Source organism: Cupressus sempervirens, chromosome 3, assembly GCF_028749045.1.
Source record: "Cupressus sempervirens isolate cs-2001-9-10 chromosome 3, ASM2874904v1, whole genome shotgun sequence".
Taxonomy (NCBI): Eukaryota; Viridiplantae; Streptophyta; class Pinopsida; order Cupressales; family Cupressaceae; genus Cupressus; species Cupressus sempervirens.
The window spans coordinates 226,334,855-226,479,033 of record NC_143120.1 but is presented as its reverse complement, the minus strand read 5'-3'; the positions used below and the strand labels follow the sequence as shown (position 1 = coordinate 226,479,033).

The 144,179-nt window shown below is 34.1% G+C and overlaps 1 protein-coding gene across 1 annotated transcript; it reads right to left on the bottom strand.

The window, feature by feature from the left end:
• Positions 1-55,286: 55,286 nt before the first annotated feature.
• Positions 55,287-136,083, bottom strand: LOC149565657 (floral homeotic protein AGAMOUS-like). Its single transcript, XM_089816364.1, has 7 exons — positions 135,902-136,083; positions 99,128-99,215; positions 98,948-99,009; positions 98,707-98,806; positions 55,738-55,779; positions 55,550-55,591; positions 55,287-55,439 (listed from the first exon to the last, which is right to left on the bottom strand). The coding sequence occupies exons 1-7, from the start codon at positions 136,081-136,083 to the stop codon at positions 55,287-55,289; spliced, it is 669 nt and encodes a 222-aa protein (XP_089672490.1).
• Positions 136,084-144,179: the final 8,096 nt, after the last annotated feature.

Genomic DNA, 144,179 nt, shown 5'->3' with positions numbered 1-144,179 from the left:
TGGTTCATTGCATAGATCCAGTACTAGTACCCAAGATAGGCAACCATTGCTCAATAAGACTATTCAATGCTTACAGAGCACACTCGATGCTATTGATCAGATCTTATAGGCTTCATCTACCCCAAAACATAGTGATACAGTGACCATGATTAGAAATGAGTTGATTAATATGATGCACACTATCAAGGGTTTTAACCCTTATGATAGTTTCAATTTTGAAACATGTTATAACACTCTATCCATATAGTTTCACTGATGGTTTGAGGTGGACGGAGATTGATGAGATGGTGTTAGTGGAGAGTGTTAAGAGCATGTTCCCATATTATCATCATTTCAAAAGTTCAGAGGGTATTGTGCTACAAGGTGTACTGATAAATTGGTGGCACCTTTCATATATCCTCGGTGGTTGGTTGCACATCACATGTGGCCCCAAAAGGATGAGTTCCCCTTATTTCTACAAACAATTATTTACAAAATTTCATCTACATCAAGATTTTGATTACATTGATATCCATAGACATGTTGGGTAGGGTCAAGGTAGGTTCTTAGATAAATTTAGACACCTAGATGCTCTTGCACCCATTAATAAATTGGCATTTATTGGTCCAAACGTTTTGGTGATGCAAAAATGTTTGGAGTTAGGTACAACTAGAGATAGACTAATAGATGATACATAGAGAGATGTGTATGGGAGAATTTCTAGTATTGCTATGCAAGTGTATGGGATTTCTTTTGATGAAGTGGAAAGATACATGACATGCTCACAATTTACATCTATAAGTGGTCACAATCTTGTACCATCTTTAGCTAGTGATATTTATTGAAAGATGAACATCCCATCTCTAGTAGACATCTCCATGGAGTTTTTAGTAGATCGTTTGAGGGCTATCAATACATGTTTATCTACTAATCTACTTTCATCCTATTGATTTATTCAATTGTTGACTAGACAACTGCTTAGTGTGGTGCCATCATATGTGAGTGGTATCATCAAAGGTAGATCAAAGTGATAGGGTGGTTAGGGATAGGATGACATACATGTTGTAGCTACAAATCCACAACATACCATAGTTAAAGACAATGCAAACCCCCTATCGAGGTAGGTTCTCACCCACCAAAATGTTCATTGTTCACAAATATGCTCATGGATCCTATGCTTAATATCAAAGATATGAACTTTCATTATACAAACCTAAGTGAGATATGTAGACATATACTTGCAACACCAATGTCATACGGGGACTTGTAGACACCTATGCATCCTGTGCAGCAGTAGAGATAGGTAAAACTTTGCAAACTTTTCGATTTAATTATCTATAGATCTTTTATTTATTTTTAAATATAATATTAAATTCAATTTAGTTAAGTATAACTTATCACATATTCGTTTCTTCTATTACATATAGACTACATCTGTTACTCCTAAGGGTGGAGATGGAGAGATGCCTATCGACCCTAGTCATCCTAACTTGCAGGAAAGTTTGATTGTATGTATGTTATTATTTATTTAATATGTACACAACATCATGATATATTTATTCTTATATTAGACACAAGGTTCAAGATCTTATTTCAGTCAATCGCATCATGGAGCACGCCATGATAATGTTTGATATTTAGATGTGTCATATACATGAGTTTGGCTCATATGTTTCAGATGTTTGATATTGATTTACAATTACATCATTTAGATTTATAGCTATGGGACATTTTGCATTTGCAACATGATCATATTTGACATATTTCCTATTTACATGAGTAATCTGACCATTTTCTTTTATAATAGACATATTTTCAATATTTTCATGATTTATGTGACCACTTACATTTATAGTTGACATATTTGGTATTTTGATATGTGATGTGACCATTTACATTTATAGTTGACATATTTGATATTTTCATGAGTTATCTAACCATTTTTATAGGTTGCTAATATATTTGATATTTAAATTTCTAGAATATCTTTTATGTAAATGTGGAAACTTATTTTTGAAATCACTATACATTAATTTTTAGATAATTGTTAATGTGTAAGATATTTACATGTTCTATAGTTTATGAAAATATGTCTTACATAATTTTCTAGGTGTGTTGTAAATGTGTATAGAAAATGTTTTAGATATATTTGCATGTGCTAAATTTACAATCAAGTAAAGATCTACATTTACATATAACCATTTCATCTAAAAAATAATTAAATTCTATCTACATTTAAACACTTAAAGCAATGTAAATAAAAATAAATGTATATATAAATTTGAAATATTTTTATGAATCATTAAACCTATCTATAAATGTACACATACTAAATACACACATATCTAAAGAAATTAAAACATTATATGTACATTGAGACACTTAAAGAAATGTTAAAAAAAGCATGTATAAATATTGAATAAACACTTAAAGAAATAAGTAATGAGATGACATGTAAGTAACTTGTACACGTGTATGTCAAAGTATAAATATATAACAAAAATATCTAAGTAATGAAATATAACTACCTAACAGAAAGGTGTTGATAAATATGGTTGGGATCCTCTCTATCTTTAATAATATCCAACAACTTTTCATGCTCATTGATATTTGACCTCCAATTTTGTTTGCTACCTCTTTTTTTTGCCACAATGCCAAATTGAATCTTTGTTGCTAAAACCAAGTGGCTATAATGAAAAACTCTTTGGCCAAGCATGTATTCAACAAATTTAACACCATTGTCAATTTTTATTTTATGATAATAGGTGCCTAAAAAATAAGATTTACTTCATTGAGTATTCTTAATAATATAGAAAAGAAATAAAATTTTACAATTAATCACTCACTCTCTAATTAGCTATATAGATCTCATAAGGGGATTATCTATACCTTCTATAAACACTAATCTAGTAGTATATGTCTAGTTATCATAATCTATAGTTGGTTTAGTCAACTTGATTTTTGCTTGTGTGCATCTAAGTAAATAATAATCTACACCTTATACATTTTTAGGATCTAAATACAGAGAAAAGATCTCACCTACAAATGTACCAAAATAATGAAAAAGTTCTATAAATAAATAAATATGAAGACAATTAAATATAAAAATGAAACGTGTTTGTAAAAACTCACCTGGAACAACTAAATCATAAACTTGTTCATAATTAGTTGAATACATAGAATTATCAATGTCCATGTCATTTTCATCTTCTTCATATGGAGCACTTCTGATTATGTGTTTCCATGTGAATTCAGAGACATACCCATTACAATATTATTGCATTGGCCAATTACATTGTTCTCTTGAATTATTGGAGGTTTATGTTGTCTAGTAGTCACGAGTTGATGCAATCTTCTAATTCCAACAATGGGTTGAAAATTGTAAGAATTTTATCAATCAATATCTATAACACATTAAATTGGAAAGTTTCTATGTCAATGATCAAAATATTAAAGTAATTAGATCAAAGAAAAATGGAAAGCTTACCTTTCACTTCCCAAAATAAGCTTTTATTGTATGTCATGTCATGAGGACAAAATTTATATTTGCACCATCAAAAACTTGATTTTCTTTGTGTATCTTTGAGCCTATCTAAGAAAGAAAATTGTATAAATTTTGACAAAATTTAAAATAATTATAGCAAATGGTCATTTACATCAAATCTGATTAGTATATAACAATATTATACCAGAAATTTCATGTTGGAAAAGTGCATGCTTTATGCATACTCTCATTTTCCATGACCACTTTCAAAGAAGCTGCAAAGAAACCTAACATTGTGTCTCGCATGTTGTGTTGGAAGCCAATTCAACAATTTTGCAAACATAAATTTCCCTATGAAAAAAATTGATGTTTTTTTTCTGAGTAATCAAATTTATATATACATAATTGTTCAGTTAATTAAATAATTTCATGAAATACAAAAGTTTAACTTTCCAATAGGTGTACCAGTACAACCATCAAACAAAATTCAATGCTCTGAAGCATTTACCCCATGATTCATGAGATTATCAAAAAACATTCCAAAAAGATGAGATACATAGCTCCTATTGCGAACCCTATCTTTGCTAAGATAAAAAATATACCTTTGTGATGATAATGTGTTCATCTAGATCGATACTTTCTACCCCATCCACCTCAAATTGTTCATGTCAATAGGAAACTTGTACAAAATTGTAACTTGGTCTGAGTGATAATATTGATCTTGAAATTTAGATTGAGGGGAATACGTATAGTTTTCAGAGAAGTATAGAATTGACAGAATACATTGTATTGGGAAACAATGTTTTGAATCTCAAAATAGTTTCCACAATTTCTTCAAGAGTTGCCAAAAAGATCTGAGTTTTTGAGAAAGATGGATTCTAGTCAATAAACTAAGATTGAGATGAATAGAGATCTAAGTTTACAAAGTCAGTTGTATGTTATCAGATCAAACCTAGGTGTTACTCTCTAACTATTGTGGAAGTACTTAGTAAAATCCTTTTGATTAAGGTTGACCTAACAATCATTTATAAATTCTTTAAAAAGGTGACATCCTAAGGGAATATTTTAAAGCCTTCTAGCAACACCACTCCTAATAAGATTATTAAATTATTTAATAGGGTCACACCTAACAATGTGTATTATAAGCTTTAATAGGATTGGCTCCTAATAGAGTTCACTTTAGAAGAGTGAAAAGTGGTAGCATCTTACTTGGTGATTTTCCCAAAATTGGATTTTCACATTAAATACTAGTGTAAAACATTTGTGTGTATGTTTTCTGTGTATTTATGTTGCTTACTATTTTAATATTGAAGTTTAGTGTTAAATTTGATATGATTTTGCTACTCAAAACATATTGAACATAAGGAAAAATGGACGAAAGTTAAATAGTGATCAATAATTTTATTTTATATGTAGTTCCTTAGTTTGGTTAAGTTTGTTGGAGTTGTTAAAAGTTGATTTTATACATCTGGACTAGAGGATACCTAATTCCCCCACCCCTGCCTCTTCATTATTAAAAATATTCTAAGAGATGATATCATATTTGGAGGCTATGATGTGTTGTGCAAATTATTTTCTAATGAGATGAAGAAAGAATTTTAGACGTCAATGTTTGGAGAGATTAAATTATTTTTTGGTTTACAAGTTTATCAAATGAAGAGAGGAATGTACATTATACAATCAAAGTATATCATAGAGATATTGAATACATTTGGAATGGAATATTCAAGACTAGTTGGAATACTTATGGTTATTGGTCACAAACTTTCAAAGAATGACGATTCTATTGAAGTGACTTAGACATGTTATAGGTTAGTAATTGGAAAATTGCAATATGTTGTACATAGAAAACCTAACATTACATTAGTAGTTGGAACTATTACAAGATTTTTTGGTAATACTATAAAAAATCACATGATGTTTGTGAAAAGGATATTGAGACATTTGAACAGAACATAAGGCTATAGTTTATGGTATAAGAAGATGGTGTAGGGGTACCTTGAAATATAGGGCCCTCACCTTTTCATTTTTGTCGTGTTAGGCTCCAAGAGAGCTTTTGTAAGTAGGAATAAGAGTTTTTGGACCTAAGTGTGATAGCTAGGGTGTAGCAAGTCAAAATGTCCTAGGCAGAGTAAAAAATGGCCAAGGTATACTTTACCATAGGGTAATGAGTAACCTAAGGGATGAGTCAATAGCTTAGGGAAGGGTTGGGATAGCATGAAATTTCTAAGGGATAGACTAAATAAAAAATTAGAAGTATAAAAAAGAGCAAGCAAGAAAAATTGCAAAATTTGCTCTATTACAATTTTGCAATTTTTGCAAAAAATGCTAATTTTGCAAGAAATTGTGGATTTTCCTTCTAAAAAACTAGATAAGCTGATGCAAACCCTAAGGAAGAAGTGGAAATAGCTAATAGGAGATATAAAAGACTTTCCAAACCCTAAAATACCATAAGTGATTTTCATTTGTATGGACAAGTGTTATAGCATCACATTTTGAAGGCAAAAAGACTGAGTTTCTAAGTTTTTAAGGTTTTCTAACATTGTTCTTGGTTGTTGTGCCTAATGGAATCATAGATAGGGTTAATTATATATTTTTTCCTTTAGGAAGTTTTCTTTGAAAGTATTTTGGTTGATAGTTTTTAAAAATTTCTATTTTAGACAATTTGTTGTCCTATTTTCAACAACTTGTAGGAATAATCCAGTGTAACTCACTATCCCACCATTGGAATTGTATGAGATCTTGGGGATAGTGAGTACACTTAATGTAATATATTATGGAAAAATAAGGTCCCTTCAAACTTTTGGCAAGTAATTGTAAGCTCGTACCCTAAGTGAGCTTGAGCATGCCTAGCTAGGGAAGAAATAGGCAACAAAGCTTGTTTTCTTATAGGGGTGATGGAGAAATTTTGAAAATTGAATATAGAGATTGTAGGGGAGTGATAGGAGACCCCTTCTATGGAAACATAAGGTGTTACCAATCCATCTTGGCACCTAATAAGTCCAAACAACAATTTGGAATAGTAAACCCTTAAAAACCCTCCATTTTAGCACGGGCACTGTATGACCATTCTATGTCCTTAAATTTAAAAATGTCAAAGCCCTCAAAAAATAAGAAGAGTTCAATGAAGACATCTTGGAAGGTTTAGTAGAAGAAAAGTAAGAAAATCCCTATTTTGTAGGTGAAATAGGGCTAATTGGGGCTTTTCCTTGTAGCCCTATTTTGGAGAAAAAGAGTAAAATTAGGTGGAAAATTAATTAGAGAAAGTTATTTTGGCATACTAAAGTGATGCATTGAAAGGCTTGATTAATCCTCCATGATCCTATAGTTTTTTTTGAAGAAATGGTCAAAAATACTTAGCTTAGTGGAAGATCCTAAATGCTCTTCAATTGGAATGGTAGCTTGGTAGATAGCAAGAAATGAAACCTTGTCAAGATAGTGGAGTATGGTTTAGGATTGGGGAATATTTTCTTGGATAAGGTCCTATAAATCCATGTGGTGATATAGCAAGATACCCTAAGTCTTAGAGGTAGACAAGAAGCATGAATCAGTGATTGATTCATCCCCACTTCTCCTTGTAAAGTTGTATCAGAGCATGCAAAAGGTGTGGGTAAAAGCAAGTGAAAAACAAGGTGAATGTTGTCACCTAGTGAGTCTAGTGGTTCTAGAACAATGGTGATCAATTTTGAATTGGCCAATAAGGTAGAAGAACAAGAGAAGAAAGTAGAAGAGTAAGAGGAAGACAATAGGTCTTTGATAGAATGATTAGCACTTGAACAATTATTGAATGAGGTCCAATACACAACAAATAAAGTAAAGGACAAGATAGTGAAAAAAGAAGAGAAAGAATCCAAAGAGAAATAGGTTGAATTGGAAGAAGAAACTCTAGCACCAAACCTTGTTTTACTTGAAGAGCCTTTCTTGAAGGAAATAAAGACAATAAATAATAAATCCTTGGAAGGCATTCCTATTGGACTAAATTCCAATGTCCTCCTTCAAGATTCATGACATGGCTTAATTGTCTCCTATGATCTATAAGTCTAGTGGTTGTATCAAGCATTAATAGGTCAATCTTTTGTTGCAATGGCAACTCTAGCTTGTAACAAGTGGTATCAAATCTTGGTCACAGGTTCAAATCTCCTTGGGTAATTCTGAGGGGGGATTTTTGAACTAACTGGCAACATTCCCCTTTGAGATTCATGACATGGCTTAATTTCCTTCTATGTTCTATAAGTCTAGTGGTTGTATCAGGCATTAATAATTCAATATTTTGGTGCAATTACAACTCTAGCTTGTAACAATTCCTTTATTCAGTGGGAAGATAGATTCAGACCTCATCATGGAATGGATTGAAGGAATGGAGAACTATTTTGAATGTGATGGTGTCTTTGATGCTCAAAAAGTGAAGGTGAAAAAATCAAGGTTAAGAGGTACTACTCTAACCTGGTAGAAGTTTGTTCAAGAAGAGAGGGGAAAAGAAGGGAAAAGTCTCATTGCTACTTGGAAGGGAATGGTGGCTAAAATTAAACAAGCCTACATTCCTAAATATTATGAAATATTGCTACATAGGAGGAGAAAAAATATAAGGAAAAAAGATATGGATGTGCACTCTTACACTGAAGAGTTCCAAAAGTTATGCTTAAGGTCCAAGGTAGTAGAAGATGAAAACAGTAGATTGGCAAGATATTTGACTGGATTCAAGTGATCTATGCAAGAAGACATCAGCCTTGTTACTCCTAAAATAGTCCATCAATGCTATCAAAAGGATTTAAAGGTGGAAGAGAAAGGGAAAACAAAGTAAGACCATACCTCATAGAACAAAGGAAGAGGTAGAGATGGCATAGGACAAAGGGGAAGCTATGGAGGTAGAAGCAATCAAGGAAGATCCCAAGGTGATTAAAAGTTAACTTAATAAAGTGGAGAAACTAGTTAAAGAGGTGGTTCAAGTAGAGGTAGAGGTCGAGGTATATAACCAGGAGGAAGAGGACCATCCTACTTTGCTACAATGAAATGTTATCATTTTTGGCAACTTGGGCATCCAACCTATAGATGTCCTCAAAAGGGATCAACATCACAAGGAGAAAATAAAATAGCCTACATCCATGAAGATGCTAAAAGTGTGAAGTCACCTGATGTCTAGTTGGATTTTGAAAGTGGGGAGAACTTGATGATAAGAAGGATCCTAATTAAAGATCGAGTCAAAGTAGAGCCAAAATAATGAAGATCACTCTTTAAAGTGAGATTCAAGATTATGGAAAAGTTATGCAAAGTTATCATAGACTCAGGGTCCAATGATAACATAATTTCAGAGGAAGCCATAGCTAAACTCAAGATTCCAAAAATACCTCATAGTACTCTCTACAAAGTCACCTAGCTAAATAAGGAGCAACATGTTTTGGTGACTGAGAAAGCATGGATTGAGTTTACCATAGTAGGTTACCAAGACAAGATTCTATTTGATTTTTTGACCATGGATGCCTATCACCTATTATTAGGTAGAGTATGGTAGTTTGATAGGAAGGCCATCGATAATGGTGAGCTCAACTCATACACCTTCAAGAAGGATGGGGTAAGTTATAAAATTTAGTCATTGCTTGAATTTGGAAACCTAGGAAGTGGACCTAATGTGCTACTATTAAAGTGAAAAGAGTTCATGAAGACTCTTGACAAAGAAGGAGTGGGTTATGCCATTGTGGTGAAACCCAAGGAAGAAAGAGAAGCCAAGAAGGAGACAATAGCTTATAAGGTGCAGAAAATTCTTGATGACTTTAAGGACATTATATCAAATGGTACACTAGTAGTACTACCACTTAGAAGAGCTATTAGCCATCAAATAAAATTGGTTCTAAGAGCCTCTTTTTTAACAAAGCACCCTACAAGCTAACTCTTGAACAAAATAGAGAAAGTTGCAAAGCAAGTGCAAGAATTGATGGATCAAGGGTTGATAAGAAAAAGCACTAGCCCATGTGTTGTGCCTACTATTTTGGCACCCAAGAAAGGAGGACCATGGAGATTATGCATAGATTCCAAAGCTATAAATAAAATCACAATCCGATATAGCTTTCCCAAACCTAGGATTGAAGACTTGATGGATTTCTTAGGAGGGGCTAAGTACTACACCAAGATAGACCATAAGAGTGGTTATCATTAGATTAAGATAGAAGAGGGAGATGAATGGAAGATAGTTTTTAAAACCATTGAAGGACTCTATGAATGGTTAGTTATGCCATTTGGCCTTTCCAATGCTCCAAGTATAGTCATGAGGCTCATGAATGAGGTGTTGAAAGACTTCACAAGTAAGTTTGTGGTAGTCTATTTAGATGATATACTTATTTTCAACATGAGTAAAGAAGAACACTTAAGACATATCAGAATTTTATTGTCTAAATTGAAAGAGGAAAACCTAACCATCAATTTAGACAAGTGTGATTTCATGAAGTAGGAACTAGTCTATCTAGGCTTTGTTCTTTCACAAGGACATCTAAAAATGGATGAAGACAAAGTTGTAGCAATACTGAGTTGGCCAACTCCTAAAAATGCCATTGAAGTGAGGAGTTTCCATGGCCTAGCTCAGTACTATAGAAATTTCATCAAGAACTTTAGTGGCATAAGTGCTCCCATGATGGATACTATCAAACGTGGAATAAATACCAATTTTATGTAGACACCAGAAGAAAACAAGAGATTTGAAACATTAAATAAAGAGGTAGCTAGTAAGCTTATTCTTAAGTTTCCTACTTTCAATGAACCTTTTGTTGTAGAATGTGATGCAAGCAATATAGTAGTGGGAGGAGTCTTAAGCCAAGCAATAGACCAGTGGCTTTCTTTACTAAAAAGCTAAATGTAGAAAAACAAAAGTACTCTTCCTATGATTTGGAACTCTATGCACTTGTTCAATCAATTAGGAAGTGAAGTTGTTATCTTTTTCCCAAGGAGTTCAAGGAGTTTGTAGTATTCATAAATAACCAAGCTTTGAGTTTTCTTTACTCTCAAGACAAGCTAAGCCATAGACATGTCAAGTGAGTGGAGTTTCTACAGTCTTATATCTTTAACATAAAACACGAGAAGGGGCAGCTCAATAAGCTAGTAGATGCTTTGAGTAGGAGACTACTTATAGTTCAAGAAATCTAATTAAGGAGCATAGGGTTGGATAATTTTAAAGAACTCTACAAAACTAATGAAGATTTTGTAGCAACATACAAGGTGTATCAAAAGCACCTAAATCACTTTCATGGTGAGTTTTCATACTTCATATTGCAGAATGGATTACTCTTGAAAGGTGGGCAACTATGTGTGCCAAAAGGTTTCATGAGGGAGAACCTTATTTAGGAAAAACACAATGGAAGTTTGAGTGGCCATTTTGGCTTGAACAAGACCTTGGAATTGGTTCAAAGGTACTTCTATTGGCCTATAATGCAAAGAGATGTCAAAGCTTATGTTGAGAAATGCATCATATGTCAAAGAGTGAACATGAATTCTACAAATGCAAGACTTTATTAGCCTCTCCCATTACAAAAAAGACCATGGGAATGTGTAAGCATGGATTTTAATGTGGTTGGTTTACCTAGAACAAAGAGTGGTTTTGATAGAATCTATGTAGTAGTGGAAAAATTTAGCAAAATGAGTCATTTTATTCCATGCAAAGTCACTCATGATGCAAGTCATATTATCTACTTGTTTTCAAAGAAGTTGTAAGGATTCATGGTCTTCCAACTAGCATTGTATCTGATAGGGAAAGAAAATTTATGGGACATTTTTTGAGATCCTTATGGTAAATTAGTTACTAAGAGGGGAGGGGTGAATTGGTTACTACTAAAATAAATCTCAGATCCCTTAGATGTCAGTACAAAGATACAAATAGAAAAAAAAATACTGTTGATGCTTGGTAAACACACATAAAATGTTGAAATTTGGTAATTACTGAATGTGCTTTGTGAATCCTTTGCATATAAACTTTAGATGTTATCTCTGATTACCATTACTTTAACTTAGATTTAGGCAGACAAAAGAAGGTAGCATGAACACATTTGACACTAGGATTTAATGTGGAAACTCAATTTGGGAAAAACCACCAATTGCAACTAGTTACTATTTTCACTCTTCTAAAGTGAGCCTTATTAGGAGCCAACCCTATTAGAAGTTATAAAATACACTATTAGGTGTGACTCTATTAAATGATTTAATCACCCTATCAAGAGCGACCTTGTTAGAGGTCTTGAGACAATTTAATAGAAATGTCACCTTGTTAGAGGATTTTCAAATAACTACTAAGCCAACTCTATTAAGAGATTTAGATCACTGCTACAATGGTTAGAAAGTAACAATGAGATGGCCTAATTTGAATGCAATTGAATTGTTGATTTTAGATCTATGTTCTAGCTTGTACTTGATCCTTCATGATTGAATATAGCTTTTTTGCTCCACAAGGATATTGTACTTATCCTTCAAATTCGCTTCCTCTCCTCATTATTAAATCTTCAATAAAATTTTCATACTTGCACTTCCACACTTTGAAACCACAACTTGACCTTATACTTATATCTTTCACTTTGTCAAGTTAGCTCAAATACAACTTAGAATAATTACTATTCATCACCTTAGTTAGCTGAAATCAATAGATAAAAAAATTAATCTTAATATTCCAAAATAAGAAAATTATTTGATAGTCGACCCAGCTTGGTAGAGACTAACTTTGTAACAATTTCTTGTGTTAACCAAAAAAGCTCAACTAACACTGCAAACTTGTGAAAATGCTTTGGAAATTGAGTGAGTTCAGTTAGAACTAGTTCCATCAAACTTTTTTTCATTAATTGAGTGAGCTCAGTTAACACTCATCTTTTGTATACTTTCCTTTGATGCCTGAGTGAACTTGGTAGACACTGCCTTCTAAACTAGGTAGCTAAAGGAATGCTCGATAGACATAGAAAACTATCTTCACTACCTGAGTGAGCTTAGCATATACTGACTAATAATGATATGACATTTTTTTAACATCAAAGACAATACACAATTAATCAATTCTATCCAACAATCTTCCTCTTTGGCATTGACAGCAACATAACATGTCATAGCACAATGAAATTTTGGATTCATTCTTGAGAACTGTCTCTATTAGTATGAGCTCTTCCTTTCACTAGATTCTTCCTCCATCTACAACAACTTCTACCAAGTTCATTCATAGAAATTTCTCCCTCTTAAAAAAAACTTCTCTCTTTTAGTTCCTTATTTTATTATTTTTCCTTCTTGTTCCAAAATTTCTCAGAGGTATGACAGTAAACTTCTCCCTCTTTGACAATACATGCAAAAGACAACAACTCTATTTATATCAATGTAGCTTAAGTATTGATTCATTTGCAATATGCCCTTATCAATTCTTTACCAAATGATTGATCTTCAACACAACTCTTGTTGATGCATCACTAAACTTTATTTAGTGAAGTTTAGATAGGGGAATGACCCCTAGCTTACCTCTTAGATATAGAAATGCATCCTTAGGTAATGGCTTGGTGAATATGTCTACAATTTGTTCCTTTGTATTGGCATATTCCAATCTAACTTCTTTATCCTACACCAACTCTCTTAAGAAGTGATATTTTATAGAAATTTGCTTTATTTTGGTATGTATCACTAGATTCTTTGATATATGGATTTCACTAGTGTTATCACAATATATGACTATTGGATCCTTGATCTCTATCCTCATTCCTTCCAAAAATTGTTTGAACCAAACAATGTTAGAAAAATTAATTGTTTTTGCCACATATTTTTTCTCTATTGTGGATTGAGCTATACAATTTCGTTTCTTGCTTGTCCAAGACACTAGCCTTTTACCAAGAAATAATTCTCCATTACCACTGCTTTTTTCTACCATCAATACTTCCTGTCCAATCAGCATTAGTAAATACTTTCAAGTCTAAATTTTCTTTAAGTTTATGCCATAAGCCATAGTCTTTAGTACCTTTTAGATCTCACGATTCTCTTGATTGCCATCATATGATTTTCTTTAGGATTATTGAAAATCTTGCCACTATTCCAATACTAGCGCAATATCAAGCCTTGTATGTACTACTTATTGCAATTTCTCAATCGTTTATCTGTATGTGGTCTGATCTACTTCTTTGAAATCATCATTTTTAGAGAGCATAAGTCTAGTAGAAATAGGGGTTCCAACTAGTCTTGAATCTTCCATTCCAAACTTCTTTAGTATCTCCTTGATATATTTATATTGAGTGATGTAGATACCATTTTTGTTCTGCTGTATCTGTAATCCAACAAAGAATTTTATCTCACCAAACATGGACATCTCAAATTCTTTTCTCATTTCTTCTAAAAATGCTTTGTACATGTCATCATTTCCTATAAATAGAGTATCATCAACAAATATCTCTACCAACACAATCTTCTTATTCAATCATTCCTTGATAAACATACTACTATTTTCATTTGTTCTTTAAAAACCAATTTGCATTAGGTAATTATGAAGTCTTTCATACCAAGCTCTGGGAGCTTGCTTGAGACCATATAATACTTTGTGTAACTTGCAAACCATGTCTTTTTTTCTAGGATGTACAAGACCTTCTATTTGTTCAATGTAGACTTATTCATCAAGAATTACATTCAAGAATGCAGATTTGACATCCATTTGATATACTTTAAATCCTCTATGTGTTGCATATGCTAGTAAAGTTTTAACACCTTCTAGTCTTTCTATAGGAGAAAAAGTCTCACCATAATCAATACCTTCTTCTTGAGAATAACCCTTGCACACTAATGTTGCTTTGTTTCTTGAAACTTTTCAATCTTCATTTACCTTATTTCTAATTACCCACTTTGTGCCAATTACATTCTTATCCTTAGGTCTAGAAACAAGAGTCCAAGATTTTTTTTTTTCTATATATTTTATTTCTTCATCCATTGCTTCAATCCAAATTTCATTTTCTAGAGCATCTTTAATACTTCTAGGTTCAAATTCAGCAAGTAAACATGTACCTTTTAATTGTTCCATCAAATTTGTCTCCAATGATTTGATTAGGTGCCTGATGCCTTCTAACATATCTTGCTAACATAGGTTCTTTGGGCTTTGATTGAGTTTCACTATCTTCATCATGAATTTCAATTTCAAGCTTGAGTCCTTCTGTCTATGACTTGGGTCCATCAGGCTTAGTTTGAACTAGCTCAGTAGACTCTGACTATGACTTGGGTCCTTTAGACTATTTTTTAGTAATTATTGGGGAATTTGGGTAATTGGGAGATGAAGCTTCCTTTCTTTCAAATAGATTTGGCAGGGTATCAGGTTCATAGTAAACAAATCTTCTATAATCCTCTAGCTCCTTGACACTTTCTTCTTCACTCTTTTCTACAAACTCATCAATTCTAACATGTGCAGTTTCTATTATTTTATGAGTAGACAAGTTCAAACATTTATATGCTTTACTTATACAAGAGTACCTTAGAAATATGCCTTCATCACCTTTTACATCAAATTTGCCTTTTCTAGACTCTTTCAAGATATAACATTTTTTGCCAAATATTTTCAAGTAACTTATATTAGGTTTGTAGCCACACCATAGTTGATAAGGAGTTTTGTTTGAATCTTTCTTCAACTATAGTGTTGATAGCTTCCTTCTAGTAATTGAGAGCAACATTCTTTTCAATCATCAAGGTTCTTGGACAATCCATGATAGATCTCTTTCTTCTTTCAACTATACCATTTCGTTGGGGTTTACCAGGGGTTGATACTTCTCTTTTAATTCCTCTTTCAATGTAGAAATTATTGAATTCATTGGAGATGAATTCACCACCTCTGTCTAATCTTAAGTAATTCAACCTTTTTCCAGTTTCTTTTTCTACTCTTGTGAGATACCACTTGAACTTATGGAAAGCTTCTAATTTTTCTTCTAGATACATTACAGTCATCATTCTAGAATACTCATCAACAAAAAGAATGAGAAAAATTTCTCTATTATAACTCTCTATACCAATATGTCCACACAGGTCTATATGAAGAATTTCTAAGACTTCTTCTTATTGATAGTTTTTTCTTTTGAAACTAGTCTTTCCCATCTTACCAATTTGGAAATTCTTGTATAGACCGATATCAAGCTTCTTTAGACTAGGAATACCTCTTACTCTTCTATGTTTTCTTATCTTAACTAGATTATCAAAGTTTACATGACATAGCCTTTTTTTCCACAACCAACTTTCTTCTACTTGAGCAATAAAAGATGAACAATCTCTAAGATTAATATAGAATAGATTTTCTTTTGTCTGCTTGCCCAATCCAAGAATAATTTCTTTTCTATCCAATAGTTTGGCTTGTCCATTCATGAATTCTACCTTGAATCCAATTTTATTCAATTGTGCCACACTTAGTAGAAACTTTTTTATTCCTTCAACCCAATGAGCATTGTCACATACAAGTTCTTTAGTCAATAAAATACATCCTTTCCTTTTACATTACAAGGTTCATTGTTTCCAAATCTTATACTACCTCCATCATAATATTCCATATACTCAAATTTTTTTTTGTCTCTAGTCATATGATGTAAAAAACCACTGTCAATAATCGATATATCATTTTTTCTAATATGAGAGATAAGTGGCATCTTATCTCCTTCATCATCAGATTCATCTTTTATAGTTCTTGTATTTCTTGGAATCCTTCTTTCCTTTGTGCTTATTTATTTTCTTTTCATCTCTAATTTCCTTATTTTGACACCTAGTAGCAATGTGACCAACTTCTTCATAGGAAAAATATATTAGAGGAACTTTACCTTTGTACTTTCCTCTACCTTTGCAATAATTTCTTGCAAGTAGGGCTTCAAAAACTTCAAGATCACTATCTAAAATTTCTTTTGATTCTTATTCTTGACTTCTTGATTGACTGGACTTTGATTTATTACCCTTTTCTTTGAGTAAGAGTTTAGCTTTAAAAGCAGATTCAATAACCTTTAAACTAGGAACATAATTATCAAAGTTACCTAACTCAAAAGCTATCAATCTTCCAATTAGAGCATCCAAAGATATTTTACTATTTTGATCACATCTCATCTCATGAATATAAAATACTCTAATTGCATAAATAGAAAGAAGAGTTTTAAGTACCTTGCTTACAACTATTTTCTCTTCGATATCTCCTCCAGATGCTTTGATTGTACCTACACTTCCTTTTATCATTTCCACATATTTTGCAATGTTCTCATCTTCTCTCATTTTTGTCTGATCAAAATGACCTTGGAGACTTTTAGCCTTAGCTCTTCTTACATTTTCATCTCATCCATATACGTCTTTTAGCTTGATCCACATCTCATGGGTTATCTTGCAATCTTTGACTTCATCAAATTTAGTATAACTAAGAGAAAATGCAATATCAATCATCATAATGTGATGATTCTTCTTTCAAGCAATATCTTCAACTAATAATGTTCTAGTGGGAGTCTTGTATCTAGGATCAAGATATTTGCATCCTAAGTCATTGGTGGTAGTCAAGTGTAACCTCATAAGTTCTTGCCATGCTACAAAATTGTCTCTATTTAGCTTGGGGATTTCTCTTATGTACGACATCCTGATCTTTAGCTTAGGTCATTTAAACCTTCTCTGCAAGCATCAAAATGTTTGATACCAATTGTTTGAAATATAAAATGAGTAACTGAGAGGGAAGGGGTGAATTAGTTACTACTAAAATAAATCCCACATCGCTTAGATGTCATCACAAAGATACAAATAGAAAAATGAATACTATTGATGCTCTATAAACACACATCAAATGCTAAAACTTGGTAATTATTGAATGTGCTTGGTAAATCCTGAACATATAAATTTTAGATATTATTTTTTATTACCATTACTTTAACTTAGTTGTAGGCACACAAAAGAAGATAGCATGAACACATTTGACACTAGGATTTAAGGTAGAAACCCAATTTGGGAAAAACCCACCAATTTCAACTAGTTACTATTTTCACTTTTATAAAGTTAACCCTATTAGGAGCCAACCATGTTAGAGGTTACAAAATATAGTATTAGGTGTGAACCTACTAAAGGATGTAATAACCTTGTTAGGAGTAGCCTTGTTAGAGGTGTTGAGACAATTCAATATAACTACCACCTTGTTAGAGGATTTGCAAATAGTTGTTATTCCAACTCTATTAAGAGATTTAGATCACTGCTACAATGGTTAGAAAGTAAGAATGAGATGATCTAATTTGAATGCAACTAAATTGTTGATTTCATATCTCTATTATGGCTTGTACTTGATACTTCCTGATTGAATATAGCTTTTTTGATCCACAAGGATATTCTACTTATCCTTCCAATTCACTTCCTCTTCTCATTATTAAATCTTCAATAATATCTTCATACTTGCACTTCCACACTTTGAAACCACAACTTGACCTTATACTTATATCTTTCACTTTGTCAAGTCAAATCAAATACAACTTAGAATAATTACTATTCATCACTTTAGTCAGCTGGAATCAATAGATAAAACAATTAAGCTTAATATGCCAAAATAAGAAAATCCTTCATTAGTCAACTCAGCTCGATAGAAACTAACTCAGTAAAGATTTCTTGAGTTAACCAATAGATTTTCAGCTAAAACTGCAAACTTGTAAAAATCCTTTGGGAACTAAGTGAGCTTAGTTAGCACTAGTTCCATCCAATTGTCCTTCGTTAATTGAGTGAGTTTTGTTAACACTCATCTTTTGCATACTTTCCTTCAATGCCTAAGTGAACTTAGTAGACACTACCTTTAGAACTAGGCAACCACAAGAATGCTTCGTAGGCACAAAAAACTATCTTCACTACTTGAGTGAGCTTGGCATATACTAACTAATAATGATATTACATTTGTATAACATCAAAGACAATACACAATTAATCAATTGTATTCAACATTTAACTCCTAAACCAAAGCCTCAAGTAGAGAGGATTTTGGATTCTTGGATTCATAAAAAGACTAGATATGACACATACGAAGAGCACCTTGTCAAATGGCATGGTAAACCAGACTCAGAGGCTACATGGGTTCCTGAAAATTAGTTCAAGCTTAAATGCATAGATCTCCATATTTTTTCTTTAGAGGGGGCTTAGCTTCTTTGGTGGGGAGTATGGTATAGGGGCACCTTGAAACATAGGGCCCTCACCTTTTCATTTTTTTGTTTTATGCTCCAAGAGATCTGTTGTAAGTATGAATAAGAGTCATTGGACCTAAGTGTGATAGCTAGGGTGTAGGAAGTCAAAATGTCCTAGGAAGAGTCATAAATGGCCTAAAAAATGGGTAATGAGTAACCTAAGGGATGAGTCACTAGCTTAGGTTAGGGCCCCTAGCATGATATTGCTAAGTGATAGCCTAAATAAAAAATTAGAAGTGTCAAAAAGAGAAAGCAAGAAAAATTGCAAAAATTGCTCTATTGCAATTTTGCAATTTTTGCAAAAAATGTTGATTTTTCAAGAAATTATTGATTTTCTTTTTAAAACACTAAAGAGGCCAATGAAAAACATAAGGAAGAAGGAGAATAACCTAAGAGGAGATATAAAAGACTTCCCAAACCCTAAAATTCCACAAGTGATTGTCATTTGTATGGACAACTGCTATAGCATGACATTTTGAAGGCAAAAAGACTAAGTTTCCGAGTTTTTAAGGTAATCCGACATTGTTCTTGGTTTTTGTACCTAACAGAATCATAGATAGGGTTAATTAGAACATTTTCACTTCAGGCAGTGTGCTTTGAAACTCCTATGGTTGATAGTTGTAAAAATCTTTCCATTTTAGACATTTTGTTGTCCTATTTTCAGCAGCTTGTAGGAATAATCATGCAACTCACTATCCCATTGTTGGAATTGTACAGCCTCTTCGGGATAGTGAGTACACTCAATGTACTATTTGTGGAAAAATTAGGTCCCTTCAAAATTTTGGAATGCAATTTTAAGCTCTTTCCCTTGGCTAGCTTGAGCATGTCTAGCTAGGGAAGAAATAGGTAACAGAGCTTGTTTTCTTGCATGGGTGATGGAGAACTTTTGAAAGTTGAATATGGAGATTGTAGGGAAGTGCTAGGAGACCCCTTTGATGGAATCAGAAGGTTTGACCAATATAGCTTGGCACCTAATAAGTCCAAACAACAATTTAGACTAGTAAACCCTCAAAAACCCTTCATTTCAGCATTGGCATTGTATTACCATTCTAGGGCCTAAAACCTAGAAAATCTCAAAGCCCTCAAAAAATAAGTAGAGGTACATGAAGACAACTTGGAAGTTTTAGTGGAAAAAAAGTGATAAAATCCCTATTTTGTAGGTGAAATAGGGCTAATTGTGGCTCTTCCTTGTAGTCTTGTTTTGGAGAAAAAGAGTGAAATCGGGTGCAAACTTAAACAAAGAAAGTTGTTTTGGCATAGTAAAGCAATGAATTGCAAGGCTTGATGAATTCTCCATGATTTTGTAATTGGTTGTGAAACCTTGTCAACATAGTAAAGTAGGGTTTAGGATTGGGGAATCTTTGCTTAGATAAGGTCTTATAAATTCATATGGTGATCTAGCAAGAGACCCTAAGTCTTAGAGGTAGAAAAGAAGCATGAATTAGTGATTGATTCACCCCTACTTCTCCCTATCAAAAAAGTGACATGTTTGAGCTAAAGGTTTACACATATGTAGATTTGGCTAGAAACATTGACGATAGAATGAGTACAAGTAGAGGCACTTTTTGTCTAGGTAGGAGAATAATTTCATGGATAAGTAAGAAGAAAAATTATATTTCTCAATCCATAGTAGACATTGAGTATGTCATTGTAGCAGTTAAATGTTCTAACATTGTATGGATCACAAAATTATTGAAATGTATGAAGGATGATATTACTAAACCTTTGATGATATATTGTGATAACACACATTCTATAAACATATTGAAGAATCCTATGATTCACAAAAAGACCAAATAAATTACAGTCAAGTATGATTACTTGAGAGATTAAGTATAAGAAAAAGAAGTAAGATAGGAGTATGTGAACAAAAAGGAGTAGATAATTGATATATTCACTAAGCCATTACATAAGGATGCATAGGTGTATCTAAGAGGTAAGTTAGGGCTCATTCCCCTATTCGAGGAAAACTAAGAAGAGATGCAACATTGCATTAATTTTTATGATCATAGTATCTTATAGATTGATGCAAAGGTCACACATTATGAGCCACCTAAAGAAATGAAAATATGGAAAACAACATGAGTAGATGAGGCTACAAGTCAAATATGATAGAAGTAGTGATATTGCAAGATCAATCAAAACTATGATTAGGAGGATGTTGTGTATGAAGTGGATTATGCATTTTTCATTTGTACATAGAAAGAAAATGTGTATGATGATTACCATACAAGTTACAAGAAGAGATATATTGAAGATGGAGTCTTTAAAAGTTCTAATATAATTTGTATCAGAATTTATGACTCTATAATTGGTATCATACAGAGATAAGTGTTACGAAAGAAAGAGGAAGCATATTAGAGGTTGCATGGATGAGAATTAGAAATAAACTAAGGATATTAATGAAGACCAGATACAAAATACAAAATGAGATGATAATGAAAAATCATGAGAAAGTCTTTTGCATTTGCATGGTAACTCAAGGTGTTGCCATCAATGCCAAAGAGGGAGATTGTCAAAAAATGCAATTGGAATAATTGTTATGTTTTCATTGATGTCAAACCTTACTAGTGAGATATTGACTAAAAATATAGAGTTTCATATTAGTTAATTGAAGAAGAGGATTTGGAAAGATAGATAACTAGATGAACTAGTGAAGTTGTTGAGTAAAGAGGAGTAATTATATTATAATTGCAATGGGACCTGATTAGTTACTCTTTGACAAGATAATGTTTTATTTAATCATTATATGAATCGAATTATATAGTTGAGTTGATATATAGAGGCAAGTCAAGAAGTTGAGTAAAATGTCAAGCTTGGCCTAGTACCAATTTTACTAGGTCAATGAAGGAGAAGATTAAGGAGCTTAAGATATAGCCTAGTAAAGAGTATCAATTGAGTGATAGTTATGGCCAAGCAAGCTAAAGAATAAAATGAAGTAGTGAACAAGCATAGTGAAGATAAAGTGAGCAAGTGAAAGCTGAGCGAGACAAAATAGTAGATATTGTAGTACACAATATTGAACAAACAAAAGAAAAGAGTGATGAACAAGTGTTGGAAAAATAATAGTTTGTGAAATAATCGAGTTTTTATCTAGACATGGTTAAATTTTTGGAATGGTCAAAATGCATGAATGATAAGGATTAATCAGGTGGCATATTTAATGCATGAATTGAGTTTGTTAAGAAATCAAAGGCAAGGATTCAAAGATAATTTTTTATATGTTTCAATAAAGGAGTATAAGGAAAATAATATGAACAAATTCAATGAATTTGATCAAAACCTAAGATCTACGGTGATATTTAAGCAACAAAAGATCAAAGATATCTTTGCAAGGAGGCACAATAGATTTTTTAAGCTAGTTGGTTCATTGTTGATTGGTAAATTTGTGAAGTGTAATTGCTTTAAGGGTTGTCAAGAAAATAAGAGATGGAGAATATAATGAAGTCCAATGAATGAAAAAGAAAATAAGTTGAATGAAGATTCAAACAATAAAAGTGAATTATATCTTAAAATATTAAACCTAGCTATTACTTTCTAACAATATAAAAATGAAATCATTCAATCAAGGTTGACCTAATACTCATTTGTAAATCCTTTAATCAAGCTGATATTCTTATGTAATGATCTAAAGACTCTAACTAGGCCACTTGTAAGAGGGTGATTAAATCATTTAACAAGGTCACACCTAATAGTGTGTCTTGTAAACTTTAACAGTGTTGGCTCTTGATCAAAATCACTTTAGAAGAGCAAAAATTCATAGCTTATTGGTGTTTTTTCTAAAATTGGGTTTCCATATGAAATCCTAGTGTCATATATTTGTGTATGTTATTTTAATGATGCATGTTATTTACTATTATTTTTTTCTATTAGTCGACATATACTAAACAAAGAGCTAAGTGATGAATGAATAGGCTAAGTTGTTGATGAGTTACTATATTGACGAAGTGGTTTCAAGAGTTTCAATATGTTGTTAAAAGTTGAATTGGTACATCTAGACACGAGAATAACCAATTTACTCCCCCCAACCCCTCATTTATTCTAATCATTCATTTTTTGTGCAATGTATTACTTGATTTTAGTGTAATGAAAATGGTTAATATGCATGTTAATGCATCTAAAATGAACTAAATGAATTATATCATTTAAATGAAATATAATATTAACATGATAACTATTAATATGAATCAATCATAATGAAAATTTATGCAAATTAATGACTAATTATTAATTAATTTTAATGAGTAATGAAATTAAATGCAATTTAAGTAAATCTTGATTAATTCCACTAAAGGTAACATTAAATTAATTATTATTAATAAAATTATCTAGCTATAACATAAGTAAATAATGCAATGAAATGCCTTGCCCGAAGATCCTAAGTGCAAGGATGAATAAAAACCAATCCAATTTTTTTTATAAGCATGGATGTGCATGATAATAAACATGCTAAAGATCACAAAGATCACAATGGAAGACTAACCACACAAAAAAGCACCTATGATCTCCAAGAAACACTACTAACCAAAACAACGATGCTATAGAGGTCACAAAACAAAATAGAATCTAAAATATCCAAAATTCAAAAGGTCAAAAACTAGGGTTCAAGAACTTCATAGAGGGTAGTCGAAAAACCTCTCAAAACATTTAGTTTCGTCAAAAAGTGCCTGCTAGTTGATCGAGTAGGTCTAGTCACAGACCTTAGGCAACACTTTTTACTATATCTAGGTGATACTTTTTTTTTTATCTAGGAGATACTTTTTACTATAGCTAGGTGATACTTTTAATGTAGGAGATAACTTTTAGAATAGCCCTTTTTACTCTAGCTAGGTGATACTTCTTACTATATCTAGGAGATACTTTTTACTATAACCAAGCGATACTTTTTCTAGTATTACCCAATGCTGAACAAATATCACCCAGGTTCAAAACCAAAAGAAAAAAATCTAAGTCTAAAAGACCCTAGGATAAAAACCTACACACCAAGGAGTACCAAATCCACAAAATTGAGGCTTGGACACTCAAATGAAAGAAAATAAAAGACATCATGCAACAAGAAGGAGAAAACATATATTCATTTAATGCATAACAACATATGAAAGAACATGTGTAAAGAAACATCACAATATACATACCTGGTTCATCAACCAAACATCATATGAAGGAAAACATAAAAAACTAAGAACCAAAACTACTAACACTCATGTTCGGTTACTCCCAACTGTAATGGCATCATGAGATTGCATGCATCCTAGCCATCCCCTAAGTGTAACATCCCAAATTGCCAACTAGATAGTTGGACCAGTCATATGAGGGTGTTACTACTACTATGTAAGTAAAATCATAAGAACAAGAAGATCTAACATGCTAATCCATCAGAGGATGAATACTCCAACCAGTAATGAAACACATCATCTAACCATATGTGATAACATCATAATAAAGGAATGCATCAAATAAAAATTTTCAACATCTAAACATGATATCCAAGCATTCCAATTAAAGCATAAATAACAAGGAATATACTCCAAAAACTAGATATACCAAGTGAAACATCAAGTATCGATCTCGATAGGAAATAGATCATATCTATACACTAGTCCCTAGTAGTGGTATAGGTAGCTATGCCTCCAACCCATGTGCAAACCATAGGCCCATTGCCATTGTGATGATGGAAATAATGATCCAACCAAAAAAGCACATAAAACAAACATTCACATGGCTAACACTCATGCGAGATAGTGAAGAGGACTGAAACAAAGATCATGAGACGATGGAATACAATTGATCTTGGTCAAATGCTGTATGGGTCAACTATATATAGACTATAGTGGAGTGTAAATCACTTGGTATCAAAAAACCTAAGCTAAATTGGGTGCAAAATGAATCCCTTAGGAAACCATAACACAAGTGTGGAATGAATCCCTTGGGAAATCATCACACCATGCTTTTGGATACACCCTAAAGGAATTCACTTATCTGAGTTAAGTTTTACTAACCATTTATTAATTTTGTTATCACTTGTTAGAACTTCCTCACACTACCTTGTCAAAATACACCCGAGGTTTACAAGAGAATTCAGTCCACACATCTGCGCTACATACACATTCTCATATCACAATGAGTGCCTAGAGGCAATACAAGTTCCCAACCCAACCCCAAATGAACAATCCCTTAATAGGCCTATATCCATGAGTTTGGGTATCACAAGATCTTATCAAACACACATGCATGTGCTCATGTGTGGGCATGACCAATTATGTAAAATAATGAAGTAACCAATGCAAGGGTTAGATAAAAGAAAAGCAACAATCAAACAAGTACAAAAAATTCACTCAACTAGCCCATATCCAGGAGTATAAACGTAACACACATCCCAATAAAAACATAAAGATGCAACAATGGTAAGATTTAAATACTATAGATAATCAAAATCCATGACCAACCCCATGCTAAGAAAAATCGAGAAAACTAGGCGACACAAAAATAGAGGTTAAAACCTCAAAAGCCCAATGTTGATGAAAATCCACAAAAATAAAACCCATTCTATCATTGAGTAAATGAACCACAAAAATCCAATAAAATTTGGGTTCATACCCTTTATGAAAAAATGGCCAGAATAACAATGTGAAACCCCAAACCCCCATCCCAAAGATTAGGAAAATACTCATATATGCCCAATTGGGTAGAGCTATCAATGAAAAATAGAGGGGAACACTAGTTTTCAAACTCCTAACAAATGACTACCAAAAATAGAAGTAGAAATGGAGCTAAAATAGTAAAATAGGAGAGCCCTACCATGCAATGAAAAGGGAAAATATGGAAACCCAAGTAGTAAAATAAAAACCTTGTAGAAAATGCCAAGCGTCATAGCAATAGAAGGTCTCCCTGAGCTTGATCCAGTGAGACCAACCTTGTGATGATCCCATACCCATAGCTCCTAAATCAAATAGAACATTATTTCCTCTTTAAGAGGATTTACAATTTTCTCTCAATTTTCTATTTCAAAAAGTGTGAAGTGAGGAATAAAACTCTTTTTTGGATATATATTCACTTTCCAAGTGAATAAAGGATTAGGGTAATTAGCTAGATCACCTAGTTAAACCCTTAAGCAACCCAAACAAAGACATGTTATTCCAAGTAATTAGAATTCAACTACGACATAGCTCATGGGAATTAAATTAAATTAAATAAAATCCAAAATTCCCTTAAACCAATAAATCAAATAATTTTTTATAAATTTCATGGTAAATGTGAACCTCTAAATACATAGACATGGTCACTGGTCTAATCACATAATGAAAATGAGTTTAGATTTATTAAATTAGTAGAGGGTTTAATGTAATCAATTAAATAGGATACGTTGACCATACATGGACAACATTGGATAGATATGAATAGTTGAATCACTAACTACATGTGCTACTATGCGGGACATAAATCTTGCACACTAAACAACATGATCAAGTGCAATTTAATATAATAATATAGCCAAAGTGATAAATGCATTAAATAACCTAATTTAACTATTTATTTAATTGTACTAAAATAATGTAATTACATCACTCACTTACACATAAAATATCACAAAGAAAGATCATCAATCTAGCATCCATTAGGATGACTTATAGAAATCAAATGGGAGAGGCACTACATGCAACTTCACATTTTTGATAAATTCTATCATGTTGAATTAGAAAAAATCGTGAAAAATATTTGACTTTTATTTCTATTATGCCTCAAAGCCTTTAGAAGATCTATGAATTACAAAATATTGTACAAAAATGAATTGATATGAATGCTACCTAATTGTCAAATTTCAAAAGATATTTTTTTCTTAATTTGAAAATTGTTCTATTGAAATATGGATTTAGTACAATCACTACTATTTCAACCATTGTGATATGCTTACCTTTTACATTAGATTTACAACTTTCAAAAGTTGATACAACCCCAATAGTTAGATTTGCATAGCTCTACAATTCTAAATAATGCTTTCATCATATTCAATATTGCAAATGAATTTTGACGTTAAGATATTAATATCTAAATGGACAAGTTATCCTTTTACATTAAAAAAAAAATAAATTTGATTTATTCATATACAAACAACATCTATGATTATTTGATGATCATGTCCTAAGACAATTTTTCATATCTCCATTAATCAAGCTCATCATTAATTTAGTTTAGAGAAATTTGAAGTATAAGTGTCCATCTAATCATAATGGAGGCACTTATGATGGACTTTGAAATCTACATAAAACATAAGAATTATTGGATCAATCACTCTAGTAATAAATAAATAAAAATTCACACTTTCATCTTTTCTCTTCTAGTCATAGACATCATGTAGTTTCTAGAAAGACGTGACTCAAAAATAAAAAAAGAGTTCATTTCTTTTGATTTCTCATCTATAGTGTAACAAGAATTCAGCCTTTGAAACATTGTTGTATTTCTAATCCTACAAAATAAGCCAAGTTTTTATTTTAAGATCAAAAGTGTGTCATTTGTGCTCATGTTCAAGTTTTCAATAAATTGATATAGATTAAGGTAAGTGCTAAATGTTGTTTGTTTGGTGCATTGATTCATGTGAAGTAGTTTCTATTTTATTAAAATCCCCATGGTTAATAATTTTTACACCTAATTAGATATTGCATATTGGAATATGATTCTCATTTTTAAAACTATGTCAAAAGCTTGGTATATGCTTAATCATACATTAAAATGAAGGCCAAATACAAGAATATGTACAAGGTTGGCTTTGAAAAATGAAAATATAGGAAGCAAGAAGGCTTGGCTTAGCTATGGATAACTTGTGGGAAAATGACATCAAATAACCATTTTTCAGCACCTCATTTTATTACATTTCTCTCTTAATTTTTATTTTCTTTGGCTAGTAAGGTCCCTATTTGCCCTATTTTCATTCACTGTGATAATCATTTTTTCACTATCAATATCTAGAATTATTTTCTTGATTTCTAATTTTGAAGCTTTATAAATAGTCTCTTTTTCACTATTTTTTGTACTTTCTTCATGATCAATTTTCTCAATGTTTTCAATTTTCTTTTTTTTTGAATGGTTTTTATTTTCTTTAAAATCTATATATATGATAGTTTTAATACCCTCATTGTTAGTGTAAATAATTAATTATTATTACACTTTACTTAAGTTTACATAGGTTAATGAATTATTATATTATTTTTCATGTAAACACCTAGGAGTATGTGTAGTCATATGAGTTGTCTTGTTGACAACATAGGAATTTGTATATTCAACTGAATTGTCATGTGGACAACACAGTTGTTTGCACTTTAATTAAACACATGATGCCTGCAACATCTCTTTACAAGATACACCTATGTAAGCTTATCCTCTCATCACCACACAAACTCCTAATATCAATGGAGGACAATCCACTCTTGGTGGACATGTGCTAAGTTATAAGACTTATCACTTTGCTAACTCCTAGACATTCTAGATGCCTTTATATACAGACACTTATAGTGTGTATTCATTAGTTATTCATTTTTATGTTGTTATTACGATCATACATTTTTGGTATATATTGTGCTAAGTTCTTGAGCTTCTTGATCTTGGTGTCATTTTACCCTAAGGCAAATTCTTACATGGTATCAGAGTTGAGGAAGCCTCATTTCATAGCCATTGGAGACCATTTTTTCTTCACCTCTCATAGGACCACGATTCAAATTTGGAGTATCTGCATCTATTGGGAGTGTCTAGAGCCAAAGAAGACCTCACCATTGTGTCCAAAGTGTCAATTCAATGAATTTTGACTATAAATTTGCCTACTCTATGCCATAGTGAAAATTAAGGCAATTTTTTTTTGCAAACTAGAACTGAAAGGCCCAATTTGTGAAATTGGTATGATCTTTTAGATCTGCGCAATTGATTTTTAGATCTACATTTTTTTCATTTGCGTTTGTACATTTTTTAGATTCTTTTTTTTTTTGAAAATTTTTGGCCATCAAGCCTGTAGAAGAGCAGTTTTTGTAGGAAAGCTGAGTGGTCAAATCCCAATGCCAATAGCCTAAATATTTCATATTCCACAACATATTTAACCAACTTCAATGAAAATTAGCTAGCATATTCCATCACACCTGATGAACCATATAAACCAACAACACAAACTATAGGCTTTAATAACCATGATTACTTCTAAGCTATTATAACATTTACGGGCTCCCAACTCCTATACATCTTGGTATCCTCAAGGTGGTGCATGTGGGATTAATCCCACACCACTACTAGTAGCTTCCACTCCCACCAGCGATAAAAGTTGGCCCCTCTTTGACGTCACTTGGCATTAGCTCTCCATTGACAATGATGTCAATGATCCACTTCCCACAAGCCACTATGTACTTCACCAACCTCCAGCATAGCTAACAAGTTAGCAACCTTCCATTGCCAAATAAGATTTCAGCCCCTAACACATCAACTAAAAAACCATCTTTTTCATCTAGGCCATGTAAAGTAGAGCCACTTGCATGGTCAGCTACCTTGTCAATGCCATGCAAAGACACATCAATAGCCCGATACGGATCCAACATCTACTACATCAGCACTATATGATCTGACCCATCAACTATTTGTAGTACCATGTTAGCCTACAGGGTGTTTTTACTGACATCATTATTTCACAGTCCTAAAATTGACAGTCATTTGAGCATCACAAGCAGGCCATATTACACTACTGTGATGATTGTTTAGATGTAAAATTTAACCTCACAATTTTTTTACATCATAAGGGAAAAACCCTTACCATATGTAGTTTTGGTTTGACAGTCCAAATTTGGGAGGCCGTATCTTTGTCATCTGGACGCCAAATCAGGTGATTTTTGTTTTTTTTGGGCTAGAATTTCTTGAAATTTTTAGTGGTGCTATTATTTTCTAGTTTTGGTGCATGGATTTGTCATAAAATTCATTTTTTGGTGACTATACCTATCCAATCCTACATATTGCAACTTCAGATGCTCCATACGAGCTCATCTAGACACATAATCAAGTTTAGTTTTTTTTTGAAAGTGCATAATTTGTCATCCACTTTCTAGATTTGGAATCAATTTATAGGCTCGTGTGGATAGAAATATCACTTTTAGAAATAGGTCATTTGTTGCATTGTATTGCTTTGATTAAACTTCAAAATTTTTGTATGTCTAAGCTACATTGCTAAGTAGCAGAATTGAACTCCATGGGGATTTTGTAAACAGCAAAATTATAATCCTACTTTGGCCCTAGATTAGCAAGTGGCTATTATAAATGCACTACATAGAAAGTGTCTAAAGCATTCATTTTGGTTGGGGGGGTGGTGGTTGATTGAGTAAAAGGGGAGGGGGTGTCTCTTGGTGTTGTGTTCATCTCTTCTTGTTGTTATCTTTCTTTCCCTGCATTATGGGAAACATTAAGGTTCCAAAATTAACACCACATAACTATGCCACATGGTCAACTAAAACATGGTGTGAATTAATGAATGAAGAAGTTTCCCAATATGTAGATGGATCTTTTCCAAAACCAAGAGGTGATCAAGTATCTCAAAGTGAAATTCATGCTCAAGAAACAATAGATAGGAAAGTCATAGAACTAATTAGGTTAGGGGTTGATGACAAGATCCTCTATCACATCATAAAATATAATACATCCAAGGAAACTTGGGATGCCCTTAAAAACCTATATGGAAAAGTGACTAAGGAGGATGTCTACAAGATTGAAGATGAGCTTATCTCCCTAGATCCTAAGAGCTTTGATTCTATCTAGGATTTTATCATTAAGGTGAATGAGTTCAAAACAAAACTTAATGATTGTGGTAGTCCAATCAAAGATGACAGGTTGATATGTCTAATTCATAATAATTTGTCATCCAAATGCTCCACATTTTTCTCTTCTTTAAACACCACAAAGGCTACCCTAGGTTCTTCTTATCAGAAAATCACTTTTGATGACTATGCTCAATTGTTAGAGGATGAACAAGCTAAGTTTATAACAATGGGGATTGTCAAGTCTTCAAAGTCTAAGGTATTGGTGGCTAACAATGAGAGTTCCAAAAATTCAACTAGTGAAAGTTCAAACAAAGGCAAGGGCAAAAAGAAGAAATGGAAAGATAAAAAACAAGGGGGCACTAAAAAGACAACACCTAAATCAAATCAACAACAAGGGAAGTCTTCTCCTAATACAAAAAAAAGGGGGAAGATGATCAAGAAAAGAAGAAGTGTTCCTATTGCAAAAGAATTGGTCATGAAAAACATCAGTGTTATCACAAACACATTGATGAATTGAAAAAAATTATGAAGCAGTACAATATTCCATTGCCTAGTGCTTATAAGGAAAAGGGGTCTTCATCTTCAGATTCTAAGAGAAAAGAGAAAGCTTTACTCACAAACACTATCAGTCAAGAAGAATGGATTATTGCCTCAGGTGCCACACATCACATGGGTGCTTCAAAGAGAGATTTTTCTTCACTAACAACTTCTAAGGTACCTCAAATCTTTGTAGGAGATGATACTAAAGTGGAAGTTGAAGAAAAAGGTGAAGTTAAGATGGAAAGTGAAGCATTCAAGGATGTTCTCTATGTTCCTAATCTCACCTCCAACCTTCTTTCAGTCTACCAAATCTCTCACTATGGAGGTGGAAAAGGTTGAATTTCTTCCAGATTTAGTGGTAGTGAAAAGCATCAAAGATGATTTTATGGTTGTAATAGGTGAAGCTAATCATGATTCAAGGCTTTACACTTTCTCTTCCTTTGTGCCTAAATATAATGCACAAGCCTTGTTAATGCATTTAAATATAAAAAGAAAATTATGGCATGAGAGATTTGGACACCTCAAGTCCAGTTTTTAGATAGTGTTTGTTTAGGTTACACACTTGGGAAGCATCCAGAAAAATGTTTGACAAGGGGAAGTCTTGGAGAGCACAAAGTGTTCTTGAACTAGTTCATAGTGATGTGGTGGGCCCATTTCTAGTGCCATCATTTGGAAAGTTTCACTATGCACTCACCTTCATTGATGACTACTCTCACTATACTTGGGGTATTTTTCATGGCTCATAAGAGTGAAGTGTTTGAATGATTTCTTAGCTTCAAGGCTCAAGTACAAAATAGTTAGATAAAGCCATCAAAGTTCTTTGATTAGATAATGGAAGGGAGTATGCAAACTCAAGACTTATAGACTTTTGTACTCAAGAGGGAATTGACCTTCATCATTTAGTACCATACACTCCATAAAAGAATGGTGTTGTCGAAAGAAAAAATAGAACCTTCAAGGAGATAACCACTTGCATGCTATTACATAAGTCCCTTGATCAAGTTTTTTGGGCTAAAGCAATGAATTGTGAAAATTACATCCAAAATAGGAGTCCTCATAAATCTTTGGATGGAGTAACTCCTTTTGAAGCATGGACTGGAAGCAAACCCTCTATAAAGAATTTTAGAGTCTTTGGTTGTCTAGCATAGGCACAAATACCTCCACAGAAACACAAGGCATTGGAACCTCAAAGTAAACCTTGCATCTTTGTTGGTTAGGTAGACTCTCATAAAGCCTAAGAATTGATGGATCTAGAGACACATGAAATTTTCTATGAGAGGAGTGTACACTTTGAAGAAAGTTGTCCAAGATTTACTTCTTCAACTCCTCTTTCTTCCTCCTTCATTAAAGAGAGTGACAGTGATGATAGTGACTTGGAAGATGTTCGTCCACAACCATAATAGAGGCATTAGCCAAATCAGGTTGAGGATATCCATTCTAGATCTTCTTCCACTAAACCTAAATGGGCTCAACAGACATTAGATGTGGTAGGAACATTGGCAGGGAATCATTCAGATACTAGGAGGACAAGATCACAACACAACTCACTCCCTCATGCTTATATTAAAGTTTCTTATGAGCCTAAATCATTCAAAGAAGCTTTAGGAATTCTAGAATGGGATAAAGCAATGGAGGAATAATATAATTCTATTATGAGGAAAAACACATGGGACTCAGTCTCTCTTCCTAAGGGAAGAAAATTGGTTCAGTGTAAGTGGATCTATCAGACCAAGTTTGCAGTGGATGGAAGTGTGGATAAGGAAATACTTGTTGCAAAAGGTTTTTCTTAGGTGCTTGGTATTGACTACACTGAGACCTTTGCCCCAACTGCAAAAATGAACTCCATTTGTTTGACACTAGATATAGCTGTAGGTCAAAAATGGGTTGTTCATCAAATAGATGTGAAGAGTGCATTCTTGAATGGTGATCTTCATGAGGAGATTGATATGGAGTAGCCACAAGGGTTTATTCAAGATTCTACTTTGGTTTACAAGTTGAAAAGGTCTATCTATGGACTAAAACAAGCTCCAAGATCTTGGTATGCCAAGATGGATTCTTTCCTTCTCTCAATAGGGTTCACCAGATATCATTCCAATTCAAATGTCTACATTCTTCAATGAGATGATTCTTACTTGCTACTTATGTTTTATGTTGATGACTTGATCATTACAAGGAGTACAACATCCATCATTGATAGTGTCAAGTCTACTTTGTAGGATAGATTTTCCATGACTAACTTGGGTCTACTTCATTATTTCTTTGGTATTGAGATACAACAGTCTTCATCAGAGATCACATTATCACAACCCAAGTATGCTCTTGATCTACTTGCTCAATTTTGCATGAGTGACTGCCAAACTACATCTAATCCATTTCTTTTAGGTGTTAAGTCAGAAGAAAAGTGTTCTACTCCACTTGTTGATGCTACTTGTATAGACAGATGGTTGGAAGTCTCATCTACTTGACACATACACAGCCTGACATATCATTTGTAGTTGGCATGGCTTCTCACTTCATGCAAGAGCCACATGAACTTCACTTGAAAGAAGCCAAATGCATCTTACACTATATCTAGGGTACACATACATATGGGATATATTATGTAGCTAGTACTGGACTATATAGTTAGTGGGTTATATAGACTCAGGCTGTGTAGGAGATCTTGATTCTCATAAATGCACTTTAGGATACATGTTTCATCTTGGTTTTGGCCCCATTTGTTGGTAAAGTGAAAAGAAAAACACTATTGCTCTGTCATTGACTGAAGCTGAGTATCGAGGAGTTATCACTGCAGCTACGAAAGCTATTTGGTTACAACATATTCTAGAGGAGATTGGTTTTGACATACCTAGACCCAAAGTCATACATTGTGATAATGAGAGTGCTATTGAAATCTCAAAACATTCAGTTCAACAATAGTGGATCAAACACATTAAGGTTCATATGCACTACATTATAGAGCTAACTCATGAGTAGGTCATTGCATTGCAATATTTTCCTGTATAACAGTAGATTGTAGATATCTTCACCAAGCCCTTCATTGAGGTCAAGTATCTTCATTTTCAAGATCTCTTAGGGATGTGGATTTTTCACCAATAGGGGTCACATGACTCTTCTCTTCTTTATTGTAGCTATCTCTCTTTTGGGGGGATGGTTTTTCCCATGAGGTTTTTCCTCTTTCTCCATTTTTAGAGAGACTATATTGCACTGCATCACATTATATGTAGAGCTTTGCATTTCTACATGGGTACCTAACATGGCTAGTAGCTAGGACCCATCATGCATTTTCATCATAGCTTTTGTCAGGTTAAGTGTATTCCCTTAAGTTGCACTTAAGGGGGGTGTTAGTGTTAATAAATAATTATTATTACACTTTACTTAAGTTTACTTAGGTTAATGCATTATTATATATTTTTTCATGTAGACACCTAGGAGTATGCATAGTCATATGAGTTGACTTGCTAACAATATGGGACTTTCAATATTCAACTGAGTTGTCATGTCAAAAACATAGTTGTTTTCACTCTAATTAAACACATGGTGTCTACAACATCTCTATATGAGATACACCTATGTAAGCTTATCCTCTCATCATCACACAAACTCCTGTGCTGAATGGAGGATAATCCACTCTTCATGGAGATGTGTTTAGTTGTAAGGCTTATTACTTTGCTAACTCCTATTCATTCAAGATGCATTTATATATAGGCACATCTAGTTTGTATTCATCAATTATTCATTTTCATACTGTTATTATGATCATATATTGTTGGTCCATATTGTGCTGAGTTCTTGAGCTTCTTGATCTTGGTGTCATTTTTCCCTAAGAAAAATTCTTAAACTTATAAATATTAACTTGAAATAACCAAGTTGATTTCTTAAATAGAGAATAATAATTATCAAATTAAGCTACTCAATCATCTAATTTTTTCCTGATTACAAAACCTAAATATTCTCTTCTAGATTATAAAATTGAATATTCAAACAATTCTAAATAATTTTAAATGAGGGGACAACCAATATTTAAATGAGTATAAATATTATAGCAATCTATGGAAGAAATATCCTCAAATCCCATTGGTTGATCCAACTTTATCCAATGTGGTTGGTTGATGAGGGAAATTAGAATGTACTCATAGAATGGTTTGGAGTTAATATTTAATTAATTAAACTAGATATATAGTTTAGTAAAATTGATTGTATAATTACTTAGTAAATTTTTATTTTTATTTTAATAATCAAATACATGTACAATTTTCTTATAATGATTTAATAATCTATTTTATTTTATTTTATTAGTAAAAGGCCTAAGCCTTTCATTATATAGATAAACTTAAAAATTACATAGAGTGAATATCTCCATTCAAATGGGTAGTGGTAAGAAAGAACAAAGAAGAAAACCTCTAGTCTAGCCTAGGACCATAGTCCTATACAAAATAAAATATAAAATGGGCATACCCCAATCTTTTATACATATTTCTTTTTTTCCCTAATTTAAATTTATTTCTATATCTTTTTATAGAGCTATATTGGAGCCAATGACACCCTTTACAATTGTTAAAGTATCATAATCAGTTTCAAGATCATCCTTGTCAATCTCGATTATGCATTATGCTTTGATCATATTGCATTTTTCTATCTCTCTGCAAACACAAAAACTTCAAACATGTTTTGAAATTAGTATTATTTGTATCTAAAATGATTACTATTTATGATAAAATATACTTAAGCAATACTAAATTAAGATAGAAGTGAGAAGGAAAAATTTGAAAACATAAATAAAGTCATAAAAAACTTGCCTTATAGAGTGAGCAAGGCAGGGTCAGAATTAAACAAAAGGAAGTTTATAACACTATCCTAGTAATATTTTCTTTTTAATATACTTCTTTCTAAAAGAATTTGTTAGGTTCATAATCCTCATTCTATAAGGTTTTGTACAATCATCTAGGTTGCTTATGATATAACTTAATGTAATTATCTAACATTCATTAAATCCAAATATCCATTCATCATAGGGGTAACAGGAGAAAGTGTAAGATATAATATCTTGATAGTAAATGTCCACTTCCCCAAAATAAATATTATAGATATGCCTAGATCGATTGGTAAATTTAAGTTTGTTATTAACACGAGTTACTAAAAACCAGGTAGCCACTAAAAACTAGAAAACATATCCCAAAGTCCATCTAGCTACAAAACTTCCTTCCATCATAGGAATAGCCTTAATAATAATAATTACAAAGAAACAAAAGCTAAACTAAGAACAACAATCTAAAATAAGAAAATCTAGAATCTAGACAATACCACCAAAAAATAGTAATAGAGGTAGAAGAAAGAAACAAAAAATGCCAAAACCACCATAATATTTCATTGATATATAAATTTGAAATACAAAACACAAACTCCTGCCCAAATATACATCATAAGGATGATATCCAAAAAAGAACCAAAAGGAGGGAAAACACAAGGGACAATAAGGAAAATGCTAGGGACAACCAATGGGAAGACCAGAAGACCAAGAGAGAATCAAACCTAAACCAAAAGGAACTAGACTAAAGTAGAACATGCTAGAAAACCTAAAAAGAAAATAGACAACAAGCATCATCAAGAGTCTAGCTCTAAGCTTCCTCCTCCTTCCTCTAGCAAATCATCAAGATATCTTTTATATTGTCCACATTGTCTACAAGAGAACTAAGGGAAAAAACATAGGTCATGAGTTCTCTGCTAGATTTTATCAAATTGGGCTTAATGAAATCCAACTTATTAAGGTCCTTGAATTTGATGTCCAACTCAACATAAGCTTCAAAAATTTGGAGAAAATTAACAAGCCACTCCTTACTTGGGTCCTCTCTGAGTCCTCACTATATAAGAAGGAAGTTGATACTAGCCTCAATTCTAGGTCAAGAAGAAAATAACTAGATATTTTCCCTAGTATGCCACCTTGCTACTTTGACATGCATGAGACCTCTTGGAGGGTATGCGATGCATACTTTAAGAAGTGGAATATGTAGCTTCTCGTCAATGCTAAACACTACATTTTCCAAGCCAGCAAGCCATGTTAGATCAAAGACATTATAGCATATCCTAATGATTTCCCATTTATCAATGTTTTCCCTACCCAAGCAACCTATAAGTGAGCTGATATCTGAAATAATAATATGCCAAGTATAGTCATAATTGAATGCTTTTTAACCAATTTCCCAAGAAATAGGAAACCTTGACAAATCATCAACATGATTGAGGATCTAATTCCATATTTCATGTTTTACTGATCCTTTAAAAGCCATAGTCCACAATTATAAAGAGTGAAAGAGAGAAATAGAAGACTCCATTAAAACTCAAAAGCTAAGAAATGGAATAAAACCTAACTTGTAGAAGAAAAAACTGAGACCTAAATAGGGAAAGCAAAACACAAGACCCTAACACTCCACCTAATAAATAATCATTAATTGAACATGATATGGGAATTATAAAAACATAAGAAATTATAATATAATAGTACTTTACCAATTGGGGGTACCTAAAATGATGTTTCAAATCTAAATGTGAACAAATGGTCTGACAGAAGGTTTCTCAAAGACTAAGCATATCTAAAAATAAATTATTATTTATAACATTAAATCTATCCAAAATATCATATATATAAATATGATATAAATGTGAAATATTCTCCCTCAACACCTTCATTTGCTAACTTATTTGTCTCTACATTTCCTTCACAGAAAATATGTTGAAATCTGGTATCTTCAAATTGGTCTATTAATTATAAGAGGCTCTTGAGTTTAGACTTCATCACCTAGTTTGGTGTTTGGTGCTTCCTAATAGCATTTATAATAATTTTAAAATGTCCTTCAATAATTAATTTATTAATATTATTTTAAAAGCTTAATTTTAAACCTTCTCAAAGGGCTTCCAATTCTACTATATTGCTTGTAACAATACCTAGGGGTTTGGCTCTTCTTATGATCCAGTCTCCATTTTCTGATCTAATTATGCATCATATTCCTACTTTCCCTAGGTTCCCTCTAGATGCTCCATAAAAGTTTAATTTCTTCCATCCTATTGTGGCTGCCTCCCTTTTACACTCTTTCCTAGCTATAAGATCCTTTTTCTTGTATAATAATGGGGGGTTAATTAAGTGATACAAGCTCTTTCTCATTAGCCCATCCCATTTAGAAAATGTCCCTTCAACTTTTGTCATTTTCCTTAGGTGGCTATTCATAACTTCAGTCCTAGATACCTCAACTTTACTAAAAAAATATTTCATGTTAAAGTCTATATTTTGGAAAATTCATGTATTCCTCTCTTTCCAAATTTCCCACATTAGGATTGCTAGAGTTATGTTCCATATTTTATCAATACACTAATCTTGTTCTTGATAGGCCAACCCAACAAATGGCAATGAAGATTCTTTGGAATTCAAGAGATCTAATTGAGCTTATGCTTAAGCTAGTACCAACATTCTTGTGCAAATGTGTAGTTGAAGAGAAGGTTCTCCAAAATCTCAAAGTTAGCCTTATAGAGACTACATCTTGAGGGACCTTTGCATCACATTTTGGTAAATTAGTCCATTGTTAGAATCCAGTTTTGAATTGTAGCCCATAGGAAGATGTCCATCCCAACATAATTCCAAAGGGATTTTAATGTTTTCCATCTTTGCAAATTAATAATGAGATTGTATCCTAACTTAACTGTGTATGATACATCTTTGGATTCTCCCCAGATGGGTTTATCTTCCTAATTTTTATGATTCACAAATCATTCTTTGAAAATGACTTTAGGATTGGCCTTTTCTATAGGAGATATATCTACTTCTTCAAGTGATAATTAAGTTTTGAATTTCATCCCATAAGAAGATGCGTGCCTTAAGTAGGAAAGCTACATCCCAACATAATTACAAAGAGAGTTAAATTTTTTCAATATCTATGAATTAATAACAAGATTTTATCCTAACATAACTTTGTATGATCCATCTTGTGATGCTCCCTAGTTGAGTTTATCTTCCCAGTTTTTATGATTCACCAATCATTCTTTGAAAATGAGTTCAAGGTTGGTTTTGTCTCTAAGAGATATATCTACTTCTTCTAGTGATTTCCATACCCATATATCCTCCCCATCAATCATTTAAAGATTTTTATAGTCTAAAACCTTCAGACCCCATAAATTGGGCACCTCATTTATGATGCTTCCAAGGATTCCTGAGTTGATAATTGGGAGCAAGTTGTCCCAGGAACCTTCCCAAAAGAGAGCCTCTTCTCCTCTACCCAAATCTGAGGTTAAATATTTTTTGATTAGTGGTTGGCATCTCATCATAAAATTCTAATTCTCTAAGCCTAATAGGGGATTTCTAATTCTAAAGAGAGAGGAGAGATCATTCAGATTTAGATATTTGTTATACAAAATTTTTGCCCATTTATTCTCCTTTCTTTAAACATTCTCCATACTAGTTTTTCTCCCAATGGCTCATTTTTCAACCTAATTTCTTGATAACCAAGCCTCCTTGGTTTTTTGGACAACTATTGTTATCCCATTTTATTAATGCTTGCTTCTTCTTTTTCTTCTATTCCACTCCAAAAGAAATTTATGAGCTTCTCTTCAAGATTTTTGTTAAATGTTTGGTTAGAGGGAGACAAGAGAGCTGGTAGGTAGGTATAATAGATTTAATTTTAGTTGCTCTTTCTTCTTTAGTTAACCATTTCCCTTTCCATATCTATGTTTTTTATTCAATTTTGTTTAAAATGTTGTCCTATCATTTCTTTTCCTAGCCCCTTTTTCTAAATGAATCCCTAAGTATTTACATGTAATATCCCATCTAATTACATATGTACTCTACCATGTCTCTTGATGTATTAATCAAGAAATTTTTTGACTTATCTGCATTCACTTTCTGACCTGAGGCTGTAGTGTAATCCAAAATTATTTATTTGAAAGCTTGAGCCTCTACCTTGGTACTAACACCAGGGAGAATAGTATCATCATAAATCTTTTGGTGAGTGATATTAGAAATATTATATGCTACTATGATTCCTTTAGTTATGCCTTCTTCTTTAGCCTTTTGGATTGATCTACCAAAGGATTCAACCATAATAATAAATAAGAATGGTGAGATGGGATCTCCTTGGAAGATTCTCCTTGATATATTAAAGAAACCTTCTAGGGTTACATTGATTAACAAAGAGATCCTAGGTGTGGATATGTAGTTAAAAAATCTATTAATCCATTACCAAGAAAATCCAAAGGCTTCCAGGCATTTTCATATAAAAAATCCAATCCACTACATCATAAGCTTTTTGGATATCTAGTTTCATAAGCATGCATGCTTCCTTATTACTTACAGTTGAATGAATAGTATCCTAAATTATGGATATCCCATCCAAGATTGATCTACCTAGTACAAATCCAGTTTGTTCTTCAAAGATTATCCTTGGAAGAAAAGATTTATTCTATTTGCTAATGCTTTTGAATAAATTTTATATATTGTATTACATAATGCTATGGGACAAAAGTTTGATGGTGACTCAACTACTGATTTTTTTGATATTAAGGCCAGGAACATGTATGATTGATTTCCATAAGTATTGGTCCTCTATTCCTAGTGGCCTCGATTTCCCTCCATAATTCTTCCTCTAATATATCCCAACATTTCTGAAAGAAAAAATCCTAGAAACCACGTGGCCTCAGGGATTCATCTGAAGTAAGGTTAAAGAAGGCTAATTTGATTTCTTCTTTAGTAAATGATTTGTTAATATTTGTATTATTGGATTTTGTGACCACTCTTGTAATATTTTTAAGCACTTTACCTTGTGCAATTAGATTAGAGGAGTCATAATTATTTAATAAGTTTTCATAGAATAAAATAAAAATTTCAGCCTTTTTTGTCAGATTGTCTACTATATTACCTTCTCTATATTTAATATGAGCAATAGTATTTATAGTTCTATTATGGATAGTGTTTTTATGAAAGAATTTTGTATTTTTGTCTCCTTCTGGGAGGCATTTTTCCCTAAATTTTTGCCTCTAGAAAAACTCTTTTTTTGATAAAATTTCCTCTTTCTTAGCTAACATTTATTTTTCTTTATTAAATTTCTCATTATCCATGCCATTTTTAATAACTTCATTATTTATATTTTTGAGTTCTTCGTCCATATCCAATTTTTCTTTGAAAATATTGTTCAGGTGTGTTTTATTTTCTTTTATCATATTTAGTTTTGATAAAAAAAAAATACATCTTGGAACCTATGTAATTTCCTTATTCCCACCATAATTTGATGTTTTCCATGAATGTTTTATCTAAGAACCATTTTTTTTCACATTTGAAAGGATAAATTGTTGGTTTTTTAAGTTCTATGAATTCAATTTTCATTGGAAAATGATATGAACCTGATAGTATCTATATAGTAGTTGTGATAGATAAATCCAACCATGCTAATTCTCCTTTGAAGAAAAACCTGTCCAGTTTCTCTACTATATAGTTGAAATCTTTCCTTATGTTATTCAATGTAAAAATTCCATTATTGATTAGAATTTCTAATGGCTTATTGTCTCTAACCCAATCTCTAAAATCTATGGTTGCCCTGGAAATCATTTGGGATCCTCCACATTTCTCATTGAGATCTAGAATAACATTAAAATCACCTCCTATTACCATGTTTACATCTAGATGTAATATGATAAATATACTTAATTTATCCCATGCTTTCCTATTATATGTTATTTGCATAGGTCTATATACATTAATAACTATAAGGTGTAGACTAGGTTTATTGTTGGATACCTTGCTTCCCATCCAACTACTATTGAATTCTATAATTTTGATTTTTTTTGTTCAGATTGTGTTCCATATGATTCCCATACCTCCTGATGCTCCATTTGATTCTTTCATTTCAACTTTCCATTTACCTATTCTTTTCCCCAATTTATCTTTTTCTTCTTTATTTAACTTAGTTTCTTGTATCAATATCATATCTTATTCAAATAATCTTAGATTGTGTTTTAGCCATCATTGGTTGCCAAGGGTGTTTAGGCCCCTAGCATTCCATGTTATGATCCTCATTGATCACTAGGAAGGCTCTCCCCCTTCCCTACTTTGATAATTTCAAAAAAAAAATTTGTTCCTTAGCTTAACCATTTAATTCTCTTAGTTCCTTTAATGATTTCCTTCATCTCTTCATTTTTTGTTTTGTACATTTCAGAGTACTAAAGCCTTCCTAATTCACAAAGATTCCCAAATTGTCAATTATTTTCTGATTATTGATTTCATTTGTATCTTCCTTCTTGTCTGCATCCTCGTCTATTAAGTCTTTAATGATTTGTTCAACTACTTCATTGTCCTCTTTAACAATCTCTTGTTCTTTTTCTTTACTGGCCCTTTTTCCTCCCTATGATAAAGATATTTTATTCAGTATCCCAAATTCATCCCAATTCTGGATATTACCAATCTACTCTATATCTGTATTGTCCTCTGTATTGGTTGATTTATCCTCTTGTTCTACTTCTAGGGGTATCAAGTGTTCCTCTAAGTTGCTAATTTCTTCCGTAGATTTTATTTCAAAGATTTATTTCCCATTTGTCGATATTTGCCAAAATCTTTACCTCTTTTTCTTTTTTTCTTCTTAATTGTTATGTTACTCCAGTGTTTTGAATCAGCTACTAGGATTGAACTTTCTCCTTCCTAGACCTCTCTTGTTTCTATTGGTTTATTAATTTCCTTTGCTCTATTTTCCACTATTGAGTTCTAATCCATATTTACTTTACTATCTATAGTTTCATTTGCTTCATTGTGTTTCTCTCCACTAGGTTTCTGAATCTAGATTTCTCTTGAACTTTCTTCTTCTAATGAATCTTTAATGATATTACCCTTGCTTGTCCTTCTTACTAGTTTTGTTTCATTAGTTCCACCCTTTTTTCTTTCTTTCTGTATATGTTGATAATTTGACTCATGTTTTAGATGATATTGTTGACCTAACATGATTTGGTCTTTAATATTAGTCTATAGAAACATGATATTGTGAATCTTTTTATGCAGATCCTATATACTTCTTTCTATTTCTTCAAGTATACTTTTCTTCTTTGACAAATTTTGCATTCCATTAGAGATGTGAATTTTTTATGAACCTTATGTATATCTTCTACTCTCTTTTTTGTTTCTTTTGTGCTTCCATGTTTTCCTTTTCTTGTCCTCTACCCTTTTGATGCTTTCCTTGCTGGCTAACTATATTATTAATTAACATTCTTTTCTGCTAAATTTTATTCCTATTTTCTTTTACCCTTATTTTCTTCATTTTCTTTCTAATATTTAGATTCCTTGTTTCTAATATTGCTTAGTACTTCTTTTGTATTAGATATGTTGATCTCTATTCTCAAGTTAGGTGTAATGATTCCTTTTATAATTCCTTCATGCTTAACAAATTCTAGCTTATAGATGGATCTATTTTTTATTACCTTTTTTATTTTCAATTTCCATTGATCTAACTCAATATCTATTAAAAATTTAACATTACTAGTTTTTTCATAATCTGAGTAAATGCCTAATAGTTTTCCAAGGGATTTTCCAATTTTGACAACTAGAGTTTGTAAATGTTTAATTTCTTATGGAAGATTTTTGCATTCGAACCAAGTAGGTGTTATATTTTCTTTCTCATTGTTCAAGTTAGGTACCCATGCTTCAAATTTAACTAATAAACTTTTATAATAACAATTCGATATTGAAATTAATTTATTCATAGTTTCTTAATTTTTGCAATGTATATATATTGAAAATTTTGAAAAGGTGTTACAACTTACTTGTTTCTTGTAGATCTTTTCCAATTTTTTTTTATCAATTTTGCTTGGTATTTACTTTATCGACTCTAGCAAGAATATATGCCTAGATCTAAACATTCCTTTCATTTTTCTTCTATGTATCTATCACTAATAATTAGTATATCAGAAGAAGTATTCTTGTTTAATACCTTTATCTTAGATGGTGAAAAAATTTCTTTGTCAATGTCCTTCCTATCAAAAAATATTTTATGAGGGTGAAAATATAAACTAGGTTTAAGATGATTCCTAGAGTTTTCCCTAGTTTTAGTACCATGTAAAGATTGATGTTGTCTATGACCTAGTGGGAAGCTATTTTCTACTAAGACTATAGTTGACTTTTGCTTCCTTGTAATCTTATTAGTACTAGGTACCATAGTGGATACCCTAATTTGTTCCTGAGCATACCATGTCATGTTGAAGAAAGCCTCGTATTTTCTAACATATCCTCCCACCTCTACTTGTTTTGTGCCCGTCCCCAAAAGATTTGTGGATGTCTTGCCGTTGCTATTTCTTCTACTTGTTACTAACTACCATCCTTCTTCTTCCATATTGGTTAAATATGGTTTTCTTTTCCCTTTTTGATCTCTTTGAGGATTTCTTCATGTTGCTTAACTAAAGTGATAAATTTGGACTCTTTGTGGTTTGTACCTTTCTCCTTTTCTTCTACCAGTATAATGAATTTTTTATTAAGCACGAGAAACAAATCCTTCTTATGATCATAGTTTGTAGGAAGATGGGAATGATACTTTTCCTTGCTAGGGCACAATTCATTTGGTCGAGGTAGGATTGTTGTTTTTGCAAGATCTACTTTTTTTTCTCAATGAATTTTACTTGCCATTTTTTCTTAATTTCATGATTTAATACTCAATTATTTTGATCATTTTATATTTTTAAAATTGATTATCTAACCTTGATTTAATTTAATTGATTGAATCCTTTCTAATTTGATAATGATGTGATTTAGTTATTTTACTAGTTCTAGGTCATTGTGCTAGTCAATGATACATTAGCTTCATGGTCTCCTTTTTTCACTTTCTTTTATAGATTCTAATTCACTATGCTTAAAATGATGCTTGTTTAATCCTATAAAATAAGCCAAGTTTGGAATTTAAGATCAAAAGTGTGTCATTTGTACAAATGTTCAGGTTTTCAAAAAATTAATATAGATCAAGATAAGTGTCAAATCTTGTTTGTTTGGTGCATTGATTCATATGAAGTAGTGTCTATTTGATTAAAACCACCATGATTAATAATTTTCACACCTAATTAGATATGGTCATTTATTGGAGTATGTTTCTCATTTTTAAAAGTATGTCAAAGTTTGGTATATGCAAATGTAGCTCGAAGACTTCATTATACATTAAAATGAAGGCCAAATACAAGAATATGTACAAGGTTGGCTTTGAAGAATGCAAATATATGAAGCAAGAAGGCTAGGCTTGACTTGGCTATAACTTGTGGACAAATGACATTGAATAACAAATCTTCACCACCTGATTTTATTACACTTTTCCCTTAAGTTTTATTTTCTTTAGCCAGCAAGGTCCTTATTTAACCTATTTTTACCAACGTATTTTTAATAAATTCTTTTTTTCAAATTTTCCTCTTTTTCAATTTTTCTCTTATTAATGTATCAAAGTGTATGTTTCTCATGTTTTCAACATCTGAATGCTTTTTTATTGATTTCTTCATGATCACGTTTTGGCTAATTTTGAAGCTTTCTAAAGGATCTATTTTACATTATTTTTGTACTTTCTTCGTGCTTAATTTTCTCAATGCTTTGAATTTTCTTTTTTCTTTAAAAAATCAATATATGTAATATTTTATACCCTCATAAATATTAACTTGAAATAACCAAGTTGATTGCTTAAATAGAGAACAATAAGAATAATTATCAAATTAAGCTTCTCAAAATCATCTCATTTTTTCCTATTTACAAGAACTAAGAATTCTCTTCTAGATTGTAAAATTGATTTTTCACATGATTCTAGATAATTTTAAATGAGGGGACAACCATAAATGAGAATGTAAATATTTTGGTGATCTATGCAAAAAATATCCTCAATTTCGATTCGTTGATCCAACTTTGTCCCATGTGGTTGATGAGGAAAATTAGGCTTAATTAAGCTCTTTATTTCATTTATTTTAGCCAAATGTACCAAGAGTATGCTTTAGAATTATATTCAATTAATTAAATTAGCTATATAATTTAGTAAAATCAATCGCATAATTACTTAATAGATTTAATTTAATTTAATTATTTTATTTTAATAATTAATATATGTACATTTTTCTTATAATTATTTAATACTCAATTATTTTTATTACTTTATTTAATTTAAATTTATTTTATAACCTTAATTTAATTTAATTGATTGAATCCTTTCTAATTTGATAATGTTGTGATTTAATTATTCTACTAGTTCTAGGTCGTTGTGCTAGTCAATGATACATTAGCATCATGCTCTCCTTTGTCTACTTTTTTACTATAGATTCTTATTCACAGTGCTTGAATTGATGATTGTTCCATCAACAAAATAGGGGTATTTGTTTGTTGTTGTGAAGATACATGTTTTATGTCCTCACCATTTGCAGTTTTGATTTTGTTGTCCAATTTTAAGAGGTCATATCTAGGTTATTCGGGTTCTAAACCTTTTCCTTTCTAATTAGTGTGGATTAATTTTTAAGAAATTACAGATTTTCGATTTTATAATTGATGCAATCATAAAGCTAGTGTTTCATCCTATTGTCATACCTTTCCCTAGGAACAATTATGCATCATGTGTAAAAGATATAAACATTAGCTTATTCATTCCTTAAAATATCTATGTAAAATGGAGATGAAGTGCATAATTGACATGCATTTTCTAGTTCTTACAAATTGATTAAACATTAAGAGAATATTTTTCAATATAGTTTAGAACATAAGAACATATTTTTCTTATGTTATAAATTGATTTAAAAATTAGAAATGATTAACATTGATATAATCTATGACTAATATTTTTTTATTGAGTAAATAGTTAATAAAAATACACTTAATTTATGACAATTCTACTATAAATGAATAATATGTTATAATATATAGATAAAAGTTTAAAAAAAATAAAAATTCATTAAATCTTAATTTAAAACTATCTATCATATATTTTTAAAAATGATCAATAAGAAAACATCCGAACACAAAAGTAAGAATATAATGCATAGATCGAAATTTAAACAATATTAATCAACTTTGTTGAAAATGACATCTTTGACTTTTTCTTACTTTAATCAATCTCAAACTCAAAATATGTGATTTTAGAACTTAACTAATTAGTACATGAATGATAAAGATTAACTTTAGATTATAAGTTGGAAAAAGAGGGGTAAAAATTTATCAAGACAAAAAGGAATACAACAAGGAGAGCTCAACAAGGTGCTCGATCCTAAGCAACAAGATCATCAAATTCTCGCACCATCTCAGAGGAAAGTTGTCTCTAATTCATAATATTCCAACCTAGATCATGACTAGAAGCCCATTTGGCTAAACAATCAGCAGTTGTGTTCCATTCACGAGGAATATACATGAACCTAATGAATTGAAAAGAGGTAGAGAAGAGAATAATCTTATTAATAGTGGCTAGCTGCCAACTAACATCCTCAAGCTCCTACAAAGAAAGCAAGTTCACCACCACCTGGGAATCAAACTCACAGATAATCTTACTCCATCCCCGCAAGCAACACTGTTTGACAGCATATAAAATAGCTTGAGCTTCCATGAGATTGTTCGTGAAATCACCCTTATGAACCGAGAAAAAGAATTTAACATCACTAGAACTACAACGAGCCACTCCCCCAATACCAGCAGGGCCTGGATTCTCTCAGGAAGAACCATCAGTGTTAATTTTCAGAACTCCATAGGGAGGAGGAGTCCAATGCCCATCCCAATTCACACAATCCTTCCTCTAATGTTGAAGCTGCCTGGACATAGAAGGAAACCTTTGAGCTATAGGCCCATCTTGAAGACAAAAATTGAGGTGATTGCATATAGCAAGATCAACCGGATCCATACCCCTATCTAGCTCACACTTCACAAGAATAGTTTCCTGAAGAGAATGTAAGATCTTCCACCAAAGATGCAAAACACCAAGCCGAACATCTTGGAATTATCAACGATTCCTCTCCAACCATATATGCCAAAGTAAGAATGATGGGCCAGCAATCCAAGCAGCATTGAGAGGAGAAGACTTGGAGGGAGCACTTCCCAAGCAGACCCAAAACTCAGGCAAAGAGGAAGCATGCCTAAAAGAGCAACCCCAAGCACTCCACCAAAGGTGCCATAGCTGAAGAGAATAGGAGCAATGGAAGAACATATGGGAGACAGACTCCTCCCCATTACCACACAAAACACAAAAAGAGGGGCCCTAAAATCCACATTTACAAAGATTATCCCATGTAAGACAGTGGTTGTGAGCCACTAGCCACATGAAAAAATTGCACTTGGACCAAGAGACTTTATTCCAAACTTGCTTCCACCAAGGAACCTCAGCATCCCCAAATAATTGTCTAGTTATCTCCTGATACCCAGCAGAGACATAATATTTACCAGACAAGGTACCTCCCCAAGCCAAAACATTTGGACCGAGCAAAGAGGAACACTCTCTAGAGGCAAAAATCTGAGAAAGTTGTTGATGATCCATGTCTGTACCTCTAGGAGGCCAATCAGAAGAATGCTTCCATCTGTAGCCAACAACAAGTCCCAATTGATAAGGAGTCTTGTAATGAGCCACTTTATCCAATCCAATGGCACGAAAAGAGTCACAAAGAGACCGAAGATGAGGGAACATGGATAAAATGGAAGGGAATCCATCCCAAGCATCAGACCAAAACAAAGCCTAAGAACCTCCTTTACATATCCAGAACAAACCCCTCTTGACTAACACTACACCTGTCTTCAAAGTATACCAAACCATTGAGCCACGACCTTCAAGAGGAAGTGTAGAAATAGAGCAAGGATCAACACCATGAAAATATTTATGAGTGATAATACGAGCCCAAAGTTGATGTTGTCCAGAGCACCATCGCCAATAAAGTTTAGCAGCCAATGCTTGACTACTCAAGAGAGCTGATCGAAGACCAAGACCACCCTCCTTTTTAGGCCTACAAACAGTTGCCCAACTAATCAAGCTCCATTTAGTACTACACAAATTACCACTCCAAAGGAATTGCTGAGAGAGAGCATCAAACGCCTTGAGAAAGTAAATGGGAGCAGCTTGAACCATACATCTATAAGTAGGAAGAGCTTGGATAACAACTTGAAGAAGAGTAACCCAAGTAGTAGTAGAATGCCATCTATGAGTCTAATGATTAACCCTATCATGAAGCTTGGTAATCAAAGTTTTCCAAAAGAGACGTGGCTGCCTAGAAATAGCAATAGGAATGCCAAGATAACTCAAAGGAAGTGACCCAATCTAAAATTGTAGGATACCAACAATCCTATGCTGAATAGAATTAGGAGTGTTAAAAAAGTAAATGGAAGATTTCTGCTCATTAACTTTCTAGCCTGAAGCTGCCAAATAAATTTCCAAAGCATGTCGAAAGGCTTCAGCTTCCTTAATCCTAGCAAGACCTGCAAGAGCAGAATCATCAACAAATTGAAGATGGGAAAGAGAAGGTAAGCCATTACCCCACCGCCACCCCTGAATAGAATTCTGAGTCACCTGATACTTAATGAATCTATCCAAGCCTTCAGCCATGATGATGAAAAGATATGGGGAGAGGGGGTCACCCTGGCGGAGGCCTCTAGAGGCACCAAATAGTTGAGAAGGTTGTGCATTAATAAGAACAGAAAAAGAGGTAGAAGTAACACAACTCATAGTCCAACTAACCTAGGTAGACCTAAAACCAAAAGAAAGAAGAATACTCCTTAGGAAACTCCATTTAACTCTATCATAAGCCTTAGCCATATCCAGCTTAACAAACATTGTTCTCTCCCTTGAAGTAGCCATAGAGTGAATAGCCTCAGTAGCAATAACCACCCCATCCAAAATTTGTCTTCCAGCAACAAAACCACCTTCTTCTTTTGAGATAATAATGGGAAGCCACTTTTTTATTTTGTCAACAATCAACTTAGTAATAGCTTTGTAAACCACATTACATAAGGCAATTGGTCTAAAAAACTCTAATTGATTAGCACTCTCTCTCCTAAGAATAAGAATCAAGAATGTAGAATTCAAAGCCCGAAGCAACTGCTTGCTAGAATAGGATTCCTTAACCACCTCCAACAAATCATGATTAATGATTTCCCAAAATTCTTGAAAGAACTAAACTGGAAAGCCATCAGGACTAGGAGCCTTCCCCTTAGGCATGCCAAAGATTTCTCCTCTAGCTCTTCCAAAGATATTGGACGCATGAGAGAATCATTCACTTCCTGAGTGATAAAGCAAGGAATACAAGACAAAATAATATTTTCTTCATTATCAGCAGGAGAAGAGTCCTTAGAAAAGAGGGTAGAAAAGTACCGAGTAGCCTCTTGGAACAAAGCTGGCAAGGAATTCAGTTGGATACCTTGAGAATTAACCAAAGAAGAGATATTGCTCAGATTTTGATGAGATTGCACTATTTTATGTAAGAAGGCAGTGTTCCGATCACCTTCCTGGAGCCAATCAACTCTAGCCTTTTGCTTCCAAATAATTTCCTCTGGAAGTTCCCATTCTTCTAGAGCTCTAGAAGCAAGGGATTCAGTCCTACCAAGATCCTCAGAGAAATTGTGATCTCTAATCTCCCTTGTGATGACATCAAGATCTTCTTGAGCAAGCCTCTTCATAGAGTGAAGGTTCCCAAAGCATTGCCTATTCCATATCCTGAGCTGTCTTTTAACATATTGAAGCCTTTTAGAAAATGAGTACATTGGAGTACCTTATGCAGGAGCACCATCTTTCCACCAACATAAAAAAAAATCATGAAGAGAGGAGTCATGAAGCCACATCAACTGGAACTTAAAAGGAGGATGATTTGGAACACAAGCCCCGATAGAAAAAAATTTGATTGGCCAATGATCAAAACCCCTCCAATCAAGGATTTTCGAAGAGAGAGTAAGAGTGCCACTAACCCAGAAGCAAGAGATAATAAATCTATCCAAACATTCTGAGATAGCATCAGCTCCAGTCCTTCGATTATTCCAAGTATATAGACCATTAGAAGGCTTAACATCAGAGAGATGCAAATGAGATATGTGGTGCCGAAGAAGAGTAGAAGAAGGCCCTAGTCTAGCCAAACCACCATGCTTCTCCTCTAAACTTAAAATTGAATTGAAGTCCCCTGCTAACACCCAAGGATGATAAGGGTGACAATTTCTAAAATATTGAATATGGTTCCAAAGTTCCTCCTTTCCCACAAGATCAATAGGTGCATACACATTAGTAACCATAATTACCTCTCCTAAGTCTAGAGCAAAAGCTACCATAGAGAGAGATGAGCGAGAAGACACCCAGCCAAGGGGAGAAATTTTTTTTGGATCCCAAAATATAGCTAAAACACCACCACTACCTGTTGCCCCAACACACTGGCATTGGCCACGAGACCAAATACTGGAGGCATGTTGGACCATAGACTCCATAGAGAGCTTAGTCTCTTGGATACAAAAAAATTAGGACTATGATCAACCACCAAGTTATGAATAACCTTTTTTCTAGGGATGCTAGTCAACCCCCTAACATTCCATGAGAGAATAATCATCATTGGGTAGAATTGGGAAAATGAGCATCCAAAGGTTTCACTGAACCAGACTCAATCAATATATCTCTTGTGAGTTTAATCTTCTCTTGGTCTTTTTTGTGCCCACTTCTTAGAGGGGTCACAAAAGAAACCTACTTAAAGGGTCTAGGCATCAACCCCAAGGGGAGAGGAGATCCCTTGCCTTTACTTAATGGTAGAACATCCTTAACTAGGTCAGCCAGAACAACATCATTATCCTCCAACACCGCAGGAGTCACCATAGCCTTTGTCATAGGAGCTACAAGGACCTCACAGTTCTGGTATACTACAACTTGGGATGCCCCACAAGCGTCATTAGGAACAAATCCCTCATCTGGGAAAACTGGATCAAAAGAGATAGGAGGAGGAATACCCTCCTCTAGAACCATACTATCCAGCACCTCAAATCTATTAAAACTTGAATAAGATAATCTCTCTTTCAAAGGACTTTTCTGACCACGCCCCTTAGCTTGTGGACGAGTAGGGATAAGTTGTTTTCTTTTCTTGGAGAATTGATTTTGATGCTTACCTACGAAAAGTATTAGTTTACAATAAAAAATTACAACAAAATTGTATATCATTGATCAAAGTGATGAAAAAATATAAAACACGATCACTGTTGACCAAAAATAGTTACTATGATATAATTGTTGTTGCATTAAAAAATTAATATAACAAGGCACATGGAAATGAGGATAGTGAAGGCTAAAAGAATTAACATAATTATTAAAGTTATCAAGGGTGAAGGCCAATGTAGCTGGAACATCAAAGCGATAATAGAGGAAATTCATATCTTGTTGGTTGGACTTCATGGTGGATCACATCTATTGAGAAAGTAACGGAGTTGTGGATATCTGGCTAAAAGAGGTCATAACATGGAAGGAATAAAAGAATGGGATGAAGTCAACCAGACCCCACCGTCCACACAAATGATGGTGGAATGCGAACGTGTTCATTGAAATGTAATATGATGAAGTATGACAGGTGGCATGGACAAGAAAATCTTTGGATTAAAAGCTATAAAGTCTAGAATATTTGAAAAGATTTTGTGATTATTTCCATTTGAGGCCGTTGTAAGCATTAATTACAAAGGCGAGAGGATGATCCACATGGATTTTGTCAGAAGGATAAAACTGCAAAGGACGGACATTGTGAATAAACATAATGACAATTCACTTGCTCTTTACTCAATGCATAAGGTTTACAGCTAGCAACTATGCCCATGGCTATACAGCCATGAAAATGCACTTCCTTTACATTGCTTTTTCTAACTTTTTAAAAAATTAACTAAGTCCTCTCCTTTGTATGGAAGTGCATTTTCGTGGCTGTATAGACGTTGCCAGCAACTATTAACTTCAATGGAAAAGGTATAGTTCACATGTGCTCAAACAAAAGGGAGATTGGAAATTGTGATGTCTTGTGATTTTATGATGGGAATCGATTGTTTCTCATATTCATTTTTAGCATTATATCTTTAAACTGCCTTGGCTACCAAGTTTTGTCCTACAACAAGGGGATGTCGGTGCAAACTGAGGTTTTGGTGGTTGAGATTGGTATTGATATGGGTGTTAGTGATTACATTGAGTTGGATAAGCTTGAAGACTATATCAAGGATAGTGATGTGGCATGGGTGTATTTGTGTCAAGGTGGATTGTTGTCAGTCATGGAAGGCATTCAAGGGTATGATGAGAATGTGTCTTTGAAATTTGTCAACACATGGAAAAGGATGAAGGTGAATATTAATGGGGTGGTTTTTGAAATGATGAAGGAGCTCATCATGATAGTTGGTGGTTTGTGTCTTGAGGATAGGAGCTGGCATAAACAAAATTGATTTTCTGATGAAATGAGCTCGAGGAAGTTCTTTTGCCCTAAGCAGGATCCTATTCACATGTGGGGTGGATTCTCAAGGAAGGACCTACCCAAACTTTGGGACATTGTATGCTATGTCGTTATGCACTACATTACACTCTAAGACCGGTTCCAGGTGTTGTACTATTAGCACATTATGAACTAGGACTTGATTTCTTTCCTACACCTTATTTTGCATTCAATGATGGATAGTGTTTTTAATGTTACGTTAAAGAGGGGGCAAGGAAGACCTTTTTATATCTTGCACCAGGCCTTTGTGTTTAAACTCTAAAATGTCCAACTCGCTATCAATCAACCTCTTTTAGTTAATCCCTTGCCACTATTATGCCTCAAGTCTCCATGGACCAGGACTCGAGCCTGGTTCTGCCTCGAAGAAGGTGGATTAAAAACCCCTAGCTACTAGGAAAAACATCAGCACTATTGACTCCGATGCTATACTGGGTGGAGTAATAAAGCTATGAGGAGATTCACTAAAAGGCTTAAAATGGAAAAATTAAAGACTCCACCTAAACTAGAGGTGATTTTTGAGTCCATAGAGAATGAAATGAAATCCACCAGGAGGAGGGAAGTTATCCACCCTGGCTATGGGAGAAAGGATGTTCCTCACCCTTCCCACATTTTGAACACTCTAGAAGCCAACCTGTCCCTGGAGAAAAGTTTGGGGGAAGATATCATGTCCCCTATGAAGGATGGTACTAAGGGTGGGGGTAAGAAAGGGCATCACAACCATGGGCAAGATCAAAGAAAAAATTGATTGGACAAGCTAGAGATATCTATGTATGATTGGCCAAGAATTAGGAAGCCCTATGCGGCAAAGTTGGAACCCTTGTTGAGTTCTCTATGAAATTCATGCATTCAACAGCCACCACTCCATACTTTTTGTAGGGGAACAAGAAGGAGAATGAAGCAAGAAAAGAAAGAAAGTGAGACCACCCGCTCCCTCTACATCTTCTTAGTGGACAACTGGATTGAGACTCTAATGGAAAAACCCATCAAGGAGGAGGTGGACAAACCGGCCATGAAGGATCCTGATGAGAAGGAGGGAGAGGACCTACAGGAGAAAGAGGGGAACTAGCCCTTGTACCTTTGTTTCTTTTTCCTTTTGTTATGTTATAGTTAAGTGTGAACTTCATGCTCTTGGTGGCATATTTTATTATAGTAACTATTAAATGTTGTAATAGCAGCACTTGTTATTTCTGCTGTTGGGCTATTTTTTGGTATCCTATGTATGTTAGAGGTAGGTTGGTTCATACTGAGAAGTTTCTTGTTATGTTGTTAATTGCTAAGATGTTTTTGATGTATCGAAAAGGTATTTATTAGATAGTAGAAGGTAACTACTGGCTGTTCTGCAGGCCTCTGTACTATGGAGTCAACTCCCTTCTTTTGACTGCTATCTAATACATCAAAAAATATTATTCACATGAGAATTTTGTTTCCGAAAAAAATATTTCATTTAATACTGAAATGAATCACATACTTATTCTATAAACACTATATATTACATTGAAATCTGTAAAGAAAATAGGGTTTTGAATCCAGCCCTATTGTGAAATACACTGGGAGTTGAAAACAAAGGATAACAAAGGATAAGATAGGCTAATCTCTCAATAGAGAACTCTAAATTACAATTTAGATTAAGCTTTCCAAACCTTCTAATATGTCTTATTGCCTTGCTTTACATGTACCAACTAGCCATTCTCTATCAAATAATATGCATCATCAACTTTATCTTCCACCTGCATTTCAAATAATTATATTCTAACATTAGTGATTGGAAATTATTCCTTCATATTTTGCTATCAACAGAAATCTCTATCTCTGTGTAACAAGTTGACATTTGCCTATAGTAGCAATTGCATGCATATTGTTTACGTGCGTATACGGACCTTTGAAAACTATCTACTCAGAAATAATGCACATAAATAAATACTTATATTTAAGTTTAAGAGCAATTCGTATTATTACTCAGCCAAGTTGAAGATCAATTGCAACAGTTACACTATTCTGACTTGAATACTGTTGATATTCCTGGTGTGCCTCTTGTGGATTTGGTACACCGCCACGAGCTAATATTGGTAGCTCCTCTTTTCTACTTGTCTGTCCTCCTATTTCCTCTATCTGACAAAGAAAGCCAATTTCTAGTTTGCTGGCAGCAATACGAAGGAAAACGATGACCACAAATACATATACTGATAATAGACATTTTTTAGATGGGAAGACCACAATACCTTTTTGCTGAGAATCTGGTTATGAGCAAGTAAGATCGATTCCTGCATCCATTTCGATTTACAAGAGAGTTCATTGAAGCATAGTAGAGTTATTGATAGAAGCTCTTCGTGAATAATTTGATGAAGTCTTAGAAAAGCTGAACTTCAATGAGCGAAAGAAGGATTGTGTTTTTTCAACTGTATCATACCCTTTTTTGCAGATGGGCAATATCCTCAAATAGCTTTTCATCCTGTTGAAAAAGAAGAAAAATTTACCTGTAAAGATATTTAAATTGCAAAGGTTTTAAAGTAAGAGGTATTTTGTTATATATAGCATACAATTGGGTGGCAGAAAATCTTTAGTTAACGGCTGGACGGCTTAAGCATCATATATTAATTCTTTATTCTTCAAATCACACATAACACTCAAACACACCATGAAATATAAATAAATAGAATCTTGAGGAGACAAATGAAGGAAAACAAACTAAATTTTGTCGAAGCACATGGTTACCAATAGGGTTGTGAAATTGGTTATCAATGATAAAGTCTCCTGGGATGAGGAGGAAATAAAAAGAGAAGCTAGAATCTTTTTTGCTGATATCCTTACAGAAGGTTGAGTACCATTCCTGATGCTAACGAAATTGATAAGGCTGTCCCCTCTTTCTAAGGGAATAGAGCTTCGGGGATAGATGGATTCCCTATATTATTCTTTCAGAAATTTGGCATAATCTTTTTTATGTTGTTAGGGATGTGGAGGAATTATTTGGATCCAAACCTATCCTTAAGGAGATCAATACTACGATCTTGGTTCTCCTTCTCTCTTTGTTGTTGTTAATGGTTCTCCTTCAGCCTTCTTCGAACTAATCAGACATCTTAGACAGGGTGACCCTATCTCCCTTGTCTTATTTGTTATTATGGCTGACTGTCTTGGTAGACACATCTCTTTTTTTAATTTTGGAAAGACAACTCATGGGAATTAAACCTTCCACAGCTAATATTATGTGCTCTTAGCAGCAATTCGTGGATGTCACCATCCTATCAGAGAATCAACTATAAAAGAGGTTAGAAATATAAAGAAATGTCCTAACTGCTATAACAAGGGGACTGGCCAACTAATCAACTGGGAGAAGAGTTCCATTTTCTTCATTAACACCCCGGAAGAAAGACAAGTGCGTATTGCTCAGATCTTGGGTTGTCAAATATCTCTAGTCCCCTCAACTTATCTTAATCTTCCTCTCTACAATAAACCCCTGGGTACTTTCTACGGAATTTTGGTGGACAAACTCTATAGAAAGTTAGTTTGATGGAAAGGCTCTCTTCTAAGCCAGGTTTGAAAATTATAATTATTAGAATCTACTTTGTAGAATTCGCCTATTTATTCTTTATATTGTACAAGCATTCAAAATGTGTTGATTCCGTAACAGGATTCACATGATTGTTTTGTAGTCAAGGATGGAAGTTAGGAATAATTTTCATCCCATTGCCTCGGACAGAGTGCGCTGCCCTAAATCAAGGGGTGGTCTTGGCCTTGGAAGAATAAGGGTTCTCAAACAAGCTCCCCTTGCAAAGAAAGTCTAGAGAATACATAATGGGATGAGATAATGGAATGATATAGTAAAATCCCAGTACATATACTTGGGATTATTCTTCATAGAGTTTATATATTTAGATCGCCTTCCTCGAGGATCAGCCATTTGGAGTAGTATCATCAAAGCTAGAAGCACAATTGCTTTGGGAATTCATTGGAAAATTGCAAATGGTGACATTTAGTATTGGGAAGATAATTGGTTGTTGGGTGGGAGCCTTGCAAAGATAGGGGTTCTACCCCTGTGGTTGTCTGTTTGCCAAGAGAGATGTGGTGCTAATAGTGCTGACTAATGGGATGGTTATGGTCGGATTGATTTGTACCCACTTCCCCTCATTTATTCCCTTTTATGAACGCTCTTAATTCAGTGGTCTTAAACCAAGGTGAATAGGATAATCTGATTCAGGGGCCTCTCCTTCAGGTTGTTATTCTGCTTCCTCTGCCTATAATCTTCTCACTTCACCTAATGATCCCCCTCCACCTCCACCTCCACCTCCCCCTCGCTACTAAAATTATGCTTGGATATCTGGTTTGATACCGATGGTTAAAATATCTTATTGATCCTCCTTCATAATAGAATTCTGACAGTACACAATTTATGGAAAAGAGGGTTACATATGTTACCTCTGTGATCAAGATGAAGAGATAATTAATCAGATCTTCATCCACTGTTCTTTTGCACATGAGATATGGTCCCTTATTTTTATTTTAAGGGGATTAATGTCAATTGGATTTTCTTGAACGCTATACAACACTGCTTTATCCAATGGTTCTTTCCTTGACAGGAGAAAGACAAATGAAGATTATTGTCTCTTATTATTCCTCTTGTTCTCTCGAGCATTAGAAAGAATGGAATAGTAGAATTTCCAAAGAAAAATATGTTTTCTCAAATGTGGTCTTCAATAAAATTGTAAGGGGCTATTTTTTGAGAATTTTTCAATTTGTTGTCCCACTTCCACTTCATGGAAAATCTTTAATCTTCTTGCTACTCCTGGTCTTGGTAGAGCTGAAAGAAAATGAAAGTTTCCTCCTATGGATGGGATAAAAGTAAATTTTATAAGGAAGCCAAAAGTCAAGCAGGGCCATCTGGGTGCGGGGAAGGTTTGATAAATCATTTGGGTCACTCTCTCTCTCATTGGTGTTCCCCATAAGAACATAGACCAACCACCTTGCAAAAGCTATGGAATCCCTTCAGGTTCCGATTCTTGCTAAGAACCTAAGAATCACTGAAGTCTAGTTAGAAGCTGATTCCTACAATATTTTTAGATTTTAGAGGGTTTTATCTCTTGTTCTTGGACCGTCTTAAATATCATTCATAATGCTAAGGCTATACTTAACCAATTTAAAAAAAACTATATCTCACATGTTATAGGGAGTCTAGTTGTGGCTGACTTCTTTGCCAGCGTAGCAGTGAAGTCCATCACACCTATGAAATGCCATCTCTAGAATGATCTCCCTAATGACATCAAGTCTCACCTTTCTTATGACAAGATGCACAGAAAAGAGGGAGTAATTAATGATGATTATGTGATCCCTTCAATTTGATCAAGTCATGAAAATTAGGAAAGACAGCTATTCTTTAGACAGACATGGCAATTAGTTTTTTGTTTTTTTCGCATGCTGTCTGAATAGAATTTTCTTCTCCAAGTTTTATTGGTGCTAATTTTAGCTATTTGATGACTTACCCTATTAATAATCTCTAGGACTATGGGTGGGTTGAGGAGAACAAGGGAGCATCTAGAAGGTCAAGTATAGGGTGTGGGAAATTTTTCATTTGGGCAGCCTCATCCTATTCATAAAGTGTCTATATGGAGATAACCCTATGATTACTAAACTTTTTCATAGAAAAAGGGATGAGGGTTGAACATTTATAGCTGGCTGGAAAGTTCCTATCAATCAAGAGGTTGCTTCTATGGTTACTAGTAGCCCTACTGTTATTAAAATAATTTATAAGGATAGAAGGTTTTTGGACACTACTGTGGGTAGATTTCTCACGAGTGATAAGGAGAATAGTGCTTAGGGCTATTATGCAGTATGTTACCCTTGACAGTAGGTTCTCTAAGGTTGCACTTACCATTTCATGATGTTAAACCATTTTCATCACAACAAGAATGTTTCAATTCTTGTTATATTTAAACTTCTTTAAATACTAGTATTAATGGAATTAGGTTGAAAGATGATGTTAATCTCCCCATCTGTGATGGTCTTATGGTTCTGATTTATGACCATTTTAATGCTTATGCCATTGGTTCTTTCATTCTTGAACATTTAGAGTTAGAGGTGGAAACTAAGGCCCTTGAGTCTCTAAATGAATTGGACTTTTCTAGTACTAAGATTAGAAGGTACTCTCACTCTGATGAGCAAGTGGTGAATCCTAGCCAAAGAAAAGGTAAATCTTTGGTCTTCTCTTTGAAGAGGAAGAATACTCCAAAACTTTCCAAATAAAGGGTCAAAAAAGAGAAAGACAAAGAAAGTGGATATTTTTTCTTAAGAGGATTATAATGAACACGATGAGTAAATGGATAGAGATGTGGAGGATCTAGGAGAGAACAAGAATAAGACAACCAAACTCTCGAGAAAGACTAATAGCCCTAAAGTTGTAATTGAAAAACACCCTTCCCTCTCCCCTCTCTAGGTTGAGGGTGCTATATGCAAAGATATGGAGGGTATTGAAGAACCCACAATTGATTTCCCCCTTCTAATGAGGGAGTGAAAAGTTCTATTCACAAGGTTGGCTCTTACAGCATTAGGGTTACTAGACAAAGAATGGTATTTTGTTGTTGGCGATATAGAGGACAATGTGGATGTTAACCCTGAGTCTCTCATTGACCCTTCCATGATAATCCTTAGTGATTACAGTCATGAATATGGCATTGATGTCCTTCAAGGCATTAGGAATGGGGTGTTGGATTTCTATACAGTGATGAAATTGTCTTTCCATGTGATCAAATATGTCCACTTGAAGCTAAGCCTGGTGGAAAGAAAACACAACCTTTTTTAGGCTACAACTATGGCGAAAGACTCTATGGAAGATATTGACCTAGGTGTACAAGGGCGAAAAAATAAACAAGGAGATGGAAGATGCCAAATTCAAGGATATTGAGGAAAGGATTTCAGATTTGGAGAATAGGAGAACTAGAATTAAGACTTCCCTTAGAAGCATTAGAGATCAAAGCTATAAAATCTTGAAGGCCTCTGTTGATCATCTTAGGATCTTGGTAGACAAGCTAGAGATCTTCGAGTAGTGACAAGGTCATTGTTTAGGTTGTCATGGAGAATAATAGTCTTGGAGATGTTACTTCTAGCCGCAGTAGAAGGACTAGAGTTGGTTGTAGAAAGAAGGACCATCCTGCCACCAATGAAATTTAGGAAATTAAGAACATTGCACAAGACATGGATAAAATGGAGATTGATGGTGCAGAGATTTCTCAAAAGATTGGTCTAGTTTACCTTTTGTTGTTTGTCAGTGGTCTATGTCTTGTCTATTATCTTTGTTTGTTGTGTCTTTTGTGGTTGGGTTGTTGACTCTTCTATTTATCTAGTCTATTGGATGGCTTTTGATGTGCTTCCATCCAATTTCATATAGTTGTTGTGTTCTGTCGTGCTCAATAAATTGCCTTTTAATCATCTTACTATAAAGAATTTCAAGACCTCTTCAAAATCTACTTTCACTTGATTAAAATAAACTAATTTATATCAACATTGAAATGATCGTTAAACATGCTTTTCATTTCCAAAGTAAAAATAAGCTTACATATAGTTTCACTACTATTAGGTATTAATGTTTCAACAACTATTTAGAGCTGACTGATTTGTACACCTATTTAGATATGTGCAAGATGATTTCCTATTCTAGTATTGTCTCTTGTACACTGCAAAATCTCTACTTAATGTTATTTCTCCTCTCAATTTTTCTATTGGAACAATATTCCTCTATCTACATGCAACAAACTTAACCATTACTTACAACATTCATCCATTTTCTCTATTGTTTTCTTTACCAAAAAATCCCCTCTCAAGTAGAAAATTGAGACTTCCCTACTAAATTTGAAAGTAGTAAATCAAAACTCTCCTACTAAATTAACTATTTGAAATGAGATTTGGATGTGTTGCCTAAAGTTTTCAAGTCCTGATGGATAGTTTCAAAATTCAAATTGTGTTCCCGATTTTTTTGGTGTTTCCTTCTACTTTATATTCATCTATTAATGTTTTCTTGGAAATGTTCAAATTAGCTCAAATAAAGTGTGATCAATTGTCATGAAAAAGATATCCGTACTAGCATTGTTATTGAAATAGAAAACGTTGATATTAAATTAAAAACTTCTACGTAGCCTTTTACAATGAATTTCAAATATTAGATCGTTCTCCTACCCTAACTGAATTGTGGGTGGTATATCTGCACTCGGAGAACCATGTATGAATATCTCCTTAATAAATGTGTTCTAAGCTTCTAACAATTTTATAAACCTAGAAGAAGTGTAACAGCTGTTTATATATACAGCTACTGACTACAAGCCTTGGTCTTTTTCATCCCAGTTTTTTATTTGAACTTTTTGCTATCATTATTTCTATAGCACATAGATTCATTCCCATTCTTCAAAGTCTTGAGTACTTTTGTCCTTTGAATTTTGTTCTCAGTTTGCATTCTTAGCTGGTTGCATTTGTTTCTCTGGTCTTTGGCTGGTAGCTGACTTATTTTATAATATAAAAGTTTTGTTAGTAGAGAATGTGTTTCCTTTCTCAACAATTGAGAAAGGTGTTCAAGCATATCATATTAATGTTGCTACTTTTCTTTTTCAGTCGTATTTAAATTATTTTTATCATTGTTGATTGTGAAAATTATTATTGCAGTCACTAATTATTAATCTACTATCTTAAATAATAATTTAAATATCAAAAATTAATTTGCAACTAATATTGGAAAAAAAAACTACTTCACTAATTAAAAACATCGAAAGAAATAAGAAACACAATGGACAAATTGTCCCTGGAAAAAACCCTAAGGAAAAACCAATTCTACAAATGAGAAATTATATTAAACTTAAGCAAATCAAGAGATACAATATTTCATACCTCTTACTGATAGATGTCTTACAACCTCCCAATTTCTTCTAATGATATTCCCTCCATTACTATCGCCAACGTTATCATTGCACCCTTGTTAAAACTCCAAGACTAATCTCTATCACTATGGAATTATTTTCTAACATTGCAAATACTTGTGTATTGCAAAAGTCCACTGACCCCCTTTTTATACTATTGTTAGAAAATCAATGACCAAGATTAATTCTCAATCAATGGTTGAGATTAAAACTATGCCACAACCAATAACAAAATTGGTTTCTACTTGCTTCTAAAAGAGGTCAACTATTTAATAGATAATTGTGCCTACTCTAATAAATTAGTTAGGAAAACAATCGGATACTAAATAATCACATATGGACAAATAATTATCCAAGATAACTCAACTAACACTCTCTCTTAGCGAGGAAGTTGTTCTACATGACACCTAACTTATCTCTTAAGAAGCTAAATTTTGTCTTCCTCGATTCCTTAGTCTGAATGTCTACTACCTACTCCTCTGTAAGTATGTACTATAGCTAAACAATCCCCCATTGTACTGATATATGATGTTTATATCCTTAGACATATCATGAAACACTATATTCTCAAACAACTTGATGTAACTTTATCGCAATGTATCACGATAGTCTCAACTCTTTGACCAAATAAGACTACTACCAACTTTCGAAGCCATATAGATTCACATTTTTCTATACTAGCTAGTATGTACTTTTGTTGAACTCAGAGCCACAAACTTATACTTCATGTTGAACCAAGATACAAAACCTGATCCCAAACTAAATCAATATCTTAATGTGGTCCTTTTTTATGTTGTACTTCCTACCCAATCTACATCAATATACCCTATCAACTTGATGCCTCCACCTTGAACATATCTGATCCCATACTCAACTGTACCACAGAAGTAACACAATACATGCTTAGTCATTGTCCAATGCACTCTTCCTGGTTCAACCATGAATTTGCTGAGAGACTAGATATATAAGTGAACTAATCAACTTCCAGTATAAGGTGGGATCTACATCGATTTCCTTTAATGTATTTACCTTCTGTTATCATTTTTTTGCCTCGTCAAGATTCAAATTTCAAACATCCAGCCCGTCCAACGGCTAGTCCCAGAATTAATATTCTTTTAATGCCTAAGAGACGTCAAAAAATCTAAGCGATCAAACCTTGTAAAATTTTCTATGGCTCGCAGGTTCTCCATCGTCAAGTCTGAGGAGATTGATGGTTAGCACTATGTTGCTTTTTAGAAGTTGCACGGTGGATAGCATAGCGACATCGCGCCCTATCGACACGTGTCCGGTGGGTCCAGTTTGTAGGGCATCCAAGGTTCTTCGGTGGTTCAAAAAATTTTCACGGCGGGCGGTCAATTTCACGAGCCAGAGATGAGAAATGCCAGTGAGGCACTATGTTGCCATCTAAAAACTCGTGAGTTTTTTGATAGCGACATAGCACCTAACGAAAAGTCACCGTAGAAAAGAACTTCAGGCAGGTGAGTTGGGTCCCATTTCGTACTTCATTTGCTCAGTTGGAAGGGTCCTCGATCCACGCTAATGCCACATCCACGAGGAAGAGCTACTCAATGAGTCGAGGTAATACAAGTTGCCAGGATGATGCTATGCAGACCAGTGTGGGGATGCCACGTGTATTATGGGGCCAGGGTTTCTAATGTGATCAGTAGGATCAGGGAAAGTCTTTCGTGGGCGTTGGATCAAAGTCAGATCGATGGTTGGCGCTATCTCGCCTTTCAAAGTTGCATGGTGAGTATGATGGCAATATAACGTCCTCCTGCCACGTGTCTGGTGAGCCTCAGATGTGCTCCGTCAGATGTCAGCAAGGATCCGTCAGACAGTTGGTATGTGGCCAATTCCTATTCATTGATGTACTGAAGGGAATGATCTATCTTGCTCGCCATCCGATCAGTTCAGATCGACGAGAGGTGCCATCTCGCTATGGTGAAGCTGCGCAGTCTTTACCATGGCAACATAGTGCCTCAGTGACACATGCCAAGTGGGGTCGTGTTATCTCGTAAAACTTAGGGGTGATGCTAGGTGTGCTGATAGGGGAGGAGTAAAGTGCAAAGTGTGACAAGTCTTCACGATTGTTAGATTAAGATGTATCGACGGATGGCGCCATCTCGCTATGGTGAAGTTGTGCGATCTTTACCATAGTGACATAAAGCCCATCCGCCACGTGGATCAGTAGGGCCAGGTCTGACCAAAGTACATTAGGTGTCATTCGAGTGGGGTGTGGTTGTTGAGGTGGCGCCAGGTATGATGGGTCCGGGGTAAGAACAGTATAGTGGTACAATGAGTCTCCACGATCATCAGATTTAGGGAAGATCAACGGAAGGTGCTGTCTCGCTATGGTGAAGTTGTGCGATCTTTACCATAGCGACATAGCGTCTTGTTGACATGTGTCTCACTGGCTTGGCCAGGGTTGACGGTTAGCAGCTGGTAGTTAGTGTCACGGTCAGGTTTGTAATTGCCATAGTTAATGATAACAGTTCGTGGTGGCACGGTTAGTTCAATAAAAAGAGGTCAACCACAGAGGACTTCCCAGGTGGCAGAACGAAAAGAAACGATTGGCCTACGTGGCCTAGTTGGTTTGTGAAAATAGGTTGACTTTTTGCCCCCACTAATTCATGAACCTTAAAAGCGAAGGTGATCGATTTTGTTGTGCGATCTGATCTTCATGATCAATCCCAACCTACCAGAAATGAATGCAAAATATAGGAAGACACTCCACCATCTTAGTCAATCCGTCTACCCAGTCAAAAAATTGATGGTGCCATTTTCAGTCCTCTCAGGACACCTGTTGCAACAAAGATCAGATTTTCTTCAGATTCCCATGATTGTCCTTGGCAGGATTTAATGGCAGGTAGCTGCAGGGTCACTTCTGCTAGAAAAGATCTCAGTTATGCCTGAACTATAAAAGAAGATTTTGTAGTTTTTGTAAGGGAGGACTCCTTATCTAATTTCTTTGCTACTGCTCACAGGTCTGCAGTGTAAAATTCCCTTTGTCTCTAAGCTGCATAACATTCTGTATCATCTCCTTCAGCCATCGATGTGTATGTGCATCCATCTTGCCTCTCATTGGTGTATTGTTGAGATCTGTGGCTTGCATACTGTGTCTATTTTTGGCCTATTGGATAATACATAAGTGAAATCTTTTTCCTTGTGTTATTCAGTTTGGTTTCCTGATCTGTATGTGGTTATTTATTGACATAAGTCTTTGTGTGTATGTCCTTTGAATGTTATCTTGGTTTTGTAGTGCATATATGGGCAAAAAATGAATTCTGGACACTCTATTTTGGTGCATCACCTCCTTTGATTAGACTAGGTAGATTTGCTTTCGTGCTCTCCTTCTCCCTTTTCCTCTCCAAGAGTAGATAGGTGTGCCCTGATAGTAAGAGGAAGCCAACCTTCTCTGGAGACTCAACCTCACAGTTCAAGTCCCACAACTTGGAGGTTGTTTTCATGTTTCACTAGGTTGTCCTTGCACATAGGCTTTGGAGAAGGGTGCAAACCTAAGTGACAATAGTTTTTGGCACGCCTGGTGGGACACTTTTCAAACAAAATTTAAAGTCTACTGGTGTCAAAGAAGAAAGAGATTCAAGATTAATATTGAAGAGATAGTACTGGCTTCGGTGTTTAAGCCTTCAAGAGGCTGATTCTTCAAAGTACTTGGTGACTTTGAACATCAACAAATCTGGTTTCAGGCCAAAGTTACAGTGATTCATGCCCAGAGCTGAAACAAGGGCATCTTCTAGAGGTAAATTTCAATATCAAGAGCTTTCTCTTTCAAATCCTAGAAGAAGGAGGACTAGAACTTCATTATCACTGGTTAGGGGTGTGATAACAGTTAATATACCTGTAAGATCTGTCTCTACTCCTCCTGTTGCTTGAACTCAGTCTAGATTGCCATCAACACTCATCAATAGAACACTTGTTTACATGGCACAACCAAGAGTTCATGCTTTTGCCACCTTTAATGGTGGAAGTCCTCTATTGTTAGCCCAAAGACATGATATGCTAGTATCTACACTAAAAAGTATACCTGATTTTACTGGTGAAACTTCCATCTCCCCTTTAGAGCATATCCGAGAAGTAGAAAATGTCTATAATATTCATGGCATTACAGAGGATGATGTTGCTGTTAGACTTCTAGCCCCATCTTTAAAAGGAAAAGCATTACAGTGGTATAGAGGCTTAGCTCAAAGTTCTATAACTGATTGGGATGGACTAGGAGCAGGATTATGCAAACATTTTGAGGATAGAAGTGACCATTTGTAGAAGTGACCATTTGTCACTTTTAGAGCAGTTGACTACTATTAAAAGAGCCCCCCATGAATGTATGATTGATTTTAATTATAGATTTTAGAAGACATGGGATAGAATACCTACTACAGTGAAACCTACCCCTGGTAATGTCTTCTTGCATTACCTTAGAGCTTTTAACAGTGATATTAGCACGACAATCCAAACTATGGGAGGAGATACCTTGCCTAATGCCTATGAGATAGCCATAAAAGCTAAGAACATCCTACTATAAGGAGGAAAGTTGGCTCCAAGGCCCCCTATGCCTTTCTTTCCTGATATTCCCAACCACCAACCAGCAATGGCCCCTCTTCCTACAACTTCTACATCACAAGCCCTTACTCTAGATCCCCAAGCTTCCACATCCTCAAATGGGATAGATGAACTCAAAGAGATGCTCCAAGGTCTAGTGCTGAATATAGATAAAAGACAAAAGACCCTGGATAAAAAAATTCAAGAGCAGGGGAGGGAGTTGAAAGACCAAGGAAAGAGATTAGAGGATAGTTTCTCTATGATACAAAAAATGAGTAACAAGGTGGTGGCCTTAGAAAGGCAGCAAGCTCAAGGTGGCAAGCCTCCCCAATTGCAATATCAAGCTCCAAATGGTGGTAGACCTCCTAACCAGTGGAATAGCTCTTTTAATCAGGGTAGGCAAAATAGTCATGCTTTTGCTTCAAGCTCAAATAAGGACACAACTATAGTCCCTCAAAATAAGTTGGCCCAAGATCAAGATTTGTGTCCTTCCTACAACTATTCTTATGCCTATTGCATGTGCCAAAAGGCAGAATCTTATTTGGCCCTAACTGACCAAGAACCTCCAGCAAAGAAATCATACAAGGAGGATCATTCCAAGGAGGCCTCATATATTCAAGGACATGATGGTTGCTCTTTCATGAATCATCAGGTTGGGGAGCATTGTAATGTAAACCAGGATTCTGTTGCTCATAACACAAGAAGCAAAAAGAGAGCTATGGAACATGCTGCCCCTCCTTCTCCTAGGCAGTCCTCAACTTCAAGTGCTACACCTCATATACAAGTAGAAAATGAACAAACAAGTGCTTCACAGTAGCAAAGGCAAGATTCTAGAAAGAAAGATGCAGGTGATCCTTATGTTGCCCCATCTCAACCTCTTATAAGTGCAGCTCCCAAAGTTTCTACCAAAGTTCCTAATACACCTTTCAGTGTGGTAGAGAAAATGAAGAAGACCAATGTGAACATTTCTATGTGGGATGCTATTGCCACCATACCAATACAGAAGAGGATGCTGCAGCAAGAGTTGGAGAAGATTGAACCCAAGGATCAACCATTTATCATGGAGAGTGCCACAAGTCTAGTACAACCAGCAGGGGATGTGGAGACAAATAAAAAGGTTAGACCTCCTCCATTCTATGTTTCTCTGATTAAAGGAGGCAAATTAGTCCACAATTGCATGATAGATTCAGGGGCTAGTCGCTCAGTAATGCCTAGGTGTGTTGCTGATGCTTTAGGAATGAAATATGAGCCCATTGTTAGGGATGTGTTGCAATTAGATGGTAGTACTATCAAAACTGTAGGTATCCTTAGAAATTTGGAGATGGCCTTACATGCATGCCCTGGTTGCATTGTGATTCAAGACATATCTGTTGCTGAAGTCAAGCCCTATTTTGCTATCTATCTTTCAAGAGACTTCATTGCTCAAATTGGTGGATTCATATCTGCTGATTGGTCATATATGTCATTTAAGTCTAGATATGGAGCCAATGCCTCAATTAGAGAAGAACCTCAAGCCCTTCATCACACTGAATCCTACACCCCCAACTTCATCAACATGAATTTCCCTATTCTAGAGATGGATGAAAATGACATAGTAAATGAGCCTGCTACTTCTATAGCGGAGATTCCTAATTTCTTCTTGGATGAGTGGGAAAATGCATATCAGTTTGAACCTATATCAAAAACTCTTGAGACAGGCCTTAGTACATATTGCATAATAGAGAAAGATGCTCAAGTTCCTGATCTAATTGGGACTAATGATGATATAAGTGGAACATGGAGTATGTACTTTGATGGCTCAAGGAATAGAAATGGATCAGGGGCTGGTGTTATGTTGATCTCTCACACACAAATAAGATACTACTTCTCCTTTAGGTTCCAATTTAGTTGCACCAATAATGTGGCCGAGTATGAATCGTTGATTCAAGGTCTTACTTGCCCAAAAGAGAGGAATTCAAGCCTTGAGAGTATATGGGGATAGTGAGTTGGTAGATAACCAAGTGAGAAACCAGAATATCACCAAAAATGGCCTGCTCAAGTCTTATAAGCACAGAGTCTAGGATTTGCTTGAGGGTTTCAATGCATATAATATTCAGAGCATTCCTAGGAAAGAAAATAGACATACTGATAGACTTGTAGTAGTGGGTGCAGCTTATGATGTACTAGGGAATCTTGAGGAAGAAAAGAAGCAACAAATAAAGGTGGTAGTGAGGCCTGCCATCCTTGAAAACAACACTCATTGGCAGGTGTTTGATTCTGATGAGAAAATTGTGAGTTTCTTGCAGAATGAGGCAGAATTCTCAGATAGAAACCAGTCAAGACTGCAAGATCAGTATGGTGATCAGATCATTCATCTCAGTTCTAACAAGTTGCCCAAGGGTCTCATTGCCTTGGAGAGTGTCTTAATATTGATGATCAAACAAGAGGCAAAGGAATGAATCTAGCTACAGAAAAGGATGATTATGCCCCAGTTACAATTGCTGATGGAAAATCTCTGAATATGGGGAAGGTATGTTCTGAAACTGAGCGAGAAAACTTCATTCATCTATGTCAAGAATTTAATGATGTATTTTCTTGGACATATGATGATTTAAAAGCATTTGACCCTAGTTTGTTTCAGCATACCATAGATTTAATTGATAGGGCCAAACCAGTAAGGCAAAAACAAAGGCCAATGAATCCTAAGATTGAACCTCTAATGAGAAAAGAATTCTCCAAGTTGATTGAGGCTAATATAATATTTCCTATCAAACACTCATCATGGGTAGCTAACCTTGTCCCTATAAGGAAGAAAAATGGAGAAATCAGACTGTGTGTGGACTTTAGAGACCTTAATCAAGCTTCTCTTAAAGATCACCATCCTCTCCCTTCCATGGAGCAAATTCTGTCCAAAGTTAGTGGGTCAAAGAGATTCTCTTTTCTTGATGGATTCTCTGGTTATAATCAAGTGCTGGTTAAAGAATCTGACAGACATAAAACAACATTTACTACTAAGTGGGGCACCTATGCTTATTGCAAGATGCCATTTGGACTAACAAATGCAGGTGCCACATTTTAGAAGGCAATGGAGATGGCCTTCAAAAAATTAATTGACAAATTTGTCTTAGTATACCTTGATGATATAACTGTATATTCAAAAAATGTAGAAGATCATTTTGATCATCTAAGGCTGGTATTTCTAAGATGTAGAGAGTTTGGGGTTTCCCTTAACCCAGCCAAGTGTGTCTTTTCTACAAGCCAAGGAAAATTATTGGGACACATTGTATCTAAGGATGGGCTGACCATTGATCTAGAAAGAACAAAGGCAATACTTGCCCTTCCTCTTCCTAAACACAAGAAAGGGCTACAAAGTTTCCTTGGTAGAATAAATTTTGTAAGAAGGTTTATTCCTAATCTTGCTACCATGGTGAAACCTCTTATAGCTATGTTGAAGAAAGGTATGGTCTTCTCATGGACCAAGGAAGGGAAGGAGTGTTTTGAAGAGATCAAGATAGCCATAGCCTCAGCCCCTACTCTCATGAACCCAAATTTTGAGAAAGATTTCATCCTCTACACTCTAGGTGGTGAGTCAAGTATCTTTGCTATCTTGACTCAAACAAATGACAAGGATGAGGAGCACCCAATAGCCTTCTTTAGTGAAGGGCTCAAGGAATATGAAGATAAGTACAACTTTTTTGAGAAGCAGGCCCTTGCGGTCATCAGAGCCTTGAAGAAATTCAAACACCGCTTATCACTAAGGTAATGGAGTATGATGTTGATATTCAGATTACCAAGTTGGTAAGAGGGAAAGGGTTGTGCAAAGAAATTTTATCAGGCCAGGATTCTTATAAAGAGACTGCTATGGTAACAACAGAGTAGTAGGAGGAAGGAAATGTTAATGGTCCAAGGAGTTGGACAAATGATATGAAAAACTTCTTATCAGGGAATGGATACCCTCAGGGATTGGACAGAGCTAAAAGAAGACAATATAGACTGCAGTCCATTCCCTATGTTGTAATTGATGGTATCCTATTCAGGAGGGATTTTAGCGGGACCCTGTTGAGATGCATTGAAGAGGATCAGGTTGAGAGGATGATTAAGGAACTTCATGATGGCCCTGATGGTGGCCATTTCTCTGCAAGAACAATTGCCATGAAGATCATGAGGGCTGGTTATTATTGGCCATCTCTGTTCCATGATTGTTATGGATATGTGAGAAAATGTGAGAAATGTGCTTTCTTCTATGGAAAATAGAGGCTTGCAGCTTCCCCCTTCGTCCTATTCAGGTGGATCAGCCCTTTACTTAGTGGGGGTTGGATTTTATAGGCCCCATTAATCCTCCATCTAGTGCAGGTCATAAATGGATTTTGGCTGCTACTAATTATTTCACTAGGTGGACAGAGGCAATTGCCTTGAAGGATGCCACAGAACCATCAGTTGTTGAATTACTTGATGGAATTGTATCTAGGTTTGGTGCTCCTTCTACTATCATCTCGAACAATGCTAAGTCTTTTGTTGGAACCCAAATTTGTGCATGGGCAATGAATCACAATATCTACCTGAGCACATCATCAAATTACTATCCCTAGGGTAATGGTTTGGCTGAGTCTTCCAACAAGAATCTGATCAAAATCATGAAGAGGACAGTAGAAGACAATTAGAGGGTCTGGCATAAGAAATTAAGAACTGCTCTGTGGGCTGATAGGATAACACCCAAGAGATCTGTTGGGAATTCACCTTTTGTGCTGGTATATGGTAGGGAGGCTAGACTCCCAATTTCATTGGAATTCCCATCCTTGGAATTGGCTCATCAGCTCGAATTGATTGAAGATAATGCCATGTCAATAAGAATGGCAGAGCTGACTGAACTAGAAGAAAAGAGAAATAAAGCTATGCAAACCCTAGAGATACACCAATAGTAGATGAAAAGGAATTTTGATAGGAAGGTTAGGGTCAAAACCTTTAGAGAAGGAGATTTAGTTCTAAAGTGGGATGCAGATAGGGAAAAACTAGGAAGACATTCCAAATTTGATGCACTATGGAGTGGCCCCTATCTGATTGCTAGTTGCAAATAGGCTAATGCATTCCAGCTAAGCAGGTCAAATGGTGAAATCTTGCCCATTCCAGTCAATGGGATCTATTTGAAGCCCTATTTTTAAAAATTTGGGAATCTATGTACATAAGTAGTTTAGTTTCTTTCCATTGTTTCCTGCTTTTCAAGAAGTGCGCGTGTACGTTGTTCTCTCTTTGAGTTTCCAGCTTTCAAAGTTTTGACAATTTTGAGGTTGCAGAGGCAAAGCTAGGGTTTTCAATGTTTTGATCTCCTCACAAAAGGGTTAGGGTTTCACAGTATGCACAAACCCATTTTTTGACTCCATAGCCCAATGGATACATGAGGCCACTGGTCATACACATAGCAAGCTTGTGTCCCCTGTGAGTCACGAGAAATGTTATCATTTTTTTGCCCCGCCAAGATTCAAATTTCAAACATCTAGCCTGTCCAACGGCTAGTCCTAGAATTAATATTATTTTAATGCCTAACAGACATCGAAAAATCTAAGTGATCAAACCTTGTAAAAGCTTCTACGGCTCACAGGTTCTCCATCGTCAAATATGAGGAGATCGACGGTCAGCGCTATGTCACTTTTCAGAAGTTGCACAGTGGATAGCATAGCGACATCACACCCTATCGACGCGTGTCCAGTGGATCCAGTTTGTAGGGCATCCAGGGTTCTTCGGCTGATCAAAAAAGTTTCACGGTGGGTGGTCAGTTTCATGAGCCGCAGATGAGAAATGTCGGTGAGGCGCTATGTCGCCATCAAAAAACTTGCGAGTTTTTCGATAGCGACATAGCGCCTAACAAAAAGTTACCACAAAAAAGAACTTCAAGCAGGCAAGTTGGGTCCCATTTCATACTTCATTTTCTCAGTTGGAAGGGTCCTCGATCCATGCTAACACATTAGAACACGCCACATCTGTGAGGAAGAGCTACTCAATTAGTCGAGGCAATACAAGTCACCAGGATGATGCTATGCAGACCAATGTGGGGACACCACGTGTATTATGGGGCCATGGTTTCTAATGTGATCAGTAGGATTAGGGAAAGTCTTTCATGGCCGTTAGATCAAAGTCAGATCAACGGTTGGTGCTATCTCACCTTCTGAAGTTGCACGGTGAATATGATGGTGACATAATGCCCTCCTGCCACATGTCCAGTGAGCCTCAGATGTGCTTCGTCAGATGTTAGCGAGGATCCATCAAATAGTTGGTACGTGGCTAGTTCCTATTCATTGATGTACTGAGGGGAATGATCCATCTTACTCGCCATTGGATTAGTTCAGATCGACGACAGCCGCCATCTCGCTATGGTGAAGCTGTGTGATCTTTACCATGGCAACATATCACCTCAGTAACACATGTTAGGTGGGGCCATCTTATCTCATAAACCTCAGGGGTGATGACAGGTGTGCTGATAGTAGAGGAGTAAAGTGTAAAGTACAATGAGTCTTCACGATCATCAGATTAAGATGTATTGATGGATGGTGCCATCTCGCTATGGTGAAGTTGTGCGATCTTTACCATAGCAAAATAACACCCATCCGCCACATGGATCGGCAGGGCCAAGTCTTAGTAAAGTACGCCAGGTGTCATTCAAGTGGGGTGCGGTTGCTGAGGTGGCACCAGGTATGATGGGCCCGGGGTAAGAACAGTATAGTGGTATGATGAGTCTCCATGATCGTCAGATTTAGGGCAGATCAATGGAAGGCGTTGTCTCACTATGGTGAAGTTGTGCGATCTTTACCATAGCAACATAGCATCTTGCTGACACGTGTCTCGCTCGCTCGGCTAGGGTTGATGGTTAGCGGCTGGCAGTTAGTGTTGCGATGAGGTTTTTAATCACCATAGTTAATGATAACAGTTTGGGGTGGCGTGGTTAGTTCAATACAAGGAGTTCAACCATAGAGGACTTCCCAGGTGGCAAAATGAAAAGAAGCGATTGGCCTGCATGGCCTAGTTGGTTTGTGAAAATAGGTTGACTTTCTACCCCCGTTGATTCATGAACCTTAAAAGCTAAGGTGATCAATTTTGTTGTGTGATCTAATCTTCATGATCAATCCTGACCTACCAGAAATGAATGTGAAATATGGGAAGACACTCCACCATCTTAGTCGATCTGTCTACCTAGTCAGAACATCGATGGTGCCGTTTTCAGTCCTCTCAAGACACCTGTTGCAACAAAGATCAGATTTTCTTCAGATTCCCATGATTTTCCTTCATAGGACATAATGGCAGGTAGCTACAGGGTCACTTCAACTAGAAAAGATCTCAGTTATGCCTGAACTATAAAGGCAAATTTTGTAGTTTTTGTAAGGGAGGACTCCTTTTTTGATTTCTCTGCTATTTCTCACAGGTCTGCAATGTAAAATTCCCTTTTCCTCTGAGCTGTATAACATTTTGTATCATCTCCTTCAGCCATCGATGTGTATGTGCATTAGTCTTGCCTCTCATTGGTGTATTCTTGAGATCTGTGGCTTGCATACTGTGTCTATTTTCGGCCTATTGGATAATACATAAGTGAAATCCTTTTCCTTATGTTATTCAGTTTGGTTTCCTGATCTGTATGTGGTTATTGATTGACATAGGTCTGGGTGTGTATGTCCTTTGAATGTTATCTTGGTTTTGTAGTGCATATATGGGCAAAAAATGAAGTTTGAACACTCTATTTTGGTGCATCACCTCCTTAGATTAGACTAGGTAGATTTGCTTTCGTGCTCTCCTTCTTCCTTTTCCTCTCCAAGAGTAGATAGGTGCACCCTGATAGTAAGAGGAAGCCGGCCTTCTCCGGAGACTCAACCTCACAGTTCAAGTCCCAGAGCTTGGAGGTTGTTTCCATGTTTCACTATGTTGTCCTCGCGCATAGGCCTTGGACAAGGGTGCAAACCTAAGTGACAACACCTTCCTTCAATTTGTGATCATAGGTGTAGACATGGCTTTTCCATCCTCCATCATGATTACGTTCAACATTTCAATATAATATTTTCCATGACCAAGAAAAATATCTTCATCTATCTGCTACACCTCCATGACTAGAAAATAGTGCATAAGTCTCAAATCCTTCATCTCAAAATCTTTTGCAAGGTTCTTCTTGCAATTCTCTATCGCTCTACTAAACCTGTAAGAAACATGTAATCCACATAAAGAGCAAGAATGAGAATCTCAATCCCAACCATAAAGTAATAGAGGTTGGCATTTGTATCAATCTTCACAAATCCATTTCGTACAAGTATATATCAATGTTCTCATACCATGCTCTAGGAACTTGCTTGAGTCCGTATAAGGCTCTTTTCAATCTACACATGTGATTCTCCTTGTTGCATGCTACAAAGACTTCCAATTTATCTATGTATACCTCTTTCTTCAACTCACCATAAGGAATTTTATCTTGACATCCATTTGATGGATCTACCACGCCATCTATGTTGCAAGTGAGATTATAGCTCATATAGAAGTATACCTAGCCACTAGAGAAAATCTCTCCTCATAGTCTCTTCCATCCTTTTGAGAGAACCCATTTTCCATAAAATTTTCCTTATATTTCTTGATGCAACCATTTGAGCCATGATTTATCTTATAGATCTAATGTGATCCAACTATTGTCCTATATGTTATTCTAGGCACTACCTCTCACACATCATTTTTCATTCCTGAGAAATATTCTTCAGCCATAGCATTTCACTATACCTGATGCTTTGTAGCCTCCTGATTGCTAGAAGACTCACTATCTACCAACTAACTAACTAGTGTCACAGAGTCATTGAACTTGGTTGGTTGCCTCTGTTGTCTAGTACTCTTTCTAGTAGCTCCCACAAACTCCTAAGTATCCCTTTATGTATCTTGAAGCTCATGGTTCTTGCTACCAATGATAGAGGATCAAATATAAACCTCTATGTCTTCTTGACACATATCTTGTTGCACCAATTGAGCTACACTTGTACTCATAACCATACTTGAGATTTGTTTCCCATGACTTAGTTTTGGAGCTTCTAGTGGCTTCACTATTATCATCTGCTAGCAAATCTCTAGACCTTCTAAATGCATTTCCCTCCATAAAGTTGACATCACATCTCAAAATACTTCTTTTGGTCCCTAGAATAAAAGTTTGATATGCCTTTGGGGTTTCACTATACCCAGTAAAGTACCCTCTCTTTGTAGTCTGATCTTACTTTGTACGTGTATCATTTGGAATATGAGAATATTTCAAACTCACAAATATTCTGAAGTGACCAACATCTAGCTTCTTCAATATGAAAGATTCTTCTAGCGTCATCTTTCATAGTACCTTGTGTGGAACCCTATTCTGAATGTAATCTATTGTATGACATACCTCTTCTCATAAGTAGTGGGGCATATCCTATTCATTCTGTTGTAGATTGTAAGGAACAATCTACTCCCTCTTGATTCCTTCTCTAGTATAGAACTCTTGGAAGTCATTTCTTTTTATGCTCATGTACATTGTTTGACCAAAGAACCTTTATCTTCCTTCCTCTTGAATTCTACAAGATCTTTGATCTCTTGGAACCAACCAAAAACCTCATCCTTGGTCTTCAAGAAGTATATCTTGGTCTTCCTAGAGAAATCATCAATAAAAGTAACATAGAACTCATATCCTCTCAAAGATTTTTTTGATATTGGTTCACATACGTATGAATGTACTATATCAATAACACCCTCAGATTTGGTGTCACTCCTTGGAAAAATGCTCTCACAAACTTCTTCAACACACATCATTTGCATATACCATCATGCTCTTTTCTCACCTCTAGAACACCTATCACTATCTCACGAAGCAATATAAGTGATCCATGATGGATATGGTCGATACTCCTATCTCATAGCTCTCCAAGATCTCTAGCATTACTATTGTTCATGAATGCCTTAGGAGTATCAAATTGTAACTTATAATGAAAACCACTCCTAGCTCCAATTTTTATTGGTGATTTCCAATCGTTATGCTTGATCAATACATGTGCCGCTATAAAGAGTACATTATACTAGCTTTATCCTTAATGACAACTTCAAAAATCAAATTCATACCTAGGTCTAGCACATGCAACACATCATGAAGTGAAATTATCTTTTGATTCTCCATGTGAAACTAAACATTCCCTTTCCCAACTAAGTTTAGTTTGGATAAGTTCCCCATAGAAATCTAGATATTGGTGTTCTCCTCCTTATAATTGGAGAAGAAATCTCTAACTCTTGTCATATGAAATGACACCCCACTATCTACATACAAAAAACACTATGAGGTTGAGATAACCATACAAGATATTAGTGCAAACTCATCTTTCATTCTATTAGAGAATTCTTCTACCCTTGTTGAAGTTTTTACATGCTTCTTTGCTTTCTTTCTTTGTGAGAAATCACTCACATAGTGGCCATACCCATGACAATCAAAGCACTTGATCTTAGATAGGTCCTTCTTTCTCTTCTCACTTTGTAAATTCAATCCTTCACTAGACCCCTTCTTTTCTTTCCCTTTTCCCACTAGGACAACATTCTCATATTCCACCTCACTTTTTTGACCTTTGTTGGCCCCATTGATAGGAGTTAGTCTAAACTCCAACTGAGTGAAATCACTCTATAGTCAATCCTAGCTCTGTAAGGTGTCTTGCCCACTAAGAACGTGAACAAAGACACCACACTACTTGATAAACTCATTTAGGGCTATCTCTAATAGTTTCTAACTCTTCTTTGACAAGTCTTAGGCTAGTGATGTAACTTGTGATGTTTTCTCCCTGGTTCATCTAGGTATTCTTCACCTTCTCTCTCGAAATCATCTTCCTACTAGTGGTAACATTTTGGTATAGATTCAAAATGGCATCCCATATCTTCTTTGAAATTTCTAGCTCTGAGATATGTGGAACAATATGATCCTTGACACCATCAAAGATTATCCTCCCAACCTTGGCATCATACTTCTTGTATGTTGCAAGTTGTGTTGCATGTCTAGGTATAGCTACAACACTAGTAACATAATCCTTGATGTATTCTCTTCCAACAATAAAGAAAGTCTAGCCTTCCAGATACCAAAATTCAAGGCACCATCCAATTTTTCTTGATCTCTCAAACTAGTTGAAGCTATCTCAAAGGATAAAGCAATAATAAATTTAAAGAGATTAACGACCTAAATTTCTTTCCTAGGGGAAATCTTTTCTACCCTCAACACTGATTTGATACCATGTGAAAATTATTATTACAACCACTGATTATTAATCTTATATCAAACAGTGTCAGTTTGGGTTCGCTTGCCTCGTCTTCCCTTGGAATTTTGGCGTGAAGAAATCCTTCGACAAATTGCTGCTTTGTTGGGGAAACCGGCTGCGATCACACATCAATCCCTCGATAAAAAGGTTATTTCTTATGCTAGAATTTGTGTTGAAATTAATTTGAATAACCCATTACCAGATTCTTTGGAAATTTGTATGGGGGATTCTTCTTGGGTGCAGCAGTTAGATTATGAATCCCTCCCTTTCCGTTGCCGGATTTGTCATGAGTATGGTCATTTACAGCGTTAGTGCCCCCATAACTTGAGTTTCAAAGGAGTGGATGGTTCTACAACTGGCAATGCTGGTGGTTTGGCAGATACTACAGGGAAAGGACAATCTCAAATGGCTAATACTACCAAGGGGATGAATCCGCAAGATGCTACAGGTAAGGGTAAGGCTCAAATGTAGGATAAGGATGGATTTACCCCTATTTTCCCTCGAGCTAAGGGATGTGGTCAAAAGAGGCCTTTGAAAGAAAGATTATCTGATTTAGGTTTTAACCACTTTGAGGTGCTGGATAGTATGGTTCTAGAGGAGGGTATTCCTCCTCCTATATCTTCTTATCTAGTTTGCCTAGATGAGAGATCTGTTCCTAATGATGCTTGTGGGGCATCCCAAGTTGTAGTATATTAGAACTGTGAGGTCCATGTAGCTCCTGTGACAAAGGCTCTGGTGACTCCTGCAGTATTGGAGGATAATGATGTTGTTTTAGCTGACTTGGTTAAGGATGTACTACCATCAGGTAAGGGCAAGGGATCTCCTCTCCCCTTGGGGTTGATGTCTTGACCCTTTAAGTGGGCTTCTTCTACTCCCCCTCTAAGGAGTGGGTGCAAAATAGACCAAGAGAAGATTAAACTCATAGGAGATATATTGATTGAGTCTGGTTCAGTGAAACCTTTGGATTCTCATTTTCCCAATTCTACCCAATGATGATTATACTCTCATGGAATGTAAGGGGGTTGAATAGCATCCCTAGAAAAAAGGCTATTCATAACTTGGTGGTTGATCATAGTCCTGATGTTTTTTGTATCCAAGAGACTATGCTCTCTGTGGAGTCTATGGTCCAACATGCCTCTAGTATTTGGTCTCGTGGCCAATACCAGTGTGTTGGGGCAACAGGCAGTGCGGGTGGTTTAGCTATATTTTGGGATCCTCAAAAAATTTCTCCTCTTGGCTGGATGTCTTCTCGCTCAGCTCTCTCTATGGTAGCTTCTTCTCTAGACTCAGGAGAGGTAATCATGTTTACTAATGTGTATGCACTTGTTGATCTTGTGGGAAAGGAGGAACTTTGGGAACATATTCAACATGTTAGAAATTTTCATCCTTATCATCCTTGGGTGTTAGCAGGGGACTTCAATTCAGTTTTAAGTCTAGAGGAGAAGCATGGTGGTTTGGCTAGATTGGGGCCTTCTTCTGCTCTTCTTCGGCAACACATATCTCTTTTGTATCTCTCTGATGTTAAGCCTTCTAATGGTCTCTATACCTGGAATAATCGTAGGACTGGTGTTGCTACTATCTCAGAACGTCTGGATATATTTCTTGTTTCTTGCTTCTGGGTTAGTGGCACCCTTACTATCTCTTCAGAAATCCTTGAATGGAAGGGTTCAGATCATTGGCCAATCAAATTTTTCGCTATAGGGGCTTATGTTTCGAAGCATCCTCCTTTTAAGTTCTAGTTGATGTGGCTTCGTGACTCCTCTCTTCATGATTTTGTTTTTTGTTGGTGGAAAGATGGTGCTCCTACATATGGTACTGCAATGTTCTCATTTTTTAAAAGGCTTCAATATGTTAAAAGGCAACTCAAGATATGGAATAGGGAATGCTTTGGGAACCTTCACTTTATGAAGAGGCTTGCTCAAGAAGATCTTGATGTCATCACAAGAGAGATTAGAGATTGCGGTTTCTCAGAGGATCTTAGCAAGGCTGAATCCCTTGCTTCTAGAGCTCTAGAAGAATGGGAACTTCGAGAGGAAATTTTTTGGAAGCAAAAGGCTAGAGTTGATTGGCTCCAGGAAGGTGATCGAAACACTGCCTTTTTCCATAAAATAGTGCAATCCCGCCGGAATCAGAGCACTATCTCTTCTTTGGTTAATTCTCAAGGTATCCAACTGAATTCCTTGCTTCTCTAAGGACTCTCCTCCTGCTAATAATGAAGAAAATCTTATTTTGTCCTGTATTCCTTCCCTTATCACTCAGGAAATGAATGATTATCTCATGCGTCCTATCTCTTTGGAAGAGCTGGAGGAGGTGGTCTTTGGCATACGTAAGGGGAAGGCTCCTAGTCCTGATGGCTTTCCAGTTGAATTCTTTCAGGAATTTTGGGACATCATTAATCATGATTTGTTGGAGGTGGTTTAAGAATCCTATGCTAGCAAGTAGATGCTTCGAGCTTTGAACTCTACATTCTTGACTCTTATTCCTAAGAGAGAGGGTGCTAATCAATTGGAGTTTTTTAGACCAATTTCCTTATGTAATGTGGTTTACAAAGTTATTACTAGGTTGATTACTGAGAGACAGAAAAGGTGGCTTCCCATTATTATCTCAGAAGAATAAGGTGGTTTTGTTGCTAGCAGACAAATTTTGGATGGGGTGGTTATTGCTACTGAGGCTATTCACTCTATATCTACTTCAAGGGAGAGAGCCATGTTTGTTAAGCTGGATATGGCTAAGGCCTATGATAGAGTTAAATGGAGCTTCCTAAAGAGTATTCTTCTTTCTTTTGGATTTAGCTCTGACTGGGTGAGTTGGATTATGAGTTGTGTTACTTCTGCCTCTTTTTCTATCCTTATTAATGGTCAACCTTCTCAACTATTTGGTGCTTCTAGAGGCCCCCGCCAGGGTGACCCTCTCTCCCCATATCTATTCATCATCATGGCTGAAGGCTTGGGTAGATTCATTACGCATTAGGTGTCCCAGAATTCTATTCAAGGCTGGCAGTGGGGTAATGACTTACCTTCTCTTTCCCATCTTCAATTTGTTGATGATTCTGCTCTTGCCAGTCTTGCTAGGATCAAGGAAGCTGAAGCCTTTCAACATGCTTTGGACGTTTATTTGGCAGCTTCAGGCCAAAAAGTTAATGAGCACAAATCTTCCATTTACTTTTTTAACACTCCTGATTCTATTCAGCACAGGATTGTTGGCATCCTACGGTTTCAGATAGGATCACTTCCTTTGACTTATCTTGGCATTCCTATTGTTGTTTCCAGGCAGCCACGTCTCTTCTGGCAAAATTTTATTACCAAGCTTCAGGATAAGGTAAATCATTGGACTCATAGATGGATTTCTACTGCTGCCCGGGTTACTCTTCTTCAAGCTGTTATCCAAGCTCTTCCTACTTATAGAAGCATGGTTCACACTGCACCTATTTACTTTCTCAAGGAGTTTGATGCTCTTTCTTGACAATTCCTTTGGAGTGGTAATTTGCATAGTACTAAATGGAGCTTGGTTAATTGGGAAACTGTTTGTAGGCCTAAAAAGGAGGGTGGTCTTGGTCTTCGATCTGCTCTATTGAGTAGTCAAGCTTTGGCTGCTAAACTTTATTGGTGATGGTGCTCTGGACAACATCAACTTTGGGCTTGTATTATCACTCATAAATATTTTCATGGTGTTGATCCTTACTCTGTTTCTGCACTTCCTCTTGAAGGTCGTGGCTCAATGGTTTGGCATACTTTGAAGATAGGTGCGATGTTGGTGAAGAGGGGTCTGTTTTGGATATGTAAAGGAGGTTCTCAAGATTTTTTTTGGTCTAATGCTTGGGATGGATTCCCTTCCATTTTATCCATATACCCTCATCTTCAGCCTCTTTGTGACTCTTTTCTTGCCGCTGGATGGGATAAAGTGGCTCATTACAAGACTCCTTATCAATTGGGACCTGTTGTTGGTTACAGATGGAAGCATTCTTCTGATTGGCCTCCTGGAGGTACAGACATGGATCGTCAGGAGCTTTCTCAAATTCTGGCCTCTAGAGAGTGTTCTTCTTTTCTTGGTCCAGATGTTTTGGCTTGGGGCGGTACCTTGTCTGGTAAATATCATGTCTTTGCTGGGTATCAGGAGATAACTAGACAATTATTTGGGGATGTTGAGGTCCCTTGGTGGAAGCAAGTTTGGAAAAAAGTTTCTTGGTCCAAGTGCTATTTTTTCATGTGGCTAGTGGGTCACAACCATTGTCTTACCTAGGATAATCTTTGTAAACGTGGATTTCAGGGCCCCTCTTATTGTGTTTTGTGTGGTAATGGAGAGGAGTCTGTCTCCCATATGTTCTTCCATTGCTCCTATTCTACTCAAATATGGCACCTTTGGTGGAGCACTTGGGGTTGCTCTTGTCGGCATGCTTCCTCTTTGCCTGAGTTCTGGGCCCTCTTGGGTAGTGCTCCCTCCAAGTCTTCTTCTCTCCATGCTGCTTGGATTGCTGGCCCATCTTTCATGCTTTGGCATATCTGGTTGGAGAGGAATGGTTGTATATTCCAAGATGTTCGGCTTGGTGTTTTGCATCTTTGGTGGAAAATATCACATTCTCTTCAGGAAACTATTCTTGTGAAGTGTGAGCTTGATGGGGGTATGGATCTGGTTGATCTTGCTATCTGTAATCGCCTCAATTTTCATCTGCAGGATGGGTCTGTAGCTCATAGGTTTCCTTCTATGTCCAGGAAGCTTCAGCATCAGAGGAAGGGTCGGGTTAACCGGGATGGGCACTAGACTCCTCCTCCCTGTGGAGTTCTGAAAATTAACATTGATGGTTCTTCCCGTGGGAATCCTAGTCCGGCTGGTATTGGCAGAGTGGCTCGTTGTAGTTCTGGGGATGTTAAAAAAAATTTCTCAGTTCATAAGGGTGATTATACTAACAATCTCATGGAAGCTCGGGCTATTTTATATGTCGTGGAACAGTGTTGCTTGCAGGGATGGAGTAAGATTATCTGTGAATCTGATTCACAGGTGGTGGTGAAAATGCTTTCTTCGCAAGAGCTTGAGGATGTTAGTTGGCAGCTGGCCACTATTGTTAAGCAGATTCTTTTCTTCTCTTCCTCTTTTCAGTTCATTAGGTTCACGTATATTCCTCGTGAATGGAATAGAACTACTGATTGTTTAGCCAAATGGGCTTCTATTCATGATCCGGGTTGGAATATTAGGGATAGGAGGCAACTGTCCTTTGAGATGGTGCAAGAATTTGATGATCTTGGATCAAGCTCCTTGTTGAGCTCTCCTTGTTGTATTCTTTTTTGTCTTAATAAATTTTTACCCCTCTTTTTGTCAATCTTATATCTTAAACAATTATTTAATTGCCCAAAATTAATTCACAATTAATATCGAAAAATAACACAAGTGCAACTTCAGCAATCAATATATGGAAAGAAATAGGCAACACAATGAACACAATATTTTGGGATAAATAGTCCTTGGAAAAACTCCTAAGGAAAGCTCAATTCCACAGATGAGGAATATATTAAACTTCGGCAAAATCACTACTACAACCTCCCAGTTTCTCCTATTGATATTACCTCACTCATCCCTTGCTAACACAGAAAGACTAATTGCTATCACTATGAATTCATTTGCTAAGAGTGCAAATGTTTCTTAAACTTGTATACTTCAAACACTCCGACCCCCTTTTTTATACTGCTCCTATTGGAAAACCAATAACCAAGATTGATTCTCAGTTACCAGTTGAGATTAAAACAATCCAACAACCAATAACAAAATTGGTTTCTGTAGCTTCTAAAGCAGGTCAATTATTTTCCCTACTCTAACAAATTAGTTATGAAAATAATCAATTACTCAATAATCACATATGGATGAACAGTTGTGCAAGCTAACTCAAGTAACACTCGTAGTTGTTTGTTTGGGTTCCTGTGTCGAGTCAGATTGTGATTGGTTGTATGTGCATCATCACAAAGTTGTTCTTACAAGGATTGAAGTACTAATGAGACAACGAACCAGTTATGCAATGTATATGGAAATGAATCGCTTCCAAAGTCTTTATAGATAGGCTATGCTCCGTAAACATGTTCAGGAGCCCCCACTAAAAGTGTCCCGAATTCCGCATGCTCCTCCATAAACCCATACTAGTTCCTGGTGGCTCGAGTATGATGTGATCTCTTATTGCGTTGTGATCTAGCTTAAAATAATTGTATTTCTACTTGTTCATTTGCAGACCGTTTTTTTCCCCCGCTTCTTCTTCTCTATATCATTCCCATTCATGCGAGTGCTGTTAGTTTTCTGTTCAATATTGTAATTCCAAACGTTGGTACATTATCTTGTTTTGTGACGACAGTATGAGTTTGGGTACGGCCTCCTTTTGCCATACTTTCATGTAGCTCCTTAGTGGCTAGGTCGCATACATTTAGTTTTATTTATGCATTGTATCTTTGTTGTCCTGCTTGCTAATTCTCGACGGATGGGCAGAAGCAACCACATTTCTTTCTTTTGTTAAAGATACTTGGACGCCTTCTTGAAAGATTAAGTATTAGATTTAGGTTATTTCTTGTTTTGTGTATTATGTTATTTTATTTTTGATCTTTTTGAAAACGAAATTATTTAGAAATGATTTATTAGTAGCGCCGAGAGTAAAGGTTCCGCTTGCTTATCTCCAATTAATCTTTATAAGCTATGGTGATATCAAATAATTCTATTAAAACTTAATTTTATATTTTTATTGCTATTTTATTATGATTGGCTCCTTCCAATTTTGGTGGCAGTCTGTTTAACTTTTAAGTTAAAAATTAGAAGAAAAAACGTATCTAGAGATTGTAGACACAGTTCACACTGTTATGTGGCATCATCAACTTAAATTGTATAATCATAATTTTGTAAGCATTTCGGCTCTGTTAGAGCAGAAACAACAACAAAGTTTGTTTTTCGGGGTTGGGCAGACCGAAGGCTGAATGCTTAGATTAAATAGAAGAGTATTGAAAGCTTCTTCTTTTATGCGATGCCCATTTTATGTTCTATTTACTTATGTGTCTTTACTACTTGACAAAGTTTACTGCGGAGCATCCACTAACTGACACAAGACCTTTCTGTGAATCTTTAAAGGACGAAGAGCTGCTTTGATCAAAGCCCTCAGTACTACTAGTTTGTTTTGTATTTTCCACTTTCATTCTTTCTTTTACTCCTATTTTCGACTATTGTTATGGTGTTGGCCTTTTTCCGTCTTGTTCTGATTTAGAAGTTTAGGGTTTCTAGATTAGTTGTAGGCTGGAGAATATTTGTTTTTCATTTCATATTTCTTTCTAATTTCATAATGTTATACATCAGCAAGCATTCAGAGTTAATTCCTTACAAAAATGGTTCAAAACTATAATGACTAACATAATAATTTTACAACTTTATAAAATTATAAAGCAGTAAGTAGGTGGAATTCCTTAAAGAAACTAGGTTTTAAAATTCTCCCAAACTAATTCTGATATTTGAAATGCAATGCTTTTTAAAGTGACATTATCTTAATTCATTGTATTTTTTTAAATATTTAAATAATGATTTGTTATACTTTTTTTGTTTGCAGTATTAAGCAAATTGATAATCTTGTCATGCAAATTGATTTTTTTCCGTGCAATGTGCGGCCTATTTTCCCTTACAATTTTTAATTAGTTTGATTGTGGTGTGGTACGCGAGGAAAAACAGGGAAGGGGAGCCAAATTTTCTTCTTAATTTCTCTTTGAATTCTGAAAGTTGATCTAACATTTTTGTCTAATATTTTTGAGATCTATTATTTTTATTTAAATTACAAAGCACCTAAAATTAAATTTAAGCATCTATTATGTTATTCTGTTTTGTTTGCTCTAAGTTCTTTACTATTTAGGGGATAAAATTTGCAGAAAATCAATCGTGCTGACACTTTTTGATTCTCAAGGAAAGTTCTAACACTGCGCGGGACTAATTTTCTCGACTAAAAATTTCTTGGAATTTGCATAGTCTATACCTAGTTTTTGTGAGTTTTAATGTAGAAATCTACATGTTATTTGTATAATAAATGAGGGTTACAAATGTATCTATTTATTTAATTCATACAATATAGGGCTAAAAAGTAGTTGTATAGAACTTTTAGTCCTTATTGTACATCCTTTTCTTTCTTTTCTTAAAATTAAAGTTCACTCCAAATATTTTTTCTTCACATCCCCAATTTATTGTGAAATCACCTTGATGTATCTATTTATTTAGTTCATACAATCTAGGGCTAAAAACTAGTTGTGTAGAACTTTTAGTCCTTATTGTACATCCTTTTCTTGCTTTTCTTAAAATTAAAGTTCACTCCTAATATTTTTTCTTCACATCCCTAATTTATTGTGAAATCACCTTGTGTGCCATTTTTTTGCTTGACTAAGCAATTTTAGCATTTCCCTCCATTTTTACTTATTTAATGTTTCATAATTTCTAAAATAAATTTTAAATTTTTTTTTTTCATCCTAGTTTCAATTTTGATGATTTTGCATTGTATGTTTCTGTTATTTAAGTATAATTCATTTAATGTTTCATCCATAAAATATGGATTTTTATTTTCCAATTGTTGCATATTTTTGGTAACAGAAAAATATTTTTATACTTTTATTTTTTTCAATATATATACATAGATATGCTTTTAAAAATTTACACAAATATTCTAAAAAATAATTTAAAAATTACACCAATATCATTACATTATGTTTTTAGCTCTTATTGTAGATGTTTTTCTCAATTTTCTTAAAATTAAAGTTCACTTGTAATATTTTTTCTTCACATCCCCAATTTATTGTGAAATTGCCTTGTGTGCCATTTTATTTGTTTGATTAAGCTATTTTAGCATTTCCCTCCATTTTTAGTTATTTTATGTTTGATCATTTGTAAAAAAAACAATTTAATTTTCCAATCCTAGTTTCAATTTTGATGATTTTGCATTGTATGTTTCTGCTATTTAAGTATAATTCATTAAATATTTCATCTATAAAATTATGGTTTTTTATTTTCCAATTGTTGTATTTTTTCAGTAAAAAAGTACATGCTTATATTGTTTATATTTTTAAGTATATATACATGGATATGCCTTTATAAATTTACACCAATATCATTACATTATGCAAATGACTTATTTTTGTGTTGTTTTAACATGCTTCTATGCTTGCATTATCTTCTTCTTTTCTGACAAACTATATTATATTTTTCACATGTGGGGCAAAGCATTTTAGTATTTATGTATATGTGGCTTCAATCATATGTGGAGGACTTCTACAAGTAGTGTGATCCAGGTAAGTTCTATCCCCCATTTTTATCGCCTTCAAAATGCTTCTATTGAATTCAAAATGCTTCTAAATCATTACTTTAATTTGACACATCGAATTTAGCCCAGATTTCTCAAAGATGCAATGCATGCTCCAATATTTAAAAAATAGAGCAGTTGATAATGTTTATGTACACCCTTATTTCCCTATGACTTCTTTGAATATTCTTGAGTCATGCCATGCCATTGATGAAAGAGTATACCTAAACTGAGCAAGCAACCCTTGTACATGTTGCACTTGGGACTATTGATATAAAGAAATTTACAAGCATTCAAATTTTCTTGATTTTTATTTGTGTGTGTATGATGAGCATGTGTCCCTACAATTCGTCAACACTGGAATAATAGGAAGGTAAAAATTATTAGGGTGGTGTTCTAAATGAGAGATGAACTTGTCACAAAAATTATGGGTTGTCTCTACAGGGCATGAGTAGGTGTAAGGAGGCTAGGGTTTATGATGAAATGACATTGAGAAAATTCTTCCACCCTAAGGAGGATCCTATTCGCATGAGGGGTGGTTTTTCTAGGGAGGACCTACCAAAGTTCTAGGACATTGTGTGCTACACCATTATGTGATAAATAACCCTCAAATATTAGCATTAGGTGTTGTATTATTACCATTTTCCTATTCTATACCATTTTAGGAAGCAAGACTTGATTTCCTTCTTGTACCTTATATTTCATTTGATGGAGGATAGTGTGTTCAATGTTATGAAAAAGAGGAAGGAAGACCATTTTATATTCTACACTAGGCCTTCATGTTTAAACTTAACAAGTTCCAACTTTCCCTCAATCTACCTCTACTTGTTAACCCTCTTGCCACTTTTACTCACCAAGTCTCCATAGACCTTAGCCCAAGTTTGGCCTCAAAGAAGGGGGACAAAAAACCCCTAAGTAATAGGAAAAATGTCAGCATTATTGACTCTAATATTGATACTGTGGGGAGTAATAAAGCTTGGAGGAGGTCTAACAAAAGTCTTAAAATGGAAAAATTTAAGACACCCCCCGAAAAGGAGGTGAGTTTTGAGTCCATAGAGAGTTAAAGGAGATCCACCAAAAGAAAGAGGAAGTTCATGCATCCTAGTTCGGGGGGTAATGAGGTTCTAGGCTTGTCCTACATTTCAAACACCATGGAAGCCAACTCTTCACTAGGTAAAAGCTTAGGGGAAGATATCACATCCCTAATGAAGGATGTTGCTAAGGGAGAGGGAAGGGGCATCATAGTAAAACCTAGTTGGATAGGCTAGAGAATTCGATGCATGATGTAGATGATAATTAGGAAGCCTTGTGTTGAAAGGTTGAAACCCTTATCGAGTTCTCTATTATAGTTATGCACTCGATGACCACCACTCTTTATTTTCTATAGGTGGAAAAGGACTAGTGGGACGAGGGAAAAGAGAATGATACCACTCGCTCCCTCTACAACTTAGTGGACAATTGGCTCTAGACTTTTCTAGAGAAACCCATCAAGGAGGAGGTGGAGAAATCGGTCATGGAGGATCCCGATGAAAAGGAAGACCTGACCTAGAGGAGGAGGGGAGCTCACCTTGATGCTTTATATTATTTTATTTTTTGTAATCTTATGGTTAACTATGAACTCTATGCCCTTGGTGGCATTTATAGTTGTTGTGGATGTTAATCATTTTATAAGCAGTTCTTGTAATCTAGGCTACTGGATTTTTTTTGGCATTTTATACATGCTAGAGATAGTATAATGGATATTTTTATTTTGAAGTGTAATGTTATGGGGTTAAATGTTAAGATGTTTTTAGTTTTTTTGATGTATAGAAAATAGATTGGCTAGATAGTAGGGAGTAATGACCAGCTAGTCCCCAATCCTCTGTGCCATATGGTCAACCCCCCATTTTTTATTGCGATCTAAATACATAAAAAACAAGACCACAACCCATACAAAATCATCACTTAAATTTGTGAACTAAATCTCTGAATCGAGGAGAACAAAAAGAACTATAAATAAAGATGAATCCTCATCAAAGGTCAACACCTCTTTCACTCCATTCCAATTAGATAAAACCCAATTTCCAGTATCTTCTAGAGGATTAAGAGATGAGATTTTTCACATAAGATTTGTACTCCTCAAGAAACATGTATGTGGCAAGATTAGATCTACCAAGAGTGATTTCCAGATAGCCCTATGGATCTGATGTAACAAATTGTGTAGCTTCTGGCACTGGATCCAATGATTTGTTTTTCCAAACTCAAGTTTCCTTCTCGTGCTCACCTGCCATTTTCCCTTTCTTCTTCCATTTTTGAAAACATCCATTCAGGTATATTTTTAACTTATATTTTGGTTTGAAGGGAGATCATTTTTGGAGACCCTCTAGATCTTGTTTGGAAATCACAGTTGGGTTCTTGCTGATTGCTAATGAGCATTCTCCTCTTTTGAATGTTGAGACTCCTCCTAGAGCCCTTTTAGTTGATTTCTTATTGAACTATTCTTTCTTGTTCTATATCATTCCCATCAACCTAGCCATGGACACAAATATCAAACATTAGCTTCTTCAATTGCTTTTGGTATAACCCAATGTTAAATCATGGATTGATAAAGAAAGGTTTAGGAAATTGAACCACTACATTTTTATGATTTTTTTTTGGCAAATTAGTTTTGAAAGAGGGCACCATTACTCAATTTTTTTCTTCCATGACCTCTATGTCTAACCTTCTCTAAAAATCTACAACTTTGAAAGCCCTTTCCTACCTAGGCAGAAACTGGTCTTACTAATCTCATCATTCTATTTCTTCAAGTGATAGTAATCTTAATTTTAAATTTTACTAGCATTACAATTACTCAATTACACAATCATCATAAACTATTTTTTGTGTTAGATATTATTCATTACAATGTGTTTAGTCTTCTAGAGGTTCTTTCCATTGGAAAAGATATATATTAGGTTTCATTTATAGATGTATATTGAAAAAGGATGTGCAGGTCATTCAAAAGAAGCTCTAATGGAAATGTTCTCTACTAGGGTTTGTACAATTTTCATCTAAACCATTTCTACTACACCACTTGTCATTCCTCATTTATTGCAATAATTCATTTTAGGATACAATGGCCTTGGCCCTCTCCGGCCTAGCAATTGTTGCTAGTGCTGGAGTTGTTGCTACATTCGAGAATGGTCCCACTGATCAAATGCCCATGCAAGTTTGTGACCAAGGTGTTCCATGAGGTAATTCCTCTCCCAACCTAGTTTTGAATATCTCTACTTTTGAATCTTCTTGTCAATGACTAGAAACTGAAACCCTTTTTGGGTATTTTGTTGGTCACACTCCATCTGAAAGACACTGTATGAATGGATCACCAAGGCATGTACCCCCCAACGGATTCACCTTGAAGGGATTCAAAGCCCCATTAAGGGATTTTTTCCTATTTTGTTTTGGTAACCCCTCCTAGGCTAAGAGCATTTTCAACCATGGGTCATGGATAGTTTCCTCATCTCTACTTGTTTTTTAGAGATGGTCTCAAGACTTCTACATCTTAGATGACAGTAGACTTAGGGTTCCATTTTGGGTAGAGCTCCCTAGGTTTCCCATCTCTTGCTTGTATTTCCTCCCAAAAATTTCCCAACCTATGAGCAAAGTGACTTGCATGGAACAAAATAAATTTTTCAATGCCCTCCCTTAGTGAAGGGTTTGTGTTGAGGTCGACCTATCCAGAGACCTTAAAGAATCATTGGAAATTTAGATTGGTGCTACCACCTTTATCCAAAGGTGCTTTACCTGAACCTCCTGAATACTTGATATTCCTATCAATCTGCTAGCCATAAGATAAAGGATTGTCCTCTTCTTGAGTGCAATCCCTCTCTAGTCCAAGAAACCAAGCCGAATCCAAAAATAAAAAAAGATAAATGGATGATAGTTGTTAAGAAAAGTAAGGGCACTATTAAACCAAGCCTAGTTTCTAAGGAACCTAGCTGTCTCATCTCCAATCTAGCTCCTCTTGTTCCCGTGGCTCTCGAGCTTCCCATGGTTGCACCACTACGTATTTCAAACCCTATGTCATAGGGATAGAATAGCTTGAGGTTCAAGCTAGTTGGGTTCATGCACCTCAAGTAGCTTCTATGATTTCCTCTCAATCTCTTTGTTGCTCTTGAAGCCCTGAAGGCTGAAATGTTGTCTCTATCAATGGGGATAAATGAAGATGCATTTCTTTTGGTGATCCCTCATTTGAATCCTCCACTTTATTGCATAATAGCTTCTCCTCTCTTGGGGACAAGGAGAACATGTAAGCTAGTTTATAATGAATTTCCTCTCATGGAATGTGTGGGGGCTAATAGATTCCCTCAAAAATATTATGTTCCTGATACCAAGCGTAGGCTTAGCAATATTTATGTATTGTCCCTGCAAGAAGTCAAAGTCTCTAGGTTTCTTCTCAACTTAGCCTGCCATGTTATATGGCCAAATGGTGTTAGTTTTGCCTCTAAGAATGAAGCTAGTCAAGGTGGGTCACTCTCCTCTCCCATTGAATTTTTCCTTTTTTTATTTCTCATGGTTCTGACCCCATGCTGTGAATTACTTCAATTTTTCTATCATTTCAAAATCATTCTTTTGGCATTGTCAATGTCTATGCTCCTAATGGTGCAGTTGAGCATTCATACCTGTGGAGGTGGCTAATTGATCATTTGTCACCTATCACCTAGATATTCTACAGAGATTTCAATATGGTTAAGTTGGCTATTTATAAAGTGGTTCTTCTATCTTTTAGATGGTTAGCTGGAGAGAGAGAGAGAAGCTTGGTTTTACATGTAGAACAAGTGGGTCTTTTTGATCCCAATATTCACCACTGCTGACTTGATGGCATTTGGTACACTTGGTCCAAATTTCGAGAGGGATCTAATAGGGTTCTTAAAAGGGTAGACCATGCTATGATTTTTTCTCAGTCCCTTTTTCCCTTTTCTCATATGAGTATGCAACCTAGCAATCCACTCCTTGATGTGACTCTTTTTGACCATTTTTCCCATTCACTTATCCATTAGCTAGCATTTTCCCCCTCCTCATAATTGTAAATTTTAGTTTTACCTTAATATCTCCTTACCATCACATCTACCCACTGCCTCTCATATTTTACAAACATGGAGTCTTGAACCTGGGCCACAATCCACTTCTGGGTGGATTTAATGGTAGAATAATGCCATTGATTGTAGTGTGAGGATTCTTCACATTTATGGAAGATAGTTGGCCACTTACTGCAAGAGATCATATGAGGCCACTACCAAAGATCTTTGTATAGCCATTGAAGCTCTACCCATGAATCCATTTGACACAGATCTCCAAGTTTAGCTTGCCAACCTCTACCACCAAAAGTAGGTTACAAATAACTATACTACCTAGGGAGCTTAACTCAAAGCTTGCCTACATTGGTTGGAGGTTAGAGATCAAGTTTCCAAGAATTTTTTTAATGCATTGAGGGTTCACCATTCTATGGTTGGGATCAAATGCATTCAGGAGGGTCAACACTCATTTTGTGAGCTTCCTAACATTTTCCAACCTTTTTTTCACCACTATGAAAAAGTTTTCATAGTGCAAGGCCCTTTGAAAGCCCAAAATCAAGCCTTTTATGCTTGTTTGGTTGTCACTCCTAAAACTCTTGCTCTAGAAGCAGAAGCTCCCTTTAGCATACCTCAAGGATGCTATTTTCTCCATGGATGATGATAAGGCCCCTAATTGTGACAATTTCCCTTGTGAATTTTACAAAGCCTTTTGGGAAGAGATCAGACTAGACCGACATAAGGTTTACCTTGAAGCCTATAGTTCTTGCTCTTTAGGAAATATTATTAATAAGGGAAATATCAAATTCATACCTAAGGAAAGTGACCCTAATGATATATGTAATTGGAGGCCCATCACCTTATTGAATATCTTTTACAAAATCATTTCCAAGGTTCTCTCTCTTAAAATCCATCATCTTCTTCCTTAGATTACTCACCCTAAACAAATGGGTTTTATCAAATCTCAATATATCCTGGACAATATAATTGATGTATGTGAAGGGATGGAATGGGCTCAATACTCCAAGAAACAAGTCATCTTTCTTAAGATTGATTTTGCCAAAGCTTATGACCAAATTGAGTGGCCTTTCATTCTTGCATTGCTTCAAGCACTTGGGTTTGGCCCTACTTTTCTGTAGTTAATCTAGATGCCTTTTGGGTATTCCTTTGCTTGCTTCTCTATTAATGTCCATTAGTCTCAAGCCTTTGGGCTTTATCATTCAATTTGACAAGGCTATCCTATGGCACCTCTCTTGATGTATTGGCTACTAAAGGTTTTGGGTACTTGCTCACAAATACCATCTCACAAGGGAGGGTCCATGGTATTTCCCTTTCAAACTCCCTTGATCAGCTTGTGAATGGCCATTTTGTGGATGACTCCTTCCTCACTCTCATTAGCGATGAGTAGAATGTTGCCTTTTCTCTTCAATTTCTTGACACCTTCTATCTATCTTCAGGATCTTCTATATGATGGCACAAAAACCTTTGTTATAGGCATTCTTCCCTTTCCCTACCTGTTTGGCTTGGGCATTATCAATGGAAATGGGTCTAACATGGTTAATTTTATCATTTTCTAGGCATCCCTTTTGAATTTCAAGTTTCTATTATTAAGCTCTAAAATGCGGTCCTTGTGTTAATAGAGAAGAAGTTGGAATATTGGATTGCCAAACCTCTCTCCCTTGCGAGCAAATTCTAGATTTCTTCCTAGGTGATGGCCGCCACCCATGTGTACTACTCTTCTTGTTGAGATACTTCAAAGGCCTCTTATCTCAAACTTGAGTGATGCTACGTGACTTCCTTTGGGCTTCAGATACTTCTCACTAGGACTTTCATAGAGTTACCTGGGATTTTTGTTGTCTTCCTAATGAGTTTGTAGCCTAGGCTTGTTGTCTACCCAAAAGCAATGTATTGCTCTTTGTGCAAAATGGGTTTTTCAAGATCTTTTTGGCAATGAAGCTTGGAAGATTTTTTTGTGGCATTGCATTTCTTTAGGCATTCTGGCTCACAGGCTAGCCTGGAAGGGGATTAGTTTTTAGATCTTTCTTATGACCACTGAACCTATTTAGATTCAAGGCACTTTTTCTGCCAAGAGTATTTGGAAAGCCTAGGAAGTAGTTAAGCCTTAGCTTCACTAGGTTGGTGACGGGTTCAGAGATGGGCTCTCCATGAACCAATATAATATGTAGTGGTCACCATTATTTTCTATCGAAGGTGTTCCCCTGGCCAAAGTACATGGGGCTAGTGCTCTTCATTTTTTTAAATATAGCATAAGAACCCCTAAAGATCTTTTCTCTAGAGTTACTATGAGCTTATGGTCATGGGAGGACATGAAAGTGCAATTCTGGCTCACTCATCCACATTGAGAGACTTTTGGTCTTCTAGTTTCTGTGGTGCCTCCACATTTGTCACATAAACTTGGCATTTAGTCCTCTCACACTTGGTGGAAAGACTAGAGTATCTAGCCATTCTGGTAACTAGCTATAAGCCTAGGCTAGGCTACCGATGGGTAGTTCCTCACTTGCCCATGGCCAAAATTCTCAACCAAAGATGCCATTTGCAATCTTCTCACTGTACTTGGAGTCATAGGTTTTCCACTATGTGGAAAACCATTACTGACCCTAAAATTGCACATTTCACCTGGTGTATTCTTTTCTAGGGCTTGCCTTTAGGCTCCTAGCTACAACACCTAGGTGTTCCTAACTTGCATTGCCCTTTTCCCTTTCTCTAGTCAACCAAAGACTTTTTTGCATATTTTTTGGTTTTGTTAAGGGGCTCAGTGTTATTGGTGATGGAGCCGTGATCTCTTTTGCCCCTTTTCCCTAGAACCTTTCTCTTGGCATATGATTGTTTTAGGTGACAACACCTAGATTCCCTTCAAGTACTCCCAAATATGGCATGCTTTTAGATTGGATATCTTATTTACCATTTGGAAAGATCTCAGTGTTGTTATTTTTGCTAATAACACACTTGACATTAATGTTGCTATGTATGCTAAAGCATGCATTTATAACAATGTCATGTTGAAAATTCAAGTACAAACAGATGAAGTGGCTCTGGAGGTGGCTCACCTATAGGATCTATTGGAACATTGGGGAAATGCCCCTGTATGATAGCTTGTGTTCTACCAAATTTTACCTTCGATGACTGTAACACTCCTCATGATTGTCATCAAGAACATAGTAGTTCTTCTCACCACTCACACAAGCCTTGCTCTCAACTACAGGGGTGGTACTTCTGGTTAGTGCTACTCTCCTAGAGGCTCTAGTGGTTGGAACCACTCTGCCTCACCTCCTTAGAGGTCTGATTTGGGGTGGTACCCAATGGCTCCTCCTACTACTCCTACTATTGGTTGGCCCTCTACACATTCAAACCCAAAGTAGGTGTTTGCTTAGTTGAATTTAGCCATTTCTCTTCACAGGCCTGAGGAAGAAAAAGAAGAAGATGATGATGCTACTGTTGATGGATGGGCTCTCCCTAAGCCATCTACCCACCCCACCCTCAGGTGGGGATATGATGATAAGGATCCTCCTCCCTTGATTAGTACTGTGCTAGCATCTTGAGGCTTTTTATTTTTTGAAGTCTTTATTTTGTTGAATAGTTGATATCTAGCCTTAGGCCATATGAACTCGTGGGATGATCCTATTTCCCCTGGTCCATTTTTTTGTGAATATGTAACTTTATTATTATTTTTTTTTTTTTAATATAAGGACTGATTCATTAAAAAAGAGAGTATGTGAATGATTTATAGAATATAAAATAGATGTATTCAATCATTTCAAATAATTTTAAGTGATAATTGAATTATGGTCTACTAGGAAGAGAACAAAACCTCATAACTAATAATGAAGGTGGATTTTTCTCAAATGATTTTGATAGATTTTGAAAATATTGTGGCTTTCATAACTAGAAGACAATCCATATTAATTATAATAGAATAGGTTTAGAAAAAAATTGTACATGATGTTGTTGTTGCAAGCTAGGAGTCTCATGAGTAGTTATAGTCTTGAACAAGTAATTTAGATTGAAGTTGTTGTCACTACTTTCCACATTATAAATACATCTTCTACTTATGCTCTCTATGGTATGACATCTACAAAGGAATGGTTAGATCAAAAGTCTTCATTGAGACAACATAGATTTTTTTGGCTATGAGGCATATCCAACTCTAATTAGGTTAATTGAGTGTTTACATGCATACACGACACAAAAAATTATCATATACAGTCAACAAAAATTCCCAAAAAAAAAAAAAAAAAAACAAGCATAGATTTTGGATATGAATACCTTGACTCTTCATGGCCGATAGTAACTAAATCTTTTAAACCTATCTTATCTTGTGTGAGAGGAAAACCTTAAGTTAAGTCATTTATTATTAGTCCATGGTCTCTTTTACCATTAATTTCATTGATTTAAAATAATGTGAAAACCTGCAAGAATGGTCTACTTAAGGTTTGTAATTATGGAAGGATGTTCCTTGACAAACTAAATGAATATTCTTTAATGAAAACTAAAATTCTAGCTAGAAATGTCAATTTTAAGCTTAGCTTTGAATACAGATAATAAATTTCTTCTTATTTGAAAAAATGACTTAAATCAATTGAATCCTTTAATGACATTTTTTATACACTTAACAAACAATTATCAAAACAAGAGAAAAAATTGAATAAGAGAGTGGGGAAGGAGGAAGAGTTGGACAAGACTAGCTCAACATCGGATGAAATTAAGAATAAGAGAAACAAGAAAAAGGTTAGCTAGTAAATTACCCATTTATCTACTAGTTTCACTATGAATATGACAGACTTCACTTCTAGAGCGGTCCCTTCTCCAAGAGAACAGAATGATGACTCGTCAATGATGGTAACTTCCCATGTGCATGTTGATTAAAATATAAGGAAAATTATTTCTAGTGACCCCATGTTGGTGTAGATTCATGTTGCTAAAGCTAGGAAAGGACGTTGTGCTAGTTGCAAGGAGCTCTCTATTAATGTCAACAAGATCAAGCAGTAACACTTCAAGAGAAATTTGAAGCCTTGCATAAGAGTTTCACCATTTTTACCAAGTTTTCTTGTAAGGTAATTCATGTTGTTGTTGTCACTCTCCAAGTCTTATAGCAAAAGAATGAAGAGGATGACCTTAGTGTAGAGGACTTTGCTAAGCTTTATGGCTTCTTGCTGGTCATCAAAGGGAAGAAGACGACCAATGCTAAGGCCTTGTGCTTTTTATTTTCTATTGATGACTCTCAACTATTGGTATGTCCAACTAATACTTTTTTACCAAGTCATTCAGCCTTGAAGATTCTATATTTCTTTTGTATAAACTCTATAGTGGTTATACTAGTAGTTTTGCAAATAGTCTAGGTTATATATTTTAGAATAATTTTATGCACTCTAGTAGATACTTTGTTAGTTAAGTTGGATATTTTGTTACTTATGTTCAGATGATGCTTTCCATTGGTAGTTTTGGCATGGTTAATAGTGGTTATGTGAATACGTATGAATCTATCTTGGCTGAATTTATTGGTATGTTGATAGTATTTTTCTATTAATGTGTTGTTAATGGTTTAACCATGGTTGCAGTCACCTTCTTTTGGATGCTATTAATATCAAAAATTAGAAATTATCAAATAAAATATATGAATGCAGATTTTGGATATGAATAGCTTGACACTTCATAATGGATAGTAACTAATTTACTTACACATCTCTTATATTGTGTGGGAGGAATAGCTTAGGTTAATAAGTCTATTATTAGTCCATGGTCTCTTTTCCCATATAATACAATGATTTAAACTAATATAAATATGTGCAACAATGATCTTGTTAAGGTTTGTAATATGGAAGATATTGTTTTGAATTTTTATTAAAATTCCTTAAGAAACATTCTTTAGTGAAAACTAAAATTCCAGTTGGAAAGGTTGAATTTAAGCTTAGATTAAAACTAAGATAATCAATTTTTTGTTTAAAAATATTTCTAAAATGAATTGAATTCCTTATGGTCTATTTGGTTATAGGCATAAGAATTGAGAATAGGAATGCATATTGAAATAGAAATGACTATACCTATAATAAGAAATAAATAAAAATATGCATTCCTATTCCCTTTTCTAATTGACACATTAAATGAAAAATAAAAAATATATTCCTAATTTCCTATGCAACCAAACCAATCCTTAAACCAAACCGACCCTTAAAGAACACTTTTAATAATCAAAACCCAAAGAAGATACATACTTTTAGAAAAACCTATGTATGAAAGGAAGTCAGAAAAGATACACCCAGAACATTTTCTAAACTCCATATCCCCCACCTCACATAAAATAAGCATTAGCAATGAGTATTGGAAATTCTCATTCTTCATATGACGTACCTTCTTTGATCTTATGCAGCCAAGCGCCTTCTCCAACTTAATTTCAAGCTGCTCGAGATCACGAATATTTGATGATGGAAGAGATTCTCCCATCAGTTGCCTGTCAGAAAACTCTATTTTTTCAAATTTCAACATTCATATGTAAGAGTCAAGATTCAGATAGATTTTAGCCATCAATTTAAGGGTTACAGCTAAATATATATCTGTAGAAGTACACTACAAGGTGAACCCAGAGCCAAACCTGATCGCATATGCTAGACTGTCCCTCTGTTGTCTGAGTTTAGTTGCCTCCTCTTGCCAATGCTTTTCAGATTAACAACATATAATTAGAGGTTGCCTAGTAAAACGACAGAACTGTTAAAAAACAATTGACCCAGCATACGTCGCTGTTTTAATTTCTTGTAATGATTGAAATATTCACCTCCAGATCACCGTCTGTAGAAAGAGTGTAAGGCTTCAGCAGTTTCTGATTATGACTTCCCATGTACTTCTGAATTACTCTCTCCATGCTAACAACACAGAGACAGAGAAACATTCAAAACACTGTTATAAAAAATGGAAGACATAGATCAGTAAAACAGTAATAGAATTTGCAAGTCCTTACAACTGATATTAATATTCACTTCAAGAGAGCATGCATATTCAAGAGAGCATGAATAAAATTTCAAATAGAATGTAGACCAATGTTTAAACGCACTAGCACTATGAAGTGATCCTTAGTAGCCATAAAATTAATTTTTTAGATCATTCATTCTGAAAAGAGTTAAGGATGAATCTCGACGATACTAGAATAATGAGCTATAAATATTCAGATTAGCCAGCACAGATGATAGAATAATGGGTTGCAAATATTCTTACAGTTATAATAAACACACGATATGACAGAGATGAATAAACACGAGCATAGCAGAAGAGCTTTCAAGAGATCGAAATACATGTAACAATAATTTTACAAACCGACAATCTCGAACACCACGCATCAACACTGTTAGGTACAAAAATCTGTTGTATTAGAAGATAATCAAAACATTATCAAAATTTTAATGTATCTTAGAAGATAATCAAAACATTATCAAAATTTTAATGTATCTTATTCATAGAGATTCATTTCATAAATAATTATTAAGCTTACGTCTAATATATTGAACTTTGATCATCTTTTGAAATTTTGTTACTATGACAGGATTTAAATCTGTTTGAACTTTTATACTTCATTCTATTGCTTATTGGTGGCCCTTAATTTTTCAAATTTTTTTTGAAGTCTTTTGTTTTTAACTTATTTTGTTCATATAATCACTGAAAAATAGCACACATTTGGTGCAATAAACTTGTTTTCTTCATGTATTACAATTTAATATTAGCACACATTAAGTGTAATAAAATAACACACATTGGGTGTTGTGAACTTGTTCTATCCATATTACAATTTGATCAAAGCACACATCAGGTGCAATGGACTTGTTGTGTACATTTAATTGAAAATGCTAGATTTTGAATTGTTGTAAGTGCTACACACTTAAACTTGAATGGTATACATTGAATTATTATAATTGCAATCCACTTAAACTTGAATCTGAAATATTCCCAATGTTCCTTCCCTTACCAAATGAGAGGGAAAAATTATAACGACGTGATGTCACTTGATCAAGCTATTGGATAAGAGTCCTCACATTTATCTTCATAGTCTAAAAGAGGTGGAATGCATCAATGTGGACCAATATCATCATAATGATCACAAATTTTATCTCCATCATTAGAAAAATCATTTTTACCAATAATATTTCATCAACATGACTATTGTCAGTAATCTTAATTTAGAGCTTTTGTTTGAATTTCTACTAAAGAGACAACAATTGTGTTATTTAGAAAACTATCTTTTGAATTAGTAATATGTTGAAACATGTTATGGGGTCCACTAAATATATTTGGGAGCATTGTACTTAAATCATGATCTTCTCCAAATTCAACCTTAACCATTCCAATTTCATTAGCATAAATGATTGACTATGCATCCCTAATTTTTTAAATACCTTTTATTAATACTTTTGAAACCCCTCCTTTTCTTTTCTTGTAATATTATAAAATTGGTCACTAAGTATCTTAAGAACAACATCAACACTTGTTATGTAAGGAAGCAAAGGTGCACAAAATCACTTCCAACACTAATATTTGAGAGGACAATTATGCAAATTCAACTAACTATTGCAAAGATCTCAAGAAATGCATAATAACTTAATAAAAAATAAGAATGGATGCATAACACAATGATTACCATAACTCAAACTCAAACTTGGACTTAGAGAGACTCCTTCTAGCACTAGTCTTGCAAACTAAACTTGATGATTCAAACACCTCCCCAAGCCCTCCTTTTATAGTGATTTGTGACTTGGAAACCATTTGTGGTTTTACAAAACCATGGGCAAAACAACCATGCCAAATGTTACCCACTTGTAATTTGTAACTCCAAGAATACTATTTTCTTCCATAATTTTGTCCTTTAGTTTAGATTCTCATAAAATGAGTTATTTACACTCTAAAAATAGCCCTTCTACATTGTTCTAGAAACTAGACACAATTTTAACAACTCATACACCATTTTCCAGCTCATAAACATGTGAAAAACTACCACAAGAAAATTCTGAAAAAATCTAAAAAAATTCTAGAGTGTTATGGAAAAAGCTTGCAAGGTTGAGACACAAATTTCAACATTCTCCCACTTTTTGAACACCTTCCAAGAGTCAAGGGATCTAAAGTTTCATGGATTTAATTACTAGGGGCTGAGAGACCCATAAACTCCAAACACCATCTAAACTTCTCTGTGCTCACAGGCTTAGTTAATGCATCAACAACATTCACCAAAGATTTCACCTTGCCACCCTTGACCATATCTCTCACAAAATGATATTGTACATCAATGTGCTTGGTCCTAGAATGAAATGTTAGGTTCTTTGCTAAGCAAATTGCACTCTGATTGTTACTATAAATTCTCATTGTACCCTATTTAAACTCTATATCTGAACATAGTCTCTTATGCAAGATGGCTTACTTGTAGGCATGAGTAGCTACCATGTACTATGCCTCTATAATGGACAAAGCAACTACAACTTGTCACTTGCTCATCCAATTGATTGCATCACCAAATAATATAAACACATATGTACTGGGGGATCTTCTACTATCAACATCATCAGCCCAATCTAAATCCATATAGCTTCGAATATCTAGGGAATGCTCATTTCTTGTTCGATGAAAACATATCGAGTACTCTGAGGTACCTCGCAAGTATCTAAAAACTCTTTTTACTACATCTAAATGTGCTCTTCCTAGATTAGACATGTAATGGAAAAGTACTCCCACTACTTAGGCAATGTCTGGTATTTTATAGACCATAGCATGTATCAAACTTCCAACAACACTCTGATATGGTACTTGACTTATCTCTTCCATCTCCAATAGGGATGAAGGGCATTGTGAGCTAGAAAGCTTTCTTCTCATAGTAATAGGAACACTTAATGGTTTGGAATCCTGTATATTGAATCTTCTTAGAATATTACCAACATACTTACTTTGGCCTAGCCAAAACTTTCTATTTTGTCTATCTCGTATAATCTCTATTCCTAGAATGTACCTTGCTACACCAAAATATTTCATTTCAAACTTTGCTAAACACTAAGATTTTAATTATGCAATCAAACCTTTTCCTTTGCCAATAAACAATATGTCTTCAACATATAAAACCATTACTAGGAAATAATCACCATCAAACTTTTAGTATATATAGTGATCAGATTTGGATCACACAAATCCCAAACTCAATACATATGTATCAAACTTTTGTTACCACATCCTAGGACTTTGTTTTAGACTATACAAGGATTTCTTCAATTTATAGACCAAATGATTTTTACCTTTCATAATAAAGTGCTATCACTGTGTCATATAATTTTTTTCCTCCAAATCTCTATGAAAGAAAGTTGTCTTTACATCTATCTACTCAGCTTCTAGATCATAAGCTGTTGCAATAAAAAGTAAAAATTGAATGGATGTCATTTTTTCTATAGGAGAAAAAATTTCACCATAATCAATTTCTACAACCTTGGAGTAACCTTTTGCAACCAAACATGGTTTATACTTCTCAATGCTTCCATTTGAATGCATCTTCCTTTTGAACACCCTTTTACAACCAATAGGCTTTCGTCCTTCAGGAAATCATACAAGGTCTCATGTGGCATTCCTCTTAAGAGCTACCATCTCTTCTTCCATGGAAATTTTCTAGGACTTTGAATCATTTGTACCAAGAGCCTCTTCTATAGATTTTGGTTCATCAATATTAGCATTTAAAGCAAATATACACCTCCAATCATCAGGAGAATATCCATACCTTTCAAGTTCTTTCCTTTGTCTACTAGACCTTTGAATAAGATTTGGTTCTAGTTTAGGTTTAGGTTCAGGTTCATGATCAAGTTCTCCCTCTTCCTCTAATGATTTAGAACTTGTACAACTCTCTTTAACATCTTATCTTTCTAAAGGCCTCGATTCAACTTTCTCAAGTGTAGAAGGAAGTTGAATCACATATTTCTTTCCTTCTATCCATTTTGGCTACACTATAATAGAAGAAGCCTTAAATTCTCTAAATATAACACTTTTAGAACAAAAAACCTTTTGTGTAATAGGATCCCAAATCTTGTATCCTTTCACACTGTAACTATATCTGATGAAGATACATTTGATAGCTTTGTTGTCCAATTTTGTCTACTTCTCCTTTGGCACATGAGCATATGCCTCACAACCAAAAACTCTTAGATGTATAAGTGAAGGTTTGTGGCCTGAACATGATTCCATTGGTGTTTTATAGTAGGCAACATGGCTACAGCTTCAACCCAAATTTTTTTTTCTATTCTAGCTCCACTTAGCATACTCCTAGCCTTCTCCATCAAGGTCTTGATCATTCTTTCTGCAATTCCATTCTATTGTGGAGAATACAAAGTTTTCTTCTCTCTTTTAATACCACAATCTTTAAAAAGTGTTTTGAAATCATTGGAAAAAAATTCACTACCATTATCATTTCTCAAACAATTTATCTTCTTTTTACTCTACAACTCAACCATTTCTTTAAATTCCTTGAAATGATTGAAAACTTTAGCTTTACTACTAAGAAAATAAACCCATGTTCTTGTACTGAAATCATCAATGAAGGAAACATGATAAATTGATCCAGCAATAGAAGGAACATCAACTGGACCAAATACATTCAAATAGATTAGATCCAAAATACATGAGGACTTAAGAGAACTTGAGTAAAACTAAACATGGTTTTGTTTACCATAGATACAATGCTCACAAATATCAAAATAAAGATTGCAGTCATTCAACCCATCAATAACATTTTTATTCCTTAAGGTTTGTAGACCTTTGTCACCTATGTGGCCAAGTCTCTGGTGCCATAACATAGTCTTCTCTATAGGTAACCTTGATTCAGTAGATAGAACACCCTTGAGTACCCAAAAACCATGGCCATATGTTAAAAGAGAAACCCTCTCCTTCTCAACCAAAGTAGTCCTCTTCACAATCTTATCAAAAGTACCATTACACTAGAGCATGTATGCATCAAGATGGTCCAATGTACCAAATCTACTTCCTCTTGCTATTACCATAGCACCTCTCACCATTTTCACACCTGCTTCAAAAAATTGTACATGCACACTTGCATCTATTAGTTTGCTAACAAATAAAAAATTCCTTGATATTCCTAGGATATGCAAGACACCATCAAATCTTCTAATTCTACCATTAGAAAATTTCACAGGAATACTTCTATGACCAACAATATCAAGAACTGAGTTATCACCCAAATAGACCTGACCACCATAAAAAATTTCATACTTACTAAACCAATTTCTATTAAGAGTCATGTGAAATGATGGACCTGAGTCTATCAACCATGCATTTTCACCTACATGAGTAGCCAAGGATATAATGAAATCATCTCCATCTTCCTTCTTGGACTAAGAATCAAAATCTAGCTTCTTATTTTTCTTTTCCTCTTTGTAGTCCTTTTGGAATTGTCCAAGTTTGCCACAATTCCAACAAATTACCTTGGACTTACCATAAGACTTTGATCTCCCCTTATTCTTGGACTTAGAATAGCCATGTTGCTTCTCATTCTTTTCTCTTTCTTTTGGTCTTCCTTAAACACTCAAAGCCTCTTTGGCATTCAAAGAGACCTTCCTTCTCATCTCTTCAAAAAGTAGAGAACCAACAATGTCTTGCATCTTCAAGAGAATTGAATTGCTCCCTATGGCCATGACAAGACTATCCCATGAGTCTAGCGATGAACATAGGAAGATTCAACACCTTTCTTCTTCATCCATCGACACCCCAATTGAGGTTAACTAAGTCACCCACATATGAAAACTTTCAAAATGCGCAAAAATATGTCCACCTTCTTCCATTCTTAAGGAATACAACTTCTTCCTCAAGAAAATATTTTTCACAAGTGATTTTGCTTAATAGATGTCACTTAGCTTCTTCCAAAGCTTCTTCATGATAGGTTCTTCATGGACATTAATTAGAATAGAGTGTGCAAGACACAATCTAATGAAACCTTTAGCTTTTCTATCTATCATATCATACTGTATGATCGAAGTTGAATCTATAGGCCTTAGCTTATTCCAGTTAATTGCATCCCATAGATCTTGATCATTCAATAGATCTTCCATCTTCAACTTTCACATCTTAAATTTTGTGTCAAAAAAGTTCTCTACATCAATCCTCCCTGATATGCTTGCCATATTTGTAATCCTACAACATAGAAATTAAAACCTCTGCACAAGCTCCCAATTAAACCTTGATTAGCTCAAAAAACCCTATACCCAACAAATATAACCAAAACTAGCCAAACTTTGATACCACTTGTAAGGCAGCAAAGGTGCATGGAATTGCTTCCTACACTAATCTTTGAGAGAACAATTATCCAAATTCAACTAACTATTGTAGAGATCTCAAAAAATGCATAATATCTTAATAAAAAATAACACTGAATGCATAACACAGTGATTACCATGGGGAAACCCTTTCGGTACAAAAACTTGACTCTCCAAAACCTGCACAATGTATTCTCAAATATTGAAGATTGCAATACACTTGCAATGCAAGTTCTCACAAAAGTGCATCACCATACTTTGAACATAGACTTGGACTTAGAGAGACTCCTTCTAGCACTAGTCTTGCAAATTGAACTTGATGATTCAAACACCTATCCAAGCCCTCATTTTATAGTGATTTTCCACTTGGAAACCATTTGTGATTTTACAAAACCATGGGCCAAAACCATGGGAAAAAAAATTATGCCAGATGTTACTCACTAGTAATTTGTAACTCCAAGGATACTATTTTCGTCCATAATTTTGTCCTCTAGTTTAGAACCCCATAAAATTCATATAATGAGCCCATCTACATTTTTCTAGAGACTAGACACATTTTTAACAACTCATACACTATTTTTCAACTCGTAAAGATGTGGAAAACTACCACAAACAAATTCTAGAATTTTCTAAAAAATTTCTAGAGTTTTCTAAAAAAAGCTTGCAAGGTTGAGACACAATTCTCAACAATTGGAGGGGCTTAATTAAATACAATTTATATTTTCTTTCTCCAATGTCTCTTACTTATAACTACCCAAACTTTCGAGATATAGTAATCATCATCTTCTACAACCATTATGTGAAAAGTGAGGGTAGAAATGCACACCTCTTTTTTCAATAATAATAGGATGCAATAAAAAAATATACCTATCCTCCAACAAGTAGAAAAAGAATCAAGTATCAATTATTAAGGGCTCATATACATACATACATACATATAGATACATATACATACATACATTAATACATACATACATACATACATACATATATACAATATATATGTAAACAAAAAAAGAAGCTTTGTAATACACATGAGGAATCAATGCAGGAGCATTATAGGGAAGTCAACAATCCTATATGTAGGGCTTCAAGCTCAAATTTCTAGAGTTATAGTTCACACAGTTGGGGATGTGTTTGAGGCATATTGAGGAACCTTCTACTAAGTGTGCATGATAATGGGTGTAATTGTCTCAAAGTTAGAGCCATTTTGGTGACTGTTGGGTCGTGTGCTCTTAATTTATAGAAAATTTTTGAAGATTGTGTCTGTGAACTTTGATCTGAAGGATTTGGCATGTGTGCTCATTGATTTGGATCATTTAATTGCACATGGAGCTCTATTTAAGTTTTTGCATTCTTATGTTTTCCTTCGGGTTAGTTATGCATTGTAAACTTGAGGCCTATCTTAAATATTGAGTATTTCTTTTATTTAATGTTTGCAGCCAAACCGACTACTAGCTTGATAGTATATTTAATGTTTGTGTTTATATAATTTCTATTATGCTAGGATGATGTATGGCTTGGTTTAGTATAAGAAAGGGTCTTCTGTAGTCTATAGTCATCATTCATTCAACATAGGGAAGATGGAGTAACTAAGAGAAGCGAAGTTGAGTAGAGTTAGTAGCTAAGTGTGGGCTTGGAAAAATAGAAGATTGATTGGTGGCTTGTGAGCACAAGTTAAGATTCTTCTTTGATTTTTATATCATATTGTGGATTTGAGCTACTTAGTTGTTGGATCTTGTGAAGTCTCGCAGAACTATTATTGTAATTGCGTATGTATTTAATCGTAACCCAGAAGGACTTACAACCAGACATGTTCATTGAAAATCTTATGTTTCTATTGTGAAAGTTGGCATTATATGGATCTAAATCTCTTCAAATTGTTTATATTCCTTTGTGTGATTATTTGTTTGGGGCTAGGACATTTTGTTTAGAGATTCTCCTACCTTCACTATGTTAGGAATGGTCCTCATTTATTACAATAACATAAAGACTTTGAAAACTACTTTCTTGTTATTAGAATTGTATCTAATTAAATCATAAGATAGATATGAAGAGTTTAAAAATAAAAAAACTCCCCCGCTTGGTAAAATATGCTTTTTAGTTTGATGTTTAGATGTATGTGAATAATTTTTATAATAGCTACTCACTCATATCAGCAATTCAATTTAATATTGTTTCATATATGGATGATGGTTAAAATATTTTGACTAAATTTCATTCAATACTACTCCATATGTAAAATAGAGAGAGAGAATAAATTAGTTCATGAGAATAAATTATTTCCTATCAACATCCATTCATAATCAATCAATTCTACTTTTGGAAGGCTTATGAATCTACCTCTACTTGTGTTAAATTGCTTTAACGAAAATTGTGCTCCATACATCTATTTCACGTTTTGTTGTGAACCCTTCTTCTTGATGTGGTCAACATATTCATGATTCATTTGATTGTTTTTAATAAAGGGCATAAACTAGGACATTAGATGTACTCTATATACTATAGTTGTGGCATCTTTGTGGAAATCTTAAAATAGGTGCTCTAAATAAAGATAGTATTGTGGAAACTACTACTCTTAGTGATAATAATGTTACTATTGCTGGAAATATTGTTAATGATAAATTTTATTTGTCAAAACATATTTTATAATATTAGATATACAATTCGTGATGCTTGTGATAATGTTGATATTTAATCATGTAGTTTGTGTACGTAAAGCTATGGAAGTATTAATTTTCCCTCTTCAACAATAACTCTATGGAAGGATATGATTGTAAATATTTATCCCACTCATCTATCAAGGCAAAGAATATTATGTATGTGTCACACTCAAATTAAGATATAATGGTGTGGGTGCTAATATTTCAATGTATTTATTATATCAATGTGTTGATTTCAATTGTATTCTATTTTTTGATGAATAATTATTTTCTATTAATAAATAATATACTTAGATGTAATTCACCAAAAAGGGGCTGGGGGATACAAGATCACCCTACAAAAGTTCACACAACCATAGCCAAAATCAACACCTATTCATAAAAAAACAACTTATAAGAAAAAACCCTTAGGCTCCTAGTGTAGTGCCAGTTGAGGGGGGTGGTTCATTCTGATCATGAAATCCCCAGTCATCCCTGGGATTGGCAGGTGGGCTAGGAACAATCTAGCCATCAGCATCATCATCAAGGGCTTGGTCTTCATCTTTGGTATTAGTCCACATATGTGAAATAGCCAACACTAGGTGAAAGGGTTGTTTACTAGAAACAACACGTAGAGCACCAAAAGGGGGAGCCACTAGGCTCAGGGACTAGCTTGTGCCACCACAAGGTGAGGAAATTGAGCAGTAATGCCAATCACCATCGCCACCACTAGGAAAGTAGTGGCAGGAAGCTTGTAAGAATAGCATGTGCGAGCGATGGTCAGAAGAGCTGCACCCGTGACAATGGCCCCTTAGCAGAGTAGTATTAGCTGAAGCATTAAGAGACACTTTGGTAACCATATAGGGAACATTACCCCAATGATTGAGTATATCTTGAAGGTGGGCCACCTCTAGAGCCATCTTATTAGCTTGTACTTGAATCTACATCATTACATTGTTACAAATTCATGCTTTAGTGTACATTGCAAAAAATCTACAAGGCCCACGGAATAGCAATAAAATATTATTGTAAAAAATAATAATAATAATAAATAATTTCACTACTCAGGTGGCATGCTAGAGGAGCTTAAGAAGAGCAGTGGACAGGTGGAGTCATTGGAGACAGAGTAGCTATTGGTCAGCAGGAGTCGCAGTAGTTAGGGAGACTATTGACAGTCGCCATTGGCAGTTGCCAGGACCGCTAATGGTTTCTATGACTTCTAGCCAATTTTGCAAACTACGACAACCCAAAATCAATTTTATTTTATTTTATTGTCTCAGATTGTGTGCAAAGGTTGTAAAACCTTGTTAGGAAAAATTATTTTTCATCCCAAATCAACATTGTCTAAAAGCAACAAACTTTATATGAAAATGGTTGTTTTGACACCTTCTAAATCCATTAGTGAGGTTTGTTTGGCCTTAAAGTGCTCAAAAAAAAAGAGACAGTTCTATTTTCACAAAAATACCCAAAAGATGCCATATATGTTCTATCAAACCCTCGTTCTTCTTTTTCTTCAAACAAGAATAAGAATCCACAGGCAATGCTCTGATACCAAGTAGGATTTGACAATGAAAAAATCCATAGACCCTAGATATCCTGCATGCAAATAACCTATTACAAGGAAGAAATAAAAATAGAGAAAGAAAAGGATTTTTTCAACAAAAAATAAAATTATATTTGCTTGTGAAAAAAATAATAAAAGAAATTACAATTGATCAATTCTTATGAAGGAGATCAAAACACTAAAAGGGAAGTCCTAAGAGATAATGACATTTAATAATTACTAATTAATTATTAAATAGAAATACAAGATGCACAAAGTGAAATATTAAGAAGGAAGAAAAGGTAATTTAATAAATGAAATTAAATTAACCTCTTTCTCTAATAGTTACCTTGTACGTTGCAGAGCTTACCTTATTATTTTGATATCAGTGATAGTTTGGTGGGAAATGTACAAATTGGCAAGCCACATGGTCAATTTTGTTATAGTGGATCTTTTGATATGGAGGGAGAAACATTATTTTCTAACACCCTCACTTAATTTATACCACTAATAGCTCCTTATGTAGGAGAAAAATTATTATAGTGAAAATTTCAAAAAGGATGGGTCTCAACATTAAGACTTCTTAGCTACCCATTTACATCATAAAGTTTTGGTTCCCCTTCTCACTATCACTTTGGAAAATAAATTATCTTGTTATTATGTTTTAAATTTTTAACTGCTTCACTCATAACCATTTGGGATTTTCCTCGATTAATGTAATTTCTTTTTCTTTAGGGTTTTCACCCTAACAACTAGTTTTGGTTTACCACAAGCCCTTCAAAGACTTTGTACAAATATCATCCCAATGATGGGGAAACTATGGTTGATATTTTCTCCTTTATAAAATTTTTCTTTTCATGGATGTCTTGGTAGACAATGATTCTGATTTTCTCAATCCATTTGTAGTCTTTGAAAATTCAAACTTTGATAGATTTTTATTATTTCTCACACTCAAACATTTTTATTTAAACAAATATTTGATCATACCTATGATCTTCTACCAACTTGATACATAGCTCCATCAAAAGTTCATTTTAAAGAGCTTTTTAATAGAATTCTTTTTACACTATATGCCAACAATTATTTTAATGAAAACTCTTTGAACAACAAATATTACATGGATGTAGATCCCAAAACTAGTCTTTTGTAAGTCCTTTTCTATTACAATTTGAATATTGCATATATTGTCTACATTGAACAAGTTTGGTTGAACCCATGTCATCATTTCATTTATATGTTGTATATCCTAGTCCTTCCTACTTTGATATCACTATTTTCTCAATAGGATCTCTGATTCCTTGTTCATGCTTTTTCAATCCTTTACCTTTGTAACGCATTTTCTTCATAACATTCCAACCAACATTCTTATTATCACAAATGAGACTATTTGATCCCACTATTTCATGTTCTTTCTAACATTCTTTAACATAAACAAGTTCAGCAAAATCACACTTATCAAGCGGTAATTCCAAACCATTTGTACTACATGAAACATCACATACTGATTTTGTCTTCAAGAATGCATTTCTCACTATAAGTTATTGATTTAATTCATGGAATCTTTTAACACACTATTCGAGCCTCTTCCAATTTTTTCATTTTTCACTCAATTTTATTTATTTATCTTCTTAATAGCATCAATCTACTTTAATTTTTGTTCTAGATTTTTATTTTCATATATATATAAACACTAATCTCATTAAAAAAATTACACCTTTCTACTCCCATATCATCGCTTAACTTTGTCACTTCTTTCAAAGAATTCTTTTCACAAATTATTGTTATATTATCTTTCCTTGCCTTCTTTAATTCTTCTTGTAAATTATTTATCTCAAGAATTAAATTTGCATTCCCCTTTAACATTCTTATACCTTGTTTTCCCATTGCATAGAGAAATAAAGTCAGATTACTCTCCTTCAAGAAACTTAGCATAATTTTTTTACAACTTCATATTTCCCCTTGTAATTTGTGATACATTTAGCACCAATACTTCCCTTCACAAATGGTTAAATAGAGAACTCCTATTCTCTTCATTTAATTTATTTTGAAGTAAATTATTTATATTCACCAGCCACAAATTCTAGTAAGAATATTTTATTTTATTAACAAATACATTCATTTATCTCCCTTTCCATCCAAGAACATTTAACATTGTTAGAATCCTTCATTCCTCATCTCAATCTACACTTTTTTTTACTCTGCCTAAATAAGATCTTACAAATTTAGAATTAAACTTACCTTTTTTATAACCTTGATTAACTATCTAGCTTCTCCTTGAGGCAATCAAGAAGCTTCTACACTTTTACTTCACACACAATTTATTTCCAAACACTTTATTTTGTAATTAGTATTCCTTCGTATAGACTAGCTCCAAGTTGGAAACAAAAAATGAACCATAATGACCTCCTTCCATCTAATCAAAAGTCTATCTATAGTCTATGGTGACAAGGCACTCTAAATCAATCTTTTTGATAATAGTTGGCTTCATCTCACTTCAGCTTCTTCACTCTCAAGGAAACAACAATTCTACTTCTATTTACAGAGGTTTGGGAAATTTCTTGAACACCAAATACATTTATTACACATATTATAATATACTATCTCAGTGCATTTTATTTAATATGGGTAGCTAAGGAGGCTGGAAGTAAGCAACAAGAATGGAAAAATGACAGATATTGACAGATAAGCTAGCAAGTTGTCGGTTGTGGATGACTGATGAACATCAAGAAGGTGGAGAAATTAGTACCTCCAACACTCCCCCTTAATCTCTACCATTGATAAATTTTACAGATCAATAATAGTCATTTTCTCTTGCAAATATTCAAAGTTACTTTTTGGTAATACCTTAGTGAAAATATCTGCCAATTAATCTTTAGATTTGCAAAACTCAAGGAACACTTCTCCATTGTTAACTAATTCCCTAATGAAGTGGTACCTTTTTATCAATGTTTTTACTCCTTTTAGGGAATACATGATTCTTAGATAATGAAATTTATGATTTATTGTCACAAAGGATTGGTGTTGGTTCTTCTTGATTATGTTGTAGATCTAAGAGAACTCGATGTACATATACTACTTGACATGCAGTGGCATTGGTAGCTACATATTCTATTTCAGCTAATAAGATTGTGATTATAGGTTGATTTTTTGATGTCGATGATATGACTCTTGACCCAAAGTAAAAGATATACTCAAAAGTGTTCTTCCTATCATCAACACTACCTGCAAAATCATTGTTAGTATAACCGATCAAACCAAAAATGTTATCTTTGGAATATAGGATTCCATATCTTTTTGTTCCTACAATATATCTCTATATTCTTTTTCAAACTTTCCAATAAGAATTTTGTGGTGACTCCATGAACCTTGAGATAAAACTTACACCATACATTATATCTAGCCTTGTTGCTATCATATACATTAAACTTCCAACAAGTTTTTAAAACATAATTAGATCAACATTTGAGCTCTTATCTTCCTTGATAAATGTTGTTCCTATTACACTAGAGTTGACAATGGATTGCAATTTATTATATTAAATCTCTTCAAAACATCCATTATATACTTGGATTGACAAATGAAGATACCTTTGTTAGATTGAATAACTTCAATGCCTAAGAAGTATCTCATCAACCTCAAATCTATCATTTCGAATTCTTTCTTCATTCCTAAATTGAACATGTCTTTTGATAGATTTTCACTAAATATCAAGTCATCAACATATAAAAACACAATCAAATTTAGACTTCCTTATTAGACTTTACATACAATGTGGGATCACTACCATTTCTATTTAATTGATTACTTATCATGTATGAATCAATAGTCTTCTACCAAGCTCTAGGTGTTTGTTTCAAACCATAAAATGCCTTATTTAATTTATATACTTTGTCTTTATGCCTACAAACCTCATAACCAGGTGGTTTCTTAACATAAACTTCTTCATCAAGAAAACCATGCAAAAAGGCTGATTTTACATCAATTTAATATACATTCTAATTATTTTATACATCTATTATTAAAATAGTTCTAACTTTATCAGGTCTAGCAAGTAGAGAAAATGTTTCATTATAATCAACTCTAGATTTTTGTGAAAATCCTTTAGCAATTAGCCTTAACTTATGCTTAACAATTTTACTTTTTGTATCAAATTTAGTTTTACAAACTCACTTGACTCCTATACTTTATTTTGAATAGAGTAAATCCATTAATTCCCATGTTTTATTCCATTCAATAGAGTCAATTTCCTCATTAATTTCCTTGATCCATTTATCTTCTTTAATTGCTTCTTCAAAATACAATGGATCACAAGAATATAAAGAAAAATTTGAGCATATGTTTTCATTCTCTTCTTCTTGATTGTATCTCTCTTTTAGGCTTCTTTTTTTCTTACCTTTGTACAACTTGATCATCACTTATATTTGAATCTTGAGGTGATGCTTCTTGCACAACATTCCTTGGTGGGGTACTGGGTGGTGTTTGAGTACCTTCTTCTTTTGATTCATCTTCACTTTGCAATATTTGTGCTCATCTTGTGACTTGTTTGTTATCATTTCCATACCATGAATATTCTTCTTCAAATTTAACATCCCTACAAATGATCAAATTTTTTGAAAAAGGGTTATAAAATTTATAAGATTTTGATTCTTCACCATAACCAATAAAGATACATTTTTCAATTTTATCATCCAATTTCCTTCTCAAATTAAATGACACAAATGAATAAGAAACATATCCAAAAACTCTAAAATGAGATATATTGTGTTTGTTACTATTTCATGCCTCCTGCAGAATTTTGTTCTTACACTCTTTGTAGGACTCATGTTCAAGATGTATACATCACATGGGACTACTTCTGCCCAAAACTCATTGGATAGATTTTTGGCCTTCAACACACTCCTTTTCATTTATATTATGCTTTTTTTCTTCCTCTTTGGAATTCCATTTATTTGTAGCATGTACCTTGTAGTAAACTACTTCTTAATTACATGATATCTACAAAAGTATAGAAACTCATTAGAATTAATTCACCACCTCTATCATATCATAATACCTTGATGTAAAGACCACTTTTTTTTTTCAACCAAAGTTTTGAACTCCTTCAATTTTTCAAAACCTTCACTCTTTTGTTTGAGAAAGTATATCCAAGTCTTCCCTCTAAAATCATCAATAAATGTTAAGAAATATATGCTTCCTCCTAAAGATGTTTTCATAGGTCCATGTATATTAGTTTGAACTAATTCTAATTGTACTATTTCTCAATATAAACCTCCTAATAGAAAGCTTTCTCTATGTTGTTTTGCCAATATAAAAAATTCACATAAACTTGGTGATTGCACTGTTTGAGGTAATCCTCTCACTAAATTTTTCTTTTTTAACAATCTCAAAGAATCAAAATGGATATGACCATACCTCAAATGCCATAACCATGAATGGTCTGAGAATATTGTCTTGAAACTAACTTCTTATGCTCCTTGAATGTAATGAATCTGAAGTGGGAACATTTAGTTTTGTGTCATGTTGACACTTGCAATTAACTTTCCATAGGATTTCTTTCTAAAATTGTGAAAATATCATTATAAAAGGAAACTTTGTAACCTTTTTGCATTACTTTACTAACACTCATGAAATTGTATTTTAATCAAGACACAAAATACACATTAGGAATAAACCTTTTCCATCATTTTTGGTCAAGAAATTTACAAGAACTTTTCCCATTATAGATACTTTACTATCATTTCCCAAATTTACTTCAAATTTGACAAAATCATCCAAACTAGCAAGAAAATCTTTATTTCAAGTCATGTGGTTACTACATCCACTATCTAGGAACCATATGTCACTAGAACTTTCTTGAGAGACATTACAAGTTATGGATAAACTTCCTAAATTTTTATCAGATATATTTGAGTAATTAGCACCATAAATTGAATTCAAGATTTATCAAACCTTGATGATGGATGCTAGAATTGACTTCTACGATGTCCTATGTTTGAACTCTAAATGGATTCATTTTTTCTTTCTTCTTGATTTGGATTTACATTGTTACATTATAAAGATCACCAATATAATTGAGAGGGGCATGAGGGAGGGGTAAATTAGTTATACAACTATTATAAAAATTATCAACCTTTTTAATCCTTAACCATATTAAAAATATAATCAACAATAATAACAAGATACTCATACACAATAACACCATATACATTAACTAAGGAAACCCTTGATAAGAAGGAAATCCCCAGTGGGGATGGTACTCACAAAATGATCTACTAATAAAAATATTCCTTGTTAGAGTATGCACCCTATTAGGAGCCTATGAAATACATTTATTACATATCAGTCCCTAATAGGAGACTTTGAATCCCTATTAGGAGATTTCAACCCTATTAGGATTTGTGCCAACCCTTTTAGTGTTGTAGAAGGTAGATGGACCCACTATCCAAATAGGTTCAGAGGTAAAACCAATCAACCCACTATCCAAAATATCTCTATCTTATTTGTTGTGGAATAATAGAATTGAATTCTACTTCCTCTTCTATCCTATCAAACAAAATTAATGTTCCTTCTAATCTTTATATCAAATCACCATCTTCATATCCAATAATCCCTTGGATAGCTTACTCGCCTTTACCAAAATACTCTTCTCTAATTCTCACTCAAATGGTAATTTTCATCCAACACACCTAAAAGAAGGAAAATATCTTTTCTTTATACTATTTCCTCAAACTAATTCCTTGAGTTGGGGTTGAGGCTTTCCCAAATAATTATAATAGGAGCACATTAAGATAATTAATTATTTCACAATCACACAATAGTGTCATCTCACAATCTTTACAAATTTTCACACATGTGAATCTAGACCTTTCTCACTTGCTTATGTCACCATTAGGCTATCCTTTGTCACTTTATAAATTTGCATATCACAATTATATCTATGTTAGGAGATAAAATCCAATCATTAGAAACTACTTATGATGCACTTTGTCTCTATACTACTCTCTCTAAATCCCACATATCTTCTACATGTCTTCGACTTCATGTGCACTTAACCTCATCATTAGGACACAGTGTAGAACACATCCTTAATCACATTTCACATGAACATCAAACTTCTATCCGTACAACCATGACCTATGTCTTCTATTTTTCTAGTCTTTACAGAATTACTACTATGTTGACATTGATGAAAAACATAGTCATAAATGCATTATGTCGATCATGTTGCCTGCTCTCCAATGCTTAGGATACTCCCCAAAAAGAATAACATCAACATTCATGCTAAGAATCTCTCCTTTTGTCATCAATGATGACATAGATGAAAAATATATAAGTTCAAAGAATACCAAAAATAATAATCTTTTGTTGTACTATTGTTCTTCTCATCTTTTCAAATCCTCTTTATCAATCAAATCCAAAATATTTTGAAACACTACTTTGTTCTATAACTCTTACTTAAGGATTGGCATTAGTTGTTCACACACTAAATGACTTGCAGATTCTCCCCCACTCAATGTTTGTCCCCATTGACATTAATAATATAATAGTTTTCTCTTATACATAGGAGATCCTCAGTCTCTCCCCCATATATCAATCTTTTCTCTATTAGAGGATCTTCTCTCCAATACATGGTGCTTCTTTATGAAATCTCTCCACCATACATTTATAGGAGATGTTTTTCATGCATATTCTCTCCCACACTAACATCAATAATAGGCTTCATTATGCCAATCATCTTCTCCAAGTCTTCAACCAGCTTGAATATCCAAAGACACTATTCACAACTAGCTACCAAGAATCCTAGATGACTCTAATCGTCTGTAATGCTCCCACATATAGGAAGCACTAGAAATTAGTCCAGTCAAACAATAGTAATCTATACCACTCAAATGATTCAATCTTTGTATCATCTACTCTATAGTAGGTAGGGGCATAACCCCAAGCATACCTCTTAAGCACTCAAATGTATCTTTAGGAAAGAGCTTCATAAATATATCTGCAATCTGATCTTTAGTGTTGACATACTCCAATCTGATTTCTTTTTCTACAAATTTCTCTCTTAGAATATGATACTTAATAGATATATTCTTAGTCTTAGAATGCAATATATCATTCTTAGACATACTATACTTGTGTTATCACAATGTATAATAACAATGTCTAAAAATTATATCCCAATATCCTACAACATCTACTTCATGCACATCATTTGATTACAATTATTTGATGATGTTACATACTTTGCTTTAGCTATACTCTTTGAAATATAATCTTATTTCTTGCTTAGCCATGAAACCAATCTTCCTGCTAAGAGAAATGCTCCACCATTGGTGTTTTTTCTGTCATCCATACCACCTGGCCAATCTACATCAATATAAGAACATAAATTTAAATTACTTGATTTGTCATGTCATATCCCATAATTAGATGTTCCCTTCAGATATCTAAATATCCTCTTTATTGCTACATAATGATACTCCTTAAGCTCAACTTGAAGTCTAGCTACAATCCCAACTACATTTTCTATATCTAGTCTGGTGTGAGTTAGATGTTGAAAACCTCTAATCATTGAACTGTACTTCTTCTACTCAACTATAGGTGTCTCATCTTTGCTAGATAACTTGTGACTAGTTATCATTGGTGTACCAACAAGCTTACAACTTTTCAAGACAAATATTTTTCAACAAGTATTTCAAATACTTAGCTTTGGATATGAAAATCTCATCATTGTTTTGCACAATATGCAAACCTAGAAAGAAGTTCATTTAACAAATCATGCTCATCTCAAACTCATTCTTTAGTTCTTTAGCAAATATTTGACTTGCTTCATCATTGTCTATGAAGAATATGTCATCAACAAATATCACTATTATCAAAAAACCATTCTCAATTTCTTTCAAATACAAGGTTAGCACACCTTTAGCAAATTGAATTTTTGCCAAATACTTGTTCAATATTGCATACCATGTTTTAGGTGCTTGCTTTAAACCATATAGAGATTTATTGAATTTGCATACCATATCTTTGTCTTCTATCAAATGGAATGCTTCAGGCTACTCAATATAAACCTCTTCTTCAGGTTCTTGATTTAAAAAGGTTGATTTGACATCCATCTGATACTCTTTGAACTTCTCATTTGCTGCATAAGCCAAAACCATTCTCACTGCTTCCATTATGGCTACAAGGACATATGTCTCTTCATAATCTATTCCTTCTTGTTGCGAATAACCTTTTCATACTAGTCTAGCTTTTTTTCCTTACAACTTTACCTTGTCCGTTCATCTTGTTTCTAAATATCCATTTAGTTCCTATGACATTCTTGTGTTTAGGACTAGGAACCAATTCCCATGTCTCATTATTTATAATCTAATCTAGTTCTCACTTCATTTCCTAAATCCAATGATCATCATTGCATGCCCCATATGTACTCTTAGGTTCTACTTGAGAAATTAATCATAATTCCTCATTGACCTTTTTATCCTTTGGATCAATAATAGTCACCAAAGCTATCTCTTCTTTTTCTTTATCTTTCTTAACCAATTGATTCTTATTATTTTTATCATCACAGTCATTCATGCTTGTTTTAAATTCTTCATCTTCATTAGAAAGTAATTTCTTTCTAGTTTTTCTTACTCTCTTAGGACATTTGGATGAAAAATGACCAAAATCTTTACATGTCCAAAAACCAAAATTTTCATACCTTCTAGTTCCCTTTTCATAATTAGATCAATACCTTCTTTGATCTTCTTGTCTTCTTCAGATCTAGATTCATCTTTACTTGTGCTTCTATTCTTTTCTATGCAGAAAAGGGATTCTAGATTTGGAAACTCAATCCTCAATTATGTATATAGTTCTAATATCTCACGAAGAACCTCCATCTTCTGGGTGTCAAAATTTTCTCTAACTTAGGACTTTCTTTTCTGAAGTGACTTGCCATTGATCTCCCAAACCTTTTAAGCTTTCTCTTCAAGGACCTAATTCTTTGATATCAACTATTAGAATATAAAGTCCACCTTTATAACTGAGGGGAGGGGGGAGTAAATCAGTTATACAACTATTATAAAAATTATCAACCTTATTAATCCTTAACCATATGAGCAATATAATCAACAACCATAAAAATATACTCATACATAATAACACCACATATGTTAACTAGGGAAGCTCTTAAATAGAGGGAAAAACCTGGTGGGGATGGTACTCACAAAATGATGTACTAATATAAATATTCTTTGTTATAGGATGGACCCTGTTAGGAGTCAATGAAATATATTTAGTAAATATCAATCCCTGTTAGGAGATTTTGAATCCATGTAAGGAGATTCAAACCCTATTAGGAGTTGTGCTAACCTTATTAGGGTTGTAGAAGGAATGTTTGACCACTGTCCAAACAACTTTAGGGGCAAGAACAATGAACCTCATGTCCAAATGATCCCTATATTATTCCTTGCAAAATAATAGAATTGAACTGTATTTCCTCTTCTATCTCATCAATCAGACTTCTGTTCCTTCTAATCTTCATACCAAATCACCAAGTTCACATCCAATAATCCATTGGATCACTTACTCACATTTACCAAAATACTCTTATCTAATTTGCACTTCTCAAATGGTAATTCACATCCACCACACCTCAAACAAGGAAACTATCTTTCTTTTATACAATGTCCTCAAAAGAATTGCTTGAGGTAGCCTTGAGGCTTTCCCAACTAATTATAATTGGACCACATTAAGATAATTAGTTATTTCACAATCACATAGCATTGTCGACTCATAATATTTACAACTTTTCACACGTGCAACTATAGACCTTGCACACTTGCTAACATCACCATCAGGCTATCCTTTATCACTATAGATCTTTGCATATCACTATTATATATCTGTTAGGAGATGCAATCCAATCATTAAAAATTTCTAATCAGGTACTCTATCTCTATACTGGTCTTTGTAAATCTTGCATATCTTTTGTATGTCTTTGAATTACTTCATGTGCACTTACCCTCATCATCAGGACATAATGTAGAACATGTCCTTAAATATGCTTTAGTTGAACATCAAACTATTGTCCATATGAGCATGATCTCTATTTGCTATTCTACCAATCTTCACAAAATTATTGCTATGTTGACATCAATGACAAACATAGTCATTAATTCAATATATCAATCATGCTACATGCTCTCCAATATTTAGGATAATCCCCCAAAGTAATATACCTATGATCTAAAAGATTTCTCCAATGAAGAATTGTTATATCTAATTATTCTAGATTCATGAGATAAAAGAAACCCCATTAACTCATCAATAAAGAGTACTGTCAAATCCTTAGATTCTTCAGTGGAATCAAACTTTCTAGGAAAACTGTGAAGTATCTTTCCAACAATTTTTTGATTAGTCAAATCAACACCATATGATCTAATCTGATTAACCACATTCATTACTTGATTTAGAAATTGATCAACTAAATTTGAATCTTTCATACACAAATTTTCAAAATACCATCTTAAAATTTGCAATTTAGCAATCTTAACTTTTGATGTCCTTTTATATGTTGTTTCTAAAATATCCCATGCAATGTTAGACTTTTTAGCTATAAAAACCTTAGAAAAAATTGATCCATCTAAAGATTTTTGAATAAGAAACAATGCTTTAGCATCCTTTTTCTTGTTATCTTTTTTATCTTGTGATAATCCAGACTCATCTTGTGGTTCATTAAAACCCTTTTCAATAACATCACATATGCCTGAGAACAAAACAACGTTTTTATTTTTAGAGCCCAAAATTCATAATTTTTACCAAAAAAAATTAGAATTTGGGATTGAGCTATACTACTCCCTGATGCCATATTAATGCTCATAGCTTACCATAACAACTGTAGTTTACACTTTAAATTTTTATCTACAAATCAAAACCACCAAATAAGTCTAAGCCAATGACATATAGCTTAAACAAACAACACTACAATACTTATTTTCCCCTTTCAACAAATATCTGTTCATTAGACATCAACCTTTGAAATCAGTTCATATCTTCTTTCAAACATTAAATTGAACCGTCTTTGTAGTAACTAGACTCCATCTTTACAAGTTATTTGATCTACAATCAACAAACCATTAGAAACTCCATTTAACTGCTACAGGAATTGTCCAAACCAAAAAATATTTTTTCTCACTCAGTCTCTTCAGACTCTGATATCAATTTGAAGGCTAAAAGAAAGACAAATATAAACTCAAATAAAACTGATCTTATTGACTTACTACCTTACAAAATGCCATTACATAAGCCCTATATTTATAGAGGTCTGAGAAATTTCTTCAAGACCAACTACATTTACTATATATATTAAAATCATAGTTCCAAGAATCACGACGATTCATGCGATTCACGCGATTTGGCGATTCGATTCAAGCCAAACGATTTTTTGTGAATCGGTGAATTGAATCAGTGATAAAGGGTTTATGAAATAAGTTACTCACTAAATTTCAAGGGTTTTTAAAATAAATTCCTGCCTTTTGCCTGGATAAATAGATTTACAAATTGAAACAGCATTACCGCTGGCCATGCCCAACCATTTCAATTTGAAAGAGCTTTGAGGCTCGTCCACTTAAATATTAGTGATATTCTCTTCATCTCTTCATGGAAGCAATTCAAAAAGTTGTGAAAATATTTTTTGTTATCTTTCCCTCTCCAACTGAGATACATTGTCAAGCACTTTCAAACCTGGTAATGAGGCTATCATAAATTATCTATAATGTTTCTTAAAATAATTGGAGAGGGTGGGGTGATCTTGTATCTCCACCTATTTTGTGAATTGTAATCTTAGTATATTATTTATTAATAAAAAATGACTATTCATCAAAAATAATTAGAGAGGGATGATATGAAGCATCTTGTCTGACTGCAATGGATATAGGCATTTATGGGAATGCAACATTTAGGTGGTTATTTAAAGTCTCATCTTAGGTGTTAATTGTATTTAATCTACTAGCCACTCTTAAATATCATACATTAAGGAAGAAATTAAGTTTGAAAAAAATGGGTCAACTTTGACTATTTAACACTTTTAGTATAGGAATCAAGCCCTGGTGTAATTGTTTAAGCCATCCCTAACCCACCTGGTATGATTCTCTCAAATGCACTATAAAATTACCAGTTGAAATACAACATAAACTTCATTGAGACTTCCATATGTTTACCTATGTCTATCACATGCCAAGCTGTCAAAACACATCAGACCCTATCGATACCTATGACATATACGGAAGTCTTGAAGTTGATGCAACATAAACCAAGCTTGTCTAAAGCAAATTTCTGTTCGGGCAAAACTTGAACATCATGAAATGGCCTTTAATTATCAACTGTTTAAAACCTTTATGGAGAACAGCATTGAGACAATTTTAGAGAAAAGTTGCCTATGCATGCATTGCCCACTTTTCTGACCAAGTCATATCTCACCTTAATCAATTCCTTTACAATATCTGATAATACCATGGAGTTAAACAAATTTGTCAAATTGAAGATTTTACGTCTTCATTGTTTAAATTAGTAAACTTAATATTATGAATCTTTGAATTCTGTTCTCAGAATAATACATTTTTATCATCCACATTATTCAAGACGTGCTCCATTTCCCCTAAAAGAAAACATAGCATCACTGCCATCTACTTAGATTGGCCGTCTTAAGGACAGATGACAAGAAGATAGCCTAGATATCAGAATTTAATTTATATCCATGTGTATCCTTGATCAAACACTCCCTCTAGAACCATATTTGCTATGCGAATTATGAGCTCGTGGCATGTTTTAAACACCCTAATCATCCTTTTCTGTGACTACATAGCTAACAATGCCATTTTCCTCTTTGCGCTAGCAGTCCTTACTATTGTGGTAACTGCTCTTTAATACTCTATGATGTCTTATATAATCCATGCGCAATCATTTCAAATCACACATTTCCCCTAAAACAAAACATAGCATCACTGCCATCTACTTAGATTGGCCGTGTTAAGGACAGATGACAAGAAGATAGCCTAGATATCAGAATTTAATTTATATCCATGTGTATCCTTGATCAAACACTCCCTCTAGAACCATATTTGCTATGCGAATTATGAGCTCATGGTATGTTTTAAACGCCCTAATCATCCTTTTCTGTGACTACATAGCCAACAATGCCATTTTCCTCTTTGCGCTAGCAGTCCTTACTATTGTGGTAACTGCTCTTTAATATTCTATGATGGCTTATATAATCCATGCGCTCTTAAATAATCCATGCGCAATCATTTCAAATCACACATCACAAGTTCAATATCATTTGGTTGTAGGCATAGGAATGGAGAATAGGATTGCATATTAGGAATAAGAATGGCTATTCCAATAACAACTATTTTTGGAAATAGGCATAAGCTCATTTTAGAGGCAAAATAGAAATATGTATTCCTATTTCCCCAAATATTCTATTCCTATTCCAGCAACACAACTTTCGTAATTGTCGATTTAGTTGTAATATCCTTCACTTTCATGGACTAGAGAGCATAGTTGCTTTGATTTATTCAGCTCTGAGTAATCAATCTGGGACCAAAAGAGAAATAATTTTCAAATGTAGACTTATGGTCATCCAATCTACCTTTGAGTATGAATCGCTAAAGCCAACAATATTGAACCTTTTAGAAGAGTACTAATGAATGCCAAAATTTAGAGGTTCTTTCACATGCCTCAAAATTCTCTTGGCTTCCCTCTTTTGTAGTTTTGATGGATTTTTTATGTATCTTGAAACAAGTGAAAGAAAATATAGAATATTACCCGTTCTGTAAGTTAGAAATGTTAAACTCCCAACAAAACTTTAACACTCTCTTCTCTACACACCACAACTTCATGAGCACCTAAGTGGAGATTGGATTACAATCAACCATATCAAAATCTTGTAACATATGCTTTGCATACATTGTTGGACCAATGAAAATCTCCTTCTTACATTAATGAATCTTCATTCCTAAAAAATTATGAGACCAAGATTTGACATGTCCAATTAATTTATCATAGGAATTTTGATCTCATCCTTCATCTTAGAAATGCTACCCATATAAAATAAATCATCAATATACAAACTTATAGTAAGAATATCTTTACCTTCTTGTTTGTAGTATAGGGTAGGTTTAGTCTTACTTCTTTTGAAGTCCTTTTCTCAAAAATATCGATAAGTCTTTCATATGTTCTCTTGGTACTTGGTTGAGGCCATACAAAGCTTTCTTTAACTTGTAGATATGATTCTCTATTCCTTTGATTTCAGAACCTTGTGGTTGATAAGACTATACTTCATCTTTTAAGGATTCATTTAAGAGGGAACTTTATAGATTCATATGATGCATGGTACAATTGTTTAAATCTAGGAATGTAATTTTTTAATGGGCATTCGTTAAGAAATCTTGTTAGGGATAGAAGTTATGTTTCTTTTCCTCTCTTCTAACAAGCATATTTTGATTTTTGGTTGCTCATATTTTGTTGTGTATTTATAAGAAGAGATAGATATCCTAGCAGACAATATTTTATCCCTGCAACTGAAAAGTGGATATTTTTTAGGGTAGAGTTTAAGTTCAAGCTTTAGGTGAAACTTCATGAGATAATCATCTATATGCAATCCATAATGATGAACTCTATCACTAAATATTTTGTGAAGATATAATTGATGAGCACACTTCTCATAATTTAGGGATCTTATACTTATTATTTAGACAAAATGATATTTTAAGAGGGCTTAAACCATGAAGAAAAATAAGAAGGTTTCCAAAGGGTTAAAAAAAAAATATAGATAAAGTAAAAGAGGATCATGATAATTATGACAACAAATTGGTATGAAAACAATCCAACAAAGAGCCAATAATAATCAAATGAACCAAGAAGAATAATCCTAAAAGAAAAGAGGTATCCCCAATTAGTGATTTGAAATTTGAGTTGGAACCAAATTTTACGTACAAAGGGTGAAGTTGAAAAGTATAGACCTTCAAAGAATGGAATTTTTGTTATATTTTATGGTAATTATAGAAACATTTTCTTTAATTAATGACAAAATTCAATAAGGGGAGGAAGAACCATTATATTGAAGGAAAGAGGTACCTTCCAAATATTAACTATTCAAGTAGGGAGAGAATTCTTGCAACTTAAACTAATTAACACAAAATTAAAGAGAGGAAATAATGCTAGAAGGCGTTGGCACTAAGCTAGAAAATAAGGATGTGACATTTTAAACTTCTAAAAAATACAAGGAGTAGAAAATGAGGAACCAACTAGATATAATGATTTGAAATATCACGAATGATTAGGAAACCTCAACTAAAAATTGCATAACATTAATCGACAAATATATGCACAAGTAGATGTAAAATATCAAATGTAAAAATGATTCATATAGTAAAAATCGGTTGTTGTCATAAAGGATCATCTATTTGAAATGGCACACATTAACTTGAAGAAAAAATATTACTAGGTAAATCAGTCAAAATATAAATATTCAAAAATATACAAACAAAGGAGGTATGGAAAAAGTACTATTATTTCATTCCATGTATTACGAAACTTCAAAAATATATTTAGACAAAAAAGTAAGAGCATAAGGTATTGCTACCAAAATAAGAGAGAGAGAGAGAGAGAGAGAGAGAGAGAGAGAGAGAGAGAGAGAGTACTCATTTCTCCATGCTCATTTTGTTTGATATCTTAGAACAAAATTATAATTAATAGTGATGGATATAATTCACCAACTCTTTTTCAAAGAAAGTTTCATAAAACTATTTCTTTATCAAATAAAATATTTCATGTAATTTATTTAGATGTTATTTAATTATATTCCAAAGGATTCATAAACTAATTAAGTAGGCTCATATACAAATAGAAAGATATGAATATGGATAAAATCAAATAGTGATACAAAATCAAGTCATGTATGAAAACTTATATAATGCTTGTGTCCCTACAAAATGCTTATATTAACAAAAAAATTATATGGTCTACATTTCTAACTACTTAGTGCTTTTCTACTTTCAAAGCTTATCTAGAACATGTATCTAGACCTTCAAATGCAAAAAAAGAGTAGGAAAAATAGCCAAGTTGGATCTAAAAATAGTTTGCACTCAAAACCTATAGTGAATTTAACATTGTAGTGAGAAGATAAATTCTTGAACATACCACTATTCAAATGTATTAGAGTGAGCCCTAAATGAGAAATTGAATGGTGATACATATATCAACTCAAGAATACATGTAACACATAAATGAACACATGCCATGGAAAAATCCTATATCATAAGCTAAAATGAAAAAATATAAGAATAAGAAGGTATCACATCAAAGTCATAAGACTTGAGCTTCAATCCAATTATTAGCACATAAATGAACACATGTCAAGGATAAATCCTATATCATAAGTTAAAATTAAAAAAGTAAGAATAACAAGGAATCACATCAAGCTATAAGAAGAGCTTCAATTTGATTATTAGTTAATGAAAACTAGTTTATGAAGAGTTGATACATTAGATTATTTATCAACATTACAAACTAGTAGACTCATTTTGTTAGATATTTCACATTATTAGTAGTGCACTAAATGGATAATGTGTATATGAGGAAAATAAATTGTTATAAATGAATTACAAGAGTTAATTTGATAAAATGTAGACGTGAAATAATCCTACTTTTTTTTTTTACTATATTGGACATTTTTTGAGACACTACATTCATCTTTTAAAATTTAGGCAAGAAAGCATCACTTACTAGAGTAGAAGTCACTTACTCTATGAAATAGGTCGTAAGTTTGCATGAAGAAATATATTAGGGCTCTAATATTGGATACAATCCCAGTTTTTGGATATATGACAAGTAAAATATGAAACCACATTTGCAGATGTTTTAAATAGGATGAGAAAATCTATAAACTTATTGGACTATTATATTTGATATATATATTTTTATTTTTTTAAAGGACCAATTTTTTTTTACTTAGAGTTATGGTTAAATCATGTTACAAAAGGGGAACCTAGTCCCAAATGCAATAGAATTTGAACTTTGGTGATAAGAAAAACAAGATCACATTTAAACAGTTACACATGCAAGTATGAAGATATTTATTGTAAATGTCATATTAATTTAATTTATAATATCAAATCAATTGCATCCTTTTTAAATTAAAACAATTATATAATACAATAATATTCTATAAAAAAATATTATGACACCATCATGTTCTTAAAATTAATATATAAATTTTAATAAAAAATAATTATGTTTATTTTAATAGTTTGCTTTATCTTCTAATATAGTAAGATTTTCTTAAATTCATATTTATTTTTAAATAGCCAAATTGTTATATAATAATAATTAATTGAACATAATCATCCTAATATTTACTTTATTAAAATGATCTCAAAATTTTTATTATTTTTCAAACACATGATCTTCTTAAACATCAAATATTATGTTATTTCATGTGAGTCGAATTTCATAGTGCTAAAATGTTTCCCAAAAGGAGGAACCCAAACTGCAATGGACAAGAATGGGGAAGGACTTGACTAAGGCGCTGAGAACTGTGTCGAAAGAGACAAGTTTCAACATGGGAATGTGTAAAATTAGGGGAACGGTGAAGACACTAAAATATTTGAAAAGGGAAAAATATCTAAAAGGAGGATTATGGTTATGTGTAGTAGTAAAACAAAAGTACATGAATATTAGGCTTGTGAGACTTGCTATGGCCAATATTTAGGACAATGATATCAATAAAAGAAAATATGGGTAGAGATGAAAATTGGTACTTTGCAAGTGATCTTGGTCTTTGCTAATGGAAGTGATGGAGAATACCGTGATCCCACCTATAAAAGACCTCTTATATTGTCCCATGAAGATTACTCGTAATCCTATTATAATCCTACGAACGAAGTGGATTTGGATATCAACCTAGATTTTATATTATCTTACTCCAAGATAGACTCTCACAATTCACAATGCAATTTAGAGACCATTGAATAAAAAGAAGACGAGGACATTAATAGTTACAAGAAGAAAGATTCGCAACTGAATAAAAATAAATAAATAAGGCCAAATAAATAGTGTTAAGAGTGTGAAATTAACAAAATAAAAATTATAGTCACTGAAATTTACGAATTAGTGGTCATGTTTCTTTTAATCACTATTGAATTTATGCAATTAGATCTCCGTGAATTCTATGGCTCTTGTGAAGGAGGATGAGGAAGAAGATTAAGATAAAGAAAGAATGAATCAAAATGTTAAATCTTAAAATCTGTATGATGAAGTATTCTCAGTTTTTAAAAAAAATTTATTGTGTTATAGTTATCTATTTATAGCTATGTTGATATAGTAGCTCAATAATATCATAAAATATTTTTCTGTTTATTTTTGTATTCTTGACAATTGTCTTATACATTTTAGAGTTATTAGCTAGTTTTAAGAGGCTACATTTAGTTTGTCTAAGAGATAAAACTATTTTGTAAATTTAAATTAATAATACAATATTTGATTTAAAATATCATGCATCCATTACTTTGTAGTAGTTAGGTTTAGATTAGGTAAAGAATTGTCATATGGTAGATTCGTTTATACTTAAGGATTTTAAAACAATATTTCTTATATATTAAGATACATTTGGACCCTTATTAAAAAGATCCCAACCACTCATCCTTTGGGTGCCCCTTTTAGGTACCTTTGTATATATCTTATTAGTAGTTTTCAAATAAATTTTACATATTTATGTCAAGAGGTGGATATATATTTTTAAAAGAAACAATGAGTTTTATCTTTCTTTAAAAGAATAAAGTTGATATATGCTTATATTCAATTCTACCTATAGAAGCTCTTGATAAATGAGAAGAATATTCATAAATATTGTTGAAAACTATTATCTTTTTTTTCCCTCTTTCATAAACCACACACATACTATTATAATTGAATCTCAATCCAAGATAAAATTTCTCACAATTGATAGATAACATAACACATTTAATGTATACAATTTAATAATATTTATCTAATTAATTTGTTTTTATTTATTGACTTGTTAGTTACATTTGACACAAAAGACACAATGTAATGAATTAATTAAATAATTTATATAATAGAAATTGACAAAATATTAAATTTAATTTCATAGTTCTTATTTCCAAATTTCTATATTTTAATATTTAATTATATTTTAATATTTAATTATATTTAATTAAAATTTAATAAATTTTGTACTATCATATATAAATATTAATTTAAAAAAAATGAAATGCATGTGTATAAATATTAGTTCATATGATTCTAGATATTAAAAAAAGCTTATAATATTAGTGTTAAACATTATATTGATGATTAAAGATTATTTATTTTGATATAATTATTTTAATTCCATTCATATAATTATTGTATGGTATTTATTTATAGCTCATAATTTACAAAATCTAAAAAAAATTGTTATGGGAAAGTTTTTCCTTAAGAAACTAAAATAAGTTTGAGAAGGATTCTAAACTCTTTGCAAATAGATACACAATATAAATAAATAGTAAAATGATCATTAAAAAATGTGAATAAATAAATGAATAAGAAACACAAACTTAAAAAATAGTACATTATAAAAAATGTTAGAAAAATAAATTCAATCTCTTATATTATTTATTATTAATGAATAGATTTGAATTGACTTAAAATCTTATATAAGATCTCCAACTTACAAATAAAAGGCTACAAAAAATAGCTCTCATCAAGCATATTGTTATGTCAATTACTTTTGTTAAATTTTTTATTTAATTTATTTTATTTTTTTTATAAATATGTAATTTGATAACAAAGCCAATAAGGCATTAAATTTTAAACAAACCATAATATTTTATTATCATTTTAATAATTTATTTATATTTAAGAGTATGCTTAGTTTACAATTCAAAATTTCATTAATTTTTTCACCAATGTTTTGACATGTAAGTTAATGTAAATTATTGGATTTTAGAACTTGTAAAATGTCAGGTCATAAAGAAATCAAGTAATGAATGTTTCAATATAGTTTAGTCAAAAATGTTAAATAGTCAAAATTAACTTACTTTTTCTAAATTTATTTTTTCTCTTAATGTGTGATTTTCAAATGTGACTGTAAAAAAAAATCTAAAAATAAGAAATTAAAAGGACAAATAAAATGAAATATCAGACAATGGCATAGAAGGTGAAGCTGTAAATGAAAACACCTCCAAAGTCAATATTGTGGTGAACTAGAAAACTATGGAAAAGATGAAGACATTCTAAGAATGAGAAGAAAGATCGTCATGAAGAGTAGATGGTAGCAAATTCCTGAAGAAAAGAACATTATTGAAAAAGATGAAGACAAGTTAATTTTTTTAATATGAAACCCCTTGTGAGAAAAGTTAGCTATCATGGTCTGAGAAGTGATATAAGCTTACTAACCAAATTACTTTTTAAAGGCCTTCAAAAACACCGAAGGAATATGATGTTCCTTTTAATATATACTTGGTTATGTATATATTTTATTAGATCTCAATCATAATCAGACTGTGATAGATATATAATAGTGTTCTGGATGTGTAGTAAAGTTCTGGTATAAGCTAGTGTTTTCTAGTGTTGAAGACGCCGGAGGATGGAGGCCTACCTCTGCTTTTATCATTCGTTGGATTGGTGTAATTCCTTATTACATATAGGTATTCATTAAGGCCCTGTTTGGTTGCTGGAAGATGAGGGCCAAAACCGGGTTATCAGAGGCAAAACCAGGTTTTGCAAAAAAACTTTGGTGTTTGGTTGGTTAAAATTATAACCTGGTTTTCAATTTCATCTTCCAATTTTGGTCAAAAATTGGAAGAAGTTTCTTCCAACAAAAAGGTGGAATTCGAAATTAAAACCAGGTTTTGAATTTTATGACAGTTTTTTTAATAATATTGTGGGGTCCACAATATATTCATCTTCCGTGTCAACCAAACAGACCATTGGCTTTCCAAACCACAAAACCAGGTTTTCGAAAACCTGGTTATAAGATAACTTGGTTATGTCAAAAAATCATCTTCCCCAACCAAACGGGGCCTAACATCTTTTTTTCACAATGAGACGCTAAAGATTCGTGCATTTTAAAGTGAAGCATTATTACAAAACTACAGTGGATTCTTAAAAGGAAAAAAAGTACATCTATCAAATGATAAGAGATGGCAGAATCTGTGCTAGAGAACGTGAGTTCTCCCATAGCACTTATAACTATTTGTTGTCCTAGTTAGAAAGATCAGATCCACCGAACAAGTAAGACTACCGCATGCAACCTTTGTTCCCTCCCCCACCATGCAGGCAGAAAGCAAGTCTAAAACTACGCGATGGCTGGAATCTTCTCATCCATTCTAAAGTATAAAATTTGCAAAAAGAGGGGTAAAAATTTATTAAGACAAAAAGGAATACAACAAGGAGAGCTCAACAAGGAGCTCGATCCTGAGCAACAAGATCATCAAATTCTTGCACCATCTCAAAGGACAGTTGCCCCCTATCCCTAATATTCCAACCCAGATCATGACTAGAAGCCCATTTGGCTAAACAATCAGCAGGTCTATTCGATTCTCGTGGAATATACTTGAACCTAATGAACTGAAAAGAGGAAGAGAAGAAAAGAATCTACTTAACAACAGTGGCCAGCTGCCAACTAACATCCTCAAGCTCTTGCGAAGAAAGCATGTTCACCACCACCTAGGAATCAGACTCACAAATAATCTTACTCCATCCCCACAAGCAACACTGTTCCACAACATATCAAATAGCCTGAGCTTCCATGAGATTGTTAGTATAATCACCCTTATGAATTGAGAAGAAAAATTTAACATTCCCAGAACTACAACGAGCCACTCCGCCAGTACCAGCCGAACCAGGATTCCCACAAGAAGAAGCATCAGTGTTAATTTTCAGAACTCCACAGGGAGGAGGAGTCCAGTGCCCATCCCGGTTAACCCGACCCTTCCGCTGATGGTGAAGCTGCCTGGACATAGAAGATAAAATTTGAATAAAGTAGACACTCAGTTGTTATTGAAAATTAAAACTATAAAGAAACATGGTGACAACAGATAACAAAATTATTTCATTAATCTGACTGCACACAATGTGTTACAATTTCTCTCTATTTATAGAGACTTCCAACACCTATAGGTTTGTAGAGCTTCCCTGAATTCATGTTGAAAATAAACTAACATCCTCATACATTGCAGAGGATCTGGTATTATTTTGACAGCACTAACAGTCAATGGCTTGAAGTATGACAGACTGGCAGTTTTGTTGTAACTAACCAGCCACATGGGTTTGACTACTTCTAACATCCTCCTTTAATTTCTACCACTAAAGACTCTTTCAGTGGGAGAAATTACAATAAGAAATTTAAACATGATAGGTCCCGGCATTAAGCCTTTTGAGGTACCCATTTACAACATAGAAATTTTTAGTTTCCCCTATCACAATCACTATGAAAAATTCATTTTTCTTGTTAAGTGGTTTTAGCTTACCACAAACTCTCCAGAAAAAAATGCTTTAGGATCTTTCACCCAAACAAGTGGTTTTGGTTTACCACAAACCCTTCAAGACTTTTAGGTTTTTCACCTAAATAAGTGGTTTTGGCTTACCACAAACCGTTCAATAAATTTACTCAAACAAGTGGTTTTGGATTACCACAAACCCTTCAAACTTCACAAAACCATTGATCCAATGATAGGTAAAACAACTCTAAACTTTTCTCTAGCATACTAATATTGAGTCCATATGAAAAATAATCCATCTACCGAGTCACATGGGTACCCAGCCGCTGTGCTCGCTAGTTCTCTAGGAACATTTTTTAGATACATGGTTCATCAATATAGTAAAGACTTTTGAGGTGTTGGGTACAAATGATAGTGCAACTCTTGCTACAACCATCACTATTTTGATCTTGATATTGCAAACATTGACTTCAATGATCAACCTTTCTTTTCATTTGACAACAACATATCTTTTAAATCACATTTAAAACAACAGCTTCTTAAAAATCATAGCCCAAAATTGCAAACACACCGTTTCCAGCAATATATTTTCCTTCAACAAAACCCTCTAGCAATATTTCTAGCTGAACTTCTAAATGAATCTCCAGCTGAGCCTAGCTAAGCTAGGCTCTGATAGCATATTGAAAATTAAAACTATAAAGAAACATGGTGACAGCAGATAACAAAATTATTTTATTAATCTGACTGCACACAATGTGTTACAATTTCTCTCTATTTATAGAGACTTCCAACACTTATAAGTTTGTAGAGCTTCCTTGAATTCATGTTGAAAATAAACTCACTTCCTCATACATTGCAGAGGATCTGGTATTATTTTGATAGCACTAACAGTCAATGGCTGGAAGTATGACAGACTGGCAGTTTTGTTGTAACTAACCAGCCACATGGGTTTGACTACTTCTAACAGTTGTAACGTAATAATAGATATTCTGACTTTCCAAATAGATATTTTCAATTTCCAGTTAGCTTAAAATCTGCTATTCTCCTTAAAAGGAATTGTAATCAGTTTTCATAATAAATTAATAAAATCTCTTTTTTCTAGGTTTTTCTTGTTGTGTTTATTCATTATTTTTTATTCTTCTATGGAATATCAGAGAAGATTTGAAGTTTATAGCTAGTTACAATGGCAAAGACAAGGTGGGAAGAAAAATTGAAAAAAATATTAAGTATGCAGACGCATCTGAGATCTATTTAGGTTTGTGATGAGAAGAAGTTTTTCAATAAAAGAGTGAAATATGGTTACAGAAAGGAGATTGTAGTTTGGGTATCTCATGATTTATTTTCTTTAGGAATTCATTGTGAAGAATGCTTTTGAATAAGTGTCTAAAATGAGATAAAGTAGAAGATTATCTGAAATAGTACATTTGAAATCTGTGACAAAAGAATTAAGCAAGAGGTTTTATTAAAACAAAGGGAGATAAAAAAAGCATAAAGGAGGATGAAAGTTGTCATTTGAGAATAGATAAATGTTCAAGCACGCTCTTTCAAATTTGGTAAGCAATAGGGCAGGAGACTCTACAAGAGTTTGAATCCCTCAAGCACCACCTGAACCCACAATGGATTGGATATCAAGATTGTCACAGCTCATGGTTAGAGCATGCTAAGAGAATGATGAGATTTCCTAGATTTCATCCAAGTTTGAAGATTTAAGATATGATTTTGATTAAGACTAAGGACTTAATAGAATTGAAACAAAAGAAACAAAAGACAATGATATATTTGAAGATTTTATTTGCTGACAAATTTATTTGGTCTATAGAAACCATTTGCATGCACTGTAGATCACATCATTAATGTTTATGATAAATTACAAACCATTTCAGAATTGCACTGGAAAGCGGTGGCGAATTAAAGGGGAGTGTTCGAAGGAGATAATTGGTTGCATGAACTTCATTGGTAACGCTTCATCTCGACAGAGTGTATGCCTTGTACACTGATTTTCGACTAGTTGCTTTGTTTTGTGCAGTCTAGGGCACTAATCCCCCGCAGGGTTTCCTCATGAGCCCCAATTAGTAAGTACATAATATTTTTGTACATCTTTTCTTCGGGCATTTGGCAGGGTTATGATCCAACTATGTCAAAGTGGTATTTCCCAAACAATGATTCAGTTCGTGTGTTATATATTGTGGCTCACGAAAATTTGGAGATGCATTCTACAGATCTTTTGACAGATGAATGTCATTTGCATCTGTGTGCTCAGAAAAGAGTCAACACAGAAGCAGACATTTATCTGTGCTACATATTCTTAGCAGTCATCGGTTGAGGAAATAGGATCTGTATCACGGAAAAACACTATGGGTTTCTCATTATTATTTTTTGTATAGAACTCCAATTTATGGTGTCTGCCCGCTGATGGCATTATAACCCATCTTATAATACAACCACTTCTTTAATAAACTGCAACATCTACAATATCTACATCTACAATACTTGCAATTCTATGCGTTTGAAGATAAGAAAATTGTAAAAATAGTAAATACACAAAATAATAATAGAGTGAAAGCTTGGTTTATGAAATAGGTATTTTAGGAGCTAATTGTGTACCTTGGACTGGAAAATTCATAGAGTTTGCCAGTGTTGGAGAAGATGAGAAGAGCCACTTCTGCATCACACAGCACCGAGAGCTCGCAAGCCTTCTTCAACAACCCATTTTTCCTCTTGCAGAAAGTAACTTGCCTGTTGATCCTGTTCTCTATCATCCTCAGCTGAACCTTCCCTCTCCCCATTGATGAATTGTAAAAGTTTCCTTCAAGCCAAGATTCAAATCAGCACATCGAAACCCTAATGTCGGCCATACAATCCTATTACAAGAACAGTGTTGTGGACTCCACCGAACCATGCAAAATTATTACATAAATCAGTCAACAAGTTAAAAGGAGATCAGGGAGATCTCTATCCTTTAGTACCCACCAAAGAAGATTTAGAGAATCAAATGCTTCTCCGAGGGCCATTCCTCAACAATAACTTAGAAAAGGGAGAGCACTAATTGGTTCAAGAGATATGGATATTACTTTTATAAAATCTGCCCATGTGAACACGACCTCCAACTGCAGCAGCAATGATAGCGAAATATATAAAAGAACATTAGAAACTGCATGTTTGTTCTTGAAATAACTAAATAGTTTTATTTCCAAACCACTTAAATTTTTAAATTAACATATTATATATTCTATTCTGTCTTAACTGACAATCTACATTAGATGCCTGTCCTATGTTTACCATTTACATTTTAATACGAAATTTAAGGGGCAATGTATATATCACTTCTTCTCTTTCAACATATTTGAATTTGCTTCCAATTGCCTACTTCTCACATAATAACTTTGTTGGGTAGGAATGGGCTATGTATTTTTGTTATTGGTACTTTGAGATTTATAATATTGTTGGGTAGGAATGGGCTATGTATTTTTGTTATTGGTACTTTGAGATTTATGTTTGTGCTAGTTTGATACATTATATATGGTTAATCTTATTTACATTTAATTTTGTTTATTTAAGATAATTTAGATATGTTTTTGATGTCACAAAATTTTAACAAATATGGTCTTATATTTTGACATTAACTAATGGTAAACATAGGAAAGACATGTAATGTTGATTGTCAATAAAGACAGAATCTAGACAAAATATATAATTAATATATTAAGGTCTACAAATCTTTTGTTGAATATTGGTTTATTATTTTAATTAATTCTAGTGACTTTGTGTTAGAGCTATTATATTGTACTAGAGTTTTAGATCTATAAGTCTCTTTGAAACTTTAGATTATTTGTAGAAATGATTTTTAAATTTACATGCCACTAGAAATTTCCCATTTAGATTTTAGTTAAAAAAAATTATAAGTTATTAATTATGCACATTTTTATTAGAATTAGAAAGCTATGTTCCAAGAAATTTGTAGTTGTCAAAGCCATCCTTTCTAAATATTTCTTTATAGGTGTTTTGTATTTTGGCTTAAAGATATTGATTAGTAGTGAAAATTCACAAGTTATAGCTTGTGCCTAGGATTTCCAAATCTGGAATTCTTATAAGTGATTTAAATATACTTTTACTATTTCACACTATCAATATCGTGTTCCTATATTTGGCCTTAGATACAAAAAATTTTGTGGAGTTATTTTAACTATTATGAAAAAATTATTGAAATTGTATAGTTGATATTCATAACTTTTTCTCTCATGTCATAGAAACTTTAAAACTTTAAAAGAAGAAAAGGAAAACAAAATATTAAAGAAGGGTTACATGACCTAGTGTATCTCCTTGTAGACCTTCCACCTTTGTCGTTCTCTAAAGGAAAAGGATTAGTGAATAGTGATCATTTGTAATGACCCTCCTCAAATTTGGTCTCAAAAAAAATACTGATGAAAGCTCAAGGAATTTCATCAAACAATTCACATGCAAGGGACGTATGACTGATATAGTATTTCAGCTGGCTTTAAATGACTTTTTTTAAAAATTTGCATCAATGAGGATCTTGTCCTAGAAGACTCCAAATGGACTACACAATGACCTAACGTGAGTGTGCTACTAATTTTGACAATATTCAGTGCATATATATGATCTAAACATGAGAAATGAACACCTACAGCCAACTAACATTTTTACAAACAGTTGGTATGCAAAGTAACTAGCTGATAAATAATGATATTGAATTTGCTTAAATGACACCAGCAACTATTATCTTCTTAATTTGCAATGAAATTTCTAATACAATGCTCATGAAATATGGCCAAGACTTTTGGCATTTACATGGATTACAAAAAGATAATGCTAGTATAATGCACACTTACAGCTGAAACTTATAACACCTAAGAAAGCAATACTAATAAAGGAACCTGGTTGTAGATGGCTGTAATAATTTTTCTTCAATGCTGCCCCTTCTGCTTGTTCGATTTTCTTTTTTGAACTAATTTTTCGGATCTGCTTTTTGAACTACTTTTACGGGCTGCTTTTTTTGCCTGCTTTTTCACTTCTACTTTTTCGGACTTCTTTTTTTCGTGTCAGCTTTTTCAGACTACTACCATGTTGAATCTCAAGACCATATCTTTCAATGGCGTCAAGATTTCCAGCTTGAAGGGATTTCATCCTTCAAACTATTGAGACATAATCTCCAAAAAATCTCCCAATTTCTTTGATATTTCCAAGCATACTTAAAAGAAGCTCTTCCATTTCTTTTATAGTATTCTCACAAGGGCTCCATCCTTCGTTTTCTCAATGTGGGATAAAACATAACTCCCTTTATGTAACTTATGTCTCCAATGTGTTATAAAATAAAGGCTCGACTCTTTTAATTTAAATATTTCTCACAAACTATAGTCTATGCATTAATAAAGTTAAATATTTAAATTTAACTTTATAAAATAGCTTTATCAATGCATAAAAAGTCTTATCAGTGATAAACAAGTCTTCTTGTCAATTTTAAACAATTACCATCGACATACCGTTGCCATTGGATGTCCGCCCATGCCCAAGATGACTTACTATAAATAGTAAGTATGCCCAAAGTTGTCTCAAAACCCCTCAGAAAGACCTACAACTAAAACTATCAAGGCCAAATGGCCTCTAAGTCCCTTTATGTCCTGGTTAGCCTACGGGACTGTGGGAAAATAGGCTAATGACAACATCATGCTATGAATGCTAAAAAGGGGACATTATAGTCCGCCCTTCCCAAAATTGGTTGTCCCCAAGCAATGGTCAAACAACAACCCAATCAATCCACCTGGATCCCAAATGTAGTCATGAACTATACTGCTGTCAGTCAACATAGGCTCCTGCAACAACCTCTAAAAATTAACCAAGAGGAATCCATAATCAAATTGGCGAATACAACTCACCCAAACCTCGAAGTCAGGAACCCATAAGAAACAAGCTCTCAAAATATTAGAACCCAAGTAGAGTAGATAACCCAAATTGCCAACATAGTAAATACCATCAGCACATCCCACTAGTCTATGTGGAATGTACAATACAATTCTACAACAACGATGAATACTCCTGCATGAAACTGTACCAAATATAGAGAATCCACACACTGCACACCTATTGCAATTATCACAACTCTGCAGATCACCGGTCACTATCTCATAACTATAACACCCATGCACTGCTAATGGTGAATAGTCATTACATGGTAGATAGCAAAAATGAGAGCCCAAACCAAACTTGTCTGCCATCAACTCCTCAACACATGGATCAAAAGCTAACAGATGAACATATCCTATAGTATAATGCCGATAAAAAGAATGAATCCCATTCAAAGACTCATCCTACAAACGTGATACAACCAATTGTGACTGATTATTAGCTAAGTCAGAAGATGATATAGCCAAGAGTGTAGAATCAACAACAACATCACTAGTCTCTATGCCCTCCAAGTCAAACATATCACAATGCTCAGCTGCAGCGTCCAACTCAATTGAACCTACCTCTTGTGGAAATGGAGCAAATATGTCAATATTTGTGTCGTGGACAGATATATCCTCATCTCCACTACCTCTATCAACCTCGACCATGGATATCTGCGGATCACCAGACACCACAGCTTGTGACTATACAGAATCTGGTAAAGACTGCAATCGCTCTAACTCCGTGGTCACCTTAGCTAAATGAAACTATGACTCCTCGAAAGCCAACTATGTACTCTCAAGAATCTCAGAAGTCACCTCGAGCTATTGAGTAAGTTCACTCACCTCATCTTCCTTGGCCAATAATGCTTCGCATGTTATACTCCCCCACTCCATAAGATAATCTTTGTCGGCTACCAACTACATATAATTCTGTCTTAGAATCCGAATAGCCTCCCATAAAGAGTGCATCTCTATCAAGGAAAGATAATTGCCTCCCTACTCATCACTAGTAGGAGAACCCCATCTATAAACTACTAACAACTGATGAGCAGCATCGAAATGCTGGGAAGCGATAGCAATGTCTCGCTCACTAACTCTCAACTGACTAGACACATCATGGCACTGGCTAGACTATATCCTACAAACCTCCTCTGACGCACTGTCTAAAGGAGTATCCTCAAAGTCACTAGTCTCTAGAGTATTACCATCCATATCCTGCAAATCAACTCTAAAGCTCGTCTCAACATACGGAGTATCAAAGTCTGTAGCACTACTATCCAACTCCTTTGTACCAAAAGAAACTATCAAGGAAACTAAGTCTTCAAAACTGCCCACTGCATCCTCCTGGATGTCATCAATGCCAATATGATCCTGGGACTCATTTGTACACACTGCCAAATATGAAAGATCATCAACACATTCCAGCAAGAATGGTCGACTGGATATATGAACAAAGCCCATCACTGGTGTATTAAAAACTAATAGCAACATCAGACAAGCTGCTGGCACAATAAAAGACAACACCATGCAATCTGCTAATCAAATCCATGATAGCACCCAAACAATCATTGCTACCAAAGAGTGTTAAAGATCTCTAGTAAACTGAATCCCAAATGCTAATATAACAATCTCGAGTCCATATGTGTAAACTAGAATCAGTTGGTAACTCAAGCAAACTCCTCACCTGAGTAATATGACCAATACCAACTAACTCCACATACCTTTCTGACATTGTCCCTATATCCTGGATGTGAATGCAAGATGAACTCACAACATTATCAATGACCCCATATGATTTACATGCAGCAGAAAGCTGAGTATCAAGAGTGCAAGATGAAACTAAACTCAACTCCATGCCATGCTTATCCCAATGTCTCTCCCAGTCCTGTAATGCCAATGGAGTATTCACCAAAGAAGCTTGAGTGTCCTCAAGTTTGTGAGAAAGCCTATCAACTTCCTCCTCCTTCCTCCTCAAGGCATCTAAATAGTCTCTGACAAAGCTAAGAAGATGGTCACGATCTGATAGAAGATGTAAATAACTCAACTTCATCGTTCCCATTCCTTCCCTAATCGCCTGTAAGTCAACAGAAGAAGAACCTATTGTGACTCCTTTCTATCTCTCCTGCAGTTGAATCATCCAAATGTGATTCTCAATCAATCCATGCATCCTATCATGATGATATAAAGCCACAAAAATATCCTTGTCCCTTGTCTTTAGCTGGCTTGCCAAACCAAGTGAAGAGCTACTAGCCTTTATCTCATGTGAAGAAGCATCCAACTGTGCCTGATACTCATTTTCTGCAAAGTCCTGAATGCTCACTTTTTGAACAATTGTACTATCCTCAAACATGATAGTATCCTCAATTGCTGTAACTTCATCCAACCCAATTGTATGGTAATCACTAGTAGTGTCAATCACACAATCCGGTGTGCTTGTGATATCACCTTCTGATGCAACTAGCTCAACCTGCACAACATCTATAACCCCTTCTGCTTGTGAAGATGATGCAGATAAACCATTACCTAAAAATGTCCTAATGTCTCCCTGTATCGAATTCACATGTCTATTAAACTCCTCATACAAGTTTCTGCTTGTCATAGGGAAGGTACGATCCTTAGGCCTATCAATTAGGCTCTTTAACCATGTATGTGCCATAGGTGACAAATTCCTCTCTTTTGTCCAAACATACCATAAGTCTTTTTCCAAAAAATTAGAAATTTCATCCTCCTCCTCAAACTGGATTGTGAACATGATGGAGTGCATTGATGCCAATACCCTGCTAGGATGAAACTCATCCATAATATTCCAAAATGTATTAAACATCCTATGAATGTCACCAATAGAACCTATTACCAGCATAATATTTTCAAATCTACACCTTGCAAATACTTCAAGTAATCTTGCCCTGTGTGTGAAATAAGGGTCCCAGATGTTGTCCAACTTTTTGAAGCTTTTTACCATGGCATGAAGTATCTCTCTCATAATTTGATCATCATAAGAATCAAGGCCAGCTATTATCCTTATGATTTCACTAATGCAAGAGAGAGCTATAAGTCTTATTACCTCATCATGATGTCTCAATAATCAAGGCTTTACCAATGAACCAAATGCTGGAGATAATTTTGTTTACATAGCATCGAGTCTTGACTGATCAAACTTGCCTAAATAAGTTTCCAACTCCTCCAAAGTTCTTAGAAGGCCCTCTGTTCGCTAAAATGGACAATCTAATATCTTCTTTACATTGTGCATTCTTTCTTCCAAATCCTTGTTTCTTGTTAAAGCCATACTGGTAATTGAATTCAATCTGAAATAACCCAAACAGGCTGGTAGGAAATCGCTCTGATACCACTATAATGACCCTCCTCAAATTTGGTCTCAAAAAAAAATGTTGATGAAAGCTCAAGGAATTTCATCAAACAATTCACATGCAAGGGATGCATGATTGATATAGTATTTCAGCTGGCTTTAAATGACTTTTAAAAAAAAAATTGCATCAATGAGAATCTTGTGCTCAAAGACTCCAAATGGACTTCACAATGACCTAACGTGAGGGTGCTACTAATTTTGACAATATTCAGTGCATATATATGTTCTAAGCATGAGAAATGAACACCTACAACCAACTGGCATTTTTACAAATAGTTGGTATGCAAACTAACTAGCTGATAAATAATGATATTGAATTTTCTTAAATGACACCAGCAACTATTATCTTCTTAATTTGCAATGAAATTTCTAATACAATGCTCATGAAATATGGCCAAGACTTTTGGCATTTCCATGGATTACAAAATGATAATGCTGGTATAATGCACACTTATAGCTGAAACTTATAATACCTAAGAAAGCAATACTAATAAAGGAACTTGCTTGTAGATGGCTGTAATAATTTTTCTTCAATGTTGCCCCGTCTACTTTTTCGATTTTCTTTTTCGAACTACTTTTTTCGATCTGCTTTTTGAACTGCGTTTATGGGCTACTTTTTTTGCCTGCTTTTTTGGTTCTACTTTTTCGGACGGCTTTTTTTGTCTTAGCTTTTTTGGACTGCTACCATGTTGAATCTCAAGACCATATCTTTCAATGGCGTCAAGTTTTCCAGCTTGAAGGGATTTCATCCTTCAAACTATTGAGACATAATCTCAAGAAAATCTCCCAATTACTTTGATATTTCCAAGCATACTTAAAAGAAGCTTTGCCATTTCTTTTATAGTGTTCTCACAAGGGCTCCATCCTTCGTTTTCTCAATGTGGGATAAAACATAACTCCCTTTATGTAACTTATGTCTACAATGTGTTATAAAATAAAGGGGACTCTTTTAATTTAAATATTTCCCACAAACTATAGTCTATGCATTAATAAAGTTACATATTTAAATTCAACTTTATAAAATAGCTTTATCAATGCATAACAAATCTTATCAGTGATAAACAAGTCTTCTTGTTGATTTTAAACAATTACCGTCGACATACCATTTCCACTGGATGTCCGCCCATGCCCAAGATGACTTACTATAAATAGTAAGTATGCCCAAAGTTTCCTCAAAACCCCTCAGAAAGACCTGCAACTAAAACTATCTAGGCCAAATGGCCTCTAAGTTGCTTTAATGTCTTGGTTAGTCTACGGGACCATGGGGAAATAGGCTAACGACAACATCATGCTATGAATGCTAAAAAGCGGACATTATATCATTAACTATAAAAATTCAATAAGATTATTATAACTAAAAAGTGTGCTTTCTCAAGGATTAATGACACTCTAAATCATTTTAATTAGAGTATTACACTAGGTTTAGGTTAATAGTTAGCTTAAATTAAATATATAAAAATTAGTTTCTTTCATATAAACATTAGTCTTACTATAAAATCAAGTGTTGGGTTGATTGTAGATCAAACATGAAACAAAAATATTGATATTCAGAAGATTCAATCATATTTCATTTGAGGAGGCTTATATAGCCTTATTTTTTCTCATACAA

Bases quoted from the DNA above. Each gene is read 5' to 3' on its own strand.
- LOC149565657 (XM_089816364.1), bottom strand. From the start codon at position 136,083: ATGGGGAGAGGGAAGGTTCAGCTGAGGATGATAGAGAACAGGATCAAC. The intron at 99,010-99,127 runs GTGAATATTTCA...TAATCTGAAAAG, and splicing joins CTACAGACGGTGATCTGGAG to CATTGGCAAGAGGAGGCAAC. The intron at 55,440-55,549 runs GTATTGTGGTCT...TTTCTTTGTCAG, and splicing joins ACCAGATTCTCAGCAAAAAG to ATAGAGGAAATAGGAGGACA.